The sequence below is a fragment of the Trachurus trachurus genome, assembly GCF_905171665.1.
Source record: "Trachurus trachurus genome assembly, chromosome: 9".
NCBI classification, from domain to species: Eukaryota; Metazoa; Chordata; class Actinopteri; order Carangiformes; family Carangidae; genus Trachurus; species Trachurus trachurus.
Window position 1 is genome coordinate 14085533 of NC_139895.1, and position 103949 is coordinate 14189481.

General features: G+C 41.2%; 11 protein-coding genes across 12 annotated transcripts; 6 read left to right on the plus strand and 5 right to left on the minus strand.

Moving 5' to 3' along the window:
• Nucleotides 1-26504: 26504 nt before the first annotated feature.
• psat1 (phosphoserine aminotransferase 1) lies at nucleotides 26505-32335 on the minus strand. Its single transcript, XM_083978426.1, has 9 exons — nucleotides 32212-32335; nucleotides 31060-31120; nucleotides 30696-30765; nucleotides 29890-30095; nucleotides 28753-28925; nucleotides 28003-28172; nucleotides 27550-27678; nucleotides 26947-27084; nucleotides 26505-26847 (listed from the first exon to the last, which is right to left on the minus strand). The coding sequence occupies exons 1-9, from the start codon at nucleotides 32266-32268 to the stop codon at nucleotides 26745-26747; spliced, it is 1107 nt and encodes a 368-aa protein (XP_083834552.1). The 5' UTR covers nucleotides 32269-32335; the 3' UTR covers nucleotides 26505-26744.
• A 2548-nt stretch (nucleotides 32336-34883) lies between these two features.
• On the minus strand, nucleotides 34884-41036 carry kiss1rb (KISS1 receptor b; the record flags this gene model as incomplete). The annotated part of the gene is made up of 10 exons (XM_083979881.1): nucleotides 34884-35120; nucleotides 36352-36504; nucleotides 36593-36831; nucleotides 37288-37423; nucleotides 37956-38080; nucleotides 38305-38524; nucleotides 38752-38839; nucleotides 39506-39638; nucleotides 39856-40291; nucleotides 40980-41036. The coding sequence occupies 10 exons, from the start codon at nucleotides 41034-41036 to the stop codon at nucleotides 34884-34886; spliced, it is 1824 nt and encodes a 607-aa protein (XP_083836007.1).
• Nucleotides 41037-41314: 278 nt separating this feature from the next.
• Nucleotides 41315-44757, minus strand: isca1 (iron-sulfur cluster assembly 1). The gene is made up of 4 exons (XM_083978222.1): nucleotides 44646-44757; nucleotides 43326-43379; nucleotides 42794-42899; nucleotides 41315-42480 (listed from the first exon to the last, which is right to left on the minus strand). Exons 1-4 carry the CDS (start codon nucleotides 44724-44726, stop codon nucleotides 42332-42334), a joined length of 390 nt encoding a protein of 129 aa, XP_083834348.1. The 5' UTR covers nucleotides 44727-44757; the 3' UTR covers nucleotides 41315-42331.
• Nucleotides 44758-45627: 870 nt separating this feature from the next.
• Nucleotides 45628-58057, minus strand: tut7 (terminal uridylyl transferase 7). Its single transcript, XM_083978944.1, has 29 exons — nucleotides 57836-58057; nucleotides 55795-56227; nucleotides 55379-55533; nucleotides 55154-55270; nucleotides 54865-55042; nucleotides 54655-54743; nucleotides 54289-54340; nucleotides 54092-54161; nucleotides 53812-53938; nucleotides 53599-53718; nucleotides 53358-53489; nucleotides 52888-53065; nucleotides 51736-52436; nucleotides 51444-51594; nucleotides 50706-50792; nucleotides 50500-50600; nucleotides 50227-50284; nucleotides 50006-50109; nucleotides 49795-49884; nucleotides 49582-49695; nucleotides 49335-49412; nucleotides 49051-49228; nucleotides 48839-48886; nucleotides 48636-48727; nucleotides 48431-48546; nucleotides 48112-48311; nucleotides 47903-47976; nucleotides 47709-47775; nucleotides 45628-47119 (listed from the first exon to the last, which is right to left on the minus strand). Exons 2-29 carry the CDS (start codon nucleotides 56207-56209, stop codon nucleotides 47061-47063), a joined length of 3951 nt encoding a protein of 1316 aa, XP_083835070.1. The 5' UTR covers nucleotides 56210-56227; nucleotides 57836-58057; the 3' UTR covers nucleotides 45628-47060.
• Nucleotides 58058-58980: 923 nt separating this feature from the next.
• On the plus strand, nucleotides 58981-60614 carry ccno (cyclin O; the record flags this gene model as incomplete). Its single annotated transcript, XM_083978207.1, has 3 exons — nucleotides 58981-59292; nucleotides 59718-59903; nucleotides 59997-60614. Exons 1-3 carry the CDS (start codon nucleotides 58987-58989, stop codon nucleotides 60612-60614), a joined length of 1110 nt encoding a protein of 369 aa, XP_083834333.1. The 5' UTR covers nucleotides 58981-58986.
• A 2438-nt stretch (nucleotides 60615-63052) lies between these two features.
• mcidas (multiciliate differentiation and DNA synthesis associated cell cycle protein) lies at nucleotides 63053-65439 on the plus strand (the record flags this gene model as incomplete). The annotated part of the gene is made up of 8 exons (XM_083979882.1): nucleotides 63053-63197; nucleotides 63338-63438; nucleotides 63532-63604; nucleotides 63693-63772; nucleotides 64248-64308; nucleotides 64431-64660; nucleotides 64784-64894; nucleotides 64996-65439. 8 exons carry the CDS (start codon nucleotides 63053-63055, stop codon nucleotides 65437-65439), a joined length of 1245 nt encoding a protein of 414 aa, XP_083836008.1.
• A 5655-nt stretch (nucleotides 65440-71094) lies between these two features.
• On the minus strand, nucleotides 71095-73213 carry gpx8 (glutathione peroxidase 8 (putative)). Its single transcript, XM_083978834.1, has 3 exons — nucleotides 72985-73213; nucleotides 72561-72822; nucleotides 71095-71397 (listed from the first exon to the last, which is right to left on the minus strand). The coding sequence occupies exons 1-3, from the start codon at nucleotides 73189-73191 to the stop codon at nucleotides 71234-71236; spliced, it is 633 nt and encodes a 210-aa protein (XP_083834960.1). The 5' UTR covers nucleotides 73192-73213; the 3' UTR covers nucleotides 71095-71233.
• Nucleotides 73214-73360: 147 nt separating this feature from the next.
• On the plus strand, nucleotides 73361-80905 carry LOC310991952 (cell division cycle protein 20 homolog B-like; the record flags this gene model as incomplete). The annotated part of the gene is made up of 11 exons (XM_083979883.1): nucleotides 73361-73393; nucleotides 73519-73753; nucleotides 74816-74919; nucleotides 75977-76028; nucleotides 76573-76689; nucleotides 77321-77535; nucleotides 77710-77804; nucleotides 78054-78285; nucleotides 79502-79627; nucleotides 79706-79835; nucleotides 80805-80905. 11 exons carry the CDS (start codon nucleotides 73361-73363, stop codon nucleotides 80903-80905), a joined length of 1440 nt encoding a protein of 479 aa, XP_083836009.1.
• A 1960-nt stretch (nucleotides 80906-82865) lies between these two features.
• Nucleotides 82866-85196, plus strand: LOC310991168 (uncharacterized protein). The gene is made up of 5 exons (XM_083978780.1): nucleotides 82866-83003; nucleotides 83645-84016; nucleotides 84300-84605; nucleotides 84844-84975; nucleotides 85065-85196. Exons 1-5 carry the CDS (start codon nucleotides 82958-82960, stop codon nucleotides 85160-85162), a joined length of 954 nt encoding a protein of 317 aa, XP_083834906.1. The 5' UTR covers nucleotides 82866-82957; the 3' UTR covers nucleotides 85163-85196.
• A 5842-nt stretch (nucleotides 85197-91038) lies between these two features.
• LOC310990935 (granzyme A-like) lies at nucleotides 91039-102854 on the plus strand. 2 transcript variants are annotated; one of them, XM_083978501.1, is made up of 5 exons: nucleotides 91039-91134; nucleotides 100849-100990; nucleotides 101491-101629; nucleotides 101947-102222; nucleotides 102352-102854. In XM_083978501.1, the coding sequence occupies exons 1-5, from the start codon at nucleotides 91071-91073 to the stop codon at nucleotides 102523-102525; spliced, it is 795 nt and encodes a 264-aa protein (XP_083834627.1). In that variant the 5' UTR covers nucleotides 91039-91070; the 3' UTR covers nucleotides 102526-102854. The 2 variants fall into 2 exon arrangements, with proteins under 2 accessions (XP_083834627.1, XP_083834626.1); XM_083978500.1 differs by lacking the exon at nucleotides 91039-91134 and adding an exon at nucleotides 100557-100652.
• Nucleotides 91211-98279, plus strand: LOC310991849 (granzyme A-like; the record flags this gene model as incomplete). Its single annotated transcript, XM_083979780.1, has 8 exons — nucleotides 91211-91217; nucleotides 91336-91477; nucleotides 92172-92304; nucleotides 92563-92791; nucleotides 96449-96590; nucleotides 97313-97451; nucleotides 97724-97999; nucleotides 98106-98279. The coding sequence occupies 8 exons, from the start codon at nucleotides 91211-91213 to the stop codon at nucleotides 98277-98279; spliced, it is 1242 nt and encodes a 413-aa protein (XP_083835906.1).
• Nucleotides 102855-103949: the final 1095 nt, after the last annotated feature.

Below are 103949 nucleotides of genomic sequence, written 5' to 3' on the forward strand. Positions count from 1 at the left end.
ATGTGAGTTTCAAGTTGTATTGTCTATAAGAAAAATGAATACGACATAAACTTCTGCAACTTTCACAAATAAAAAGCGCCTCCCACTCAGTTCTATTAATATTTGGTGACATTAAGACTTTATATGCTCCACTTTGTTTACACCTGAGGTCTAATCAACCAGAGCCATCTCAAGACACCATGGTGTATATGTGTATGTCATCATGTGTATGTGTAGAGGCCAGGGCCTTAAAACCATTATGCATTTATTATTCTGTTTACTCCCGGTAACTAGTACTGTCCAATTAAAACACCTGTTGTTCAGCTAATTTAACTACATCCTGGCTCATTTCCTCCTCCATCCATCCATCTCTAAAACATGCACACATCCATTAAGTGTGAGGGAACGGCTGTACACACAGCATGTCAGGATACATTTACCTCTGAAAGTATAGATGTTCAGTGTGGGCAGATGAAACACGCTGTTGCTGGGTCAGCAGCTCGTCTAACCGCTGCGTTCAGTCATTTAGCTGCATTAACTGACTAAGTAACTGTTGAAAATCTTAATCATCTGATGCTGCATTACAGTACATGTCGTGTTTCCTCTCTCTCTCTGATTTTTTTATCACCTCTTATAGCTATGTTAGGGATTAGATTTATGATAATGTGTGCGCCTAATTGTATCCTAAACCGGCGGTGCTGTACTAACATGATAAAGCGGGACATCTATCATCGTTACATGTTACTTTTTTTTTTTTTTTTATTCCTCAAACACACGCACACAGAGACACACACACACACACACACACACACACACACACACACACACACACAGGTGTACAAATGGTTATCCACAATGTGACACCACATCAATCCTCTCTCTCCTTGTCAGTCTGTCCGCCTCTGACTCCCCCGTCCTTCCTGTTGTCTCTGCCTATCCCTCATACATACACAGCATTGTGCACACATACACACACACACACACATCGCCTCAGCCCATTCAAATACACATCTCTATCCCACCACACACATACAAACTAATATCTCAGGTAAGCACAGGGCCTAAAGTGACCTGCTGTCGTGGCGCGTGAATCCACTAAGGCTCCGAAAAGGTAATATCGTGCCCTCCCTATTTCCCCCTCCTCCAAGGGTTGAGCCGTGATGTGGGCGAGCAGCGGAAGGCGCAGAGGTGAGGGAGGGGGGCAGGTGAGGAGGAATAAACAGATTTATTTGCCTGCGCCCCTCTCTGATTATTTTGCCCCTGCCTTTTGTTCCAGACCTTATGAAACCCAAATGTCAAGTGAGGCGAGGGCCTCATATCGAGCCCTGTCAATCACGACCCTCTGTGCACCTGAAGCCCTGACGCTGGATTATTGGCTTCAACACAAGGGCCGCCGCCGCCGCCAGCCACGATGCCTCAGACAATTCGACAGCCACGGTTTTTTTTTTTTTTTTTTTCTAAAGAGGAACTTCATTTGGCAGCTGATGCGCAGGAGATTGCACAGGAGCGTATTTTTTGAGGGTAGATGGGTAGCAGGCTGGATGTGTGTGTGTGTGTGTGTGTGGAGGGCAGAGTGGCTTATTGAGGGAGGGGAGGGGGATTAAGGGGGAGGAAGGCAGGCTTGTCGTGGGTGGCGAGGAAACCCGGCCTTAACATCTTGCTCAGTGCACTGATCCCGACTAGCTATCAGCACCTGTACATATGTCTCTTAATCTCACTGCAGCTCTCTCCCTCTATCCCTCCCTCCCTTTTTCACCCGTTCTCTCTCTCTTTCTCTTTCTCTTTCCCTCTCACACACACACAGCTTATTTTTAATATCGCATCCTTGCTATTACAAACCTTAACATCCATGCATCCCTCTTACGCACATACACACAGTCCACTGATCATAGTGTTTACCCTTTGTCGGGCTTCAGCTGCTGCAGCATTATTGTGCATTATTGTAACTGGAGAGCCACGTCCAACAGAGATGGTGCAGAAGGTGCAGATTAGATGAAAAGGCAAATAATCAAAAGAAGTTACATCCCAGGAGAACCATCTGAAGAGGTGGAATAAACAACCTCAACCTCGTCAAAGAACCAATCATATTTAAAGCAGATATCAGCTTCACAGCCGTTTCGGCTAATGCTGCGTTCAAGGCAGGCTTTTGAAACCGTAAGTTACAGCTTCAAGTCACAACTACGACTTGGTAGCGTTCCAGGTAACCCGTAGCTCGTGTTTTTACCATCCTGTTGTCTGTGAAAGTTCCCTATAACGGCCACTCGTAACTTCCGACCCGTGAACTCGTACCAGATCGAACTGGTATGACTTCACAGGAAGGAAAAACACAAAGTACGAGTTTCTTTGAACGCACCATGAGTTAGCAGCCCCCGCCCTTGTCAGGCATCAATTGGTCCTCGTGCTACGTCACCACATTCACGCGCATCCCTTGGCTGCACACACAGCCCTTCATGCCGTTCTCTCTCCTCATTGGATAACACTTGTATCCCACAAGGAAAATTTTCTCCTCGGGTTACAGCAGAGCAGAGTGACGGAGAGACTCGTGTTTAGGCTGAAATACTTCATGTAAGTGATTGCTGACGGAAAATAGGACTATTTAGGACTTATATTAACAAAAACATTCCACTGATATCTGCTTTAATTACTAGTACATTAAGGAAAATGCGCAATTTTTCAAGAGTGGTCCAGACCCTTCATGAAGACCTCCTATCTTCACACTGTTGACTTACGTACGAGTCATAACGGCTTCATCTGATTGAGTTTTTAAAAAATCCCTACGACACATCATGAGCGAAATGTGCATCACTGCAGATTTCCACCTTGAACTGCAGTGAATCCATCTAATAACATAATCTAATAAAAAAAGACCCAGAAAATAAAGATTCAGCCCATTTTTCATACGTCACATAGGCCTACCAAAGGAACCAATCTGTTCAACTCGGACAAAAGCATTCAGACAAATAAATAAACCAAAAACCTTGTCAGCACTCAGAGCGACAATTTGCATTAGCACAGCTGGTTACAAACCATCACAGACACACAACTGATTAAAAGATGCTAAATACACAACACATTCCTCGTGTCAGTGTGTTAATACTAGGGGGGGGGTACCAAAGCAAAAAAAAATTACAAATCCACCATAGAGAAGTCTGTAAACACACTTTTCAATTTGCATTACTCCTTTAAAAAGTGTTTAAAAAAATCCCTACACGCTCAATAAACAAGTTGCAACAAGCACAACACTCCGATATTGTGATATTCGTCTCAATGGAAACCACAGACCACAGTGCTGCAGCAGGGTTATGAACCACAATACAGACACAACCCCTCGTTCATTAAACCAACCACGTCGTAGTGGTATTCAACAGCAATTCCATTTGTTTTACATGCGTGCACGCTGCAGTTTTAATGAGGAAGTTACATACTCGGTCTCATAAATAGCCCTCACTTTGCACTCATTCTGTCACATGAGATACTATCACATGTTGTTAAGTGTCACTTGCATCTTAACATATCAATTAAACTTTGAAACACTTAAACTATCCAAGGAATAAAATTCACGCACACACATCAGAGTCAAATTAGGCACATCCACACAGTATATATAGCTCATTGTAAACACAGTGGTAATTCAAAAGGCGTTTTATGTCTAATAAATATAGATTTAGACTTTAAAACACATAAATACAGAGCAGAAACCTCTTTAAAGGAAATTAAAAAGACTAAAATGAAAATAATAAATCAGTCACGTTTAGCCAGACTTCAGGATGTGTACACTCTCTCTGCTGCGACAATGACCCGAGGGCTTCTGCTGTTGTCCTATAGGTCAGCGGGGTCACAGGACTATATTTACCCTCCTTTCACCACTACGCTCTCCTCTGGGTATATATATACAATAATAATATAGCACCTGTCTGTCATTGTCTGTGTGTGTGTGTGTGTCTGTGTGTGTGTGTGCGCTGGAGGTTCAGTGTCTAACTAATCATACTTCAGTGAGCACTAACCACTGGTCCATGTTCTTAAATCTCTTGTCCTTACAGCAAGCTGCGTCTAAATCCCCCATGGTTGCCCCTTTAACACGTCATTAATACCCGGCGGCCTCCCCTTTGAACAGGGAGCTTGTGTGAAGGGATAACCAGGCCTCCTCAGACACAGAGACAGAGAGGCGGAGGCAGCACAGTGCTGGATTTACTCTGCTACCAGCAGGTTAATCCTGCCTCCACACTGAGCCAGCGAGGGAAAGCGGTGTGTGTGTGTGTGTGTGTGAGGAAGTATGTGTCTTTATTGGAGACAGTTAAGGATCGGCTCCATCACGGTAACGACTCTGGGGGAACATCAGCATCTGGTGCTCAAAGTCATCCAGTCCCCCTCCCTGAAAGGAACGTACAGATTGCTGCCATTCCTTTATTAGATTACAAATGGATGAATGCAAGTGTTCGTACTGATAAAACCCAAATAGCATAGTAGGAGCGTCCAGATGACAAACAGACCGAGACGCTGAAAGCAGAAAAAGGGGAGGCAGACAGAGATGAAGAACAATTAATTACTGGGGGAAGTGGTGACATCGAGAAAGGATGGAAAGAAAAAGAAATCCTGAGGGCCCAAATAATGCAGCGAGCTAATCAGAGCTATACAGCATCCATAAATGTAAACAACTCTAGTTTATGACAAGCACTGCACAGGAGGTATCAGGGGTAACGGTTTACTGGACCTGAAGAATTCATGAGCTGTATATAAATAATTAATCTGTTTACAATGGACTTTAACATAGTCACAAGCAGATATAGGTTGACATCATTGCGGTACAGTATTTGGCCTCGCTTATATTAAAACAACTGTCCACAGTGTTGTAAACCATTTGGTGTATCAAATACATCAAATACAGTTCATCCCTCGAACTATAACACTCGTACCACTGTAACAAATCAATTCCTTAAATGCATCTGAAAAAAAAATTTGTGCGTACAACTGATAAATTACATTTTTGTTCAATTTAGTGAATCTCATTCTCCAGGCGGCAATAAGTCGGAGCTCACTTGTCTTTTTTAATATAAAAAAAGTCACTCTCTTTGTCTGTTGTGCAGACGACTCTCAGATAGAGAGTCGGACTTTTAACATTCTGTCTCCTCTTCAGTCTAAAAGACTAATCAGCCACTCTGCGGGGCTCTGGCTGCTAACCAGGACTAATTCTGCCTCCTGCTGGCTGGTGACACACACTGGGACAGCCATGATTGGCTGTTTAGCACCAGGGGGTACACCTCTGATTGTCTGCTTAGCATATTTTCTCCCCTCGTTCTGTTGGCACATACTCGCTCTTAGTCTCATTGCACGTTCGCAACGCAAAGGGAAATGGGAGGAAGTTATGTCTGCAAGTGTACGTGTGTTATTATGTGTGTGTGTGTGTTTTTACATTGCTTGCCACATGAGCGTGTTTGCGCAAAAAAACAAAAAAAGCCAGATTCATCACCGAGCCAAACCCTTCCCCTCCTCCTTTCCTTTCTCCTTTATTGTTCCCCCTCTTTTTTCCTTCCACCGCGGCGCAGATCAGATAGAATGTCACCTCTACAAACTGCCGCGAGCTAATTAGCTGTTAGCCATGTTTGTGTTCTTGACTGATGACAGGATCATTTACTCTGGTCTCCAGCTGGCTCTGTTTGTCGGAGCCATCTCATTAGCATGGCAAATTAGTCCCACTCAGTCAGGGTTGCGCCTCGCCCAATGAGAAATGATTGGAATGCAAATCAATCAAGAGGGCGGGGAAATGGAAATCGCCAAATTGTGGTGAGGAGGGAATAGGATGAGAATATTTTGTGTTTTTGAGGAGGCGATGGAAAAAAACAGTGTTGTTTTTCTTGAAATTAGAGACAGAAAAAAGCAAGAAAGGTCAAGATTGAGCCCATTTAAGATGGGTTTGTAGGGTCTGAAGAGTCATTCATCATTTGCTTTAAGAAAATAAAACTATTCCAGAGCGACGCCTTGCACTGTTGCATGTGATTGTTATTAGTCTGAGGAAATCGACTGTAAATTGTAAGAACATTACTCTGAATTTGTGAGTTTAATTCCCCTAAAAGCTCTGATTTATCCTCCACATCAAGGCTCAGATTTAATCAACAGCAGCCATATATCAACCCAGAGCCAGGCCCACCAAATACACCGTGTATCTGAATTAAATAAAATCCTGGGGAAGAAAAAAAGAAAAATCTATCAATTAAAATAGAAAAACAAGGTTCAACATATTAACAAGCAGCACTGGCTGGCACAGCAACCTTTTTCTTTCTTTTTTTTTTTTACCATCATTGCTTGTAATTCTGCTAAGTGAGCCGTTAATACGTTTCCCCGCGTAAAACAATCTCTTTAATTCAATATTCTGACATCAGGTTTTTCTCCTCATCAGCAGGAAGTTATTGATCACACTTGGGGGGGGGGGGGGGGGGGGGGTCACAATAAGACAAATGCATTTTTTCTGCACGTCAGTCAAATCAGTCAGGGCATTTGCGTTTCCCTTGCTCCTGTTGCCCCTGATTTATCATGTGGCCGAAGTGGAGGAAAGTTTGCGGAGAGCATATAGCACATGTAGGAACTTAAACAGTGCTGTGTTTTTTATGTTTTTTATTTATTTTTTTTATGTCCAGCACAGAACAAAAGATGACCGAGCCACCGGGGTTTTCTGGGTACATTTATGTTGTTAGAGGTGCAGGAGGTCTCCGTCTGTCTCGCTTTCTCCTTTCTGTGTGTGTTTTACTCCTTCAAGTCAATCTCTGTGAAGCTGCAGCTATCTCCAGTTTCATTTGCCGACAGGCCTGGCAGCGAGGAGGGAGGGAGGGAGAGGAGGGAGAGGAGGGGGTCTGGTGGTGGAGAGAAGGACGGAGGTGGAGAGAAGGAGGGGGAGCAGTAATGTAAGAAAATTGGAGGATTAGACGGCGAGCCCTCTTCCTGTCTGCTGCAATCCCCCCTCCTCCTCCTCCTCCTGCTTCTCATGCCTCCATCCACCCCTTCGACTATAATAACACAGCCTGACATACTGACGACCAGCTCCCCTCCCTCTCTTGCCCTTATCCCTAACAGATCTGTCATACCTCCCCTCTGCCTCCCCGGTTTCATCCTCCTCTTCTGTTCTGCACATCTGAAACCTGGACTCTCTCTCCGTCTTCCCTTTCTCCTTTCTTTTTCACTTTAACCTACACTATTTGCGTCTCTCTTTACTCTGTCACTTCCAATTACCTTTGTTCACCTCCCGCCATCATTAGCTCTCTCTAATCTTTACCAGGAACCCGCCGCTCTGTGGTGTAAAAGGACGTGTGAGATGAGATCCCTCGGTGTAAAAAAGTCTCAGGCAGATTTTCGGTGTCGCTGTGTTTTTGCATGCGAGTAACAGAGCGTACAGATGTGGTGCTGACATGACACAAAGCAAAGAGGCAGTGGTGCCGGCGCTGGTGGTGGGAGGGAGGGTATATGAGCAATGAGCGAGAGTTTCAGAGTGTACACGGAGGGGTCTGAAAGGGCCTAAATGGATCTGCGATTGGACTCTCTGAGGTCGTCATCAGCCCAGATTGGAGGCCATTAGGGCCTATTTAAAAGAATTACTTCCAGGATGCAATCAAAAACCCTGATAGGTAATCAATGGCAACTAGATCAGGGCACAAAGGCAGTCCATGTGTCTCAATCAGCCACCATTCAGCAGGACAGGGAGATCAGTATACTGGGCAGAAACTGCATTCACTTCTTGTAGTGCATGCATGCACGCACACACACGCTGCACATAATGTACAATCACAAATACCTGAGGTTCATGTATGCAGGCACACAAAATACACACTGGAATAAAAGTGTAAAACCTCTGAGACAACATGCTACACACACACTCTCTCACACACACACACACACACACAGAGGACAGTAAGTTGATCTGCAGATGGCCATGGTACTCTGCTCTGCTCCCAGACAGTGATTTATCAGGAGGCATGTAATGCCTCCAACACCACCCCCTGAGCTTTAAAAGAAGAATTACAGGACATAAAGGAGAAAGATGGAGAGAGTGATGGAGGTAGAAGGAGAGAAAGAGAGGAGAAAAAAAAGATGAGTGGAGATTGAAAGAGGAGGAGGGAGGGAGGGGGAGTAATGGGGGAATAGGTATGAGCGAAGGAAGGGAGGAGGTTGTAGACAGACAGGTTGATTTATTAGACCTTCTAGTTAACAGAGCCCTCTGCACAGGCGTGTACCGTGCACACACACACACACACGCACACACACACACACACACCTGCAGCATCCATTGAGAGTGATGAGTGGGGAGAGGTTGGTAATGCTGCTCAATGATGCGTGTGGCGTTTAGTTCAGTCTGAGTGCGCCCGTTTCTCCAGCCATGCAGGCTCACAATATGCCCCGGCAGGTGGATAAAGAGAGAGGGAGAGAGAGAGAGAGAGAGAGAGAGAGAGAGAGAGACGGAGGGAGAAAGAGGAGCGAGGGAGAGAAAGAGGAGAGCGCCAAGGCCACAAATTGGGTCAATATGCCTGGTTCATAAACAGAGCAGAAACCCTCAGAGCAGCCCCGGCACGCTGTGGGGCAAAAATTAGCACCCACATCCGAGCTGCAGGGACCTCTGGGTGCATGCAAACATGCACACATACATATGCAAACAGAGACAGATGCTCAAGAATGTGCAATAACTCGATTTATTAGGTTATATACACCAGCACATATAAATGCAGAAACACATATACCAATAGGAACAATAATAGTCCTGACATGATAAAACACCATCAAGAAGGGGATATGAAACACACAGCGCTCCGTGCAATAAGATTACAGGCTATCAGCCCTCAGTAGATTTGCCAGCGGGAGTCCCCAGTATAATAAAATCAGATTAAAGGACAATCATATTTATTTCTAGTATATACAATATATCAAGGTTGCTCAGTAGCTGTTATTGTGATAGGCTGTGAAAAGGCGAGCCTCTGTGTACTCTCCTTCTTCTAAGTTGACGTTAGGCTGTGTTTAATGAGCTTCAGGTGTCAAGGAGTCGGGAATGTAACAGGATATGTTGGCGAGGCTTATTGATTTATTGTTTTTCAAGGAAGCTTTGGTACTTTTGTTATTGCCTGGCTGTCACCGGTAATGTCATTTCACAATCATTTCAGGTGAATAAAAGTTGAGGGACGACGTGTAAATGTGAGCCTGTGATTGCTCTGCCGCTGGATAAAATATTAGAAAGTAAGACGAGCTGGAGAGGTTAAAATGACTTCCGACACATAAACGCATCTCCTGCTCTGAGAATAGGGAGATGTATTGTAATACACGCAAAGATTTAAATCAGAAAAGACGCAAAGGAGTGAAAAAAGGAAAAGGAACAAACGGTAATTAGTTGGTTTTGCCACCATTATTTCCACCACTGCCTACGTGTCTGCAGCTACAACACAGATACACACAGCAGCAGATGTATGAAAGTAGAAAACTACTTGTATAAAGAAATCCACCTGTCACACACGAGCTGTGATTGACAAGCTGATTTAGCAGCCTACACATTTCTGACGTCTTTACACTCCTACTGCATGTATAAATGTTACCGAGTTAAGTCATTTTTGGCCCAGGTGCTCTTCAGTGGGTGGTCTATGCAGGTGTCCCTCCTCATTAATTAAAACCTCAAAAGGTTACCAACCCAAGGCAAATTACATTGGCAGGAGACGCACACAAAGCAAAGTGATTGTTTACTTAAATGTCAGCTCGCAGCCTCGCCAAACCCAAAGCCTCTCCTTATGTGTTTATTATAAAAGCTTAAGTGAGCTGTGCAGCATTTAAAAATGTATTAATGAAGTCGAATGAATGATTGAGTGCAGCTGCTGTGATGCTGACATATTGGTGACAGTTTTCTAAATAAGAAAAAGTTAATGAAAAATTTACAAATATGGAGTAGTTTTCTCTTAAACTCCAAGAATCATTGTTTTTATATTAACAGTGGCTCAAATGACCGTGTAATACGAGGTTGCTTATACTAATGAATCCACATAGAATTAACGGCCCAACATATAGGACTCTCCTTCAGATTTATGGAGCGTTTCAGCATCCTTTAGCAAACTGTTGTGGTTTTACAGTCGGTTAATTTCCAGTTTCAGTTCACTCTCACCATCACCGTCCAGGTCGTTTCTAAGCCACAGCTGGCAGGTGGTTTCATCGAAAACGCTCTGCAAACCCCACTGGGCATGGCACCGGACAACTGCACGCAGACAGAGTTAGCAGGTAGACGAGCATTCAGCTGTTAAAGTGTCAGATAGCCTATTTTTCTATGGAAAGGAAACCAAAACAGAGCTAAAAGCAGAGTGAATGCTGCACCTACATTTATCAGGTGGCACAAAAGTGGCCATATAACTCTAAATGATTATGAATGTTTCACAGGCAACCTCTTGCTAACAAGATCACCACATGCACTTAACAAGGTAAAAGAGATAATATGTTAGAGTGAGTGACAGCTTGTTTCTGCTGCCCTCAAGTGTCCAAAGATAAATAGTTAATACAGGTTTCAAGGTCATGGTGAGATGGGATTCAAGCAAATGAATAGTAATGCCATTAGGTAATGCTGTATAACAACAATAAACACACATTTAAAGTATTTTGTAGCATAGCAAGATCATTTCTAAATGTTACAATGCTTATCTTGTAAATAGAGAAATATCTTTATACTAATAGAAGTGTTCCTGTTGTAAGTTTGAGAGCCCTTTTAAATTCCTTTAGCTTTAAATGTCAGTGTCATTGCTCATTGGGTGAACAGAGTGACTAAACTGCACATAACTGCATCACGTCTCAGAAACCATACAAAAGAACACCCCAAAAAAAACAGGTATTTTCAAATATATCTTTCTCATGAATTGTATTATCCAGCCAGTCCCTTTTAAAAAACGAGATTTTTCCAACAAATTAAATAAACCTACTAAGATATGTATAAAACAGTGTGTTTATAAAAGGTTTGCCTTATTTTTCATGTGTGTTATCATGCTTTCCATACAGTGCAGGGTTTGAGGTCACTTTGCACCGCAGCATACCTTCCTTTGGTCCTTGTGTTTTTACACAGAAGCTCTTTTCCCTCCTCTGAATAAAGGAGGCTCCATGCACTCTGCCCCCAGCCAGCTTTGTGCTTATGCAACCAGCTGTTTGTCTGCTTTGCTCATCCTGTCCAGGGAAAGCAACTGTCTAAACAGCACTTGTATCGTTGGATCGGAGAGGCTGTTATCTGAGCCTGATAACACAAAAAAGGTTAAAAGCCCGAATAGATTTGACTGATTCCACCTGAGGTATAGGATTGCCTTTTTGTGCTTATGTTTGAGGTTAAAAGACGAGCAATTTCAGCAGTGACCGCGGCAACCTCCATCATCTCTGGCAGATTTTACTGTTAGGACAAAGGAGAATTTTCTGAAGCCATGCAGATGGCACAGAAAAACCTGATATAACTAATCAACTAGATTAAATTAAAGCGTGCCTACTAATTGTTATACACATCTTTAAGTAAACTTTTTTTTTTTTTTTTAACAATTTATTATGATTTATGGTCAGAGAGGACCCGAGGGTAGTTTCTCACCATGGAAATGTTCAATAACTTACTAATGGTTCACTATTTTTATCTTGAACACCTTGGGGTGGTGGAACAAGCTGGAAACAAAATTTACATATTAGCACTTTAAAGTTATGAATCTCACAAACGAGTGTCTTATCTATATCAGCCAACGCCTGTCTTGTTACTTTCGGACTCACCGTAGCCTGAAGATGTTGCATTGCTCAAAGGGCGTATTACATCCTCTCGCATTATGAAGATAATGATTGCATAAGTTCTTGTAAAGCAACAATCATCACAAGAAATCACATTCAGCAGCACAAAAACTCACAGATAGCTCCTTTAAAGTGAAACCAAAAGAAAGAGCTTAAAGAAGCTAAAATGCTCAGTGGCTGATGATAATAACCAGATGTGGGCTCAACACTACAACTAACCCAATTATTTTTCACAACGCATTTATTTCTTCCATTGATATGTGTATGTAGAAATGTGTAAAACATGTAGTCCTGATTGGCTACTTCAGCTGAAAATATGCACGATGGAACCAGGGACCCTGTGGCCACATACTACAATATAAAGACACAGCTTCTATTCTTTTCTTTTTTTTGTGCGTTTTTCTAATGACCTCAAAACAAAAAGGAAATGCATTAGTCCTAAAGCATACACGCTTTCACCAAGCCTGCATTAACATTTCCAGTCCACTTTTTTTAGGCTCAGGGAAATTGCAACTGTGCATAATCATTCTCAAATAACATGCGACTGGGAGGCTCAGACTATTCAGTGGTCCACTCGCCCACACGACTAGATGTCCCTCTCGTCTGCCTAAATGCCACACAATTATGAGTGGCTCCTGGTTTGGCAGGCCAAGACAGTTGGGGTTTGTTGAGGACCGAGACTGCATGTGTGAGCGCATGAGCATGTGTGTGTTTGTGCGTGTGTACATTGTGTGAACAGACAAGTCATCTTATTTACCCACCTTGGTGTTAGGGGTGGCCATTGCCCGCCCAGCTAAATGCCATGCAAATGCTGCCGCTGCCGTCAAGCTGCCAATCACGCCAGTGTTGGCATTCACGGCATGCCGGCGGAGCATTTACAGCGCCTGTGATCTTTACTAAATGAGAAATAACCCTAGCCTGTCCAAGCTGGTCGCGACGTTTAAACAACGCTATACCCAAATTCCCCATTGGAAAAATGCTGTGAAGTGAAGACAGCGTATTGTGTCAGAGGAATGATAAAGAAAACAAAGGGGGTGGAGGGAGGTGGGTGGATGTGGGGTGGTAAGGGAGGTGTCTTACTCCCATAGTACAGCCTCATTATGATGATGTGATTTGCTGGAATGGCAGCAGTGGCTCTCGTCACTAATACCAGCTCCCCTGAGCCACGAAACAGCGCTTTATTAAACTTTATGAAAGGCTTAGCTGTCCAATTTATGAGCCTGCCTGCTGAGGACATGAGCATGCAGAGACAGAGGAAACACTGCAGCACCACAGCAGATGAGATTACACACAACAAAAACTTTTACCCCTGACGGTACTTTTTCCTCTGCTTTACTCAGAAATGCAAACACAAGACATTGTGTTCGATTATTCTTACAGGAACTGAAGGTATTGTATCAGCTCGCTTACTAAAATACACCCCTGTCATCTTACATTTGAGAAAATACTCAAACCTAAGCTCTAATATAAAGCATTTTAATATGTTTTTATAGTACTTTTAAAAAAAATAATAATAATAGTTGAAAATTGATTTGCAGGGCGTCCTACCTGTCAATATTGCAGGCTGTACTCGCTGTGAGTAAAAGGTATGAATACTTAGTGTTATTATATTTCATTTTTAAATTGTACAAAAAAAAAATCTAAAATCCAGCTTTCATTGTATGATACAAGTGTAAATTGATGGGCGGAAATGAATTTATACAATTCAAGCATAAGTCTACAACATAACAAAATGTGAAAAACGTGAGGGGGTCTGAATAGTTTCTGAACACTGTGCCATTAAAAGAAAGGTCACATTTCATTGTTAATCAAGTTCTACAAACTGATGACAATGATTGAGATTCAAGGTCACTCGAATCTTTGGAGGTAATGTGAAAGCAAAGCTTAAATGAAGAAAACGCCCATTGTTCACTCTTCATTATCACTCTCATTGCAAAATGAAGACCCAAGTTGCAAGTTAGGCACAAACACAAGGATTCATAGAAAGCTTACATTCTTTAAATTTGAAAATGTTGGCTTGAGTGTCTTACTAAAAAAAGATTTGAGACGCACAACTTTTAAAGTTGAAATTAAAGTAGTGTGCTTGTAAGACTTTTCACAATGTGCACCCAAACATTGTTGAGAACATGGAACCTGACGACGCTGAAAGCGAAACGCGTTGTTCATTAATAAATATATCAGCAGAGTCTTATCAGTGTGCGGTGGCCGTCTTTTTCTATTGATTTTACGCACTCCTGCTACCCACCTGCACCTGAGGAACTGTGGCTGTGCAGGGAGATTTGCTTTTCTATTGTTGAGAACATTATTCACAGATTAGCCCCCCCAAATTACTTAAAACATGTCCACATTCAGCAGAGGAAATTGCACAGACAATTACTTTGACGACAGCTATGTAACCTTGGGTGTAAACAAAAGGGGATCCAACAGTGAACCCTGAGGAACCCCATATTTTACCTCTGAACATAACGAGGTGAACCTATGCCACAAGAAATTGCAGGCAAATGTTTAAAATTTCAGTTCGTATCAAATTGTCAGTGGCATCAAAGTGGTACAGAAAAGTTGATTCATTGCTGACTAGAAAGCAAGTTGCATGTAAGCAGTTTTTGTTTTCGTACTTAAATTTAGACTGGGAGAGAGGGAGTGAGAGACAAGGAACCAAAACAAGCATAATTTTTGACTCCCTAAAGCACACTTGACAAAACAATTTTCATTTACACCTTATTTTGAGTTTTATACTCTGCAGCGGTGGAGTATTATTACAACAGGGACTTCATTTGTAATGCTACGTTAAGTTTTTTTTCTCTGGAAAGCAGGTGATCACTCACTCACTTCCCCAACACATCTAAGAAACAAAGATGGTGATTATTGCTTAGCTAATTGTGATAAGAGGAGGCTAATACCATTCATGGGTTTTCTGATTAACTGGTTGTCGAGGGGGATTTCAAAATGATCTAAAGTCAATGTTATGTTTGGATTGAGTGGATTGATGGTTTACCGTACTGATAATGAATTTGAGCATCAGTTTTGATACTCTGCACTATGGCTGCACAGATTACACACATGACAGTCACGATTGTACACAGAAATAGTGCCGACGGTGCAGGATGCACCCTGCTCAATCCACACCTGGTTGCAAAAAAAGGCCTCATTAACTCCTCTGTCTTTGCTGACATTCTGTTATCACACACTGACAGACACACACAGATAAACACGTGCATTAAATATTCACTAAAGTGTTTATGTTGGCAGAGAGACAGTTGGGGAAACATACAGCACACACACACACACAAAGACACACAGACACACAAACACACACATGATCCCCAGGCAGCAATTAGTCTTGCCCCAGAAGAGCTCCCTCCCTCATCTCACTTAGCTTTAGGTGCAAATTAAATTTGTGTTAATGCACTGTCACTGGTCTCTCATCACACAAGAACATGTCAGGGTCACACAGAGGCAAAGACAGGTGCTCACTCACACTGCACACTGCACACACACTGCACGCTGCACACACTGAAAACAGATAATTACAGAGCATTTTTTATGTCCTGCTGTGAGAGGTAAAATCTCAAGATGAGCACTGCAGAGTTTTAATCCAGTTTCTCTCTATGCGTTTGGGGCTGAAAACACTGTCACACGACTGAGATTATTGTTAAGTCAGAATTTGCCTATTGTCAAACGGATTAAAAGCATGAATATAGAAAATCTGTTGACAGTTGCAGACATATATTTTCTTTAACTACTAGAATGAAAAGACTTCTTCAAGATAAAAGGCAGCTTGTGAAATTCATACAAGAATATATCAGTCTTACTTCATTTTATCACTTTTCAGTTCAATTTTAATAACTTTTGAAGGTATTATTTGTGAAATGGCAAGTGAATCATTTATTACTCATCCTTGTCATTCATGCTTTTAGCCTGTAATTTTAAGGTGATGATCTCCAGACAAATATTGACCGTGTTGAAGAAAGATGGAACAAATTCAGTGAAGTTCAGTGCCAAACCAATAAAGGTGCACCTAACAAGCTTCACATAGTACAGATAACAAAACAATATTGCTGTTGAAAATGTAGCCTATATTGTTTTAGTTTAGAGCTACAAAAGCACATCCAATAGCGAGCTCAAACTATCAATTTCCAATTTATAAATGTCAACGTATTTACTGATAATCCTAAAGAAATTCAAACAAACAAAACAGACAACATAATAACAACCGCTATATTACCCTTACAATCTCCTATTATTTTCCTCTGAATGTTACAGTGGCCCTGAGACTTCAACAGACTGTAAAACACATTGACAAAGAGACAACCATGCTGCAATTTAGACAACATATTCATCAATTTGACAATACAGTTGAAGAAAAGAGTCTCTTGCGCTTCAGCCCCTCCACGGGTGGAGGTCGGTGCTCACAGAGAGGACCAGCAACGTAGGTAATAAATGGATGAATTCAAGGAAGAGTCTGGAGTGCACAAATCACTTAATTGCATATTCAATAGGTAATTGTGTATTTAATAGGTAACGTTTGTCCTCTGCACCTATTAAATATGCAATTAAGTAATTTGTGTGCTCCAGACTCTTCCTTGGATTCCTCCATTTATTACCTATGTTGACAATACAGTTGTTGTGTGGTCCTTTAGAGAGGTTGGCTAATGCCACAGTCTTGTGACCAAAGCCTCCATGGGAAGAAATTCTGATAGTGAGACAGTTCAGAGCCAGACAACATTTGGGGGCACATATGGCTGATGTACACAGTCTTATCAGTTTTATACTGGCCTCTGATACAGTAGGTTATTGTTCAGTCTAGATACAAATTGATGCTGTATCCACATTTGAAATCTCACAGCGTATAGTTGCTTTCACATGTGAAATCAGGGTGTATAAATCAAGTTAGAAATGCAAGGATTTAGAGAGACCTGGTTACCATATTCGTTAGAGTGACGCTATCATTTGGCAAAAGAGGATATCTAACATGAACCAGGTGATCATTCAGAATAAAATAAATGCAAAACACAGATGCATTGCCTTATTTCTTCTATATTATCCAATTTGTCACAGTAATTTGGTTTGTAAACAAAGTAAATGACTCAGCAAAACCATAAAAAAAAGAATGTGCAGTGGTTCCATGCCCTGACTTTGCCACATGAGTAAGTTAAGCATACTTGTAGCACAGCAGTGCTGAATGAATCAGTGGCAAAATGACAATGTAACACTCAAATCAATGGCACTCTGCTGCTAATGAATGACAAGGCTAATTGTGGGAACGGCTTGTTGCTCTTTGGTTTAGATAAATACTCCGACAAGTGAAGTGCTTTAATTATCCCCAGTGTGTTTGTGCCTGAGCGCCGTCGCCACCGCTTCACTCGAGATGCCTGCCGAATGAGACAAGCTAATTAAGAGTGATTTCCCCGCTCCCCACTCATTAATAACACAACAGCAATTAAGAGGAGCTAGCGGAACATGGCGCATTTGGTGCTAACAAGATTAGCCTCATAGAGCAATGAGTTTACAAGAGAGACAGACACACACACACACACACACACACACTGAGGCACACAGAAAGAAATAGGTAAAGCTGGAAGGAGGCTCATTTGAGAGAGATAGAACGATATTAGAAGGTGTTGAAGAGAAAGAGAAATAGTGTGGATGTAAGTAAGTGAAAAGAGAGTGAAGGGAAATGAGACTAAAAGGAGACAAAGCGAGGAAAGGAGGTGAGAAAATAGTGGTAAGGAAAAAGGCAATTTATGTTAAATGAGTAAGACAAGGATGATGAGGGTTGGAGGAAGAGAAAGAGAAGAGGCAGCAGACAGAATAGTAAAAATGGAAGAAAAAAACATGTGGTATATTTTTCGTTTTTTTTTTTTCTTGTGTGAATCACCAGAGTGGCCTTTAAATGAGCTGTTGCATAAAGGACATTCAGTTTCATGAGCTCAGTGAATAATAACAGAGGCAAGGAAGTGACTTTGCACCACTGATCATAACAGCGTTTAATTACCAACAATATTTGAGCCTGTATGAGAGTGATTATAGAGCTAATAAATGTACTCAGGGAGTGAAAAATGCAGTATGTACGTTATGTTTACAATCAGCCACCAATTCATTGCATGTACAAGAAATTCAATCACCCCTACATCCATCACATGACTACAGTTTGCTATAAAAAGCCCTTTCAAGCAGCTATTTTTTAGTTTTGCTAGTGCTATATAGCCCATTTGCATTGATAGAAATACCAGAAACATTAAAGGGATAGTTCAACATTCTGGCAAATCTGCCCATTGCCATAATCCCTACAGTCTGTTGAGAGAGAGGCGCAGAGACGCGGCACACGGTAGTTTCAGCTTTCCCTAAATACACACTCCAACAACTCCAAAACGCTCTCATGGAGAAGTTCATTCATACTGGCCAATGGCAACACCATTTTTCAACTCTTTTTTTTCTTTTAATGAAGGTAGCATGCTAACCAGCTAGCCTCAGTCCACCCCAGCCTGTCGTATAATTTTCTGCTTGAGTCACTGTAGCGTCAAGTCTGCCTTGAAAAAGTAGCAGCTTAGAGGCTGTATTATAACCTCTTCTATTGTAAAAATGGCAATGGTTAAAGCTTTTGGCAAGAACCCATCACCACCAACAGCGGCTCCCCAGAAATCACAATCAGCAGCAGGAAATTACAACTTGCAGACTTGCATAAAAATACGGTGCAGAAAATAGAAATATCACAGTGACATAAGTATTCAAGCCCTGCTATGAAACATGAAATTTAGTTCAGATGCCTCTCTTGCCTTATCTCATCTTTGAAATGTTCCTACACCACAATTGGAGTCAGGCTGTAGCAAATTCAATTGATTGGACATGATTTAGTAGGGTACACACAACTGAAAGGTCTCACAGGTGGCAATATATCCACGCAAAAACCAAGCCGTGAGGTCAAAGGAACTGTAGAGCTCAGACCACAATGTGTTGAAGCCGAACAGGGAGAGTCGGACTTTGGTAAGGGACATGACCATACAGTCTATGGACATGACCAAGAACCTGATGGTCACTCTGGCTCAGTGTTTCTCAACCAGGGGTACTCAGACCCCTTGTGGTACTTGGTGTAATTGCAAGGGGTACTTAAAACAATAAAATATAATTTTATTGAGTGACCTTTACAGACATTTATCATTTTACTCCAATAATAACCAGAGTCATCATTAATGCCTAGACTGCAGAAGCTAAGTTAATTGGCAGTTTTCCCAATCCCATATGTTTTAATGGGAAGTTGTTCATATTTTAATGAGAAGCCGCATTTTGATGGTTTTGATTGACAGTGGACAGTCTCCATTCATTTCCTAATTGGGCTTTTATTGTGAAATATCGCACAGAAGGATGGTGTAAAACTCACTAATAACAATGCTCAGTGTACAGCGACTTTTGAAACTGCCTATTTGCATACAGATATGCAATGATGCATTTAATTAATGTTTTAATTTGGGCACAGCACACTGTGATGACATCTCAGCGCGTCCAATAGGAGAGATAGTGGCAGATTCCAGGGTGAAAACAGAAAAATGGAGAAGAGGATCATTTATGCAGTGTCCCAGTGTCCCGAGCTATGGGACATGAGACTGATGGCGACCTCAATAAACCTCAATAAAAAGGCACAAAAATGGAAGATCTCCTCTTCCTTATTAGAATGAAAGCCAGGGCTTTACGTTGAAACGATGACAGATACATCTTGCAGAGCTGTAGCCAACTTTACGCCCAGACCAGCGGGAAAATGGCGCAGGCAGGAAAAACATTTCCTGTTCGCTCGCTTAGCAACTAGCGCCAAATATGTGCACGACGCGCAAGCTTGCGCCTTGCACAGCGCCCACCACGGGGTAGGTCGCAGCGCAAACCACATTCGGTGTGAAACGCACATTCCATTACAAATTAGGCTACCATTACAAATTACCAGGTGAAAAGTGGAAGCTGTGTTGTGCAGAAATCAACCATACAGACATTTACCACCTAACTATAGTTCCTCTCAGCTCTACAGAGCATTTTGGAGTTTTTAAAACTTCTTTTTTTTGCTTTTCCAGCCAATGACCTTACTATTTCGATTCACGCTGAGTGCTCCCATCAACATTGTTTTCAGCAGCAGCAGGCAATGTACCCAACCCTTCCAGCACCAAACCCCAAACTGGCAAATCAGAGCAACTAACTGGAGAAAACACTGCAGGAATGAGTTGGTGGTGTTTGTGAAGACCAAAATTGAGTTGGTTTGAGACTGCTGTTGCTTTCTGTCTGTCTAATGTGCGACAAGGATAATTGATCCTTAACGCCAAATCTAACCACCCTCAGAAGTTGGTTAGATTCGGCTCTTCCTGCCTGCATGTTTTAGTGTCCTTGGGTAAGATACAGAACCACAAACTGTGTAAAATGTATGTGTGTGTGTTGTAGTCCTGTATGTAAAGGAAATAACATTACATGAATGAGTGTGTGAACGGATGAAATGTGACTTATGGTGTTAAGTGCTTTGAGTGGTCGGTGAGACCAGAAAAGCGCTATATGAATGCAATTCATTTCCCATTTGATCTGTGTAAGCTATATCACGTCAAACAGGGTATCCCTTAAGACGCCGTCCTCCACTATAAGTTCTGCATTTACGGGTGAAACAACTATATGCAGCAGTGTGGTGACAGATTTTGGGGAGAAACACAATAATTTTTTCAACACACTAAATGTTCTTTAATGCATACTGAACAGTGCCAGATAATGGTAAACCAGTTCAAGGATAAATTCAGAATTCTGTATCCTCTTGGCGCATACGGCATACAGTATCTATAGAAAACAGACTTCGAGGCCATGCAAACTGTGTGTGTATGTGTGTGTGTCTGTCTGAAATAGACTGTGTAAAGGATGTCAGTCACAGAAACTTTTCATGCTGCAAGCATGGAGCTCTTGAAAAGAGACTCAATCAGCAGCACTAAAGCCTGCCTCTGCCTCCACCACCCTACTTTTTGTGTCGACTAATCTCCACTGTAGGATGTAGAGGAGCCATTTGATATTGTCTTCCCCGGTGTTTTTCATTATCATCGCCTTACTGCAGCCTGCCGGTGGCATTACCTCGACATTAGTGGGCTTGACAGGACGAGAATCACCACACAATCCTGTCACAACCTCCCATCTCTGCTGTAACCCCACTCGCATTTCAAAGCCCCTCTGCCTCTTCTTATCTCTCACTTGCTTTTTCTCTGCTTTGAGGTGGATCTGCAGCAGGGTCTCATGGACAATACTTTTAGGAAAATTACTGAGAGGTTAGGCATTTTGTCAGAATCCAAATTGCATTTAGGCAGAGAGTAGAGCACAAAGAACTTGTCATTGTGCACCTGATAGAGACGCAAGTGCAAAACCGTCACTGGAAATACTGAAAATACAAGCAATATGCAATTTTCTCCACGGATATCCCTCTGCTCAAAACTCTGAAATTAACATAATTATTTGTCAGATAATTTGATCAGGTTTTTTCTTTTTCTTTTCTCAACACACTATCCTTTGTTTTTTTCCCCCCCATTGTCAAAATTCACACTGCACAGTTCATTTCATAGCTACAAGCACAAGCAACAAGGTTTGTTCAACACAGTCACGGCTTTGCAAACATGCACAAATTGTTGACAGGCTCGTTCCAATTAATGCACGACCGCTATTGATTCTTGCACCCTCCAGTGGCTGTTTGTATCTAACAGATTGTTTTTTCCCCAGATTTTTAAATGGACTGTACACATTCTGCAGCTTCATTATCAGCACTTTTAATGAGTAATCTAAGATCTGCACTTGTCAGAAGAACTTCTTGCATTTACACCATTTATTTCAGTCCTTAACTCCAGTTTTAGTTTGTTCCACGAGCTTTGGGGGTTTAAAAGTTTCTTGGATTTGCAGTATTACATCCTGTTCAGTTTTCGTCCTTGAACTTATTATTATTATTGAAACATACCTCTTGTTGTAGAGACAGCGATATTGAGAGAAAATATCAAACAACTCTGGCATTATTTATGCTACCTTGTACACCCCAGGCAACAGTGTTATTGTTATTGTACTTCAGCCTTAACTGGAGGTCCCCACCTCCCTATTGAATCTCCATGGTTACTACTAACTTGATGTACTGTGCTTGCAAATTAGTTGTTAACACCCTATTGTTGTCGGGGATCTCACCGGAGCACATCTTCAGACACAAGCAGGATGGATCATTGATTTTAATGTAAGTCAGTCAGTCCTCATCTTTAAAAAGCACATAGATTATCAAGTATTGCTTTCATGGTCCACAGAGGACAAACCCTACTGACGATAGTTATCCCCAGTACTTTAACATGTAAATACACCAGGCTCATGGATGAGCTGTGTCTGCATTTTAGCAAGCTGATGTTTTTACTAAAGACACTGGCTAGGGTGAGCTTCAGCTATCTTGTTTCAGCTTCCAAAGTCGCAACTCGATCCACACACAGAATCACAAATTTCCAAGTTTTCATCCTGGACCTTGTGATAGCATTGTGTCAGACAATGTAACGGAGACTAGTAGGAGCTGAGCCAAATTCAAACAAATAAATGAGCTAAAATAGCACAACCGTCTGCAGAAATGCAGCCGCTGAACTTGCTGACAGCCTTGAAGTCTTGGTACACTGATAACAATGAACCACCAAATCAAGCTATGGTGGAGCTGTAGGGGAAGACTCCAGCTCAGATATGTGCTGAGGCCCCTCTGTGGCTCTAATAGAAAGATGCAAAGAAACGTTCAGCGATGCCTGGACTGATGTGATCATCCCGCCAAAGCCCCCGAGGCTGAGGGGAACGTGAAGTAAGGCAGGCTGTTACTAAAAGACTTGAGACCTGAAGAAACCTGCAGATATAAATGTAAAGAAAATGATGAGGCAATGTTTTTGTATTTCTGACATAAAACTCATCTAGCCTAAAAGCAATACCTCACGCCAGCAGAACATTTTTACCTTTCAGCACACAAACCTTTGCAGCAGTTCCAACATTCCTGGCTCTGGGGATCTACAGTCAACACCAGCATTCAGAGTTTCTCCCCTGCTCTTGGTATTGATATTTGCTAACAGCCAAAATTACTTTTTGGAAAGGAATCATCAGGGATGTTATATAAAATAATAACTCTTGGATCAACTTTACCTTGTGTTTCATTACATTTCAAAATGAAAGTAAAAAAATAGTGGGTTGCTTTTTTTTTTTTTTTACTGTGGTCACCAACTAGTCACAGAAACAGACTGAAATAGAGTCAGTTTCAGAGGTGCCACTTCACCATCACCTACCATCTAGCAGATTTCAAAAGGTATATTATATGAGATAAAAAAGAACTTCATGGAAAATATATTGCTTTAATAGAGGGGGGCTGCAACATAATACAGATACTAACATGCGGAGAGGCTACCAGGTTAACAGTTCAATTCCCACTTATTCCACCCATACAACCATTCATGCACTGACAGAGCTGCAAAGCATGAAAGATAAAAGCACTGACAAAACGGTGCATCTCATGCTCTATTAACATCATGCCCACTACACACTAATTGCCTTTTCACACAAGTCTACATCAGGATGACAGTCATCTGGAGAGGAGTTAATCACATTAAATGCCCTGCTCCTGGATAACATGCACTCCAACAATAACTGTAAACAACATGCTTTTCTGCGTCTGTCAAAAGGAATCCATGTTGAGCGTTTGTAGAAAGTAAATTGCAATGTTTTTTTTAATGTGTATGTTTTTTTGAAGTGGAGATTGGTATTTTCAGGAGGAGGAGGATATTATTCTCCAGTTTAAGGACCATTTGCCTGTGGCGGTGAGCTGACCTTATCAAAGGAAACCACACAAACGAGTGTGCGCATATGTGCATGAAAGAAGAATACAATACACTTTCTCCATAATCCATTATGTTAAAATCTATGTTGTGTTTGTTGTTCTTGTGTTTTGTGTTCTTTGGCACTACTAATTTATCATATATCAGTAACCATATGCTGGCAATCTATTGATATGCATTTGGTACAATATCATCATGCCAATAAAGCCTCACTAAATGGGGTAGGCACTGGGCAGCACTAGACATCTTTGTAGAGAAAGTCAGACACCAGTCCCTCTTTCTTGATGGATACTTCCACCTAGAGGTCATCTGCAGAAACACATCTAGTTTCATTTTAGTTCAAGATTGTTAGCAGCAACAGCACACACATAGGCCTATAGCTCAGACTAAAATACTGTGTAATCTTATGCATCCATGTTAAAAATAAATAAATAAAAGAATATAGCCTAAGGCCCATTATCTTCTTTTAAATCTCTGCTTAAAGTTTTATTTTGATTTGACTCTCTTGATGTCTTTCTGCCTCTTGGTTCCTCTTTTTTCTGTTTTAATTTTTTTTAACCCTAAATCATGGTTGTATTTTTTGTTACTTACAACTACTGTTACTTACTACTATTTTATGTTTGTTAGTGGTCATTTAAACGCCTTTTTTCCCTTCTTTTTTTAAGATCCCTAATTAAAGTGATCGCTCATTTATTTATAAAATTATATATTTTTTTAAAATGCATACATGCTCTATCCAGTTAGACTCGGATTATACACATAACATTAAAAAACACCATGGAACGTAGCTACCTTGGGATGTCATTTTCAAGAACTCTTAAATTTAGATTATAAAATGGCAAACTGAGGGCTTTCATGTAAGGCAGGAAAGAGTCACAAAAACAAAGCAAATACACTTGACTCAAGCCTACATCCTCCCTCTGTTGCTTCCCCTGCAGGGAGGTCAAAGGTCAGAGTCAGATACAGCCAGTAGTCGAGTTGTAAAAAAAATTCAGGGGGGATGGTCTATTTTTTTCACCTTAAAAAATACGGGGGGGGGGGGAATAAGACTTCTTAATCCTCTCAAATCAAATCAAGCCAAGTTTATTTGTGCCCTCAGATTTTATTATTTCTTTTATTCAACTCTCTAATGATGAAATAATTAGGGCTGTCAATCTATTAAAATATTTAATCCCAATTAATGTCATACTTAACTCGCGATTAATCGCTAATTAATCGCACATTTTTATCTATTATAGCCTAAATGTCCCTTGAATTATCATTTTAATACTTTTATCAACATGGAAAAGTGGATAGGCTTGATTTGTGCAAATGTTTTTTAATGAAATCAACTATCAATAGATAAAAAGAAATTGACACCGTTAAAATTGATTTGACAGCCTATAATTACAAGTTATATGTCCAACATTTAATGTAAAAAGGGGAGGGATGGAATTTTTTCAGGGGGGATGATTTTGATCGTTTTTATTTCAGGGGGGATGCCATCCCCCCTCATCCCCCCTCAACTCGACTACTGGATACAGCCCTTAGTAGGCTAATGCAGCAAGGAACTAGCAGTAGAAAGCAAAGCACTTATGTCGCACTGGACCACACCCTTTGCATCCTCTGTCAATAAAGTTACTAAAGTTACTCTGTGTTCACCAGACCAGAGCCAACTTAAACAAATGCAGTTACATAAAGTTGGCCACGACAATGCTAGCTGACAGCCGCCGGCTAAAGTTAGCAACATGAGCCAAACCGCAAGTCCGTTACCATGAACGACGTTACCATCCGCACAGCAAGTATCGTTCTGTAGAGATGAAGTGGTACTCACACACTGAGGAGAAGCCAAGCTAGTTGACTGAAGCTGGAGCCTTTTATCTGCTGCTCGGCGTTTCCACTGGCTCCACAGAGGGACAAGGGAGGAAAGTCGGCCTTGAACTTATCCACTTCTTCAGCCCAGGTCGCATGGCTGAGAGAGACCGGTAGGAACCAGTCTAGAAGATACTAAAAGTCTTGATGGAAATTTACGGTCCATCTTCACCTTCCTGGAGGCATTTGGACCGTTAGTGGCCATGATTGGTTTCCTTTGCTCTGGCGGAATCTTTTTTCTCGTCAGAGTCCGGTTAAACAAAAATCTATTTTTGGAGCAAACCCTGATGGGTGACATGCACCTGCACATAGTGTGCTGCGCCGCCATTATGGCGCCTCCATGGGTGGGCGCGCGGCCCAAGTGCGTTTATAAACGTGGGCGGGGCCAGGAGAAGTTACCTGCCTGGATAGTTTTAAAGGGCAACGAAAATATTATTTTGAATACTCCTACTACCGGTATAATTTAAGATCAGGTAACTTAATACGGTAACTTAAATCCACTTGTATTGGAAGAATACTTGGCTAGGTACATAGTCTAAAGTATAGGAGTTCATCATCTAGCCCTGCTTTCTCTTATTAGTGAAGAGTTATGACTTTGAAATAATTGACTCCAGGGATTCCCAAACTGTGGTGCATGCACCCCCTGTGGTGTGCAAGCTGCTGCTAGGGGGTGTGTGACATGAAAAAGGTAATGGCGACACTATGGTGTTATATTTTACTAATAAATAACTTGATACATTATTTTTAAATAGGGGTTTCACAGTGTAAATTGTAAACTTGAATTAAAAACGCTTTAATAAAAAATTCAAATTAAAAAAATGTTCCTAAATCCAGTTGATGAATAGACTTTACCTTTTTTTTTTGAATGTGTCGGGCATTGGGGGTGCGTCAGCTAGGTAGACTGGGGTGCACGGCCTAAAAAGTTTGGGAACCAATTCAATTTTAATCTTTTTAAATTACAAACTGAGGCAGGCCAGAGGGAAAACAGCACACAAGATGAGAAATGACACGGTGACATGTATTGTCAAGTTAGATTTACTGGAATGTAAATACATTTTTTCAACAAGTAACAAGAATGACCTACAGTGTGTATATCAAAGCATTGTTTGTCAATAAATCCATTTAAATAGCAATTCTATGAAACGCAGAGGTAATTAAGACATTACTGGGAACAGAAGTGGTTAGAGCTTATCAGGAACTATGAACGAGTGTTACAAAACAGCTGTCTAAAGGCGCACCATCCAGATCCAACATGGATCTCAACTAGAGGTAAACTTTTATTTAAACTGTGCTGAAGCAATGACATGCCACTGTGTGACATTAAGGCCTCTCTTATTGGTGCTCTTTGAGGAACTCTTTCATATAGGCAGCCAGGACTTCAGTGTCCTCCAGCGTCACAGCATTGTACAGGGATGCACGGATTCCCCCAACTGACCTGCAGAGGGAGACAAAGTGTTTTCATTTGAGGGCTTCAACGGCAACTAGTTACCAAAGCAGGTATGAATGGAACAACAAGGAGGAGGCGCAAACTAACCTGTGTCCTTTCAGCGATAACATCCCACGTTTGGATGCTCCAGCCAGAAACTCCTTTTCCAAGGCTTCGTCTCCTTCTTTCTTCCCCACGCGGAATGGCACATTCATGCGGCTTCGACAACTTGGGTCTACAGGACACCTGTAAATATTGGACACAGCAATAGCAATACATTTTTCAATTCCATATTTGAAATCAGTCAATAACAGTGCAGTTGTAAAGGCTTTGTGGATACAATGTAAGATAATTCAAATAGGGGACAGAGAGATACCTTAGTGCTAGGCCTTTAATTTGGTCTGGTAACATAATTGTTTGCTGTGATTGCATTACATACTATTGGTACTTTCTTAGGTCTGTAATATTATTTTTCCCTTTAGCCAACTCATGAAGGAGAGCTCTTGTATCACCACAATAAAAATGTATGCCTGGATCAATATACAGATTTCTAGAGGGACTTTAATTTGAAATATGATAAATATATGATGGTGTAACTCCATCACTCAGTCAGGGACGTTCAGAGTTAAATGGTTGGCCTGGATTACCACTAATGACTCAGTGTTTGACGTTTCTAGAAAGTTTTCACCTCAGAGGTGATCGGATACTCACGCATAGAAACCATTTGAACCGTTGATGATGTCATAAATCATGGAGGACTTCTGCTTGTTGAGTGTTTCCATCGCAGCGCTGCCGCCATTGTTCTTAATCCACTCCAGCACCAGACCCATGATGTAGATACTGGACCAACAACAGGATTGAAACAGTCACACACCATCAAAGTGACACAAACCAGTGTTATGTCCGTTTGTGTTTCTCTTTCACACATCAAAATATAACTGATACTGCTCTCACATCTGTCTGTTAAATATAAGTACTTAAAGGATGATGTTTTAAAATATTTCATGGTCTAATGTAAAATTCAACAATTGTCCCATTGAATTCTGTGTGAATAAGTGTGTTCCTGCTGAGTTACTCCTTTAAAACATACTATAAACCTAAACACATCTGTATTCATAATGCTCAACCAAGATTCTTGCTAAAAAACAGATGGACAGTCTGTACCTGAAACATGGCGGTGTGTTGTAGAGGGAGTTCATCTCAGCCTGCACCTTGTAGTCCAGGACAATGGGACACTCTTTCAGAGCGTGGCCTAACAAGTCCTCACGTACAATGACCACGGTTACCCCGGCACAGCCCACGTTCTTCTGGGCTCCGGCAAAGATCAGCCCAAACTACAAAAGGACACACAATACAAACAAATACGGCCTGGTTGTAACTACCCTATCGACTCATAGGGAAGAAACTGTTCTGTTTGCCTTGAGGGAATCACAAGAGGACTAGAATCAACAGGGATTACATTGCTAAACTGTTGCTTAGGAACTAAAACGCTAATTTTAGTAGTATGTTTATCACAGGAACAGCCATTTGATATTGAGACGTGGAGGTTTAGCATCTTAGCATGCTAACAATACTACCATCAGGTTTTCATTTTTCTCACTCTTCTTTGTTATATAATCTTTATGTTATCATTCTGTATTCCTTATGTCTGACCTTGCTTTTACTTGTACTTCAGCAAATTTGGTTTTGTTTTGACATAAATCAAATTCATAGCTTAGAGAAAATATGTTTTTATCTTATTTAATATAATCTTTGCATTATTATTTTGTATTTTTTAATGTCAAACCTTGCTTTTTCTTATATAACTTTAGCAAATTTGGTTTTGTTTTGACTTCCATACAGTAGCTGTTCTTGCTAAATCAAATTCCCCGCATAGCTTAGAGAAAATATGTTTCTCAGCATTATTGTCCTCACCTTTGACACATCCACGGGTCGGGACAGGAAGTTGGAGGACATGTCGCTGACGAGGATCACTCCGTTTGTTTCGGGTACAAAGTTGTATTCCACGCCGTGCACTGTCTCGTTGCAGCAGTAGTACACGTAGGAGGCCGAGGGGTTCAGGGTCCAGCTGCTGGAGTCTGGGATTTCTGGAGAAAGCAACAACAGAACAGCAAAATGAATGCTCACAATGTTCATCATTTCAGTTATTTGAGGGGTGTTAGTATGTTAACTTTTGCAAATGAGCAATTGACATTAAGCTCGGTTGGTCTGGCCATCACTGATATTGATACCGAATTTTAATCTATCAAATAGGTATTTATTTTTTTCAATATGGACCAAAGAAGTGGACTAACACTGTGATTGTCAGAGCCATGCTGCTAAAAACTGCAACACAGTCTTGCATTACTTTGGCTGCGATATCCATATCATCCTGAATGCTTTAGCAAATACACTTCACACCCCCGGCCTCAATCCAGTTTCTTTGGTTATTTTTAAATTCAGTCCTCTCTAAACCACACTGGTGGAGTGCACCTAAAGGGAGGACAGAGAAACAAGAACAGTCACTCTGACTGAATCTGTTGGGGAATGAGGCTCTTTAATTTAAACCAGCTGTGTGAATGAAAATTTCTCTCTCCCAATTAAATGTAATTTCAAAACCCTGGAAAACACAACTCCATACATTAGGATGAACAAGAATCCAAGTAAAAAAAACCCTAATCAGACACAACCATGTGGAAACGGCTGCTCGCATACCAGAGTCTTTGGTAGTCGGCTCTCTTTGTTGGTTATGTAACATCTTGGAGGCCTGCCAGATTTTAGAGGGGGACTGTCCTAATGCAGCATGAATGACAATGGCCAACTCATAAGAGCTGAAACCACTTTTTAATGGCTATTAAGTAGAACTTTAAGTATATAAGTATAAGTATATATAATATCCTGTGTCAAGAAATGACATGAGTTACAAAAAACTTGTCCTACTAATACATGTAATTATGGTGGTGGCAGTTATTGATGATTTTCTTTCTAATTTCTATTAGAGTACCACATCTCAATCTGTATTCACACACAGCGTGAAGATGATCCGCACCATGCACAAAGAGTCAGACTTACTGGTGTAACTGTCCAGTTTCGGGTGGACAATGTTGACTTTGCCGTATTTCTCCGCCTCTTTCGCTGCTTTTGACGACCATGTGCCGGTCACCAGGTAATCGGCGCATTTGTCCTCTTTAAGGCCAATCAGGTTGAGAGGAACGGCGCTGAACTGTCCAGAGCCGCCGCCCTGCAGAAACATCACCTTGTAGTTGCTTGGGACGTTTCTGTGAAGACACAGGTCATTGTGTTAAACACCACACACAGAGCAGATGTCACCACATACAGCAAAACATTCAACCACTGACACAGTTTCTCAGTATTTATGTTGTGATATTATAATACTGTAATGTCATTAAAGTTTGTGTCCGTATAGTTAGACAGTCAGAGGTTAAGTTGAAATGTGTGAAATCAAAATGAATTATACACATTAGCAATTTCCCAAATCCCAAAATCAAATTAATGTAATGTGGTGTGTACATTTTGTTTTTAACATCAGTTTTGTATTTGTAAATATGTTTCTATTATCTAAGTTTTGTGTTGTATGTATGAGAATAAAGAAGTAACAGAATTAATAGAATATGAAAAGTCAATCACACTGTAAAATCACAGTCTTCTTAGACAGACTGCAGCAAGTTCAACTCTTTCTGATCAATCTCATACATTACATAGGTATTACACAGCTAGGTACCTGTCGACACCGCCCATAACATCAGCCCACTTAAGCATTAAACCTGACATGTAGCTACATGATAATGTTGACACAGAACTGCAAGACTTGTATCACCCGTTTGTGTGAAGGACACAGAGCAACTAAAGTCACTTACAACAGCTCTCGCAGGAGACTCTCTGTTTTGTTGAGGATATTGTTGAAGTCTGACGATCGGTGACTCATTTCTGGTTTGAACAAAATCAGAAACATTTTAGTTTAATCTCATGGTCACTTGTATGATCTATTGGTTAAATGTTAGTCATTTAACACTGGCACTCATCTAGTATAGCAGAGATTCAACAGAGTGAGGAAGCAGGGATCTGCGCTGGGGGATGATACTGATAATGCTCTGCTAAGACTGTTGTATTATTATGGCTGCATTAAATTTAGCCAGGTGGGATGTATTTATCATGAAAAATAAAATACAACAGTTTTGGTTTATAATTATTCAAATGCAACTTGTCTGTAGCTCTACTCACCAAGAACACTGATGCCAATGCCACTGTAGTTGAGGAACTCCTTCTGTGCTTGTAGCAGCACCTGCAACAGGTCACATTATACTTTTATTTCAATAATTGAAACACCGTCAAGAATTATGTTTTCTTTATTTAAAAGAGGTTTCAAAAATAATTTCTGAACCGCATGAGAAATCAGCCAAGTCTGAAACTGAGAAGCAGACTATAGGAGCTGATGAGCTCAATCTTTATGAGTAAGGTGGTGTAGTGATATAGTAGGTCATTCAAATGTATGTAGCCTATTTAACTAGATTGTCAATTACTATTATCAGTGCTGATTCATTTTACAATTAGACAGAAAGAATTAGAAACACATTTAGTGCTTAATTTCACATACAATTTGAATAAAATGAAAATAAATAGATAGATAGATAGATAGATAGATAGATAGATAGATAGATAGATAGATAGATAGATAGATAGATAGATAGATAGATAGATAGATAGATGCTGTGTGTCTTTCTTATCGTTACATTTGTTTGTCCACTGGTTAGTTGCCATGTTTGCAGTTGCAAGTTGCCATGTTTGCACTTTTAAGTTACACAAACACAACAAGTTGTATCTTATCTAAAGTTTGCTCAGTGCGAGCTGTGATTCATTGGCCTGTTTTCCTGCCATCTAGAGGTGGGCTGTGCTGCTGCTGCTTACAGTGAAGCACAAAGGAGCAGGTTTCCACATGAATGAAGGAGGCTGATGCAACTCAACGCTCTGTTTTCAGTCAGTCCAAGCTGCTGAATAACAGATCTCAGACCAGCCTGATTTCTCCCTCACTAGCACACGCCGTCAGGGTCTGTATGTCTGTCTTAATGGGGGGAGACAGGCCAGCACATGAACAGTGAACATGCATGTGCAGATTTTCTTTCTTTCTTTCTTTAGAAATGCGCCTCATCAACCTCATTATAGAGAAGTGAATGAATGAGTCCCGTGAGATCCTGAAGCGTGCATCTGCAAAACAGCCTCCATCATCACAGATAAATAAAATCTCTGTTCTTGTTAAGTTGCATTTCTCTTTGCTTCGGTTCACATTCGGCTCGGTTTTGATAGCGTTTCTTTTTCTTCCAAGTATCACTACAAACGCCAAACACGTGCAAATGAATGGAAAGTGTGTGCACTCACGGACTGGGGCAGTTTAGCAGGTCCGGCTCCAAAGTTGATGGTTTGTTTCTGCTCCATGATGGAAACGGGTTTGTGTGCTCTGTGCTGCTCAGCCGGTGGATGTTGCGTCGCCTCTGGTTGTTTCAGCGGATTGAGTGATTTCCTCCTCGGCCTCAGCAGTTGCTCTTCCACCGCTCTCCTCCAGCACTGACTGGTCGGCCTGGGTGCCAATTACGTCGTTGTCTGCGATGTTGCGTTCATGTCCAGCTCGTAAAACGCGGAAACTCGACCAAAAAGATGTGATTTATGTAATGTGTGTGCATGTGAACTGCAGCAATATGTTGATTAATAGAAAACTAGTCGGCAACAATTTCTTTATTGAAACATTTTATCAACTACTTATCATCAATTTTACATTTATTAACACATATGAAGGCATCATAATATAGGCTAATTGGCAGGATATTCATTATTATGTCTCATAACATAAATAATGATAAAAAATATATATACATAGGCCTACTTAAAAGAGAGCATATTCATCATATTTCTTTGAATACAGTCAGCAACTACTGCAACAGTCAAGTTATAGTTTCAACATTTGGTACCAGTGTTTTTTAACTGTTGATTGGACCAAAAAAGCTGTATGTAGATGCCCTCATGGGCCATGGGAAATATTTAATAAAGAAAACAGTGTGCAGATAAATAAATAAAAAGAAAAAAGTATTCATTGTTTGTGGCCATAACTTAGCCCTTGCAACATAGACCAACAATAAGCATTTGGGATTAGAAAAACATAATGTAAAATGAAAAGTGAACCTTTTCAGGGACACATAGTAGCCTGTATTTCTGGACTGCTGTTCACAAAATGAGGAGTGAGAATTTTGTCCCCATCAATTACACTGAAAGTTCATTATGACAGGATCAGAAACAGAAACAGGAGTGATGATTACAGCAAGAAAAACCCTGTATGGAAGCTGCCTCTTGTGCAACTTTGTGGATATTCCAATATTTTCCAACATCACCTGAAGGCAACACAAAGACCCAGCCAACTTTCACTGACTCATACTGAACAGGGACACTGATTGCCAGAAAATCACCAGCAGATGGTGTTTCTCAGTGTGGTGTAAAGCAAATATTGGTTTTAAACCACGATCGATAACATTTAGTCAAAAAAGTTGCCTGGGTGGCATCTGTCTCTTTAAGAACAAGGGAGAAAAACAAACGTCACAAATATCTGGTCCTACCAGTTTTAGTACCATGGACATCCTCCTACATAAAACATTCAGCTCTGGCGGGATTTCTAAATTGAATTTGTTTCCTTATAGTTTAGCTGGTTTACAAAGGCTGTAACCTTTAACATGCGTCATCAATAAATAAATGGGCTCTGCAGCATTTGGGACATTTCGAAATCAAAATACAGGTCAACGTATAAAGTCTAATAGAAGTTGCACCTTGAGGTAAGAGGAAGAGAAAGGACTTCTGGGTAAGAGCATATATGCACTGAACAAAGCCATGAACTCAATAAAACAACACAGAAGTGGAGAAACACACACACACACACACCATGATTTATGTTTAAGATCCCTTGTATATTCTAGTGTGTAAATACAACACTGTCTCCAACTGTGTACGTTAATATAATATAGGCTGCTCACAAGTACAGCTTACCTGAGCACAATATGAGCCTGAATTAATGAATTAATGAATAATAGGGCTGCACAACTGACTGCAATGTAATCAAAATGAAAACAGGGCTCAAGCTAAAGTGATAAAGGTAAAAATATATCACAATATTGTTCTCCACTGTTTAGCACCATAAATGTTGTATTGCTGCAGAGACGCCCTGGCCGACACATCATATCCTTAAGACGTAAAGGGACTTGTTTGTTTCACATTATCCCAAAAATCACATCATAAATTCTATATTTTTAGTGAAAATGACAAGCAAAGATAACCATTCACACTGAAATCAAAATAGCAACATCTGCATCTGCCCATATAATCACAATATGACGATTTTGAAAGAAATTGCAAAAACACAGTAAAAGGTGAGTGTGCACAAGCTTTTACACATCTAGTACTGTGTAACTAGAAGAGCTGGTATCTGTAACAATGCTCCACCATGGTCCCCTAATATATATATTTTTTTAATGATATAACCAAAATACAAGAGACAGGAGATAACAGCCAATCTACTAACATAACAGACAGAGCAGATTGACTCAGAAACCTAAACAAAGATGCATTCAGGAACATGTGTAATTCTTGTGCTGTACAATTTTCTTTTGAGAGACTTTGAAGACGGTAAAAAAAAAAAAAAAAAAACAAGCAGGAGCTGAAACATTGTGACGTCCAGTGAACTGACAGCGATCAGTCCAGCTAACCCCGAAAAATGTGACAGAGATAATTGTGTTTGAGGAGCTCGTGAAGGTCACGAGAGGCTTCTGACTGATTTGCTCTTTTTAGGAGATCACATGACAGGGATTGCTTGTGTGTGTGTGTGTGTGTGTGTGTGTGTGTGTGTGTGTGTGTGTGTGTGTGTGTGTGTGTGTGTGTGTGTGTGTGTGTGTGTGTGTGTGTGTGTGTGTGTGTGTGTGTGTGTATATGGATGAACGCTTAGAGCACACTGCTCTCACCTCCAGAACAAACTATAAATAAACAATGAAGTGTCCAAATGCCCAGTGTGGCCTTTAGGATCCAGATGAAAGAAAGTGCATCTCTGCTTCTCCTTTGGGAGCCTGACGATCCGTCTCCCCCCCGTCCACCGCATCCATGTTTCCCACCCTGACTCTGCCCCTGGTGCGCCACACAAACATGGCAGGGAAGGCGTGTTTGAAGGCCTTTCTGAAGTTGTTGCCCATGAAGGCGTAAACCAGCGGGTTGACTGAGGAGTTGGAGTAAGACATGCAGTGACCCCAAATCTTCAGCTGTTAGAAGATTAAAGGAAAAATTAAAAGGAGACATTAAAAGACATGGTTGTTTTCCCAGTTTGTCTTTAGATTATATCCTTAATGTTACTTGATATAGACAAAGAGACTCTCCCAGATAATGTCACGATCCTGTAGGTTTATGTTCATTTCACCAGTTCACCTCAGTCCGTCCTAATGCTTAATTAATTTAATTTAAACCTGACCTACATTCAATTGCAGTGCTTTCTATTGTATCTACCTCTCCTGCACCGGTCAGTTCAGGACACTGTGGTTTCATAACTGTGAGTCATGTGACATTCATATAACTTATCCTACTTTATCGCTCTATTGCCTCTTTAATGCCTCCGCATCACAGTGTTGTTTTTCCTGTTCTCCCTCCAGAACTCAAACGCCTCTTATAAAATCACAGATCTAAACCCAGATGACTATGAATGGAAGCTGATTCCCTCCGTAATTAAACAAGCAGCAACTTGTGAAATAATGTCGAGCTTGTTTTGAAGCTCACATCTTCAGCTGTGCAAGTATTCACGACATTAGTAGTAGTAACTCTGCTTGATTATAAATGGGGTAGAAAGTTCTCATATTGTATAAAGACCTACTATCTAGACTACCTTTCTTTACAGTGGAGTGGACATAAGGGACTTCTTTTAACAAATCAGCTTAAACTGTTCTTCTCTCTGAATTCATTAATTCTTACACTGCTCTCCTGTCTGTACTGATGGACAATTTTACAGTGCTGTTTTCTGTAGTGTTCATATTAATGGATTTATTTGACATACCTGACATCTTATGACACAAATTTACCTTTTTACATTTTACATTCTGTTGTTTTAGATAATAAACTTGCTGTTAAGTATTCTTTGTCTACCTGTCCAGGGACAACAGAAAACAACAACACATGCACTGCAAAAACTAACTTTTAAAGTCAAAAGGCACATCTGCTGCGTTTTGAGTTTTGTAGCACATGTGTTGTTGTTGTTTTAAGTTGCAGTGCATTCAGGGACACAGTAATTACTCTGGTGCAATTCAATTTATTGTGCATTGCCACTGTATGTGGTTGCCACACACACACACACACACACACACACACAATGTTAGAAATTGTCTAATTGGCTTAATTGTCTCCATTAAATTGTACATTTAGTCCTGATACAGATAACTAGAAGTTAAACAGTCAATAAAATAATAATTATTTATATTTCAACCATTGATCTGCAGAATGAATCACCTTGTAGAGGACGTAACTGCGGAGGCCAAACGCTTGTAGGAGGATGCAGACCTGGATGGGCCCCCAGCAGAGGAGGAACAGGGCCACCATCACCACCACCATCCTGGAGACTCGCGCCCGCACCGCTGCCGCTCGCTGGGCCTGAGCCTGAAGCTGGAGTCAGAGAAATAAAAATGTTCTGTCCTCTGTGGATTTAATACATGAAAACAAGTTGTTTTTTTTAACTATATCTTTCTCTTACTTGGTAGTTACTGTCGATGGGGTTCACGCTGGCTTGGCCCATGCGTTTGAGCATGAAGGCGTAACAGGCAGTGATGGTGAGCAGGGGCAGCAGGTAGACGGCCAGGAAGCTGTAGATGATGAAGGCTTTCTGGAGGCGGGCCGAGGGGAAGACCTCGCTGCAGTAGGTCTGGGGGCCGAACCAGTACCCGGCCTCCAGGCGCTGGTACACGGCCACGGGGGTCGACAGCAGCAGGGAGCCTGGAGGGGACAGAGGACAGGAGGTTTTCACATCCTCTAATGCAGGGGTTCCCAAAGTGGGGGTCGCGACTCGCGAGGCACCGAGAGTGGAGTCGCGAGATGATTTCCAGAATTAAATAGCATTTGAAAATGATTAGAAATACCACATTTTAGCTGTAAATATAAAAAAGATAAAAGTAGTAGTAGTCAAAATTCAAAAGCGTCAGTCTGTCACACTGTGCCATATTTCTGCGGCTGCTGCTGGAATCTCTCCTTTATCCTGTTGCCAAAATGTCCATCATATGACTAATTCTCAAGCAGCAAAATAATAAACATCAAAGTCGAGGTGATTGACAGAAGCAATAACTTGTGCACATGTTAGCACAACCTCATAACCAATGTGTCTAGAAGGGTGTGTTAAGTGTCATGTTTTCTCTTTTTTTAAAATTTGAATCCAAGTTTATCCAGTTGTGTTACCTATCCAGATGGACACAGAGACAGCCAGAGCCATGCGGGGGGTGCGGTGTCGCAGCGACTGTAGAGGGTAGACGGTCACATAGCAGCGGTCCACACTCATGGCTGATAGAGTGATACATGTTGCCTGAGCAGTCACCTTTAAAAACATACATACACACACACAACACAAACACAACAAATATTATCAAATTAGTTTTATAATTTGTGCCTCTTAGAATCAGATTTTGTAATAACACTTAATAACAAAACAATGCGAAGTGAAGCATGATTTGATTCGTGCTCTTTATTAGTCTCAAATGTTTCACTGGAAAACATAGTAGCTTTTATCTGTCTGTATTTAACACACATTTTATATTACCTATTTGAGGCACATTATTTTCATATCATATTTAATTACAACATAATACACAATGATTTTCAGCTATAAAAACAACACGAATTCTGGTGTGTTAAGACATGCAATAACTCATATAGTACTAGTTATTCTGCACACAATAAAAAAAAGTTAATATCCATAATACTACAGTGCCTTAAAAAAAACCTGCAGTACTACACCATGGTATTTTAGTCATCATGCCATGACAGTATCATAATATTACAGGGTAAACATTAACATCTCGGTAGTGGCTCTGATGATGTATTTACTTGTTTGTGAGAGTGTCTCTAACCTGCTGAAGGTAGTTCACCAAACGGCACATGAACTCTCCAAAGATCCAGCTGGGCAGTGGGTACAGAGTGGCAGTGAAGGGCACACAGCACACCAGAAACAGGATATCAGTCGTAGCCAGGTTGACTGGAAGAGAACAACAAATGTGAGATGTATTCAAGGGAGGGAGTCACCATAATTCACTTTAAATAAGTGGATTACTACTAAAATAGGCAGCTGCTGAGATATGAACAAGTAAAAACTCAAAAACTAACACTTTACGACTTTTCTATTGTGATTTAAATGTTTAAAATGCAAAAATGTGCCTCTTTTTTTTGTTATTCACAAATCACCATCATTGTTGTTGTTACCGATGTAGAAGTTGGTGACAGTCTTCATCTGCTGGTGTTTGGTGACCACATGGATGACCAGCGAGTTCCCGACCAAGCCGACCAGCATTATGAGACCGAAGAAAGTGGGGACCAGCCAGGCGTCCACCAACACCGGCGGCCCCCGTCCCTCCAGAGCTGTGGACCTGTTGCATGCAGAGCCACAGTCTGGACCCTGATCGGCTGCTGACTCCACCATCATCTTCACAAGTCAAACCCGGGAATATTTCTGCAGAGCACGTAAACATAGTTGACATTTCTGTGTTTGCCAGCAACATGCAATTGATTTAAAATAGGAAATGCAACAAAAACAGGTGAAATGTGAGCACAATAAAAAAAAATCATAATTATATCAATATTAAATGTAGATTTATGACATAAAACATCATCATATATGTTTTCTAATGTATGATAATAAGCTTGTCTTACCTGTGTGGTGCTCCGTCTCTCCTGGTGCCTGATGCTGCTCTGTTCTCTGCAGCTCTGAGATGAAAGCACTGTTATAGACCCACCGTATCTGGGTGGTGGGAGGGGGCTCAGAGTCATTTTGCGTCGAGCGTGTTAATGCGTGCGAAAGAGCGAGAAGCGTCAGGAGCTTTTAAACTAAACTCCAGCATCACCTGTAATTAACCAGGACTGTCTGCCCTGCAAAACAACTGCAGCTGGAAGTAATTTCCTTTTTCTTAAACTATTGCAGATGAACCTACTCTTGACTCACACTAAGAAGTTATTCCTCTTTTTTATTTCATTATCAGAGATGTAGCTGATTCACTGCCTAAAACAGCAGAATGAATGAATGATGAATGATGAATGACGGAGGCAGCAGGTGGTCGAGGTGACAGGACACAGTGACCTCCAGCCACTTCCACCAACAGCACTTGTTTTCAAAGCCGTCATTACCACAGCAAGTGACAAACCATGTCAATTTGTGTTTGTGTTCAAGTACAAAGGTTGATTGTTGATTGTTGTTTAATATATCGTCCTGACCAACAACTGTATTTTAGAGGATTTATGTTTGTGTGCCATAAAAAAGGAAGTTACGTTTTCTTAATACACATTAAGCTGAAGCTGTTCTGTTTTTTTGTTTTTTTGTCATTTTCAAATGGACAATAAAAAGAAGAAAGGAAAAAAGACAAGCTGACTTTGCTGGTTTCAGTTTGATTTTATCTTTTCTGTCACTGACTGCCTTTGAAGAGGTGGAGGTGGTGAAGAGGAGGTGGATTCAGACGAGTTGCGATGAACTCCATGTTTCTTTGAGGCCCCTGAAAACAGCTTCTTCTGTAGGTCTGTCAAGTTCTCAAAGAACCACTGGTTGACTGGCCCCAGAGGAGATCAAACATGAAATAATAACATTAATTATTGTATTATTATTATTATTCTAATTGGTGTGAATATCTATGAGTCTTTACTGTGATACTGTGGCCAAATTACGGCCTCTTAACCCTTAACATCATGAGTTGGTCTCAGCCTGTGTGTGTGAAATGTGAGATATGTAAATGATTTAATGAATATACTAACAAAGCAGTAACTGACCTGTTTGCGTTAACACTGTCGGTGGCATCAGTGAAAGCTGTTTGGTCCAATCCTCCACACCCAGGATGTTTGGATGGATCTCTGGCTTTGTAAAACGTTCTCCCACTGAGTCTGAGGGCAGCGTCTTAGGTTGTTCTAGCAACTGTAAGACGGCGACAGGACTGAAGGTGGTGGTGGTGGTGGTGGTTTGGAGGCGTTCCTCCTGTGCAGCGTTTAGGTTTGGAGCAGGTGAGCTTTCACTCAGGTGGTCCCACCTCAGATATTGACGCTTGGTCAACCGGCTGATGTTGACGGGGAGGACGGCTCTGGATCTACAGGTCCCACGGGCGTCCTTTAAGGCGGAGAGGGTGGGCCTGATGTTTCCAGGGTCAGTGATGTGTGTGGTGTGGGGAGGTCGGGGCTTCCTCTCAGCCAGAGCCTTCAACAGGTCTGAAATCTGAGAGGGGGTTTCACAGACACAGATTCTCACCAAAAACTGCATCCTTCAGTCACAAGACACATATGAACCCAGTCTGATTGTTGTAGCATGAGCTTAACTTGGTCTTACACTCTGGGTAAACATTGTATGTTGAACTTCAAAACACAAAATCAAATGTTCTGTGGAGTTGTAGGATTTTATTGTTGTTCTGTTCAGTTTCAGTTCTTCAGCCTTCAGTTCAGCTTTGGTGAATGTCACATTTTTCATGGGAGTTATTTCCAACGAAAACATTTAAATAACCCTATAAGTGAATGAACATGCTGCAACTTTTACCTTCTGAGGAACCAAATATTTTCCTCAGAATTTGGTCAATAATAACAGAACTTAATGGAAAGTAATGACTTGACATACAATCATCAGGTGGAGAATGATGCTGATGTAACTATTTGCTAAACCACATGTTGGGTGATGTTAACAGTTTGTTCTGCTGCCTAAACATGCTCAACTTAATCAATTAAAGCAGTTTAGATATGTTTTTGTGCTGGTTTTATGTTTTTTTTTAGGTGTATACATCCAACTTTAGCACCCCCTTCTGGTGATGTAATGCTTGACAGATGAAGATGTAACAAAACACCTACTGGTATTTGTTTTATAACCATATCTTGTTTTATAAAAACTTAATAAATGCTGTGTTATATTTTGTTACCTTCAGCCCATGAGTCTCTCTGCTTTCAGGATCTCCAGCCTTGTTTTCATTGTCCATGACCCTAAGACCCTTAAAAACAAGGCATCCACATGTTATGTCATTAATATCGAACATCTAAAATTATAATAATTAACATAAAATATTTTCAAAATGACCGTACCTCCCTCTCCTTCTGCCTTAATGCAAAAGCCTCAGCAGAAAGGAGGCGATGTCTTGTGGGTTTGCAGCATAAAACCTGCACATTATGATGTAACAGTTCTGACATGAGCCATCACCATGACGACTGAGAGTGATTGACAGCTGGTCAAATCACAATAATGTCACATAACTGGATTTATCTATTTATTAATTCATATGTACACAGACATATTGCACAGGTTACAAATCTTAAGAGCACACAGTCTATACAAACACCAGTTCCTGGTTTTGATCAAGCAAAGAAAAAAAAACAAGAAACCAACATAAACCTCATGTACTCTTATTGTGAAGGATACATGTTTTGTGCGTTATTTTTTTTGTTTTTGTTGTGCGTTTGTGTGGTTCAAGGGAGATTTACATTCTTTATATTTACACAGAGATAAATATATACTTTAACTTTTCAAAGACTATACAAACTGATAAAGCAGATTCAAGACACTCGAACTCCTCCACCTTTACATACTGGGGGTACATGACACTGGGAAATGGCGCACTGTCTTACAGTGTGTTTGTCAAACAGCTGTTGGCCTGAACATCTGGGGGGAGTTTTTGGTGGATAGATTCCAATTTGAAAACAGAAAACTTAACAGTATCATCTTAGCTTCACCAAGTTAAACCTGAACGGCTCTTTGCTTTAGTGAACATGTTCTAGGGCTACATTGTACCATTTCCTCCTGCATAATAAAGTCATGGTGAGATTTGACTGAATGAATAAAGAAAATGCGTGCATGTGTGAAATGATAAACAGTCACTAAATAAAAATAAAAAAACACTTTGCTTTCGAGGTCCTTCTAACAGGTTTTTTTTTTTAAACGAAGAGGCCAGAATAAAAGAAGCAGTGTTGACATCAGAGGTATCCAAACCTAAAATCAATTAAGGTTTTGACTACACATCATTTTGAAACCTTCCTCTAAGCATGTGCGTGTACATACTTGGGCTTCAAGAGTGCAATGTGTGTGTGTGTGTGTGTATATATATATATGTGAGTGGTCTGCAGGAAGAGCAGTGGTAGGAAAGGAGGCACGTCCACATCACAAAAAGATTTCCTCATGTCCAACTTCCCTCGTCAACATTCAGTCTCTCAGTCTTAGTGGATGGGACAAAGGTTTGGAGCGGGAGGGGTGGTGCGGTGGGACGGAGGGTCTGTGTGACGCTCAGATGTTGAAGCTCTCTCCGCATCCACATGTGCCCTTGATGTTGGGATTGTTGAAGACAAATTCAGTGGACAGCTTTGACTCCACAAAGTCCATCTCAGTTCCCAGGAGGGTCAGCTGAGCCTTCTTCTCTATGAACACCCTCACACCTGTAAGAGAGTCAGGTAGAGCTGTCTGTCAGACTCTAATGTTGACATCAATACATGATCAAAGTGCAAAGAATGACACAACAATCCTACTAACACATGATTTTATTACAGCCACTGTATGAAGAATCTGAAAAAGTCTAACTTTAACAGTCCCTAGTGGTGGTATTGATAAATAAAAATCACTGTGGCAGCCAATAAGACAAGTTGTGAGTAATCCCCAACAAACTTTATTTGAACTTTGTACCACTAAGATAATTCAGGAGTCAGGACATTTTTCTATAACAGAAAACACAATATTGAAGAAGTGATTTACCATCCTGCAGCACTTCCTCATCTGATTTGTCTCTATCCTTGGTGTAATCCAGTGTGTAGGTTAGTCCATTACAGCCACGTGTTCTCACACCGACCTTCAAACCGATCTACAGAGAGACAATATATATAGATATTTATACATATATAACATAAAGACACAAGAGTAATAGAAAGCACATGTGCTAGACTTGAAGTCAAACACAATTAGTGTGTAAGACACCTTAATTGTTCTAATCTAATACAATGGTAGGCAGAGTGTAAAATGCTTGGAAATACATCACTTTAACAAATCTGTTGCGTAAATGTGACATTTAAAAAAAGAATGGAAAAGGCGATTGTGTGGTCAAAAGAAAAGGTTCACAAATATTGATAAAAATGAACTTTAAAAACAACCCAAAGCAGAGGAAGCTAATTTACTGAAGAGAAAACAACAGGCCCTCCTGCTGCCATTACATAAGCAAGTAGAGGAACACTGTATGCTCAGTTATTTGATGTTTCAGTGACTGTTGTTGTTGTTCATATTGTTAACTTACATATTCCGGCTTGTCCTGCAACAACGACCTGATTTTACTCACAGCTGCTGGAGTCTAAAAGAGAAGAAAAACAAATAGAACAGCTATGATATACACTCTATTCAGGTGAAAGCAGTATTTGTAGGCAAAACTGAATAGAGAAACATACTACGGTCAGTGCTGGTTTCAGTTTCTATAATAATTTCCAGTGTAGTATGGTGGACTGGTATGAGCTAATAGATTCAATTAAATGAAATAGCATAATGCTGCACCCTGTGGATGTTGCTGCACAGGACAAGTGCATGTTTGTGCTTTCTTTACAGAGCATTTGGGAGACCGGCAGCATGAACTACGCCGGTCATAATCCCTTAAAGCCGATGTGTTCATCTGTATGTGTGCCACCAGGTTACCAAATGTACAGTACATCCTAACCGTGTCACAGCTTGTGACTATTCTACTAACTACCAACACGGTGTAATAGCCAATGTCCAAAGCTTAAGCTGTAGTTAATAGTAGTTAATTACATGGATTTTGTACCAAATAATGTTGAAGGAGGCCTGCAGCATGGCTCTGTGATGATGATGCCACACCAGTTGCAGTTGCCTCAGTGTTGAGGAACGTCCCCACTAGATTACGTTTACTTTAGCGGGGCGCCTTTATCAGCTGAAGCCACAAACATTACATCATGACACAGCAGAATTAGCAGAGAGCTGATATTTACCATCAGACTCCCACGCCCATAACAAACCATTACTCTGCACCGAAGTCTATTTCAATCATATAGCCTAATGCATCTTCTGCATCTTGTGAGTCCATTTACATTATGCAATAATAGAGTGTATCTTACTCCTGCATGTTACTGCCTTTTATCTCGTACATTAAGACATTATTACTGTTTTCAAGCATATAAGAGAGGCTTAATTTATCGTTGTAACGGTTTAACTGTTGCGTTGAATTGTAAATGCGCAGTTAACGGTCGCCCCACAACACTTCGTCTTAGCGATTTAACGTAACTTTGTCTGGGAGTTACTTTAATATTCAGTTAAATACAGATAAAATATAGTTTCACAACATAATATCGTAAGTGGAGAGCCTCTCTAGTGTGTAAATCAGCTATTGCGAGATCATCAACGCCATGAAAAGAGAAGTGTTTCGGGAAACTTGTTCTGCATCTGACGTTTATGTCATCGATGCTAGTTAGCTTAGCTTAGCTCCGGATCACGTAACGACGTTAGCCACCGGACGCGAGTGTTACTTAACGCCATATGGTTCCTGTTAAGCACAAACTGACCGGGCAGAAAGATGTTCTGGGTGAATTTAGGAGCACAGTTCATCACTTACCAGTGTCAGTGCGGCTCTTGCGGGTAGTATCTTTCTTTTGCTGACCGCTCGGACGGTCGCTCGCACCATGGAGGCAGACATGTTGCTTCACGAGTCCGAAATCACAACATCCAGTTGCGCAGGCGTGTAAAGGGACACTAGGGCCCGCCCACAAATACGATACTCGCTCATTGATTGGCTCAAATCATGACAGACATGGGTGACAGCCAATGGCCTTTACGGATATAGGACACCGAAGATGCTAGGAACCTCGGTTTTGTAACAGCTGTAAAATAAGTACAGGACATTGTTTTGTTTTTTGTCCTACTACTCAATACGGCTTGCGTTTCTGGAATGATTTCTTTTTCCAAGATCTACTTGGTTGTTTATCCTCACATTTCCTCACATTTTCTAAAATATAAAGCGTCTTATTTACCAAACCACTGTTCTCGAGGTCAATACTAAACTTTTACTCTCTATACTAGTGTAATATTTAATGTGGCATACACATAATCTTATTCAAAACATTTTACAAAAAAAAAAAAAACGAAACAATCAGTGAGCAGGGTGGGTTAACTTTAAATTCTTAGATTACTCAGAATGTGAAACTTAATTTCCCTGTTAAATAACTCAAATCAATACTACACTTGTATTTACAGGCTGGTTACAAATGTATTAGACAAAAGAGAGATGTGTTTCTTAATTCTTAATCTCTTCACAATTGAAACTTTGTCAGTGCCAAGCCTCACCACCACTGCTGTGATCAATCTTACAATATACAGTACAATGTAGCACAGACAGACTCACTAGACCTAGAAATGGGATTGGATTTTTAGTTTAATGAATTCTGAGACACCAAATGGATTGCAAGCCAACTTTTCCTGGCAGGATTGTGGTTCCTTAAAAACAACTTAAACCTATTTGTATACAACAAAAATGCAATAAGGCTGACAACTGGCTAAAACAAAAGGTACTTTAAAATGAGAATTCCATTACAATACCATCAACAACACTTTTTTAATAAAATTTAGCCATATTAGGACAACAATAAAGCCAGACAGTCCATACTTGAAGTTGAATGATAAGCAGGTCTTCGAGACATTTAACTAGCAGCAACATAATACAAGGGTGTGGACCCTCACAGTGCAGCTACCAATCTGTGGCACCATTACTACAAAATGAAGCCTTTGTGGCAAATAAATACATTTATCTCTCCACTGAAATGACTGAGATATCCTCTAGTTCAGGAGTAGGTGAACACAGCGTTTGCAGCAGCGTACCTGTATGCCATTTAAAACCTTGACTCACTGTTTTAAGCATGAAACTTTCTCGGCTATATGTTCTAGCATGTGCAGAGACACATACAGGCTTGGGTTAGCAGAGGAAGTACAGTTTTACTGTTATTTTACCTTCCATTCACACTTAGATATTGCCCCTCAACTGCCTGTGTGAAATCAGGATGGATAAGCAGTCTCAAAAAATTAAAACTGATGATGCGGGGAAAAAAAATATCTACATAGTGTTTTGCCTTACAGAGACACAGAAACACACAGAGACATCCTGCACAATGAGCTGCTTTCAAGGCTGAAGGAGACAGACTGCTGGACGTCAGTGCAGAGGACAAATAAAATGGGATTTAAAACGAAATTCCACATTAAAAGAAATAGCCTGGCCATCACTAAAGTTACACTGCCATTTTTTGGTTAACTCTGGAGAGAGATAATTAAGAAAACTCATCCAATACATCCTTGCAGTTAGAAAATAAGGAATAACTGATGAGTGACTTTCCGGTGCAATCTGAAATGGCCTTGATCTCGACAACTTTTACCAGACGTCAAAGTTAATTTTAGTAGGAACACAATATACCATCACCATGTCCACTTGTCTTAGGACTGACACAGTCTTTACAAACACTAGATCTTACCTGTGATGACAGCTGAAAATATAGTGTCAAGAAGCATTACAATCTATTAGACAAATTGATATCATGTAGTCTGCAAAAAACACCTTATTATGGTGATCAAGGTCTATGCCAATTTGAATGTTGGTCATAACAGAAACATCTCAATTAATTACATTTTCTGATTTAGGCAATTGCACCGAATCTGAAGTAACACTGCTTGAAATGCGATGAGTTATTTAAAAAAAAACGTGACTGGCAGTGTAAGTAAACAAAGACATGAGGTCCATGCATAATGGCTTTTCATGTTAAAATGAAAGCTTTAAAAAGCTCCTCTGGAGGAGGGGCACCTTGGGGGAGAAAAGAAACACACATAAAAAGGCCCTATTTGGCTTCAAGTCAAGGCGTCCTGGCTTTGGCTTTTAATGGGCTCACACTGGCCCAACAGTCCCACAAAGATTTAAGGGGTTTCTGGACTTTTCTGTCTGCCTGGACAAGAGAAGAACCTTGTGGTTTTGCGTAGCCACAGCTGCTGCTCATTCCACCGGGCTCTTCCTGTGACCAGTGCGACCCATATTTCGGCAGGCTAAACTTCCTGAAAAAAACCAGAAGGGAATCGTCAAAAAAACTTCACTTCGAACCGGCACCGTCCACTGTTGCATTGTTCAAACACACCTGTACTATCAGGCTAAATGACAGAGCGGGCCAGACTGCTGCAACATGATGAACTGACAGCTGTGTTTGCTCCTTCTGCTTTATTTGCACAAAACTCATTTCAGGTTACAAGTAAGATACTCAAAATATATATTTTTGGACTATGTAGAAAACAACAGATAAAGGCAGAAGGAAAATGCTCAACTTTAGCAAAAACATCAGCAAGTGTTCGCTCTGTTCAGAATAAGGCGGCTCAAGCTGAGCCTGTTGCAAAAATGTCTTGCTGTCACTCTCTCTCCACACCAGCCCTAAAACAAGACAGTTGACCGAAAATACCAAAAACAGAAAGTATTAACTGTGACTATGTCTCCTCAACACATCTTTGTTTTAAACAAGTCATTTGGAAAATGTGTTTTATGGTAGGCGAGGCGTGGCATTTTAAACTTCTGATATTTTTTGCAAAGTTATATAATAACACAAAAACTGTTGTAACTGAAGCAAAAACAACAACAACCTCACATGTTACATACCTGCTTGTGGACTTAATATCACATTTTGTTGCTTCCTCTTCTTCTTCTCCTCTAGTATGGGTGAACCCTAGAAAAAAAGAATCAAGAAGAAGAAAAAACAACAGAGGGTTTAACAGGGACAAAGGGACAGCCACGTACAGTATGTAGCAGTTTACCAATTTATAAGACATTTCCATTTACAAGACGGGTCGTACCTGTTTCTCCTTTTCTCTTAAATTCCTCAGGTGGGCTGAGGAGGGAGGGGTTAAGTTTTCCATCTTCACATTACCTGCCAGGTGACAAAGTAGATATGATAGTTATAATGCAATAGAGGAAAATAAGAAACTAACAAAACTGTTCTGCTATAGAGTTCAGGGACATCTGTTGTAACAGGTTTATCAATGTAAAGATAAACAAAGTGCACCTGCAGGGCTTCTGTACAGCTGGCAGTCCTTCTTGATGTGGGCAGTGGATCCACACAGGTAGCAGCAACGCAATTCCAGTGCATCTCTTTTCCTCCAGTGCTCGCGCTTGTGTCTGATCGGATCCATGTTGTTCTCTGCCACATCCATTTTGTCTCTCAGGTGTTCTGGCCTTTTCTCACCGTCCCTTCTGTGCTTGGACCTGGAACAAAATTGTCCCCAACACAATACAGACAGCTTTACAAACGGTACGCAGTAGATATTCAACTTTAAGTTAACTGACAAATCCTGTATGCTGACATGTATTGTGATGGTACGCACTTCCTACGCATGGGGCAGTCTTTCATGAAGTGGCCGATCTTGCCGCAGATGCGGCAGCAGCGATCGTTGGGAGCCACCTCTCCCTCGGTGAGAACTTCAGGATCAAAGAAATACTCCTGGGGACAGATGAGGATGAGTCACACGTCAGTGCCGAGATAAAGCCACCACAATGTGCAACTATAGTGCTGAGACAGCAAATACCAACCATCTGAGTGGGGTAGTGGTGAGGAAAGGATTTGATGGAGGTGCCAAACACTGTTCTGCCATTGATGAAAGCCTTCATGATGAAGTTAGTCACTGTTTCATGGGGAAGAGACAAGAAAACAAATTTAAAAAGACAGAAAAACAAAGATAAAAGACTAGTATTCTAGGAATATGACAACAGAAGACATTTTTAAAAAGTCATACTTTTCCTGGATAGACCAGCACCCAGATTATGATTGAGGTCAAATGGATCTGTAAACGAGCACAGAAAAGAAAGCAACAGAGTTGACAACAACACTACCATGCAGCGACACACAGTGATTTAAAGTCATTTAACAAGTTAACAACCTAACAATAATACAGTTTAAACCCTGTGCAATAATACTGTCCTTTTACAGAATGTCACACGTGCTGACCTTCAATGACAATGTATTTGGATGTCCACTGCTTGTTGAAGGTGGTGAGGCGGCTGTGCTGACGGATGCAGACGACGTGCTCTCTGAAGTCAAAGTCCTCGGTGTAAAAGCGGAGCAGGCCGAGCCACAGCTCCCCCACCGACTCCATGTTGCTCCCAAACTGTGGCCAGCGACTGGGCTGCAGGTGGAACATCACATGATGGACGTGTTAGTAAGACAATGAGACATGCTCATTCACTCAGAGTTAATATGCAAAAAAAAAAAGGAAAATAGACAAAACTCACCAATGTTTTTAAGTCGTCAAAGAAGTACACGTTCCAGCCGTCAACCAGCACTTCTGGCTTCTTCTTCCCATCATAAATCTGTGGCAAACAAACTCATTTAAGTCAAAAAATAAAACTATGCAATTATTAGCATACATGACGAAGATAAAATCATAAGGGAGGCCACTCAGGAATCCAGTTACATTAATAAAAGAGTGAACATAGTGTGCCCAAATGAACATTTTCACAAATACCATGTCATTAGTACCTCTTGCAGCACAGGAATAACTGGTGGGTTTCGCTGCTGAAGGAAGAACAGCACCATGAGTGTGTACGCGTAGGATGAAAGGCTGCCACGTGAGGCATCACCGATGTCGCATATCTGGATTGGGGGGGGAAAAATAAAATAAACATGGCAGTTATACATGTGTGCAGTATAATATAATGAAACAGGGGCAGGGGTTCAAGTGTTAATATTCACCTTGGCAAAAACCTTCATGACGTAACAAAGGATCTTCACTCTCCTGTCAATTGCAGCATACGATGCAAGCAGGTGCGTGTTGTGCAGGGCCTGAAAATAAAAATAAAAATGTCACCAAGAAGTAGGTTTGACAAAGTTTGTGTTTCCAGCAACTTCAATTCTACCCAGAAAAAAAACTGCACAAAACAAAAAGAGGGAGAAAGAGTCCCACCAGTGTGTTGTAGAGGCTGATGTCTCCCTCCAGGCCGGTGCGAACATGGTAAAACTTCACTATGGGAACCTTTGCCGTGGTGATGGGGAGGATGTTCTTCAGACCTGGTGACAGAGGTCAGGTGAAGAGACGGATTACAAAATGATTTAAAAAATAAAAAAAACCTATGGTATGGACTGACACACTAGAAGTGCCACTAATCCTGATGTGCCTTATGTTACCTGGGTGTTTCTTGAGCAGCCTTGCCAGGCTTTCAATGACTCTGATACAGTCACCATCCTTTGAGGACAAAACAGAAAAACTTATAAAAAGGAACAAACATATATGGTATGGATTCAAAATCAGAATGAATATTACAAAGTAGGCCACAAGATTGTTTGGTTAAGATGTACCAGAACCCCAATCGTTGGAGAAGAGACAATATCACACACACATATCTGTATATGTGACTGTATGCAACGTACTATTAGTGGTGGGATAAAGAGATAACTTACATCTATGGCGTCCTGCCCTTCCAACACCATACAGATATCTAGGTCACTTTGTCTGAAGCCAAAGCCATTTTTGGATGATCCAAACAGTTGCAGCCGTGCTCCTGTGGGTCAAAAAAACAAAACAAAAACAAAACATGATCTGTCAATTTCATTGTTGGTGGGCAAATAAGTACCAGAAAAGTTTGGGGAAAAAACAAAAACATCACCAGCAAAATTTCGTCTGACAAAGGTCTCCAGGTCTTGAAGGATGTGCTCTCTTATATTCACTTCCAGTTCATCTGGGGCAAAGTCAGCTGAAAAATGAAACAGACCATCACTCAGATCTGGTGCAAATTACAGTCAAGCTCCACATCGTTTCCTTTTATTTTTAAATTCTACCTCTTGACTGCCAGGATGTCAGTGGTGTAAAATGAATCTCATATTAATGACAGCTTTCAAAATAAGTGCATAAAAACATTTCATGAACATGAGTAGCTGCCCAAAAAAAATAAATCTTCACTACAAACGTGGCCCTACCTACCAGGTGGCACTAATCAAGCTGAAACGAGCAATTTACAAGACAGCTGTGCAATTCAGCATTTTCTGACTCCAATGAACAAACCTCACAGACAGTTCAGTTGTGAATATCACAGTGTTCTCACGTTATCCCAACTCTTCATCAACTATGTTTACACCACATGTGAAAGATAATCAAATACCATGAAAACTGAATTTTGCATTTTAAGGTTATTTTCCCCCTCTCCCAAATGTCCTCTTAAACACCCTATTGTATAAAGGGGTTTTAGTATCAAATAGGTACACAACTTTTATTTGATATTCCACATATTAGGTGTTTTCTTATTTATGCGTTTGCCTTTTATCTCATCTTCTTGTTTTTGTTAGACACTTAGAATGAAGTTAACTGATTTTATTTTCCTGTCACATCACGATCACATAATACTCACTGTAGCACTGCTCACAGACTTGGTTGAGGACACCGAGAAACTCTGGTGTCATCGGGGGCAAAGGATCGAGCTGCACCTTCTTGAAATCTTCCGGGCAGTCTTTTTTCAGATGTCCATCACGCTTGCACAAGCTGCACACGACCATGTGTGACTAAAAGACATTAGGGGGGGGGGTTTACTGAGACGATGAAGCTTATTTGACATTGGTATATGTTTTCCTACACACTGAGAACCCTGAGATTTTCTAAATACTGTATGTAAAAGAGAAAACAAACGTGAATCTGTAACGTACCCGTCCTCTGGTGAAAGACTGCTTGTTGAATTCATAAGACCGTGTGATCTGGTTTTGAATTTTATTTTTGAGGATCTCCGCCTTGCCTGCATCCTCCAGTGAAGGTGACGGACTGAGAGCCACCTCCACCTCCTCCTCCTCCTCCTCATCCACTGAACCAGGTGTGTCCAGATCGGGACCCTCCTCGTCAGACAGCAGCTCCTCCCCTGAAATCTCATCCACCAGGAAAATCTCTTCGTCCTCTGTGGTGAGGCTGTCCAAGTGCCGTCTGCCGAGTTCGTCCTCATAAATGTCCAGATCGTCGTCCTGGTCGTCCTGGTCATCCTGGTCCTCCTCGTCCTCAGAGAGACTGCTCTTGCCCAGGTCCTCCTTTTCCTTCTCTCTCTCTTCGTCCGAGTCGCTGTATTCTTCGACCTCCTCCTCTTCAATGATGCAGTCAGAGTCTTCGGGACCGTTCTCCACAGCTTTACCATGACTTCCATGTTGAGACTTAATGCTAAGCTGACTGAACTGGCCCTCGATGTCTTCGTTCGAACCCTTCTGACCGGCTCCACGCCGCGATCCCGTACTGTCATTGGAAGCTGGCATGTTGAGCGACAGTGCAAAGTACTTGTATGTGGTTTTGAGGCAGTGGAGGATGTATTCGTACATTTGCTGGCTGTTCACTGTGCGGGCCACATTTCTCTTCACGGCAAATGGGTCTGAACACAGAAACACAGACACTTATAAGATGTGAAGCAGATACAGCTCATAGTAATTTCCCTCTAACCAGAAATGTAGATTACGATCATCCCTTAAAAAACTAATAGAAAAGTAACAAATTTAGGATTTCAGCACCACATCAGTCAACAAAACACCACTGTATAAATCAACTGCAGAAAACTCTTCATTGATGGCTGGGATAGAATTTAACAATCTAAATATTGAGTCACAGAGGGGGCATTTTAAATTAATCGTAGCCATCTTTCTTTTAACCAGGGCAAAAGCCAAGGTGCTCTGTGTAGTGTAAAAACAACTCTAGCCAAATTTATTGAAGTAATAAGAGACAATAACATCAGTAACCTTTCCCCTGATAAAAGCAACAATGCATCCCAAAGCAAAAACAAACAAAAAACACTCAACATTCATACTACACATCATGAGGTTTCTGACCTTCCACAGCGATGCGTTTCTTTGGCCAGTCTTTGATCTCCCGGGAGAGGACAGTGCTGGTCCGCACACTTATTACATTGTCAGCCATGTTGAATTCCAGCGAGTAGAAGCGAAGCATTTCCACCCAGAGAAGCCCGACTTCCACGGCCCGGTGGGGATTCGGAAACACCAGCGAGACCTGCACACATCAGACAGCAAACACAGTCCACTCCATAAATATTTGGACCATCATTCTTCACTGCTCTTCAGACTTTGTGCTTGAGCCTTTTAAACACGTTACCCAGGAACTATGTTATTTGTTTTGGGTGGCCTCCAAATTATTTCTAATGACGGAAGATGACAAATCCATTCACTTAAACAAACATAAACCTGGGCAGGATGTTTCTCTATGATGGATCACATATGTTATCAATGTGTTCCTGCCAAGTTTGTTCTTGGTGATTTCACCACATTTTTGTTTTCATGGTTACCTTTCCCTTTATGCAGGAGTCCTCTGCTGGCTGCGATGTTTCTCTGGAGGGGGTGTAAACCCAGTGTAAATGTCCATCGTCCACATGTGTGAGATTGAAGTCTGACAACCTGCTGAGCGAGTACACCTTAATCTAAAAATAAAAATAAATAAAAGATTAGTTTCCACTGAAAACAACAACAACTACCAAGGACCAGAACTGAACATAGAACGGGACATTTTGAAGATGAAAAGAAACATACCTCAGTGTTCAGGTAGGTAGGCAAGAGGGCCTCTTTGCGCTGCTGTAAAAAGTAGATAACCATGAGGGCGAAGACGTACGGCGGCAGCCCACCTTCCTCTGCACGGTCAATGACACAGATCTAAGCCAGAGGAAAGAGCTCGTGTTAGAAACAGAGTGTCTCATTTTACAAGAAACAAGAGGCAAACTGAGGTGAAGTGAACTGGAGTCACACCTGGGCCCAGCGTCTGAAGCACAGAACCAGCGGGAGGAGCAGAGGCTCCTGATCGGCCATAGCAGACAGATAGGAGGTGGTTTGGAAAGCGTTCTCATTCCCTGCACTCACTTTGCAGAGCAGACCACTGTTGAGAAAGAAAAATGACAATACAGTTTTCATTAGTGGTTATAACTGCTCTTGCACATGTGGAAATACAACCCTGATATAACCAATAGTTTTCCAACTCTGTGGGGAATAAAAACCAAAACACATCATCTACTGAACAACTGTTAGATACCTCTTTTTCTCTTTGCAAATGACAACAGGCACCCGGGCATGAAAATCAGCTTCCAGGTCGACAAAGAGAGCTGAGGACAAAAGAAGACATGTTACATTTCAAGTACCCATGACATCCTTGTGCCTGGCTGACTTTCCTACAGTGGAAAGTATTGTGAGGAAAAAATGTTGCGCTCAAATGACCAAGAGGTGACTCACGGCTCACAGAGAGACTTTCCTTCACCAACAACAAGACGTCTGGCTGATGCATCTGTGAATACATTCCATTTCAAAACCTTTATACAACATAAATACAATATATAAAAAAAAAAGGGCACATGAATGTATGACAAACACAACATCCACAAATGTGAAACATTTCACCATCCACACAGTTATCACAGTCTCTGCTACATACTCTCTACTTGGATCTAGACAAAACAACTTGTAAAAATCAAAGCTGGTTTGATTATAGTTGGGGGGTTTTGTGTCTATTTCACAGGGTGTACAGGGTTTTGTCAACCTCCCAATACAAACCTTGTTAAATCAGTATTCATACAATCAAACTCACACTGGGCTACTCACGTGAGGTGGATACTGAATGTCAATGTTGACATCAGAATCCTTAAATCCAAACTTAGTGCAAGATGAGCCATAGAGCCTGAGCCTGATCTCTACAGTCAAGAAAAAAAAAAAGGAGAAGAAATAATTTCATTCACATTAAAAATTATGAATAGCACAAGAATCTGTTTGATACAAAGTAATACGACGATAATCAAAAGTAATATATCTCACCAGGCAGGACGGACAGAAGGAGGTCTTGCATGATGGAGACCACGGAGCGTCTCCTCTCAACATCCTCCTCATTCATCCCATGATCCCGGACGACGTTCTCCAGTGCGGCGCTCACTGCGCTTATCTGCTCCGGGCCTGGAGGCATAATCTCAGTCAGCATCACCTGCTCTTGCTTCTCCTGTGAACCCAAACGCACACAAGCAAAAACAGGGATTCGTTAATGCACAAAGATCACAATGAGGTGTCTTGAAGCATCGTCATCCGTCTGCATGATGAAACCATTTCTCACCCGTGTCCTTTTCTTGTGCCGCTTGTCTCTGATGTGCTTGTACGCTTCAGACACAGATTCCAACAGAATGTCACACACAGCACAGGTGTAAAGTGCACTGGGGTTACTGTGGGTCTTCTGACATTTTTTAAAAAGAGGGAGAAAAGTAGAAAAATTAGACAACAACAACAAAAAATATATATATAAAACAGACTTAAGGCTTTGCTTTTTGGGTTAAGTTTGTACCTTCTTGAGGCAGAAGATGTCATCTTTATTAAGTCGCCTCTCTACTTGCTGTAGGCTCTCCTGCTCTTTGGCTGACAGTGTGGGGTCTTCGTTCACATGGCCCCTACCCTCTTCAGCAAAACCTTTCTTCTTGTGTCTGTTTCTCCGTCTTTTCCCTTTTGGATGGAAGAAACAAGTGTGCCAAAAAACATGATACGCATGATTTTGTGGAGACCTTAATTAGTATTGTGTGCATCTCATGGATGATTATGTACCCCGCCCTCTTACACTCCAGCTAAGTTTTAATAAACAACTCATTTCTGACTGACTTTAGCTGACTGCCACAGAATTTTTCTCCTTTCATGTGGGGATGAACGTAAAATTGTCCACTCCTTCCCTAAACCTGACCTGACCCTATCCTATCTCAGCTGGTTTACCTTGAGCACTGCCTTCAGGGGTCTCCCTCCTCCCCTGATCCCTGTCCTCCCTTGGACCCTCTCCTCCTTGGACGCCTCTCCTCCAGTAATGCTGCTGCTGCGAGCGCTCTCTCCAGTTCTCTTCTCGATTCCCGCTGTTTTCGGGACCCAGGAGCCAACGGAGATCGTCCTTCTGCAGGGGGCTGTGACCACCTCTGAATCCACCAGGGGAGTAGCTCAGGGGGCCCAGCGCTCCCTTCTTGGGACTGGCCCAGTGCGGCCCACCCTGATTCTTCTTACCCTGGTGACCCCCCTCTGGTCTGTAGTTCTGTCCTCGACCCTGGTCCTGGATCCTCCAGCTTTCCGTCTTCTCTGCTCCTGCTGCCCTCTCCCAGCCGCCTTGTCTAGCCCGGTAAGGCCTGCCTGGGTTATCCATGATTCACTTCTGCTAAAACTGAAAGATGATTATGTAAATATAAAATAGTCCTTTCTTTTTTATTATGTGATGCCATGCAAGACAAGTGGAAAAACAAAGACAAAGATAAATGCTATACTGGTGCAAACAGTGCTGGGTAAAATAAATAGTCCTTTCTTAACCAAAAACACCACTGACACATGCTGTTTGTAAGCAGGATCATCTACCAAAGTTATGACTCTGAGAGTGACTGGAGAAGCAGCATGGTATTTTATTTGAGATGATATTTTCCTCTGTACAGCAACAGCATCACTGGCTGCAACAACTTCTCATCTATTTCAAGCCAGACTGTGAATAAATGAAAGCTACGTTTATCCTAATGTGCATGCTTTTTAAGTGAGATGAGACAACAGGTAGCCTAGTTGATAAAACGGTCGGGTGTCAACTCAGCATCGACTTGGGAAATGCAAACTATTGTTACTGACAAGCCACTTTTATTATTAGCAATGTTGGACATTTGGACCCACTGTGGGTCTCCTGTGTTTTTTTTTTACATTGCACAAATAGTTATATATTTACAGTTACATAGTATACTTACATACATATGTAACTATATACTGTAATTATATGAATAAAATATTGTCAGTGTCTGAGCTGAAGTATCCTATATGTTATTTTAAGTTCTGATAATACTGTAAATTACATTAGGCCTTTGTAGGACCCATAGGTGAAATAACAGTTTAGGGAACAGTGTATTCAGTGTTTATGGTGTTATTTCATATAGTACATATTTGCAATTATAGCAATTCTGTTGGACTTTAAAAGCAACATGGATTTAATGGGCATATTTTGGCTGGTTTTTGGGGCGTTTTTACCCAGTTGGTTTTGAGTTGCTGTTCGGCTGCTTTTGCCTCACAGACCTGACAACCCTGACAGGTAGTTGTCGATAAAACGGTGTTGGGAAATGCGAACTGGTTAATGTTACTGACAACAAAACACTTTTATTATTATGGACATTTGGACCGTTTTAGGTTGAAATCTCAACCCCCGTGGGAAAACTCAAGAAAACATCGATGCCTCCTCCAGCTGTAACGTTATGTTACTCCAGCTCTGACATATCTCCATTGGCATTACGCTCATTGTGGTGACTGTACACAACACAGATGTAACGTAACGTTAACCAACGTCTCTCTCAAGGTACTCGGGTAACTGTAACTGTTAGCTTGACTTTGTTGTGGCTAAGTGTTAGCTTGTGCTAGCTAAGCTTATACACGCTTCTTCAGTCGCTTCTTGAGCCCTTTACAAAATTTCACCGCCATCTTCCGTAATTATATGCACACACCTCTGCCTGCTAAGAAAAAACATGTTGCTAACACACACCGCCGAGAAACTAAACTCGTGTTGGTCACGAAATTTTATGTTAGCCCACTTGCTACATGTAGCCTAGCTCACTTGTTAGCAGCTAACGTTCCAACAGCTAACGTCTAGCTCTCGTGCTAGTTAGCATTAGCATCACTGCTCGTTTGTTTTTAAAGCAGCTCAAACCTGCAGCAGCAGCACCGCTTTAACAGGCAACCGCTAATAAAAAACAGATGTCAGCGATATATATTATGCAGCTAAAAAAAAAACAACAAAGCCATTAAATACCTTTAAGACGAGCACAGAGGACATAGTTGAAGCCTTGTTTAGGTCTGACTGGGCATGATCGTTTGTCTGTCTGACACTGGTACTGGAGTTTGAGAGGTGAAGTCCGGATTGTGTTTTGTAGCAGTTTTTGTAGCAGCGTTTAAGTTCCGCCCACCGCAAAACAACAGGAGAGGTCCCTTTTAACATTAGGCAAGAATAATTGTTCTATTATTATATATATATTATTATTATAACTACAACCTAGGGAGCGCTGAGAAACAACGTCAGCGAAGACAACTTTTGAAACTAAATATACAGGTATAAACAATTACATAACAGCCCAGCAGCCGATATTCACCCATCTCCACCAGTGTTGCTATTTTAAGACGTTCCACAACTTTGAATAAAAATAAATGACATAATAATCATTATGTTTTTTGTTATGTTTTTTTTTTTTTGCTGTAAAAAATAAAATAAAATAAATTACTTTTAGTAGCCTAATTTCACATTAGCTTTTAAATCTACAAGTTAGCAAGCAAATGTGGCTTTCAGTTAAGTTCAGATAGCCTACTGCAATTTATGTTTGTTTGATTCTTTTCTTATTATATCCTAGCCTATTCTTATTATTCATTAATCATATTACAAATAGGCCCAGGTAAATACTGCTGCTATTGCTATACAATTCTTTGCTGTTGTCTGCTGCTGCAACCTAATTTCCCCACTGTGGGACGACTATCTGATCTTACACACTACACATGAAATGCATCAATCATTTCGTCTGGATAATAATTTCATATCCAGTCTATGGATATTAGTTTGATTTCTCATTCTTAAAGTAGCCTAAGGGCATGATTGTCTATTTATTTATTATTATTCTAGGGAATTAAGCCCACAGAAGGTCTAACATATGGCTGAGGGTTTAAGTTAATTAATTCCTGCATGGGACCAGTGATTGTTTGCCCTGTGTCGCCCAGGGAGACCAGAGAAAGGTGCGCTGCCAGAGCGGGGGAGACCCCGGGAAAAGTGACGTCACCGTGGGACTGCAGCTGTGTGCGGGACCCGGCCTCAGTGCAGGGGCTGCCGGTGTGCGGTGGTGGTGGTGGTGGTGGATGATGGTGTCACTTGTTGTGAGCGGTGACGGCGGATCGGTGAGTGTTTACAAACGGAGGCGGATGGACGGAGCTTCTCCTCTGAGAGAAGCGCTGACAGCGGCCAGACAGCGGCACACAGCCCGGCACAGAAAACAGACACTCATGGCCAAACTGAGTGACTCCGGTTTCGAGGAGGATCTGGGACCCTCCCCAGGATCAGCATCTCCAGTTCGGACAAACGTGTTCTCGCGGCGCCTTTATGAACCGGAGGCTCCTGCAGAGCAGCTGTCCAGCTGGTACCTCCAGTACGGAGACGTTGGTTACAGCATCCAGAGGGAGAGAGAGGCGCAGTTTCATCCATGCAACAGCTTGGCACGTCAGCCACAAGTAAGTTATTAAAAAGTTAGTATTTTTAACGTTTAACTTTTTGATTTGATATAGGGCTGCATTTTTTTTACTCACTGTCCAGTGTCCTACTGATAGGCTAGCCTACTTTCAACATCATAAATCAACATCTGGAATACATAATGTCATTGATAGATAGGTAATAGACACATAGAAAAGAAAGAAAGAAAGAAAGAGCACACAGACTATATAACTGCGATAGGCCTATTAAAAGTTTTTAATGAAATAGAAATAGATCATCAGGTATATTGGACATAAATGTGTGAGAACCAGCAATAGAAATGCAATAAGAGGCTCTGCTATAGATATTTCAAACCTATTTCACAGAAATAATTATTTATTTATTTCATATTTTTAGTTTATTTCTGCTGCCAGTGCCTATACTAATGGATTTTGTTTACTTGCAGCTAAATGCAGAAGCACGTTGTAAGCTCATCAGCTGGCTTATCCCTGTACACAAACATTTCCGTCTGTCCTTTGAGTGCTGCTGCCTGGCAGTGAACATCGTGGACAGGTTCCTGGCATCCACAGCCGTGGCTGCCGACTGCTTCCAGCTCCTGGGTGTCACTGCACTGCTTCTCGCCAGTAAACAGGTGAGTGAGGTATAGATGCCAGAGGAACAGATAATAGTTTGTGCTTTTGGGTTTTCATTCAATAATCTCCCTCAATGTCTTTGCGTCACTAAGGTGGAGGTTTGCTCACCGCGGATCAGCCATCTCTTGTCACTGTGCTGCGATGCCTTCACTAAAGAGCAGCTCTGCAACCTGGAGTGTCTCATACTCCTGCGTCTCAACTTCCGCCTCGCTGCCCCCACCCTGGCCTTTTTCCTGGACTACTACACCAACTGCATTGAGGCTGCACAGCTTGTGAGTGGTGGGACTGCAAGAATGAATCCAGACGCAAAAAGATCCAGGCAGTGCAGCAACCTTGCACGTAAGGTATGCGAGTTGAGTCTAGCAGACTATGCTTTCAACAAATACCCACCGTCTCTGACTGCTGGCTGTGCACTGAGGCTGGCCGGCGAGTTACTGAAAACTGAACTCGGGCCTGTTGAGCATGCAGCCATCCAGTCCCAGGAGGACCAGTGGGACAGTTTTGTGGATGAATTATGTCCAGAACCAGCTTCTGTTCAGCCACCTGAGAGCCCTGAGGTTTCAGAGAGCCTCTCTCTGAAAGCAAAGGGGCACTTCCTGTCTGCAGGTCAGGGGAGCTGCAATCACAGTCTGGCCCGGGAGTGCAAAGACAACCTGAAACTGTTGGCGTCATTAAACCAGGAGACACTGGAAGTGATGTCCACCATGTGACCACATCTCAGACTTCAGCAGAATGCCAAATACCCCCTCTGCTTTGGAGGGTTATATTGTAGTGTTTACTGTAACAAACACAGGAGAGAGGATTAAAGACTTTAATGTGTTAAAATGAATGTTTTTCAGAAGTAAAGTCTCGGGTTCATCCAGTCCTGCACTAAACCTCATACTGAATAACTCAGACAATCAGTCATACTTGATACCATCCAGTGAATGTTTAACAACTTGTTTTATATTTATTGATATTAAGTTACTGTTATAGCTTTTATTTTTATTTCAAATTTTAAATCAAAATCATTATTTACTATATATATGTTTATGCACTGACTTGCTGCAGGTTTATAAGTTATGTTACTGTTGCAAAAACTCAATGAAGGACCATGTGCTGTTATGAATCGAAATAAATAAACAGTAAATGAATCTCTGTTTGTCTGCATTGGTGATTAACTTAATTTCAGCTCATGTTAAATGATCACACAACATTTGATATCGGATGTCGTATAAATGTGACGGGCCATAAATAACCCTTTGGGTAAAGTAGCCTACAAGGAAAATAACTCAAGCAGATAGCCTAGCTCATCTTTACATATAGGACACAGAGTTTCCATTAGCATCGATCATGAAAACCGACCTATACTCACCAGCTTTCTTCACCCCTCTGGTTGTGTTTATACTAGTATTGCCGCCAAGTATTAGGCTACTCCTAAGTTTTTGAAGAGGTCAGCAAGAACACATGGATCAGACTACAAGTTGTGAATTTAGTGGTGGTGACATCGAAGTCATGCGACCACCTCTGTAGCCTTATGTTAGCTTTTTATGTCTGGCGATTATTCTTAGGCTTTAAAAAATCATAAAATGTGTGTAAATATGGAGATTATTTTGCTGAACAAAATGTACAAGTATCATAAACATTATTTTTCTGTGTCAGACAAATTTCCTATGGGGAAAATCCTCCTGACTTTTTGGTGAGGGAACCATGGCAACGCTAACTTCATCCCCTTAGTCCTCCGTTTGTAGGGTTTGGGTTCACCTGATAAACCGTCATGCATGCCATGGCATCTCGACCTGTTGACCAAGGGAGTGCTGATAGAACTATTTTACCAGTGGACACCTCTGAAACTGAAATTTCTCATTTTTCCAATACTGTTCTTTTGGTGGGACATCAACATACGTCAATAAACTATAACTGACTAGGCTACAAGACCAGGTGTTAGACTTATTGATAGCCTATTCGTGAAATCATATACATCCTCAGAGACAGTGGTTAATATGCTTCAGTGTTTGACACTGCCGTTTCTTTATGTGCTATGTTCTGTGGCTTTTTAAAGACTTGACAGTCTGGAGTCCAATGAGTGTATAACCAGTTGTGGCTGTAGCACAAAGTAAAACCTGCATTACATTAGTTCTTTATTGTTGAGGCTTATAAAGACCATGGCTTCTGTCACTATATAGGCATAATGTCCTTTAGCCAAACCAAATTTCTGAAAATTGTATCCAAACTGCACACATTAACGTTTTGCAAAGACAAATCTTATTGTCAGATAAGCATTCACCTATTTAATTGTCATAGCCTATATTTTTTCTTCATATTATGATATAGCAAAAAGTTGATAGTCTTTTTTGCTGGAGCACAAAATAACAGCTGCTGGTCTCAACATTTAGCTTAAAAACGCTGTACCAAGAGAACTAATCACCAATTTTTGATATGATACTTTGAAGTGTTATAAACATTGATATTTGTTCTGATCTAAGAATGGTAATACATATTCCAAATAAAAAGAATCAGTGAGTTGTGTTATTTTTGATTGTGACTTACAAGCTACTTTTAAAATGTTGCCAAAGCCATTGATTATAATCACTCTGATCATCTCTTGCATGGATTTTCAAGTGCTTAAATGAAGTTTAACTGGATAAAGTATAAAGTATAGGCTGTTCTCTAACTGCAAACAGCCCATTCTCTTATTTACTCACTTGGTCAGGCAGCACTATACACCTAGCTGCTGACACAGTGTCGACCACACAGGTGCATGCAGCGTTAAGTGCAAGGGGACTTAATCTTGTTTGTTTACCAATAGGGGCATTTGTCACGAGTGTTTACCGAGCTGTCCGCTGTAATTACCCTCTTTCCTTTTCCACTTTGCTTTAAATGTGACATCAGGCTCTGACCTGAGGGTGCACATTTTACGCACAGTTGGATAGAGATTACGCACTGAATGTTATGGCCACCACTCATGTTTTATCACTGCTACACCCGAGAAAATGAAGCATATTGATAATAAAAGTGTTAAATGAGTACAAATCACTTGCAGTCAATCATGTTTTTCTGTGATTTTATGAAAATAAAGGTTTTTAGTTTAAATAAAACATAAAGACATGGTCGGAGGAGACTCTGTGCGCCTGTGGCAGGGCGCTGAGAATATTTGGCCGCGGGCAGAATGGGGGAGACTGGTCTGACACAGGAACCACCTGCTGCAACGGCGCCGTTACGCGCGCTCCCACTTCACACTTCACACCAGCAGCAAACCGTTAATCTGCGGAGCTCTCCAGTCTCCGGGGACGCGGTGACTCCCTGGAGACCGAGTAGGTGCATTTGATTGGGCCAAAAGTATGAAACGGCGGCACTGAGACATGCGAACCGGGAGAATGTCGACTATATATCAGCTCACATGTCAAATCATGGTCGCCTCAGTTCAGATCGCTCCCTCCTTCCCTCCCTCCAGAGCTGAAACTGATGGAGAGGCAGAGAGACAAAAACATGTTCGGTTCTCTGTGCCCCAACCAAATGAGCCAGCAGGGGAGGAGAGCTGCACTCCATAGAAAGGTATGGACTTGTTCCTCTTTGCCATGAGGCACACAAACACAACACAACTCTGTGTGCAAGTGAAAGGATGATTTAAATGTTTCCTTCATGCAGGACAAAGCCATGGTACCGCGGAGCAGCAGTCCAGTCACTGTCTACGTTGAACTCCCCTGCATCATTGAACAAGGTGCGCATCTCTAACATCATGGCTGAACTTCATGCACTTATAAATCACAGGGTTGAATCACTCAAGTTACGCTTTTATTATGTTACAGCCTTTTCAACAATCGCATGGGATGATTTAGAGGAGTGCACTTCCGCGATGAGACGGGAGAGCAACTCCCTCGGCTCTCAGGTGAGTGGAAAAAACTCAAATTTGTATTTGTTTTTTGTTTTTTTAAGAAAGAAAAAAAGATTAAAAAACCCTTGTAAATTTCCAACATTTCGCATCTGCCAGCGAGAAAAACAAAATATCTGGTGCCAGGTCTGCATCACTCCTCCTCTGGCTGTTAATGTTTGACAGGCTGTGCTGGAATCCTGCACGAATGGCGTTGTAGTTTACCCGTGACATCAGGCTACTGCTAATTGGCTGGATGGAGCTCACATGCAGGTTATGCTCACAAACTTGCCTCTTGGGCACAGATCACCGTCCGAGCATTACGCATTAAGCCTCCAGCACACTCACTTAAAAATGACCACCGGGACTTGTTCTGTTATAAAACCATATTACACCGCTTGGTGGGACTTTCAGGTAGAGCTCTCTCTCCAGTGTTTGATTGTTTCTTTATTCAGTGCTGTATGTGCTAATCATCAGTTGTATTCGTCAACAGGTGAATGAATCTGATGCAGATGACCATGACTTTGGAGATTATGCGTTGGATTTCATGGCAGGTAAGAAAGAATTATATTAAAAACCCATAATTGAATGTTTATGCTGTTGTTGACAATATCATCATAAAGAGTTCGTCCAATTGGCTGATTCCCTGGATGTTTGCCTCTGCCTCCTCTGCCAGAGTCTCCCAGTGCACTGGAGAGCAGCCTGTCTCCAGATGAACTGGTCCCATTTCAGGGATGTGTCATACCTCCCCTCACCCCCCAGAGAGACTTCTCTCCAGACGACAATCCTATTAACTCCTCCACAGAGGCAGCCAACCCTGTCCATGCCCAGGATGGAGCTGTCTGGAGGGGCTTCGCCCACTGTCAAGTCAGGGCGCTGGATCACTCTTTGGAAGTCAACCACCAGGTAAATCTTTACTGGGACTGCATTTGGAAATATTTAAATTTGACTTATTTATTTACAACATTTGAAATAACTATGTGCATAGTCATACAGCATCTAAATGGATCTTGCTTTTTGCACCTTCAGCTCCAAGAGACTCTTCACAGACGACAGGAAGAGATCGACTCCCTTCAGGGGAGAAACCTTCACCTCAGGCAGCTTGCCAGTCGAGCAAAGCACCTGGCCTCGGTGCTCGAAGTGAGTACATGACTGAGACGAGCATGGCTGAACATGTACACAGACATTCATCCTGCATACAATATCATCTCTTGTGTCATCATTTTCCATCTGATTTCCAGAAACTGATGACAGTCAGAGACCCAGAGGCAAGAGCACCAGTGCTGCCTCGTGGTGATAAAACCTCACTGAGTCCCTGTAAGCGACAGCGACTGGACGAAGGATACGAAACTGAATCCTCTGACTCAGTGGAGGAGATGCTGAGAGACATCAGCACTCGCTGCAACGCCGTCCTGCACGGCACCACTGCCACTGCAACGGGAGCACAGCAGGAATCAGAGACTATACGCATGTTCGGTGCGTTCTCGGGCCTGCAGACTAATGTTTCCAAAGTCGGCAGCGTGAAGGTTGACGGAGCAGAGGCTGAAGAGAGCGTCTCATCCTTCAGAACTTCTGTCAGGGAACACTGCACCATCAGGACGCAGGCGTTTCCTCACGGACACGCCTTCACCTCCAGGACTCAGGAGGGTGGATACCGCTTTCGCTGGGTCCCCAACCACAGCTGAAAGTATAGAAAACCAGATCCCATCATTCTTCTAATAAGTGATTTTGAAGGTCTATTCAGGACTGTGTGGATGGAGGGGAAGTGTGGGTGGGCAGCGACCGTTAATGCTTAACTTATAATCTGTGTTGATATCTGTAAATGATTAAATTATGTCTTCCTCAGGTAGCTTCCAAGATAATCAGTCAGAGGTGGTGCTTGACAAAGGAAATAATACTGCCTGACCTGTTGTTTACATTGTGTTTGTTTACATGCCTCAATGTCATGTTTAATTTTGCACCTCACAGGATGTTTTTGTCTTGGAAGATATATGACCGATTCTTTTTATAATAAAAGTTATATTCAAGCCTATGAAACCGACTTTGAGAGATTTCTTTTATTTATGGAACAAGCAGGTGATATTTAAACAAATGGAAAGAAACAGTTTTCCTTGTTTGAGCAGTGAAACAAATGTGACCCCGTGACCCCCTTTAAGAAACAGTGACTTCCTTCCCATTTGTCTTTGTCTGAGTGACTGTGTGGTCTGGAGAAAGGCCCTGGGTCATGATGTATTGCAGCCAACATCCTTGTTTATATCCTCTTTTTGGAAATTGCAATAGATTTGTTTCCTTCCAAATTGTATGACTTGCTGTTGGGTAGCACCTTATAAACATCCCCCTGCAGTGGAAAATGTTTCTTTTTTCTTTTTCTTTTTATGTTAATATTGTTAAAATACATCTTTCCCAAATAATTATATTTAGGTCACAAGAAAGGAAATTAAAAGAAAAAGAAAAACGTATGTTATGAAGATGTGACCTTCTGACCTTTGTATCTATGATGCTATCTTCATCTTTAGCTGTAAAAAGCAGGCTATGGTGTGAGGCGGAGTGGTCCGGTGGACACTCAGTTGAACCTCAGTTCAAACACCTGTTTAAACTCCCCCAGACCTCAGCCTGTTTACACAAGAGCAGTGAAGGCAGCACTGCAGCACCCGAGCCTGCGGCACTGCTGCTGCTGCCACTGCATCCAACAACACAAATGAAGATGAATACAAATTGTTATCAATATATCATATTGCTGTGTGCATTAGCTGATGTCAACTCTTTTATTTGTGCCTTCAAACTTTGGTTTGGTTTGATTTAGAAACATGTCCTTGCATTGGTTGATTCACTAACTGTCAGTTTGTGGGTTTCTCATATTTTATAGGTTTGCCCCCAATCAGCATTGTAGCAGCTTGGGAAAAAATGTGTAATCAATCATTCAATCATTCAACCAATCATTTGGTAGTCATATTTATTTGTATTATTTACATTTTCCGAGAGTTTTGAATAATAATATAGGCTAGTTATTCAATGTGTCAGTAAAATATTGTGTGTCCAAAAACATTTGCACAAGTCCTCTAGCCAACTTTGAGGTAACATTACAAAAAAGTGTGTTTTATTTAGGAATATCAGCAGATTAATCAGTTATCAGAAGTTTTAACTTCCCAATATCGGCATCAGCATGACTCTTCAAAATACTGATTTGGCCATACTGTTAATGTAAAGAAGTTTATCTTTACAACAATACAAATTATAGACTATAGGCTATTAATTGTTTCAATTGTGCACTCTTGCATACAAGGGAAATTGTGTTATATCATATTATATTGTTTTGTATTGTGTAAACATGTTGGAAAGTCAGACCAAACTAATAAAACTGAGGAAAAACCAGGTGACAGTGTGTGCAGGTATCTGACTGTAACCCTGACCCCCTGGTCACCGTTAACAATCTAAATTGCTTCTGACAACGTATCAAACAAACAGGACGCCTGTTGTCAAACCTCCTCAGCCCTTCATGTAACCGCTCACACCTTCACATCGTCAGCTTCGCCGGACAGCCAGCCGCGCCTCCAGCCGCTTCTTGGACCACAAACAAATCCGTTTGTCATTGACCAGCAGCCGCTGCTGAGAGCGGGCACCGGGGGGCGACGCTTTTTTTTTGTTTCAGCCTGGCTCTGACACTTTTCGACCGGTTAAGCTACCGCCAAACTGCGAGGGAACATGCGGGAGGAGGAGGAGGAGGAGGAGGAGGAGGAGGGGGGAGGAAAATACAGACACAATGAGTCTCTATGGCGACTAAAGCCAAACCTGTGGAGGCTGCAAACCCCTGCAAGTCCCGCGGGAAACTGGGCGGAGAGGTGGAAAAAAAAAATCATTGAGGCCTTTTTTTTTTGATCATACACAGAGGAGCGAGACCTCTGTGTATGGTTAATAAAGTTATAAGGATTTTTATTTCAGGCTCTTTTTTTTTTTTTTTTTTTTTTTGCAGCACTTCAACTCTGATGTAAACGGTGCCTCTGAGGGCTCAACACACGGCAGAATAAAAAAAAAAAAACACATGCGAAGACATTAATAAATTCAGAAAACCTCATCAATTTGAGAGAAACTCACAACACAAACAAACTCACCTTCTTCACACACCACTAATCTTCATTATCCTAGGAGTCAAGATCAAGTGATCCATCACTTTTTAGTGTCTGACAGAAACACTTCTGTTGTGTTGTGAGTTTCTGCAGCAGGAGCCACATGTCAAACTGTTAATTGTTTCCTGGATTTGATGTTGTTTTGGATTCATAGAGCGTTTGAGCCTAATAAAAAAAATCAAATAAAAAATCTATAAGTAACCCCCATATTAGTGTATTAACACTTATTCATGATCCACTTAAGCTATTTCATATGGTTTATTTAGCCTAAAGGTACTTTGTTAATACCCTACTAGATGAATAACGGTTTAATAAGTGAAATACACAGCCTGGTTATGGATGAAGCTGTGCAGCGCTGGTCCATGGCCGCCTGCTGGTCACTACACACTGTCAGTGATGCTCTGTCCCGTGTCATTGAGAGCACGCACCTGTCGCGCCGTCAGGGCTCGAGCTCGCGGCGTGAGCGCATATGGAGGTGACAGGTGGCGAGAACGTGCAGCCCAGCTCGCGCCGTTCAGCCCACTTAGCGCCACAGCAGCTCCCGTCATTAAACCGCTGCGGCCCGCGGGTACAAGGCGGCCTGGTGGGAAAGAGCTGTGTCATTAGTTGTTAGACACCCCCCTGCCGTAAATCCACAAATATACTATGCTGAATCTTTTATTATTATTATTTTATTTATAGGCAAATTTGGTCTTAAAAATAAAAAATATTTCATCAATGATTCCTCCAGCCCTAATAAATATCATTATGATAATGTTTTTTTTAAATCATAAATAGCCCAAAATATTTTTTATAAACATAAAATATTTTTCTTTGCCTATCTAAAATAAAATAGGCTGTAAAATGAATTATTTTGTATAAATTATTTCATTTTAAATATTAGTTGGTGCTTAGGTTAACAATAATCTAAATAATTGAATCATTATGTTATTGTGATCTTTCCCCCTGCCTATTAAACTTATTGTTTGAAACAATTATACATTTATTATTGATAAATAGCCTTGAGATTTTCCATTTATTTGATTGCCATGTAAATCCTCCTATAATAACAAGACTTCCGGTCTGCTCCAGCCAAATGACAGTCTGATAACTGATGAGCAGCCAGTGTGGTATGACAAACTGTCCTTATCAGGGTTATTAACTGATAACACGCTGCCTCCTCCTCCTTTAAAGCGTTGCTCTTTTCCTTTCTTTCATCTGTGTCTATTTGTTTCCAGGAGAAACGAGGAGGCGGAGGGAATCCCTGAACTGAAGTAGTTAGGTCTTAACCGAAAACAAACACACGCACTCACACAAAAAAACTCCTCTACACTTATTCCTCCAATAGCAGAGCAGAGGACGCTGCTTCCCGCTCCGCCGTCCGCCCGGGGAGAGTATTTAGGAGCGGAGCCCATCGCTGGAAGAGAAGACAACAGGTGCACCAGGCATGGCCGGTGGGGTCAGTCTCCTCTCAGGCTCAGAGGGAAGGAACCAGACTCATGGGACCTGAAGATGCGTCTCGAAGTCCCAACTGGAGGATCTGATGACTGGGTGAGATTTTTTATTTACCATAACATTAATAGTCTGTATAGCTACAGTCCATTTGGGAGATATTATATTTCCCTGCTTCCACTTGTCTGTTGTTGTTGCTGCTGCTACCAGGCAACCAACTCAAACTCCAAACACATGACAACTCCTCTTTGCTTTAGGATTAATTTAACCTATTCAAACATATGGAAAATATAGCAATCATTGTTTGAAAGTAGAAACTCCACTTTTGGTTAAAGCTGTAATTCTGTTTGACTCCCTGACGAAGACTTGTATGCTGAAACGCGTAGGAGTTTTTAAAGGTTAAATATCACCAAGCCATAGGAATAAAGACTTTTTAACTTTTTTTTGACTATCATAAAGCTATAATTAGTTGTTCCTAATGAGTATCAATTTGTCTGAATCTTTTCTTCATTTTCAGGACCAGGACATTATGAGGGACATGTTCAGAGGCTGTGCAGGAAAGAGGAGGCAGTGCTTCTTCAAGGTAAGATAGGAAGTTAACTCTGCGTACTACTATTTTTTATTATCATCATCCCTCCATCCTTCCTCCACCCGAGGCTCCAGAGCTGGTGGCGTCAGTGTGGCAGTGTACCGCTGCTGGCTGTGCCACTATCTGATTGACAGCTGCCAGCTGCACTCCTCACTGCTGCTGCTCCTCCTGCCAAACACACCTCTGACCTCTGACCTCGCCACACATCCCACTTCACTCTCCTATAAAACAAACAAACAGTGGAGTAAACCTGGAATACATGAGTGAGAAAACTGTGAATTTTTCTCACTTAACACGGCTCTGCATCAGCTCCACGTAGTCAAATCCCTACATTTGCATAGACAGTTCAGGCCTGTGAGTTGTGACTGGTTGGGAGGCAGTGTAATGTTAGCTGACGTGTCTGCTGCAGCAGCTCACACTGCTCTGCTACCTTAACAGTCACATTTGACTATAACCTGTGAGATGCAAGCATCCTGATCCCCAGACGACATCAATAGATGGTTGGAGACAGCATGTGAAGGAGGTTGGAGGATATTTGAGCTCCTGGTATCACTGGTAATAACAATAATAATCAGCTGCTATGACAGAAGTGAAGTGTTTCTCATCTCTCCTTCCTGTGGGTGGCTGGTAGGCAGTGTCTTGTTAGCTGGTTGATTGAGTATGTGCCAGCTTACCTGCTGCTGCCCTCCTACTGCCCATTTAAATCCACATCCAGAAACATGGTAGACTTCTGTTGTTCATCTGATATAAGAGCTTCTTTTTTTTTTGGAACTATTCATCAGTTTGTAAAATAAATGAGATGTCAGACAGAAAAAACAGCTGTAACATGCAGTAACATATCAGCACCGAGTTGCTTTTGAAACATCAAAGATCCTGAGATCATTAGCAACATGAAATCGTTTTATTGATGGATGGATGTTTCACAAATTTGTCGGGCTCAATTCTGATCCGTCAAAATGCGCTTCAGCTCAACAGGTGGATTTTAACATAAACAATGCAAAGTACAGACGAAATCAAACTGTAAAAACGTGTTTTAAAAAAAAATCCAACACTTCAAAGGCTTCACAATCCTTCAGCCGCAGCAGTGGTCATTGTAGGGAATGTTTATCGACAACAACAGGATGGTCCCAATCACACACACACACACACACACACACACACACACACACACACACACACACACACACACACACACACACACACACACACACATACACAGCAACATCTTGCACATCTGGGGAGCGAGACGTCGTCCCACCAACAGTTCACAGTCCACCGCTGGTTATTCCTGGTCATGACACAGCAGCGTGTCCCGTATCTCATCAATACGCTTCATCATAGCTCCACCCGTTTCTTGAGGATGAGTTCTCGCACCAGCGTCCTGACTTCTTGTCGAATGCTCTCAATGGGCTCGTCGGTTCGCCAGAACCGGAGCACCTTCCCCTCTGGACTCACCAGAAACTTCCAGAAGTTCCACTTTGGGATTTTCTGCACTGAATCTGAAAAATAACAGATGAATTATTAACTCTCATGATGCTTTGATTGTTTCCCACCATAAATCAACTTGTAGGTGCTACAGTAAGGTGCAAAAGTAATTTAAGTGAATGTTTGGACCGCGCTGTCTGTTTTATACACATAATCACACTGATGCAAAATCAATAAAAGGCAGAAGTTGCTGAACTGAGACGCGCACTAACAGATATATTTCTATGGTGGCCCTGAGAGCTCAGTACACTGCAGCCCAAAAAAACACCAGCAAAACAAAAACACAAACGTGCTACACATACAGAAAACAATTTCATCAACTCACAATGAAAGTGTTTCCAGGGACACAAAAAAGTGATGGACTGCCTGCTCTTGTTCAACGCTTATTGACTTAAAGTAGTTATGAAACAGTTACCGGTAAGTGGTGTTTGAAAATGAGATGAGTTTGTTAGGTTTATTATGACATCAGTATCACATTATTCAGATTTGATGGCAAACATATACGTTAGCCTGGTCCGTCCACTTTGTGTCCCCAGAAACACTTCTTCTGTTTTTTGAGTTTCTGCAGTGAAACTGATTCATTGTTTTCTGAATTTGTAGCACATTTGTGTCTTTGTGTGCGTTGTCTAAAGTTGCAGTGCAGGGCTGCCGTACATTGGTCTACAATAACCACATAAAGTCACTTGTCAACAAAGTCCATTGAGATTTGACACTCCAGTACACTGGTTCTGGTTCTCTGGATTCATTTTCATATACTGAACAACTGGACCAGATAAGCAAAGTCCTTAAGTATTCACACATGTGTTTTTTTTTGTTTTCGTCTTTGTTAAAGTTCAACTCCTATCTAAGGCAGACGTAGCCTGAATTTAAATTTTAGAGGAAAATATCAAACGTGTTCATTGCAGCTTCATATAGCCAGATGCAAAGACATCAAGTTCTGGCACTAAATTATTTGTTCAGCCTGTGATCTGACAGATTAGTTCAAGATGTAGGCTATGATAACTGTAAGATACAGGAAAGTTACTGTATAGGTCCAGGCTGCACTTCCTTAGTAAGTAGCCTACACTATTAACCTCTATACTGCCGATATAAACATGGTGTGTGCTTGGCTTTCAAATGTATGAATGCATGTTAGTGTGCTGTGCACCAGACAGATGTTGGATGTTTTCCTGCCGACCTGTGAGGAACTTGAAGGCCGGCTCCGCCTCTGAGCCCATTATTTTGATCTTGCTGAAGAAGGGGAAAGTTACGCCGTAGGTGGACTTGGCGAAAGCCTCGATGTCCCGGCTGGTCCCGGGCTCGGTGTCCCCGAACTGGCCGCAGGGAAAAGCCAGGACGTTGAAGTGAGAGGTGCCCAGCTCCCGGTGCAGCTCCTGCAGAGAGCGGTAGTTCGCCTCCGTCTGCTCGCTGTGACTCGCCACGTTTACAACCAAAGACGCCTGCACAGGAGGAGGGGGAGACACACAGAGCCCAAAGGGTTTCAAAATGCTTCAAGAAACATGAATTATGCTATGAAACTTGAAATAAAGTAAAAAACTTGGGACTGAGTTTGCACAGATTTGTTGTCAGAGTCATAAGCCCTGGTGATGATGTGGACTTACTTTTCCTCGGTACTTCTCCAGGGGAACCGACCTCCCCTTCGCGTCTTTGACCTCGAAGGAGTAAAAATCCTCGGGTTTCCTCGGCTTCACCAGCTGCGTCTGCAGCAGGAACAGACACCCCACACCGACTGTCATGCTCAGCAGCACCGTCAACTTTTTAGCTTTCGGGTTGGAGGACTTGGCAGGGTAGCCCCCTAAGGCCTCCATCTTGGAGGGGGAAGAACAGACCGAGGAGGTCGGTGGTGGGAGATCCTGTCAGAAGTGTCGGGGCGGAGGAGGAGGAGGGAGCTCAGAGAAGCTCCTGGAGAAAACGAGTTTGAGTTTAATGTTTTTGTTTTGAAGGAGTTAACAGGAAGTTCCGTTATTGTGGTAGGCTATGCTTGACTCTGGTGAAGTTTTGTGGTTTGAAGTTTGCTACAGCAGTACAAAGTTTGTGTTAGTTTCAGTTTTCTAAGAGCATTGGTACTACTTTTTATTTTTTATTTTTTTACCTTAAATTAATTAATCAAACCATGAATTAATTTTTCTCCTCAGGGACAAAACGACGCTCATCACGTCTCATACAAGCGCTTCAGGAGGAGGCTCATCCAGAGGAGCAGCGCAGCAGAGGCTCCGGCTGTGAGTAGTACACCTGTGGCCGCTGGGTGGCGCTGTGAGCTCAGGTTTGAGTTGGACACAGTCTGTCAGAGACTGGAGCTGGACTCTCCACCACCCCCGAGACCCCGGGACCCGGCTCAGAGAGAGGGAGGCCTGCACGGAAACGACCACGGTGAGGAGGAGAGATGTGTAGCTAATCATCAGACAGACCCAGACCGCCTGATACCGCTGTTCCCAGCTTTTCACCGTCACATTTTCTCATGTAGGTAATTGTTTGCTATCTTTAAAATCTATGGTGGCCCTGAGAGTTCAGTGCACTGCCACCCCAGAAGACACAGATAAAAACATAAATATTACAGTGCAAATTCAGAAAACAACCTGCAAAAACTCACAATGAAATGGAGATGTTTTCCAGGACCAAAACAAATTTTGGGCCTGGCTAAAGACTGGATGCAGGGCTAGGCTAATAGTAGTACACACTACACAGACTATATTTGCAATAACATCAGAATTGTGCAATATTGATGTTTTTATGTTGTTGTTTTTTAATACAACAAACTCCCCTTATCTTCAAACACCACTGATAGGCTATAGCCGTTTTTATAACATGTCTTTATCCAGGTGTGTCACTTTCTTGAGTCCCAGCAGGGAAACACTTCTGTTGTGTTGTGAGTTTTTGCAGCACCTGTGTTGTCAGATTGATTAAGTTGTTTTCTGACTTTGGCACACTTTTGTGTATTTGCATTATGTTTTCTTAAGTTGCAGTGGGCTGAGCTCTCAGGGCACCGTAGAAATCCATCTGTCACAAAGAAACAACTAAACTTCCACCTACTGTACTGCATACACAAGAGGCCTCATGCACGCTATACTGTGTACAATTTAACTATGTTATACAAGCAATTGTGAAGAAAAATTGTGGTTGTGTCATGTGTACTTTACGTGTCGGTGCAGTGCATGCCCTGCAACTTGCTTCAGATGTTTGGGTTAGATTCAGCCACATTTCTCACGACACCTTTAGCGCTCAGTGTTGCATCTCGAAGCCGAGCAGGCAGTGCTGCAGAGTGGCATGGTTATGGGGTAAAGGGCAAGCTACCAGGCAAACATATTCCCATGCTCATGTAAATGAATATAGTTTATTCCTCTTAAATGGCATCAGCAGACACAGCAGTTTTTGTCCCATACCTGTTTTACAACGTCAGTATCATCTTTTTGTCTGCCACATCATCTGAGACAGTGTTGCCCAGGGGCGTGTCCCACCGTGGGGCTGTGACACCATCGAACACGCCACCCATCATCTCTGCCAGGGGACGACCCACCGTGCAAAATGTCTCACAACAGGTTTGTTTGAGGAACTTTTTGCTGTGCCACTGCAGTTTGATTTACAGTGTGGGTTTCCCTTAAAAACTGAAACAAAAGTTGTGCTGAGAGTTGAAAAGCTTCTCTCTGCAGGTTGTTTCTTCTTCTTAACATGATTTTCTTTTTTAACTTGTATTTATTTAATGCTTTTTTGCTGAGCCACAGTTTGACTTGCTGACCACTGCGGTTAAAGCAGAAGTAAGCGATCCGGTCGTTTTTTTCTGACTTCTTGTCAGCTGATGGAGTAAGCAGTCCCCGCCCTCGTCATGGATCTATTGGTCCTCGTCCCTACGTCACCACATTCACGCGCATCCCTTGGCTGCACACACAGCCCTTCATGCCGTTCTCTCTCCTCATTGGATAAAGGTTGTAGGATACAAGGAAATAAAATAAAAGTTTTCTCCTCGGCTTACAGCAGAGCAGAGTGACTGACAGACCCGTGTTTTGGACCAAACACTCTATGTAAGTGATTGCCGTCGGAAGATATAACTATTTAAGACTTATATTAACACAAATATTCTGCTTACTTCTGCTTTAAGGACCTTGCTTACATGCACCAGTGGTTTTGATGAGGGTTGGATAAGTGCCAGATCTGATCCTGCTAATCCGGGGATCAAACCAGTGACATTCCTTTCACAAGACGCAAACAATGAGGCCAAAGTGTGCGACAGGGCTGAAAATAGATTAGAGGAACACAATAAATTATTTGGTGTTTTTTTTTTTTTTTTAATCTGTCGTTTGCCCAAGGAGGAGTAGCCTATTTAAAGTGAGGCAACAGTGGTTAGTTATTAATGGACAGTGGTTAAAAATAGCACCCAGCTGTGTTAATGAGAGGCTTGACAATAGGTTCAGTTATTGTGACGCAAAACACATAAATACCTGAATATGTTCATAAATTAAATGTATCTACACCTAAATCAATACCTCAATATGATAATAGATTTTATTTATTATTATATTAAGGTCATAAAATCTCCCTATTAGACATCAGAAAGAAATATTTCAGCAAAACACTAACAGTTATCATATTCCTTTGCAGGGATGGATGTGGAGAGCTGCAGGTGAAGAGCAAGCCGATGCACAACAGAACGGTGCAGCATGAATGTTTTTCTATCTTTCACTTCATTCTTTCAGTGATTCAAGATTAAGGGGGATTTTATGTCACGTGCAGCTACAGACTGTGCAGTGACATTAAGTCGCACAAACTTTACTATATACATAAAAACAAAACCACAAAAAAACACTAGAAAAAACACACAACAATATACAGTTACACCAGTGAGCTCTCCATGAATTAATACACACACAAGCAGGAATGACGAGTGAAACTGCTGTGATCTCATACCAGGAAATGAGAACAAATGGCTGATTTGCAGTTATGTAGCAGAAGAGAAAGGAATGGGGAAGTGTAATCAGAGTTTCACCTTGATACAGTTATGGAGGCCCATAATGAAAGATTGGATCTGTAATAAAGAAGATAACAAAGTTTAATATTTAATTTGCAATGTGGGTGTCTGCTGCAGTTCTGTAGTGATGTTTGTTCTGATGCTTAATTCACTTTAGATGAGTGAAAGAATTTAGGCTTTTGTGTGTGTGTGTGTGGTTTTGTGTTTATGATATTTTTTCCATTTTCAGGTTCCGATGCAAAACGACACGATTCACAGCCATTTACCGTTCTGGACAAAGCTGCTGTCAGTCTGCAAGGAAAGTCGGTGATGAAGTTGTCAGCACCGTCACTGCAGAACGACTACTGTAAGAGAGGAAAGGAAATAAACAACCCCTGCTCAACAAAACCCCACAACACTGTAGAAGTAAATACTATTTGCAGGGGGACTAATTTTTAGCCTTGGATGAATTTGTTTCAGCTTTAGTGATGATTTACCAGTGTTTCTGCTCTTTGTGACATATCCATCATAATTACTGAGTGCAACCTTGTGGCACATTGATCTTAATATAAAACACAGTATATTGTGGTTCTTTTATAAGCTTTTTATGAGCTATGAGTGAGTTGCATTTTTTCCTTAGATTTGTTCCTGTGGCACTGTGAAGAGGCCTCAAAGCCTCATGTTGGAAAATAACATCCATCCAGTAGGCCTAGGTATAACCAGATGTGATGATTGGAGTTCATTTTTATATTTAAATTAAGAGACCATTTTAGTTTCTGTTAAAAAAGAAAGAAAGAAGAGGATGTGATTGATAAATAAATAACAAATCAATAGCTCCTGTTTTGGTCAAACTAAAAACACCCTCCCCCTGTAATCAGCAAATATACTCAATTATAGGAAATGCATTAAAATATAGATATAAAATGACCTCACTGTTATTTTGTTAATACAACACAGTGGGTTAAGGCTCTGGCTCTTTCTCCTCTCTCCTCTTTCAGACACCAATGTTTTGGACTGCAGCTGCAATGGTACTGTTGCATTAGCACTGGGCTCCACTGTTTACCTCTGGAGTTCAGAAACTCGTGCTCTGGTGGGATGTTTGGACCCGAGTCCACAGAACGGACGACCACGCCTTCACGGGTCAATCACGTCTCTGTGCTGGAGCAGAGACGGCACGGCTCTGTGCATCGGGACCAGGCGAGGGGAGGTGCAGGTAGGTGCTTATTGGGCTGTGGAGCTTCAAGTAAATGAGAACAGAGACGATGGGAAGTGATTCATGCAGGCTGCGGTCGAGGGAGGGGGGCGCCTCTGCCAGGGGAAGTGTAGACGCTACAGCTGAAATCAGCAGGATGACGGTTTGTGGTGTCTCATCTCTCTGACTCTTTAGTTGTGGGATGTTGAAAAGAAGCAGAGCATGAGGTGTCTACCATCACACCTGTCTGTGGTCGGAGCACTTTCCTGGAAACAGCACTTACTCAGCTGGTTTGTATGCGTCGTCAGTTTAGCGTATTACACAGAATATTACTGAATTTAACCATCTTCATTCTCATTTTTAACATGTACCAGGAATCGCACAGAAAAATTACAGTTATTTTACCAAACCTATACTGGTCTCATCCCTCAGATAAATGAATAAAGGTTAATTAGCCCTAAATATAAAAGGGCACAGAAGTTACTATAAATATTATGTATTAAATGCAATATTTATGTTGTGTGTCCCTGATGTAACAGTGGCTCTGCTCTCGGACGTATCCATCACCTCGACCCTCGGGCCCCTGCACCTCTCATAGGTGCGGCCGTCCAGAAGGGGGGGGTCTGCAGCCTTCAGTGGTCACCGGGGGACGACTGTCTGGCCAGCGGCTCCACGGAGGGACTCCTTCACGTATGGGATGGTGACGTAGCAGGAGGCCCCACAGGGTTAAAACAGCCAGTGACTACAATGACACAGCCCAGTGCTGTTAAGGTGAGTGCACTTTGAACTAAGACCAACTCAGTGAAACAATAAAACATGACACAACCTGCTGAATTAGGTAAAATGAAATATCTGGACATGATGGTGATGCACTTCTTCAAATGGCCACTAGAGGCTGGCCACTTGAGATGGGCTTCCCCCATAGACGCCCATTCATGTTCACAAACACGTTTTAGTCTATATGGTTAATTTTCACTTTCATAACGACTGTATATAGTTTTTATATCACTCATTAAAATTGTATTAAGGTTTAAATTGTTGCATAATTAAAGATTGTTTTAAATTTAGCTTAGTGTGTCCTTGCTCTCGTATCTGTGGCACCGCAACACAATCTGTAATCTCTATTTTATGACAGATAGGACTACACAAATATACATATCGTAACGCGTATATGATGAATAACGTTATCCATCGCTCCATTGATTTCTTTCTTGCCGGTTTTGTTGAAAACAAATAGCAAAAAAATGACCGGATTTACATAGTTCCCCTTTAAGCCTCCTCATTGCCTGTTTTTGTATTAGCCAGAAGTTTGTTGGGTACAGGCAAGATGATGACATCAAAACTGTTCTTCAGAAATCTGTGGGTGGCGTCACAGAGGCTAGCTGAGTCCATCTTTGTTGACGGTCAACAGGGGGGATGTGTATAGTGGCCCTGAGAGCTGCAAGTTGTGAAAACACATACAAAGACACAAATGCATTACAAATTCAGAAAACAACTTCCTTGTTTTGGCGACGCATATGCTATAACAACTCAGAACAGAAGTGTTTCTGGGGACACAAAAAGTGGAGTCACTTCTGTTGTGAGTTGCTGTGAGTTTTTACAGTGCAGTCATTTTCTCAATTAGGGTTAGTAGCACGTTACACTGCAGCGCTCTGAGTTCACCGGACCACCGTACAAATGTCATGACATTTTCCCCCCGCTTGTTTTTGAGATATTTCAATTGTGGTTAACCGACTGATCGACGGCTCCATCTGAACGTGTATGTTGCTGCTCTACCTGCCTCCTTCACAGACATGTTGTTGACATGACTGAAGCAGCTTCTTGTTCTGTTGATGCCTACCTGTCCTGTAGCTTGTGTAAAACCTGATACCAGTTGTTGTTGGACAATCATGCAAGCATTCCCCTGGGTGGTGTGTTTATTGAACACACAAAATGACACCGATTACCTGAACATTGTTGTGCGCGCTTGTGTGTTTTTTGTGTCAAGGCGATGGGATGGTGTCCATGGCAGAGAAAAACGATCGCTACAGGAGGCGGGTGGCAGGACGGAGAGCTGAGAATCTGGGACACACAGTCAGGAAGTTGCGTAACTTCGGCCAACACAAACTCACAGGTACTCTGATCGTAGCAGAGGTGTCTTAAATTTTTTGTAGATATTGGATAGACTAATCCCTAATGTCTCCTATTGCAGATCTGTTCTCTACGATGGGCTGAAAAGAAGAGATATCTGGTCACAGGGCACGGCCTTCCTCATCACCAAGTCATCTGCTGGACCTCGGAGTTTCCCTCCGCCTCCCTCTACCCCGTCCACCAGCTCACAGGTTAGAGAGCCCGAGACACCGATAATAATGATCTAACAACCACTCATCGCCCTCATAGGAATAAATGCACTGCATCACCTGACATGTGCATGCTGAGTAATATTTGGTGCGACAGTTGGTTCACCTCTGCAGCTCCGTCATCTGTCCCTGAGGTATTTAAAAGGCCACTTTGAGCAGACTCATTCATGTCCTGGGCCTCCACTGATTGTGAAACTATGAATGAAACACGTCAGAAATGACTACGTTTGATATGAGATGTCACGGTTTTTCTGAGGTGTTGTGAGATCTACCGTTTAAGAAACATCATTAAAACACATTCATGATGTTTGCAACCCAGTGTGGTGTTAAATATGTTCATATTGAAATGAACAAATGATGAATGTCAGTTTTACTGCACGGTACTGCCCAGCATCAATAGAGACAGTACAGACATTTACTGCTGAGGACATTTTTTTTTAGCATTTGAAACAAATAAAAACATGCAACATTATGCAAATTTTGCTGCCAGGTATTTCCAGATACAGAAAATCTTAACTGCACCTCATTTTAACCTGTCCTCAAATTCTTCTCCACTTTCAGCCACCTCCATCTTTCAAGTCTCTGGTCACATATTGGGTGATTTTATGATGACTTGCCGTACATGTCTTACATATAGCTCCTTTTAGTGGTAAAATATGTTCTCAATCTCATTCTCAATATAGTTTTTTTGGTAAAATGTAGCTCATGTCTGTGATTCTTCAGTCATACAATAACTACTAATAATAGTTTGGGAGTGGTGATGTGATGGAGGTTTTAGTGAAAAATAAAAGCAGCCTACTTATTAAGAAAAACAGAAGGTGGTACAAATGAAAGTGAACTGAACTTTGAAGTAGTTCTTTGTAAGTGTGAAATGGCACAACACTTTGTTTTACACAGGAAACGAGGTCATTAGAGGTTAAAGGTTCAATCATCGTTTTGTTGTTTTTTAAGGTCATTCTCATCGGGTGCTGCACGTGGCTCTGAACCCCGACTGCTCTCAGATTTTCTCCGCTGGAGTGGACGAATGTTTTCGCGTCTGGGACCTTCGATAAAACCAGTGACTCTTGACACTCCATGATGAATTTTGATTGAAAGTTGTTATTTGATCGGACCTGTATTAAACTGAACTTGAGTCCGTTCACCTTTTCTTGGTAACACCGCCGTGTCTCTGTGACATTTCCTGACAGCGCCCCCTCCACTTCCCCCCATCACCCCCCCGCTCTGAGCTGACCACATTATCAAGTACTAACATAGTTCACACACCACAATCTAAAGGTTTCTGTGGCTCCTTCAGGACGTTTTTTTATTTTTCTATAGCAGTGTGACACAATCACAAACAGTGTATAAAACGGTCCGTAATTAAGAATACAATAAGTATCAAAACAAACACAAAAGCTGACCTATTAAATGTTTTTTAAAAAGCCGTGGTTGATTGTGTTGCAGCCTCCACTTCATCTTGTGGACTCACACGGCAACGGAGGCGGCTTCAAAAAGCCACCACTTGATATTTTATCATGCAGATGAACAGAGCGCATTACGGTAATTAAAGTCCGTGTGTGTAGAGAGGTGCCTCGCTTGCAAGTGTGCAGCCAGACGTGAGAACATTTTGTGCCTGTGGTAAAGACTTCTTTTGATAACGGAAAAAAAGAAAAACAACCCCCCCCTACCCCAATCTTATGGGTAATATGTACACAGACACTAACGTAGATGGTGAAACGTGAGGTTTAGACTTTCTCACCTCAGATATCTGCCATTTTATCTGTTTCACCACCGCACTCATCAAGAAACAGACGATGGTTAAATGCAGGAGCCACAGACAGTGTGAAAAAACATTCGCAAAAGACAAAGTCAAAGAAAAAACATAACATCTCCTACAAATAATTAAAAAAAACTGCAAGTGCAAAAACAACTAGGCAAAATCAAAATGCAACAACATCCAAGTAGCAACTCGCTTTTCACATGAGCAAAACTGAAACAATGACAGTGAATAATAAAACCATGAACACACTTCGAGAGGCCAGCAGCAGCAACAGCAGCTGTCAAGTGTGTATTTCTGTGTATCTGCTACAGCCCTTAATCTGGTGCACAAACTCCTGAACAGCCTCTGCCTCTATAATTATTCGAGCATGCAGTTTATAAAACCACCGTCTGTGTGAAACATTGTGCACCAGGTGAAGGAGAAATCAGCTTAACTATAGTCCTGCCTGCTGCTGAGGTACTGATTATGATGAGAGCTGCACAAATCTGATAAATCATTCTCTGTAAACACAATCAACAAAACAACAAAACCAGTTTAAGAGTCATCTAGGTTTGCACACACTTAAGTCATCCTACATCTATATTTCCTGTTCTTAATGTAATAGAAGCAGTTACATAGATTGAATAGAAAGCTTTATTGTCATCATATCAACAGTGCATCAACACGATGATGAAACTTCAAGTCAGTGCAGGAAATCCTGAATTGCTCTAGATTGTTCTAGCTATTCATTATCTCATTCAGATATCCAAGTGACAAAGTACACTCTAGTAAACAATTTCTAAAAATAGCCTGCTGCTGCTGGGCGGAGCTTACTTCAGTATTTTTAGCACCTCCTATAAAAGCAAGGCACCTCTCACCTGTGTTCAGTTGCCGCTGCCTTGTTCAGCCTGTTCACACACTTGCTTTGTGTGCAGCGTGTTGTGTCTGTTCACCAATGCAACCAGACAGTAAAGGTACAAGTCCAGCTGTGCATATTAGCACCAGATGAATATGTAAATGGAGTAAAACAAGCAGCACGTATTATTTAAGTATTTGAGGCATAAAGTTGGTTGACAAATTTTCGACATGCTTTCACTTTTAGATTACGTCATGATCCAGGTGTGCACACGACGTTGCCACTCCCACTCTCTCCACCTTCTTGCATCACCCCACAGTGAGAGCCACTTGTATAAACTTCCCAAACAGAGGCGGCTTCAGCCTCAGAGAGAAAGAGAGCGAGTGAGAGAGCGGATGGGTCGGATATTGCAAAGAAACTGCAGAGTCAGGGAGATTTGGGAAATACTACCAGATGAAAAATGAATGAAAACAAATAAATCACACCTACCTGGATTCATGATTCATCTGTATGTTTGCCCGTGAGACGCCGATTCTGCAGCGACTGGCTGTTCTGGGTAACTGTTTCCATTATAATCTTTAACACACTTCACATTATGAGATGATTGTTATTTAGAGACGTGCAACAATCGTAGGTTGTATTAGATGTGTTATATTTCAGCACACCTGTAGACTATTGTCTTTTTTCAAGATGTAATATAAGTACATACACAACAAAACACAATTGCAGAATACCTGCAGAACAACACTAGTAGTCTTCACACACAGAGACATGACTTTTCTGCAGCAGCTCTGGATAAAATTTAAGCTGCAGAGAACAGATTGCTGTATGAAACCACAGGCCCTTTGAAGGGCCCCCAGTGTGAAGTCATTTTCTCTTTGTTGTTTTTAATCTGTGGTCTTTTGTATCTCTCTGTATTCAGTAAGTCTTTTTCTGCAGTTTAGTTGCAGTTTGCAGGTGAAGAGCTTTAGTTTTAAGTTCAGTCTGGAGCTAGCTGTGCACTAGAACATGTAAGATGCATGGTATTAGTTTGTATTTGTGCTAGTTTGTATCAACAAAAACAAATTAAAACAATTCACTCATGCATTCAGTTGGCAGATATTCAATATAGTTAGGCCCATTAATGGATGGGTAGGTCAGAAACAGAGCTGTTAATAACCTTCCATTCTCCTCTCTTGTTGTGTCTCCCTGACTCAGTGATGTGCCATGGCTTTGCAGTGGGTCAGTCCACGGCATCACATTACTTCCTGATCCAGACTCCCATGCCCTGGTCCAAAGCCAGGGAGTACTGTCAGAGGCACTACGTGGACCTCGCTGTCCTGAACACAGAGGAGCAATACTTCAGTCTCCTCAACACCACGTATGCAAGCAAATCCAGCTTTTGGCTCGGTCTGCAGCGCCAGAACTTCTCCAGTGCCTGGACATGGGTGAACAGAGAGGAGTTGAGCTATGAACACTGGTACAAGATGAACTATGAAGGTCACTGTGCAAGTTTGGAGGCCATGTTGAAGAAAGAGCAGAAGCTGCTGGCTCGCTACTGTACGGAGCCACACAGAGTCATCTGTCAGGGTCAGTAATAGTTTAATGTTATTATTATATCTTTTCAAATCAGAAACATTCTGGATAGATTCTATTGTTTGCTTATTGACTGTGAATCGTACAGATATATACACATATACTTAAATACAAAAATCTCCTTTATCTTAGGCTTTTATTTAGGCAGAGGGACACATTTTCTTCCAGTTTTTGCAGACATGTTCTTTTATATTTACCACAATAAATATTGCACACCATAGTATAATCTGTTAAAAAAGGTCTTGACCTTGACTGACTTTATTACTCTCACTCACAGGTCCAGTTCCCCCACAGCTGGTGGCGGTGGACTCGAGCACCGACCAGTTGAATCTCAGCTGGAACGTCTCCAGTTTTATGCAGATGACACCACACAGTTACAACGTGACAATATGCAACGCAAGCACTTGTGACGCACTCCTGTACAACTACACCAGTGGCTCTGCAGTGAACATCAGCATCTCCAACCTAACTCCGGACACTCAGTACTTCATCACCATTGCAGCTGTTATTGATCGGCCCGACAGTGTTACCGGTGAATATACGACCCTTCAAAGTCACCCCACGACTCTACAGGTCGACACAGGTAAGAGGAGGCTGAAATGTAACTTTTGACTTTGTCATGACTTTTGTATGGACTTCAGTCAGTTTTGTATTGCTGCAGATGTCTGATTAATGATATATTTTATATTAACCAATTATTTAAATGAATGCATGTGATTATAAACGTAATCCCACTAGCTTTTTAAACTTTTAGGACACTCAACATGAGTCTTCCAGCACTGGTTATGATTATTAATGTGGGCCTCTCTTCTCCTTTACAGCGTTCACAGTGGCTCGCTATAAGCAATTAGCAGTCATCACTGTCATTTTGAAGTTTCTGAAGTTCATTTCTCTGGCTCCGCCCCTGTGGATTCTTTGCTGTATCCTGAAAAAAGACAAAACTCATCTCTTGTGTAAGACAGTTAACATACTGAAACACTCTTCATGACAAGCATACATGTCAAATATACATTTTTTAATTGGTATTCTTTTCCCTCTGCAGATGATGATGATACAGCTGATGAGGTCTCATCATTGGAGTTATCAACTGATGACACAATTATTGATCTGCTACCAGAGAAAACAGGAGGAGTCGACTAAAGACGGACAGATCTTCGAGTACTGGGGTCTAGACTGCAGAGAAAGACTGTTCTCTCTTTGTTCACAGTCATGTGATTTACATGAAAATTAAAATATCCTGAACAGGCTGATCATACAACCAAAAGAAAGAGATAAGTAATCAGAGATGATGTGAACATTTAGAATTGGATGAAATTGGCCAGTAGGAAAACCATACAGTAGACACGTAAATGCTTCCTGCTTTAATTGTGCTGGTCCTGGTACCTTTCATCAGCAAATGTTTAAGTTAAGCTAAATAATCATATAGTGACAGAAAAGAAGACATGGTCATGGCTGAGTAGTTTAGCCTGTTAGAGATAACGTGTCTTTTGAAATCAGTCCTACAACCTTTGACCTCAGTTCCTTGCTGTAATCAATCATCAATGCTACTAGATGTCACACTTGATGTCTTCCGCCACACCTCAGGCTCCGTTTGTGTTTTCGTTATGTTCGTTTTACATATAGCTAAAACTTGTTTACTGTTTTATAATTGTTTGAAATCTTATTCACAGAACGTTTAAAGCGCACAACCTATAACTAGACCTATGAATATGTGGCAACTTCTGTCATAGTGGGTAAGCCACAATATCTTGAAGTAATGAGGCATTACTTCACTGAGCTGCAGAGGTGGGTAGGGTAGCCAGAAAAAAATACTTAAGTAAGAGTATTGTTACTTTAGAATAATATTACTCAAGTCAAAGTAAAAAGTAGCCATCCAAGTATTTAACTGAGTAAGAGCAAAAAGTAGGCTACTTGGTGAAAAATCTACTCAAATTGAGTAACTGCTGAGTAAGCTCTGATTTATCTGTTAAATAATAAAGGGCATGAATGTAATTAAATACAGGAAAAAAAAGAAAAATAAAGAACATTGAGCGATAAAAATAAGCAGCGAGTAGCGAGCGTAATGTAGCTCAATGTAGCGGAGTAAAAGTACCGCTTCTTCTTCTCAAATATACTCAAGTAAAAGTAAAAAGAATGCTGCATTAAAACTAATCTTACAAGTCCAATTTATCCAAAAAGTTACTTAAGTAAATGTAACAGAGTAAATGTCATGCATTACTACCCACCTCTGCTGAGCTGTAAACACAGCAGTGGAGAACCCTACTCTAGGCCGAACATATCAGTAATGTAGACATTTAACTCTTGTATCAGATATGTGAATGTAATCCCGTTTATTTGATCATTATTGTCTTATATTTAAAAAAAAAAAAGGTAAGCTCTTACTTTGAGCTCAACATCTCTTCCACTAAAAGTGACAAAATACCTGCATCACTTTGTCATTTGGTCATATCTGAGAGAATGCACCATACCATGGCATAAGCTAATCATTAACTACAGTGAACACGTGGATAACAGTAACAGTAACTAGAAACGTGGTTTCAAAATGTAGTTTAATCAGGGTATTAAGAAGCAGCTGGTAAAGACAGAGTCCTTCTGTTTGTCACATGGACATGAATCGGCAGCAAATAAAAAAGTATTATTTCTTTTTCTTTTTATTACTCAGTATGGCAAATAAATTATTTATCCTGTATTTAGAAATACAGAAAATGTGAAAAAGGTCCATTAAATGGGTACATTTAATCTGGTGTCTCTGGCCAGACGTTACATTGGACCTTAAAAAGTGTCAAAAAGCCTTGACTAAAAACATTATTATCATGAAACCATGCTAAAATGTCATTTCAAATCAAGGTTTAAAGGGAAATGTGACCGTGGCAGCAACATTTTGAAACTGAAGACACAAATGTAGGTATCATTTGGCTTTTGCACGTTTGTATTTTTTTTTTGCTTTTGTTTGTTTACTTTTTTTGTATATATATATAGCCTATATTTTTTGTTACTATTAAAGCAGAAGTGAGTGATCCGGTCGTTTTCGCTAATGCTGCGTTCCAGGCAGGCTTTTGAAATCGTAAATTACAGCTTCAAGTCACAACTTACGACTTTGTAGCGTTCCAGGCAACCCACTCGTGTTTTTCCGACCTGTTTTACCGGTGAAAGTCACTATAACGGCCACTCATAACTTCCGACCGGTGAACTCGTACCAGATCGAACTGGTATGACTTCACGGTCGGAAAAATACGAGTTTCCTTGAACGCACCATAACAGTCGTCGTCCCTACGTCACCACATTCACGGCGTTCCTTGGCTGCACACACAGCCCTGCATGCCGTTCTCTCTCCTCATTGGATAAAAACTGTAGGATACGATAAATGTTTTCTCCTCGGCTCAGAGCAGAGCAGAGGGACTGAGAGACCCGTGTTTCAGTCCAAACACTCTGGGCCCTAGTTTGCTGGCGCAGCGCAGGTGGCGCAAGGTAGCGCAGCCGGTCTAATGCAAGTTTCGACCAGCGCAGCCGAGCGCAAAGTCAGATTGGGAGATTTGTAGATCGCGCTGCGCTGAGATAGGCGTGGCCGCGCAGCAGGGGGAGGCGTCACAGATTCAGCTTGGTGAAGTGGAAGTTTTGTGCGAAAATGTCTCGCCGAGGTTGCGCTGAAAGCTCGCCACCTCCAACCAGGTCTACTCTCAGCGCAGGGCGGAGCGCAGCAGGTGCAGTGGAAGTTTGGCTGACTGACCTGCAGTGCACACACGTCACCAAGACCTCACAGGCAGATCTCCACAGTTCCAGACACATTTCAATGCAATAAATATCCACAATAACCACTATTTAATGCAACTAATGGAATCAACACGTGAATTTATATCTATATAGATTGTCCCGTCACATCTGAAGTCAGATCAAAGCAGAGATCAAAGGCTGTCGGCAGCGTAATGGAAACTCCACCTGAATTAACACAGCAGGGACGAACTGGCACTGAAAAGCAGCTGTGGATGTCCCAAGCAGGACTGAGGGTGGATGACTGCATGTCGCTGCCGTGTTGAGATACCACTCTGCCCTTGTGATGATCGCTTTATTTATTTATTTACTTATTAATTCATTAGCGCATCAGGCAGCCGTACAGTAATGAAAAACAAAACACAAATCTTCATCTCTCTTAGTCCACCACAGCCTCGGTATCAGATAGTCAGTATATAGCCGTATACTCAGCATCTCTATCACAGAAAAAAAAGAGAAAAAAAGAGACGGACAGAGAGAGAGAGAGAGAGAGAGAGAGGAGGACAGAGAGAGAGAGAGAGCGTCCTTTAGGCTGATTTTATCCGTTACGCATGGTGTTTGTTTATGTTGTATTATACCTCTCATCTTGCTTACAGGGTTTGAATAAATGTGAGTTTCTTTATTAGTTTATTAGTTGTTGTTTCTTTCATTGGGCAGGGGTTCTCAGTGTATCAGATCAAACCTGATTAAGGATATTTGTATTATTATTAGTAAACTCATTGTTGGTCACTCTGAGCTCGGACCTCCGGGGAAACAGCTGTTTCCTCCGGGGAGAGGTTCGGCCTCTGGCGTCGCTGTCTCCTCCGTCCATGTCCAAGTATAAAATGACAAACTTGCAGCGCGCATCGCCCTCCGCGCAGTTAAAGGTGAGGAGAGGAGCTCATTTGATTGGTGAAGATCTGACTCGGCTGTGTCAAACCCACTCCACGCCTTTCTCTCCTCCTTCTGTCTCCCTCCCGCCCTCTCTCCTCCCTCTTCGCCGTTTGCGCCGGTGGGAGGGACGAGGGGAGGGTTTGCGCTGGTCTAAGTCTGACTGCGCGGCCCACGAATCTTGCGAAATGGACCTGGTCCAGCCCCGTTGGCGTGGCGAAGCTGCGCTGCACTTAGACTTCGCTCGGTCAACGAAACTAGGGCCCTCTATGTAAGTGATTGCTGTCGGAAGATATAACTATTTAAGACTTATATTAACACAAATATATCACTCACTTCTGCTTTAAGGCATGATACCAACATCACATTAAGATTTATTCTTTACATTGTGTTTTGGGAGACAGTGTCAATAAATGATACCTGTGAAATGTAGCGAGGCCTTTGGGGCCTATGACCTACGTAACAAAGTTAATATATGGATGGGCCTGGATAAGCATAATGAAATGGATGGATGAATTCATGGATTTGAAATGATAAATTAATGACAATGACATGATTAAGGACATCTGTTGATATGCACAATCCAGTGTTGCAGATTTTTTAAATGAGATAAGCTAAATTCAGCATACATTTGTACACTTAAAGACCTGCAGATAGGTCTACCCTGACTGTAAGCAACTTCTTGCTGTTAATAAAGAAATACTATCATATATTTGTCATGGTTGTTCTTTTGTTTTGTTTTCTCCTGGATCCATAGTTTTGAAAACACTGGATTTATGCTTCCCGGTGGAGAGAATCAGTTGAAATGACAAATTTTTGATAAATGGTTGGAGAATGAAAGACTTGTAGCCAGAAAGCAGTCCTGTGATATTACCTCCAGAGCCAGAAGATTAATAATGTGCTGTTATAATGAAATATTTTTTTCTCATGTTTGTTGGTCAGTGACAATTTTTGCATATTGTAATCTGTATTATAACTTTCTCCACATATGAATATAGTGGAGAAATTTCTAACTATATTCAAATCAGATTAGCGACCAGGTGGTTTGCGTGGACAGAGCACCCTGGCATGGAGTCAAATTCGCGGCCTGAATTGTTATTTCCTTTGACCTCTGGTCACACTATGATATATGAAGCCACATTCAGCAGCTCTACATAACGAGTATTTAAAACAAGTGGAAACAGCTGTTGTGAGAGGATTTTTCCATTTTTGCCTTGTTCAAAATGATATAAATGCCTGTGAATTATGCTGCTAACATGTAAGCATCGAGTAACAAAGTAAAGTAAAGCATTACTTTTAAAAATGTGTAATGGATTACATTTTTCATTTTTTCACTGCAAATAACCTACAAAAACACACAGCAGCCAAACGCTGCAAATGCAGAAATGATGCAAAACCAAAAACATACAAACATAAAACAAATGCAACAGAAAAACACTGCAACTAAGAAATGCTGCTCTAGTATATTACACTGCAATCATAGAAACGATGCAGAACCAAAAATATGTAAACCCACGAAACAAATGCAAAAGAAAAATGCTGCAAATACACCAGAGTGTTATGATTGCATTTAACGCCATCTCTTTGATCACTGAAGTGTGGAGTATGAGGAGACAATGTAGACTAAAGACACCTAATATTAAATGCAATCACAAACTCTTGGATCTCCCAGAAAGTAGTTACAGTGACTAACAATACGGATAACGTTAGTTAAGTTTGTACGTAATGGAAAGGTATTGCTGATCACACTGATCCCTAGCAATGGTCTGTTAAACAGACCTTAGAATTAACAATTAGAAAGGCAAGCTCTTATTTCAAAGTCTCTAGCACACTAACATTAGCTTTGTAAATCTGTTGCTCTCTTATATTCTGAAAGATTATGGCCATGTGTTTAAAAAAAGACATAAAAGGAATGTTTTTATTCAGCCACTCCAAAAGTTAGCCAAACATAAAGAGGGTCTGGTCCCATAAGTCTGGTCCATCCCTTAAGTTGGGTGAAGTTGCAGCATTTCTGTCTTGCATTTGTTTTGGGGTTTTGTGTGTTTTTGGTATCTGCAGCATTTTCTTTTGCATTATGTCTTGTGGGTTTGCATGTTTTTGGTTCATCGTTTCTCAGTTGCAGCGTTTTGCTGTTGCAGTGCGTTTGCCCTTGTTGGCCACCATACAAAAGCATTCACGACAAGGCCTGTGAATAAAATGGGTATTATGACCCGTAAATGACACGAACAGTTACCACAGGCCTCTGTGTGAAGATGATCCTCATTAGTTCTCATGTCATCTACATACATCATGGTGAGTCTTGCCTTTCCACAGACCACATCCTTCGAGCCTGACACATAAATACAAGTGTGTGCATCAGGGTGGGCTTCAGTGCAGCTCACCATCACATTAAAGACAGAGATAAGAAAACATGTTGTGTCTGAGGGGTTTCACTGTTATCTTCTCTTGCATGGTCCTCCTCGTTGTCCAGTCAAGTGAGTAATGTTTATTTTCTTGTATGAGTCAGCAATTTATTCTGTGAGTTCTTGCTCATTCAGGTAAACACGCAGAATGCAAAGTAATGTTGTGTTTCACTTTCACTGGGTGGCCGGTGCAGTTTGTTTGATCAACCAATCACACTTTTTGTCTTTTCCTTTTTTGTTTAATTCATTGTCTGAACGTGTTTTGTCTTACAGGCCATGGCTCTAAGATTATCGGTGGGGAACCAGTTACGCATCACACCATGCAATACATGGCTTTTCTGCGGAGTGAGAAAGGCATCTGTGGAGGGACACTGATCAATCCATCATGGGTCCTGACTGCTGCCCACTGTCAAAAGTAAGAGCACATGTGCAAACACAGATCTTTCATTTAAGTTTGTACAATTTGTAAGTAGTTTCCTAAAACCTATGAAACTTATTTGAGAACAGCAGACCGTAAGAGTAAATAGAAATGTGCAACCTTAATCAGAGGAAGGTTTTCTTATCAGAAATGGAAGTATCTGTAAATGAAAAAGTCAAACTTTTGGAGAACTGTAAGTGACCAACCAGGGGAAACGCGCAGCAACAGCCAAACGCTACAAATACAGAAATGATGCAAAACTAAAAACACATTAAAATAAATGCAACAGAAAAATGCTGCAACTGAGAAATGCTGCAATCAAAGAAACAATGCAGAACCAAAAACATGCAAACCCACACAACAAATGCAAAGGAAAAATGCTGCAAATGCACTGTTGTGATTGTATTTAACGTTATCACTTAAGAGTCTAGTATGAGGAGACAATGTAGGCGAGAGAAAACTAATGGTAAAGCTTAGATTTATGAGCATTTTGACATATAACATCACAATAATCCATGATTGGAAGTGTAAATTGAGTGACCAGCTTACATACACTTACAGGAACGATACAAGTAATACCAAAGTTGACCTTGCATAATAGATGATATGTGGTGTAAAAGTGAGTTCAGAATCTATCATACATACTATATGAACTGTAATCCAACACAATACTGTGTTTTTGGTCTTACAGTGTGAAGGAAGTGTTACTGGGGGTTCACTCCACCAAAGCTGATGAAAAGAAATTCAGGCTGAAGGTGAAGAAGATTATTCGTCATGATGCCTTTAATGCAACAGATAGGATCAATGACCTCATGTTGCTCAAGGTAAAGTGACATTACATTACTGATATTTCTACTGTATTGATAAAGATCAGTACCTCTGCACAATAAAGGGCCCTTAAAAACTTCAATATGTTCCTTGAAGCTAATTTGTTGGTGGCACAGTGACATTTTATACAGTTATGAGATAAGAAAACTTTCAATGTCCATCTATCAGTGCATCCAAACCATCCATTTATGTGTAGAGGAAACGTAAAGATTGTCACCACCAGTAAGTAATATTCCCTCTTTTTTAAATTCCAGCTTATTAAGAAAAAAGTAGAGCAAACGAAAGTTTTGGAGTTGGGTAATGCTGTCAGCGAGCCTCCACTTCACAGCAGCTGTCTGGTGGCTGGATGGACGAAAAACAACGCCAAACAACCATCATACGTCCTCAGGTCTGTCAATGTGAGAGTGATCGACAACAAAACGTGCAACTACGACAAGGACAATAAACCTCTCATCAGTGGCATGATATGTGCTGGTTCAGATGGTAAAAATAATGCTTGTCAGGTTGGTGCACTAATTTTTTTTGTGCAAGAAAAGAAAGCAGAGCACCCTCATGTCAATGCTTAAACTGACTGAAATTGACTGTCGTGTATTATTCTCTCTCTATCGTACAGGGTGACGCTGGAGGCCCGCTGTTGTGCCGTGGAGCGCTGGTTGGTGTCACTTTGTTTGAGGAGCAGTGTGGCCAGATTAAAAAGCCTGGAGTGTACACGTTTCTCTCACCAAAACACCAGCAATGGATCAAAAAGACAATGAAGAAGTTTGAAGAAGAGGATTTGTACTTGTAAATTACCACAATTAAAGCACACGGCCCCTAAGTAGACCAATGAATAATTAGGCACTACTTCACTGAGCTGTAAACACAGCAGTGGGGAACCCCCCTCAAGGCCAAACATATCTGCAATGAAGACATTTAACTGTATCAAATATAAATGTAATCTCCTTTATTTAAAGCAGAAGTAAGCGATCCGGTCGTTTTGGCTAACTTCTTGTCAGCCGATGGAGTTAGCAGTCCCCGCCCTCGTCATGGATCTATTGGCCCTCGTCCCTATGTCACCACATTCACGTGCATCCCTTGGCTGCTTTATGCCGTTCTCTCTCCTCATTGGATAAAGGTTGTAGGATACAAGGAAAGTTTTCTCCTCGGCTTACAGCAGAGCAGAGTGACTGACAGACCCGTGTTTCAGACCAAACACTCTATATAAGTGATTGCTGTCGGAAGATAGAACTATTTAAGACTAATATTAACACATATATTCCGCTTACTTCTGCTTTAAAGATTATTGTCTTCCAAAATTGGTGGGATCAAGCTCATCATCTCTTCTACTTAAAGTGACAGAATTTAGAGAATGTACCGTACCATGGCAAAAGCTAAATGAACACATAAACATGGTTTCTAAATGCAGTTTAATCAGGGTATTAAGACACCATATGGATGCAGCTGGTAAAGACAGAGGCCTTCTGTTTCTCACATGGTCATGAAGTATTATTTTGTTTTTTTTTGTTTTTTTTACTCAGTATGGCAAATAAATAATTTATCGTGTTAGTGTTGTTAGTTCATTTAGAAACACAGAAAATGTGAAGTCAATTAAATGGGTAAACTTAATCTGGTGTCTCTGGCCGACATTACAATGGACCCTAAAAGTGTCAAAAAGCCTTGACTAAAAACATTATTATTTTGAAACTATGCTAAAATGTAATTTAAAATCAAGGCTTAAAGGGAAATGTGACCATGGAAGCACGATAATATTAGTGAAATCAAACATCACAGCACTTTTTTCATCCGCTCAAAACAGCCCTGTTCAGAACGGCTAGTTTTAGTGCCTGTCCCTTTAAATGCAAATGAGCCACTGCTCGCCCCGCCCCTTCTACCAGTACTCACAGGTAGGGGGTGGTATTATGCAAATTCGAAAACTAATGACATCATTGTCAGACAACGAGGGAACAGCTCATTAAACCACATGGGTTTCAATCTATAGGGAGCCTGCAAGTTACAGGGTTTTTTTTTTTTTTTTTTTTTTCCAATTCTCAAATTTTGGGAGCCAGGAGCCAAGTCAAACACCCACAAGAAACCTTCAAAAAGTGATATTTCTATATTATTTCCCCTTTGAGACATTTTTTTTTGCACAGCTGCGTTGTTTATATTTGTTTTTTTGCTTTTGTTTGTTTATTTTCTATTATTTTCTTTTGTATATATTTTTTGGTTACATTAAGGCATGCTTACAAAATAAGATCAAATTTTGTATTTCCTTACAATGAGTTTTAGGAGTCAGTGTCAATAAATGATAGCCTACGTATACCTGTGAAATGTAGCGAAGCCTTTGGGGCCTATGATGTCTATCAGTCCTGTAACCATAGAAATCCTCAAGTTTTGTGTCACGTTTTTGAGTTTTACAGTCTATCCTGCAAATTAGTGTTTTTGTTGTATTTTTATCCTCCTTGATAGTGTTTTTTTGTTTGCAAATAAATTTCTTTTGAGTGGTGCATTTGAGTCCTCCCTGTTGTGTTTAAGGTCGTTACACACTGCACTTATGCTTCCTGGTGGAGAATCAGTTGAGATTATTAAAGCAGAAGTAAGCGATCCGGTCGTTTTGGCTAACTTCCTGTCAGCGGATGGAGTTAGCAGTCCCCGCCCTCGTCATGGATCTATTGGTCCTCGTCCCTACGTCACCACATGCACGCGCATCGTCCTCAGTCTATGCAACTGCCCCCTTGGCTGCACACACAGAGAGGACCGCCCCTTTATGCCGTTCTCTCTCCTCATTGGATAAAGGTTGTAGGAAAGTTTTCTCCTCGGCTTACAGCAGAGCAGAGTGACTGACAGACCTGTGTTTCGGACCAAACACTCTATATAAGTGATTGCTGTTGGAAGATATAACTATTTAAGACTTATATTAACACAAACATTCCGCTTACTTCTGCTTTAAAGACTTGTAGCCAGATAGCCATCCTGTGATATTTATTTACCTCAATTAGCCAGAAGATTAATGATGTGCTGTTGCAAAAAATGATTTTAAGAAATATCTTTTTCTCATGTTTGATGATCAGTCATACTTAATATTATTATATGAACATATGTAGAAATGTCCAACTAATCACATTGGTTTGCGTATAGAGCACCTCAAATTTCAACCTCTGGTCACATGTGATAACGTGTATAAAGAAGTGGAAACAGCTAGCTGTTGGCTATGCAGCACACACTTTATTAGCCTATTATTTTTAATCCGTCATGCTCTTATTTCAAAGTCTCTTGCACAATAACATTAGCTTATAACATGCTCTTCTATACTATTGTGAAAGATTATGGCCAAGTGTTATTAAAAAAAGACATAAAAGGAACGTTTTTATTCCGCCACTCCAAAAGTTAGCCAAATATAAAGAGGGTCTGGTCCCATAAGTCAGGTCCATCCCTCAGGTCGGGTCCCCCTAGAGGCCTGGCAGACTACCGCAGTTTTGAGTGAAGATGCAGCATGTCTGTCTTGCATTTGTTTTGGGGTTTTGTGTGTTTTTGGTACTTTCAGCATTTTCTTTTGCATTTGTTTTGTGGGGTTGCATGTTTTTGGTTCTGCATCGTTTCTGTGATTACAGCATTTCTCAGTTGCAGTGCGTTTGCCCTTGTTGGCCACCATACAAAAGCCTTCTCGGCAAGGCCTGTGAATAAAATGGGTATTATGACCCGTAACTGACACGAACAGTTACCACAGGCCTCTATGTGAAGATGATCCTCATCAGTTCTCATGTCATCTACATACATCATGGTGAGTCTTGCCTTTCCACAGACCACATCCTTTGAGCCTGACACATAAATACAAGTGTGTGTATCAGGGTGGGCTTCAGTGCAGCTCACCATCACATTAAAGACAGAGATAAGAAAACATGTTGTGTCTGAGGGGTTTCACTGTTACCTTCTCTTGCATGGTCCTCCTCGTTGTCCAGTCAAGTGAGTAATGTTTATTTTCTTGTATGAGTCAGCAATTTATTCTGTGAGATCTTGCTCATTCAGGTAAACACACAGAATGCAAAGTAATGTCGTGTTTCACTTTCACTGTGCAGCCGGTGCAGTTTGTTTGATCAACCAATCACGCTTTTTGTCTTTTCCTTTTTTATTTAATTCATTGTCTGAACGTGTTTTGTCTTATAGGCCATGGCTCTGAGATTATCGGTGGGAAAGAGGTGACGCGCCACTCCATGCCATACATGGCTTTTCTGCGGTGTGAGAAAGGCATCTGTGGAGGGACACTGATCAGTCCATTATGGGTCCTGACTGCTGCCCACTGTCAAAAGTAAGAGCACATGTGCAAACACAGATCTTTCATTTAAGTTTGTACAAAAACTAGAAAACTTAATTGGGAACTCAGGCAGCAGACCGTAAGAGGAAGAAGAAATGTGCAACCTTAATCAGAGGAAGGTTTTCTTATCAGAAATGGAAGTATCTGTAAATGAAAAAGTCAAACTTTTGGAGAACTGCAAGATACAGTGGTCAACCAGGCCAGGGGAAACGCGCAGCAACAGCCAATCGCTGCAAATACAGAAATGATGCAAAACTAAAAACACACTAACACATTAAAATAAATGCAACACAAAAATGCTGCAACTGAGAAATGCTGCAATCAAAGAAACAATGCAGAACCAAAAACATACAACACCCATACAACGAATGCAAAGCAAAAATGCTGCAAATGCACTGTTGTGATTGTATTTAATGTTATCTCTTTCATCACTAGTCTAGTATGAAGAGACAATGTTGGCAAGAGAAAACTAATGGTAAAGCTTAGATTTATGAGCATTTCGACATATAGCATCACAATAATCCATGATTGGAAGTATAAATTGAGTGACCAGTTTACGTACACTTAGTGAAAAACAGTTACGAGAGTGATACAACTAATACCAAAGTTGACTTTGCACAATAGATTATTTATATTTGGTGTAAAGGTCAGTTCAGAATCTAGTCATACATATATGAACTGTAATCCAACACAATACTGTGTTTTTGGTCTTACAGCGTGAAGGAAGTGTTGCTGGGGGTTCACTCCATCAAAGCCAATGAAAAGAAATTCAGGCAGGTCCTGAAGGTTAAGAAGAGTATTCCTCATCCCGCCTTTTATGCAAAAGATAGGGTCAATGACCTCATGTTGCTCAAGGTAAGGCGACATTACATTACTGATATTTCTACAGTATTGATAAAGATCCTATAGCTGCCAGGTAAAACCTACCTCTGCACAATAATGGGACTTTAAAACATTTCAGTCTGTTCCTTGAAGCTAATTTGTTGGTGGCACAGTGAAATCTTTATGAGATAAGAAAACAATGTCAATGTCCATCTATCAATTCACCCAAACCATCCATTTATGTGTAGAGGAAACTTAAAGATAGTCACCATCAATAAGTAATATTCTCTCTTTTTAAATTCCAGCTCAACAAAAAAGTAAAAGAAACAAAGACAGTGAAGGTTTTGAAGTTGGGTAAAACTATCAGCGAGCCTGCACCTCGCAGCAGCTGTCTGGTGGCTGGATGGGGGTTAACGAACAACGTCGCCAAACAAGGGTCAGACGTCCTCATGTCCGTCAATGTGACTGTGATCGACAGAAAAACATGCAACTCCGATGACTATTACAACCACAAGCCTGTCATCACTAGTGACATGATATGTGCTGGTTCAGACGGCGAAAAGAGAGTCGACACCTGTCAGGTAGGTTGTTTTTTTTTGTGCAAGAAAGGAAAACAGAGAACTCTCATATCAATGCTTGAGCAACCTTGAAATGACTGCCCTGTATTATTCTGTCTGTATCGTATAGGGTGACTCTGGAGGCCCGCTGTTGTGCGGTGGAGCGCTGGTTGGAGTCACTGCTTTTGGGAGGCAGTGTGGCGTGATTAAAAAGCCTGGAGTGTACGGGTTTCTCTCACCAAAACAACTCAACTGGATCGTAAAGACAATGAAGAAGTTTGAAGAAGAGGATTTGTATTTGTAAATTACCACAATTAAAGCACACGGCCCATAAGTAGACCAATGAATAATGTGGCATCTTCTGTCATAGTAGGTGACCCACAATATTCAAAGTAATGAAGCACTACTTCACTGAGCTGTAAACACAGCAGTGGGGAACCCCCCTCTACTAGGCCAAACATATCTGCAATGGAGACATTTAACTGTATCACATATCTCCTTTATTTAAAGATTATTGTCTTCCAAAATTGGGAGGATCAATCTCTTCTACTAAATGTGACAGAATACCTACATTAGTTTAGAGAATGTACCATCGCAAAAGCTAAACACAGTGAACATGTGGATAACAGTAACTTTAAATGTGGTTACTAAATGTAGTTTTATCAGGGTATTAAGACTCAATATGGAAGCAGCTGGTAAAGACAGAGGCCTTCTATTTCTCACATGGACATGAATCAGCAGCAAATTTCAAAGTATAATTTTGTTCATTTTTTACTCAGTATGGCAAATAAAGTATTTATCGTGTTAGTTAGTGTTAGTGTTGTTAGTTCATTTGGAGTTCATTAACAGAAATGTGAAAAAAGTCAATTAAATGGGTAAACTTTTATTTGGCCGATATTACAATGGAACCTGAAAGTGTCAAAAAGCCTTGACTAAAAACATTATTATTTTGAAACTATGCTAGCACAATAATATTAGTGAAATTAAAGAAGACACAATTTAAAGGAGACATATTATGCTCATTTTCCACAAATTTAGATAGTTCCCAGGTATCTTAAAGACATATCTATGACATGCTTTGGTCAAAATACCCCAAGGATCAAACATCACAGCACTTTTTTCATCCGCTCAAAACAGCTCTGTTCAGAACGGCTGGTTTCAGTGCCTGTCCCTTTAAATGCAAATGAGCCACTGCTTGCCCCGCCCCGTCCCTTCTACCAGTACCAGTACTCACAGGTAGGGGTGGGGTTATGCAAATTCGAAAACTAATGACATCATTGTCAGACAAGGAGGGAACAGCTCATTAAACCACATGGATTTCAACCTATAGGGCAGGTTACAGGGTTTTTCTCTCTTTTTTTTTCAATTATTACATTTTGGGGGCCAGAAGGCAAGTCAAACACCCAAATTATGTCAATAAGCATTCAAAAAGTGATATTTCCATATTATTTCCCCTTGAAGGCATCTTTTGTTTTTTTGCACAGCTACAATGTTTGTATTTGTTTTTTGTTTTTTTTGCTTTTGTTTGTTTATTTTCTATTATTTTCTTTTGTATATATTTTTTGTTAACATTAAGGCATGCTTACAAAATAAGATCAAATTTTGTATGTACTTACAATGAGTTTTAGGAGTCAGTGTCAATAAATGATACCTATACCTGTGAAATGTAGCGAAGCCTCTGGGGCCTATGACCTATGTCTATCAGTCCTGTAAGCAGAAGTCCTCAAGTTTTGTGTCACGTTTTTGAATCTTACAGTCTATCCTCTCCAAGTGAGTGTTTTTGTTGTATTTTTATCCTCCTTGATAGTGTTTTTTTTGTTTGCAAATAAACTTCTTTTGAGTGGTGCATTTGAGTCCTCCCTGTCGTGTTTAAGGTCGTTACACACTGCACTTATGCTTCCTGGTGGAGAATCAGTTGAAATGATTAATTGTTGATTAGAAGTTGGAGAATGAAACACTTGCAGCCAGAAAGCAGTCCTGTGATATTTATTTACCCCCCTTGCAAAAATGATTTTAATAAAATAACAAATGTTCTCATGTTTGTTGGTCAGTCACAATTTTTGCATATTGTAATCTGTATTATAACTTTCTTCTCACATTAACATAGTGGAGAATTTTCTAACTATATTCAACTCAGATTAGCGACCAGGTGGTTTGCTTAGGTAGAGCAGCCTGCATCGAGTCAAATTCACAGCCTGAAGTATCATTTCATCTGCCTGGTTTCAGATCAACTGTTTCACTTTTCTCCAGTCTTTCTTTCCTATGAATACATGACGTTGACAACACGTTATTGAAATCACACAGAAGTGTAGCTGAGGAAATATCAAGAGCCTTTTAACATTTAAGAAAAAAAAAACACCCAACAGCCTTCACTGCAAGGCCTGTGCTAAAATGGGTATTATGACCCATAAGTGACAGGAACAGTCACCACAGGCCTCTGCGTGAAGATGGTAGGTACTCATCGGTTCTCAAGTCATACATCCATCATGCTGAGTCATGCCTTTCCACAGTCAGACCACATCCTTTGAGCTTAACACATATAAATACAAGTGTGTGCATCAGGGTGGGCTTCAGTGCAGCTCACCATCACATTAAAGACAGAGATAAGAAAACATGTTGTGTCTGAGGGGTTTCACTGTTATCTTCTCTTGCATGGTCCTCCTCGCTGTCCAGTCAAGTGAGTAATGTTTATTTTCTTGTATGAGTCAGCAATTTATTTTGTGAGATCTTGCTCATTCAGGTAAACATACAGAATGCAAAGTAATGTTGTGTTTCACTTTCACTGTGCGGCCGGTGCAGTTTGTTTGATCAACCAATTAATGACTCACATTTTTTGTCTTTTTTTTATATGAACGTTTTTTTTTGTCTTATAGGCCATGGCTCTGAGATTATCGGTGGGAAACCAGTGACGCCCCACTCCATGCCATACATGGCTCTTGTGCTGGGTGAGAACGAGACATGTGGAGGGACACTGATCAGTCCATCATGGGTCCTGACTGCTGCCCACTGTCAAAAGTAAGAGCACACATGTGCAAACACAGATCTTTCATTTAAGTTTGTACAAATTGTAAGTAAATTAGGAAACTTATTTGAGAACCACTGTCAGGCAGCAGACCACAAGAGGCAGGATAAATGTTCTTCAGGGCAGAAAGTGCAACCTTTGTCAGAAGAAGATTTTCTAATCAGAAATGAAAGTATCTGTAAATGGAAAAGTCAACCTTTTGGGGTTGAACTGTGAGAGACTGACAGTAGTATGTTTGGTTTTTTGTCAGTCCACACCCATGAAAGTCAGTTTTACACCTTCACCACTCATATCTTCAGTCACAGTCATATCTCTGTTAGAGGCCAAACTCTCCATTCAACACTAATCACTATACCAGAAAATAACACTGCAGGCTTACATGTGTCTAAATAGAAACAATGTATTGGTTTTATTATGTAACAGTGACCACACATAATGAGTTATATCTATATGAACTGTAATCCAACACAATACTGTGTTTTTGGTCTTACAGAATGAAGAAGGTGTTGCTGGGGGTTCACTCCATCAAAGCCGATGAAAAGAAATTCAGGCAGGTCCGAAAGGTTAAGAAGAGTATTCCTCATCCCTGCTTTGATTCAACAGATAAGGTCAATGACCTCATGTTGCTCAAGGTAAGGCGACACTAGTCACACATAACTAGCAGTGCATTACTGCCTTGATCAAGAATTGATGATATAAAAGTGGTTTATTTGTGGACTGAGGCTTTGATACTTTCACAGTATTGATAAAGATCCCAGAGCCGCCCTGTAATCAAACATGAAAATCTACCTCATACACTAATGGGACTTTTAAATTGATTAGTTGGTTGCAGAGTGAAATCTCATTCAAGGATGGATGCTATAGGAAAGCATTTAATGTCCATCTAAACCATATATTTCCATAAAGATGGTCAGCATCAATAAGTAATTCTCCCTCTTTTAAATTCCAGCTTGATAAAGCAGTGAAGCAAACTGAGGCAGTCAGTGTTTTGAAGTTGGGTAACGCTGTCAAAGACCCTGCACCTCGCAGCAGCTGTCTGGTGGCTGGATGGGGGGCAACGAAAAACAAAGCCAAACAAGGGTCAGACGTCCTCATGTCCGTCAATGTGACTGTGATCGACAGAAAAACGTGCAACTCCGATGACTATTACAACCATGATCCTGTCATCACTAGTAACATGATATGTGCTGGTTCAGACGGCAAAGTGAGTGCCGACACCTGTCAGGTAGGTGCACTTCTTTTTATCTATTTATTTTAATTTTTTTGTGCAGGAAAGGAAAACAGAGAACTCTCATTTCAATGCCTTAACTGCCTGGAAATGACTGTCATGTGTATATCTGTCTGTATCGTATAGGGTGACTCTGGAGGCCCGCTGCTGTGCGGTGGAGCGCTGGTTGGAGTCACTTCTTTTGGGAAGCAGTGTGGTCTGATTAAAAAGCCTGGAGTGTACGCATTTCTCTCACCAAAACAACTCAACTGGATCAAAAAGTCAATGAAGAAGTTTGTAGAAGAGGATTTGTACTTGTAAATTAACCACTTCTATCTTTGGACGTTTTTTTGTAATGTACTGTAACAACTCTTCTGCCTGTGCTTTATTTAAAACAATGACCCATCTATTTAGCGTGAAAGGAAAACACCAAACAGACATTATTCAACCTATCATCCAAACAGATTTACCACTTCCTGCTAAGCTTTAACTGATACTGAGGCTTCGGCTCAAGTCTGGTGGAGTGGTTTTGTCTTAAAGGTCAATTCTCAGGCCGGTGCACCACTGATCTATGTTCTCACCGGCTGATGTTCTTCCACTATCATAAAAGCTGAGTAAGAAATATGATGTGAGCTTTCAAAATTGCCCTGTCAATGCAGTAGCTCTTATTCTCACGTTTTCTGTGTCTGTGTTTCAGTTCTCTGGTTTCAGGTCCTGTCAGATCAGTGTTTGTATTAAAAGTAGAACGCTCTCTGTGTTGCGCTTTCTTCCTTCCTCCGCTTGAGGTCACCCGTAGATGAAGCACGAACTGAGGCAATTACGGTAATGTCAAAGCGGACTACGTGAAACTCTGAACCACAGCTCTCCATTATATTAAGACCACCGTACAGGAAACGTGCAAAATGTAGCAATGTTGCAAACGTGTCATGACTAGAGTGAATTACCAGTGAATACACGTCAAACACTTCCACTTCCAGTAAAAGTCAATATTTGCCATTGTTGGCACAGGAACCTTTTCCACAGCGTCAGTCATCATTTTTTCTTTGTCTCCCTTATCTTAAATACTATTGTTCTGTCATTCCTGTGAGCTGACTGCAGCCCATTTGTCTCTAGGCAATATTTGCTCCACTCTGCAATATTTGCTCCACTTTAAATTCTTGTGGTTTCATCATGCAGTACAAAAGTCAGCTCAGCTTATACTTATCATGTCTATACACCCAGTCTGTGTGACCTGGGACCTGTGTTCATGGTGCGTCACTAGGTGGTGCACTCTGCTGTAGTTAGTGGTGCAGTCATTTACAGAAAGAAGATACCAACTGGTTTTCAGGATCATTTCATTTGAAAAGTAAAACTAAAACATGTTTGCGTTTTGATTTCAAAAATGAAAGTTCTGATGATAAGATACAGATAAACAGAAACTGACCCAGTTTCCTGTTTGATTATTTTGCCATCCATTTTAATTGTGACAGTTTCTCTTTCTGGGATCTTTTGTAGTATTTCAGTGAAAATGGCCCAAATCTAGAAAAAGTACATTTACAAAGACTGTTGTTCTACAATATAAATTGTGACCAAAAACATAATTATGGTTCAGAGGTTATATTTGTTATTATTTGATTATTTTCTCTGTTTATTTCAAGTACTTTTAGATGCTTGAGGAGGCAACATTCAAAATGTTAGGGTTAGAAAAAAACAAAACAAAACAAAAAATACAGGTATGTGAATATAATTTTATGGAGCAGAGACTT

Bases quoted from the DNA above. Each gene is read 5' to 3' on its own strand.
- LOC310991168 (XM_083978780.1), top strand. From the start codon at position 82,958: ATGTTTGCCCGTGAGACGCCGATTCTGCAGCGACTGGCTGTTCTGG. The intron at 84,017-84,299 runs GTCAGTAATAGT...TCTCACTCACAG, and splicing joins ACACAGAGTCATCTGTCAGG to GTCCAGTTCCCCCACAGCTG. The intron at 84,976-85,064 runs GTAAGACAGTTA...TTCCCTCTGCAG, and splicing joins AGACAAAACTCATCTCTTGT to ATGATGATGATACAGCTGAT.
- LOC310990935 (XM_083978501.1), top strand. From the start codon at position 91,071: ATGTTGTGTCTGAGGGGTTTCACTGTTATCTTCTCTTGCATGGTCCTC. The intron at 91,135-100,848 runs GTGAGTAATGTT...TTTGTCTTATAG, and splicing joins CCTCCTCGTTGTCCAGTCAA to GCCATGGCTCTGAGATTATC. The intron at 102,223-102,351 runs GTAGGTGCACTT...TGTATCGTATAG, and splicing joins TGAGTGCCGACACCTGTCAG to GGTGACTCTGGAGGCCCGCT.
- gpx8 (XM_083978834.1), bottom strand. From the start codon at position 73,191: ATGGAGGCCTTAGGGGGCTACCCTGCCAAGTCCTCCAACCCGAAAGCT. The intron at 72,823-72,984 runs GTAAGTCCACAT...CCTCCTGTGCAG, and splicing joins TGGAGAAGTACCGAGGAAAA to GCGTCTTTGGTTGTAAACGT. The intron at 71,398-72,560 runs GTCGGCAGGAAA...GTTATTTTTCAG, and splicing joins GGCCTTCAAGTTCCTCACAG to ATTCAGTGCAGAAAATCCCA.
- psat1 (XM_083978426.1), bottom strand. From the start codon at position 32,268: ATGGAGCAGAAACAAACCATCAACTTTGGAGCCGGACCTGCTAAACTG. The intron at 30,766-31,059 runs GTGAGTAGAGCT...TGTTCAAACCAG, and splicing joins CATTGGCATCAGTGTTCTTG to AAATGAGTCACCGATCGTCA. The intron at 30,096-30,695 runs GTAAGTGACTTT...GTGTCTTCACAG, and splicing joins AGTCTCCTGCGAGAGCTGTT to AAACGTCCCAAGCAACTACA.
- tut7 (XM_083978944.1), bottom strand. From the start codon at position 56,209: ATGGATAACCCAGGCAGGCCTTACCGGGCTAGACAAGGCGGCTGGGAG. The intron at 55,043-55,153 runs GTGAGAAATGGT...TTGGGTTCACAG, and splicing joins GGCACAAGAAAAGGACACGG to GAGAAGCAAGAGCAGGTGAT. The intron at 50,110-50,226 runs GTAACATAAGGC...CTCTGTCACCAG, and splicing joins GCTGCTCAAGAAACACCCAG to GTCTGAAGAACATCCTCCCC.
- isca1 (XM_083978222.1), bottom strand. From the start codon at position 44,726: ATGTCTGCCTCCATGGTGCGAGCGACCGTCCGAGCGGTCAGCAAAAGA. The intron at 43,380-44,645 runs GTAAGTGATGAA...CTTCTCTTTTAG, and splicing joins CAAGAGCCGCACTGACACTG to ACTCCAGCAGCTGTGAGTAA. The intron at 42,900-43,325 runs GTAAGTTAACAA...GTCTCTCTGTAG, and splicing joins TGCAGGACAAGCCGGAATAT to ATCGGTTTGAAGGTCGGTGT.